We start from the raw sequence: 144179 nt of genomic DNA, 5'->3' as shown, positions 1-144179 counted from the left end.
ATATACTCAAAAAACAGGGAGAAACGTAAAGTAAAAAAACAGTGAATACATTGCCAAGAAATAACAGTTGTTGGGCTTTTTAGATTTGAATTTAATTAATTTTGCAGTAAGTAAAACAGTGGTCGATGACATCATGCTTCGGCAACTCCAATCAGACAAACTATACATCCATCAATCCGTTTTTGTTCAACCAATTATCAATTATACGTTACATATCACTATTATTTGTGTATAAATCAATTTCCGTATGTTGATAATTTCATTTAAGGTTTACAGTCTGGGATTATTTACTAGACAAAATATTAGTTCCAATAGTTATACTTAAAAATAAATTTCATTGATACAAATACAAATCAAAGATAGGGATTTCCCACCATAGAGTCGAAACATTTAACATTATAGCCCACACTATATATTTAACTATCCTTATTACAAGTTTACTTTACCTGGTGCAGTATGGTAGCAAATTTAGCGTTTTCCTTCTAGTGCGGAAATTAGTATTAAATAATTGATTGATTTAAAAAAAAAATATCGTAAAAGTAAGTAATGTGAGTAACTTATTACTCTATAAAGACAGTAATGTTGTAAAGAAACATTACTTTTACATACAAGTAACTAGTAATATGTATTATATTACATTTTCAACAGTGTTTGAGCCCAATATTTTATGTACAGTGAACCCTCGGTTATCGCGGTTAATGGGGACCGAGACCACCCGCGAAAACTGAAAATCCGCGAAGTAGCGGCGCACCTTCAAAAATGCTTAAAAAAAAAAAAGTGCGAAGTAGCGGCGCACCTTCAAAACTGCTTAAAAAAAAAAATATATATATATATATATATATATATATATATATATATATATATATACGGGTAGAGAAAGAGAGAGTGAAATTCATGTTATAAAAAAAAACAAAACAAATTATTATTAAAACTTATTATTTTTTTATTCCCCAGCCATTATTTTTATATTTATTCAATTACTTCTTTTTGTATTTATTTAATTACTTCAACTTTTACCTGCTGGTACGCTGTCCGGTGTGCCCTGTGAAATGAAAGGTGGCATTCTTCATTTATTTATTTATTAATTTATTCATTCATAACTGACGGCCTCGCGCTCCGCTCATGCCCGGGCGGAAGGTGTTCCTCTTCGGCTTAACTACCACGCACGCCGGCCGGCCTCCTCCGGAGCTCTTGCACGGTCCCGAACGGAGCGAAATGTCGCCCCCGCTAGTGCCCGGGCGGAAGTTGTTCCTCTTCGGCTTATCTGTGACGCGAGTGTTGCACATATAAGAATAGGGCAAAGCTCATCCAAGTGCAAAATATTTATTTATTCTCGTGGGGGGGGGCGGGGGTCTGTTAACACAGAAACAAACGCATAATGTGTCAGCACATCGGTTGTATCACGTTTCATACGTCTCATGCATTGTACAGAACAACAGTCTCCCTCGATGGTCTCAGCTCATCCAACACAACAAGCACGGGTAATGTAGCTAGCGCGGCTAACATAGCTGGCGCGGGTCACAGGCTAACATAGCTAGCGCGGGTAACACAGCCAGAGCGGCTAACGTAGCTCCCACCGATCGTTTTCCCGCCCAGCAGCATTGCAAACACATCCTATATTTACATCCCACTTCCCTGTGGCGTCCCAACATGCACCCCCCCTGATTCGCAGCGCGGGTATAGTCGCTAGCGGGGATACCACAATCAGCGCGGCTAACATCGCTAGCGCGGGTAACAGGCTAACATAGCTAGCGCGGGTAACACAGCCAGAGCGGCTAACGTAGCTCCCACCGATCGTTTTCCCGCCCATCTGCATTGTACACACATTCTATATTTACATCCCACTTAATTCGCAAACTTGAAGAACATATTTTTTACCTGTTAACACAGAAACAAACGCATAATGTGTCAGCACATCGGTTGTATCACGTTTCATACGTCTCATGCGTTGTACAGAACAACAGTCTCCCTCGATGGTCTCAGCTCATCACCCCCTTGGTGATGCAGCCGCACAGCGCCACCCACCGACCACCGACATAACATGCAGTTACCTGACAATGCATCACAGTGACATCAACCGCAATGAACACCGACCCACACAGTCATGCGCTATAAAAACAAATCAGATTGGGATGACTACTTTACAGAGTGCCACACTCGCCCCTGCAAAATAAAATGTCTCCTGACATTTCTGTTTAACAAATTTAACACCTTTGCATCGACCAAGGTCTCCAATATGTGTCAATGGCCTGAGTCTTTGTCACCATACAGTCTCTTGGTACCAGTGATGGCTTGCCTGAGCTATCATAGGTCAGTAGTACAGGTCGCTGTCTCATTCGGTGTGGTCGTCTCCTCTCTTAGTGCAACTGATCTGCCTCAACCTCAACCAAGTCAATGTCGTGATCTACGCCAGAGATACTTTCAGGCGTCAGGCTCTGCTGTAGCAGCCCGTCGTTGTCAAGGTCGGACGGCCGACCGACATAATTCTGGAACAGCACATCCGCCGCGTCCTGCTTGTCACCCTGACCCTCCGGATGCTCAGGGTCTTGGCGAGGCTGAAGTGTCTCCATCATCAGATCAGGCACGTCTAGTGTCCGCTGCGGCCGTCTCCCTGATCTGAGCCAATAGGTGCCACTGTCACCGTCATCGTCATCACTCCCAGATTCAGGTTGTTGTCGTGCTTGTCTGTTTAGCAGTTTTCTTCTCTCTTTGGAATTTCCAACACCTCTCATGTCATGACCCGTTGTGCTCCTGCCATGTCTCACGTGTGCTTTGTTTGTTTTCCCAGCTGACGTGGGGGCGTTTCTCCAGCGCTCTTCCCCGGGCACGCTGCCACGCCTGGAGAGGCGCGCCCGCCAGCCACGCACCGGATCATAATCAACTCTTGATTATCTTCTCCTCTTAAACCCTCCGCGTCCGACGGGTCGACGTCGGATGATTTTCCTTGCTCACGATCACGTACCAAGCGAATACCCTTGCCATTGTTTTGTGCTCCACGTGTGTTTTGACCTCTCGCCCGTCTTACGACTCCGCCTCTTGCCTTAGCCCTTACTTAGCGATCCGTCGCTGATTGACACTCCTTACCCTTCCGCGGTAAGCGATTCCCGTTTATTTTTGTTTCCTTGCCGTTGGCAAGCGTTTTCTGTTCACTACGTTTTCTCCCTGGGGTGGTTTGTCCCCCAGCACTTTCGGTTTGTACCCTCGGCACTTCGTTGTTGATCCTTTGTTATTTTTTGATCTCTGCCGGAGAATAAATTCCTTTGTAAACCTCTCCGCCCTGTTTCGTGTCTGCTCTTAACGAGTCCACCTCGACAATCTCGGCTCTGCCGGGATCGTCGCCTGACAGAATCATCCGACCATGGACTCTGCAGACTCGGACAGGCTATTTAGAGCCGTGGACAGCCAAGGACAGTTGGTGGAGCAGCAGTCGACGGAGCTCGCGGAGCTTCGCAGCGCCGTCGGTCAGCTGTCCCACCGCCTGGCGCACCTAGACGCGCACCTTGGAGATTTTCAGTCCGGTTCCATTCCGGGCGCCGTTTCGTCGGCTAATACAACCGGCCCCTCCCCACTTGTACCCCTCGTGCGGGAGCCAAATTTGCCACACCCTGCTCGCTACGGGGGCGAGCCTGGCCAATGCGGCCAGTTCATTCATCAGTGCTGCTTAATCCTCGATCAGCAACCGCTAACCTATGCTCACGACAGCTCCAGGGTGGCGTTCATGATGAGCCTCTTGACTGGTCCGGCGAGCGCCTGGGCCATGGCCGTGAGCAATGCCCGACCGGACCTCCGGTCGTCTTTTCCGGCGTTCTTGGCGGAATTCGAGCGCGTTTTTCACCACCCGACTCAGGGGAAGGAGGCGGGGGGTGAACTGCTCGACTGCACCCAAGGCGACCGCTCTGTCGCCGATTACTCCATTGCTTTCCGTATTCGCGCCGCCGGGAGCGGCTTCAATGACTGCGCCTTATGCACATGTTTCCGCCGTGGACTCAGCTCAGCGCTCAAGGACGAGCTCGCCGTCCGCGAGGAGGCGGTTTCCTTGGAGGAGCTCATCGGGCTGGCTATCCGCCTCGACAACCGCCTGCGCGAGAGGCACCGGGAAAAGGGAGTGGAACAATCGCGTCGCGAGCCGGAGCGACAGCTGCTGCCGGCTTCTCGCATCTTCGACGAACCCATGCAGCTAGGCGGGGGTCGGCTCGACAGGTCTGAACGACAGCGGAGGTTCCAGACTGGTGCCTGCTTCTACTGCGGATCACCAGACCACCGGATCTCAGCCTGCCCTGCACGTCCACCAAGACGGTCGCCACCCGAGCGGCCCCACGAACACTGTAAGTCCCTTTCCGACCATCCCGAGCTCCGCGAGGAGGCTCCGGAACCCGAGAATCCAGATATCAGAGACATTCAGACCCCTAAGAGACTCGAGATGGACGGCGAAATAGCAGGGGTGGGGGGCAGTTTTCGAATACGGGCTTTGGTGGACTCAGGGGCCGATGCCTGCTTCATCGATCCCGGGATGATCGCAAGATTAGGCTGCGGGGTTCGGAGGCTCGAGAAGTCCGAGCGGGTTTGCGATCTAGACGGGCGGCTATTGGCCGACGTAAGACTTGTTACGCAGCCCCTTACTTTAAAATTGTCGGGTAATCACGTGGAGAGACGGCCCTTTTTTGTTATGCCCTCGCGTGCTGCCCCGATCGTTCTCTGGATTACTTGGTTACGGTTCCACCAGCCGGTGATTAACTGGGGTAGACTGGCAATAGAGAATTGGAGCCCTCACTGTTACGCGCATTGCCTCCGCTCGGCCGAGGAGGGGGTGAGCCCTCGGGTTGCCCCCTCCGAAACGATCTGCCTCGACGGCGTGCCGTCCATATACCACGACCTCCGCGCCGCGTTTAGTAAAGACAGGGCTCAGTCCTTGCCGCCTCACCGGCCCTATGACTGCGCGATCGAGCTCGTTCCGGGTTCCCCATTACCGGCCGCTCGCTTGTATAAGACCTCCCAGCCCGAGCAGGAGGCCATGAGGAAATATATTTCCGAGTCCCTCGCGGCGGGGCTAATCAGACCGTCCAAATCCCCGGTAGGATCGGGTTTTTTTTTCGTACCCAAGAAGGATAAGACACTTCGCCCGTGCGTGGATTATAAAGGGCTGAACGCGATCACAGTTAAAAATCGTTACCCGCTCCCGTTACTTGACTCCGCCTTCGCCCCGCTGCAAACGGCGGCAGTGTTTTCCAAACTCGACCTGCGATCCGCATACCACCTGGTAAGAATTCGGGAGGGCGACGAGTGGAAAACCGCTTTCAAAACCCCCCTCGGGCATTTCGAATATCTGGTCATGCCATTCGGGCTGACCAATGCGCCCGCCGTTTTTCAGAGCCTTATAAATGATGTGTTGCGCGACATGCTTAACGTCTGCTGCTTTGTGTATCTGGATGACATTTTGATTTTCTCGCGGTCATTAGAGGAGCACCACCGACACGTGCGGGCCGTACTTCAACGCCTATTAGAGAACCGCCTCTATGTGAAGGCGGAAAAATGTGAATTTCACACAACCTCGGTTCAGTTTTTAGGTTTCGTCGTGGAGAAGGGACAAATTAAGGCCGATCCGGCCAAGACGCGCGCCGTACTAGAGTGGCCAACGCCTTCTACCCGTAAGCAACTACAGCGCTTCCTAGGATTCGCCAATTTTTACCGGCGCTTCGTCAAGGATTATAGCCGTCGCGCCTTGCCCCTTACTCATCTCACGTCCGTCAAGACCCGTTTCGCGTGGGGGCCGGCGGCGGAGGCGGCTTTTTGCGACCTCAAGCGCGCGTTCATAAGTCCGCCTGTTTTGCGCCACCCTGACCCGAAATTGTCTTTTTTCGTTGAGGTCGACGCATCGGACTCAGGAGTGGGGGCGGTGCTGTCCCAGCTGTCTCCAGTCGACCAGAAGCTCCACCCTTGCGCCTTCTTCTCCCGTCGCCTCACCCCAGCCGAGGCCAACTACGATGTGGGAAACCGGGAGCTGCTGGCAGTCGTCCTCGCGCTACAGGAATGGAGACACTGGCTGGAAGGTGCCCGCGAGCCGTTCACCGTGTACACCGACCACAAGAACCTGGCCTACATCCGCACAATCAAGAGACTCAACCCCAGACAAGCCCGGTGGGCCCTATTCCTCAGCCGATTCGAGTACACGCTGACGTACCGGCCGGGGGCCAGGAAAACTAAGCCCGACGCCCTGTCACGTATTCATGACCCGGTCGAGGAGGAGCCGATCCCCGACAACGTGGTTCCCGACCACCGCCTCGTGGGGGCCGTTCGGTGGGAGGTCGAGCAGCGGGTCCAAGATGCCCAGGATGAGGCTGGCGCCCCATCCGGTTGTCCCGAGGGCCGGCTATATGTACCGGTCCCGTTGCGCCCCGAGGTGCTCAAGTGGGGGCACTCCTCCCGAGTGGCATGTCATCCCGGCGTCCGCCGCACCCTCGGTCTTGTTGCCCAAGGCTTCTGGTGGCTGGAGATGACGAAGGATGTCACCGATCTGGTCAAGGCCTGCCCTGCCTGTGCGTCAAGTAAGGCCTCGCATCAACCACCAGCGGGACTGTTACACCCTCTGGCGATTCCGCCACGACCCTGGTCTCACATAGCCCTGGACTTCATTACGGGCCTGCCCGTATCAAGGGGCAAGTCAGTCATACTCACCATTGTCGACCGCTTCTCCAAGTCCGCTCATTTCATTGCTCTGCCTAGGCTCCCGTCAGCCCTTGAGACGGCCAATCTCCTCATCCTTCACGTTTTCAGGCTCCACGGACTGCCGACCGACGTGGTGTCCGACCGAGGCCCGCAATTCGTGTCGCGGGTCTGGAAGCGCTTCTGCCGGTCCCTGGGGGCCACGTCGAGCCTGTCATCGGGCTACCACCCGCAATCAAATGGTCAGTCAGAGAGGGCGAACCAGGACCTGGAGGCCGCCTTACGGTGCGTGTGCAGCGATCAGCCGGCCACGTGGGCTGACCACCTTCCTTGGGCAGAGTACGCGCATAACACCTTGGTGTCCTCGTCTACCGGTCAGTCACCGTTCATGACTGCTTACGGCTACCAGCCGCCGCTTTTCTCATCACAGGAGGGGCTGGTTGAGGTCCCCTCCGTCCAGATGCACCTGAAGCGGGCGCATCGCGTTTGGCGGGAGGCCAGGTTGGCCTTGTCCCGCACAGCGGAACGCAACCAACGGATCGCCGACCGGCGCCGACGCCCAGCCCCGACGTACCAACCCGGGGACAAGGTATGGTTGTCCACCCGCGACCTTAATCTGGCGGGAACCTCCCGCAAGCTAGGTCCACGTTTCGTGGGTCCCCTGGAGGTGGACTCCATCATTAACCCTGTGGCCGTCAAGCTCAAGCTCCCGCCCACCATGAGGGTTCACCCTGTTTTTCACGTGTCCCTGCTCAAGCCGGTCTCATCGTCACCCCTGGTTCCTCCATCCACCCCACCGCCGCCACCACAGATCGTCGAGGGCGGTCCGGTGTACACGGTGCGGCAAATCTTGGACTCCAGGCGCAGGGGCAGGGGTTTCCAGTACCTGGTCGACTGGGAGGGCTACGGACCGGAGGAGCGCCAGTGGATCCCCCGCTCCTGGATCCTTTGTAATGACCTCATCCGGGACTTCCACGCCGCACACCCGGGCAAGCCTGGTGGTCCGCCAGGAGGCGTCCGTTAAAGGGGGGGGTACTGTCATGACCCGTTGTGCTCCTGCCATGTCTCACGTGTGCTTTGTTTGTTTTCCCAGCTGACGTGGGGGCGTTTCTCCAGCGCTCTTCCCCGGGCACGCTGCCACGCCTGGAGAGGCGCGCCCGCCAGCCACGCACCGGATCATAATCAACTCTTGATTATCTTCTCCTCTTAAACCCTCCGCGTCCGACGGGTCGACGTCGGATGATTTTCCTTGCTCACGATCACGTACCAAGCGAATACCCTTGCCATTATTTTGTGCTCCACGTGTGTTTTGACCTCTCGCCCGTCTTACGACTCCGCCTCTTGCCTTAGCCCTTACTTAGCGATCCGTCGCTGATTGACACTCCTTACCCTTCCGCGGTAAGCGATTCCCGTTTATTTTTGTTTCCTTGCCGTTGGCAAGCGTTTTCTGTTCACTACGTTTTCTCCCTGGGGTGGTTTGTCCCCCAGCACTTTCGGTTTGTACCCTCGGCACTTCGTTGTTGATCCTTTGTTATTTTTTGATCTCTGCCGGAGAATAAATTCCTTTGTAAACCTCTCCGCCCTGTTTCGTGTCTGCTCTTAACGAGTCCACCTCGACAATCTCGGCTCTGCCGGGATCGTCGCCTGACATCTCAGTTGTGATGTGTTTTCTTGGTTCGGCTCCTCTAAGGGAAGATAGTCACAGGGCAGCAGGAGGTTCCTGTGAATCATCTTGTCATTCCCTTTCCCACTCTCCGGACTGACTTTGTAGACCGGACTGTTGTCACCTTTCCTTTCCTTCACCTTATACACCTGTCTTTCCCAGTAGGAGCGAATTTTCCCAGGGCCCCCTCGAGGAGTCAGGTTGCGGATGAGGACTCTGTCGCCAGGGTCTAGGTCCCTGCCATTCACTCGTCTGTCATAATGGGCCTTGCCACGAGCCCCCATGTTTTGAGCAGTCTTCGCCGCAATTTGATATGCGTTTTGCATTCTCGTCTTCCATTGGCCCACATAATCTCCGTCGGAGCCATAGGTCTCGTCTCTTCCAAAATCAAACAGTAGATCAATCGGCAGTCGTGGGGACCTCCCAAAGACAAGAAAGTAAGGGGCGTAGCCAGTTGCCTCATTCCTTGTACAATTGTACGCATGGACGACTTTGGCCAGAGACTCCTTCCAGTCCTCCTTCTCCTTGTCTGTGAGGGAGCGTAACATGGATAAAAGAGTGCGATTGAATCTTTCCACTTGCCCATTCCCTTGCGGATGGTATGGTGTTGTGTGGGAGCCCTGAATGCCGGAGAGGTTCTTCAGTCTTGTCATGAGTTGGTTCTCAAACTCTTTGCCCATGTCATGGTGCAGCCTACGTGGGAATCCAAACTTGAGTGCAAAGTCATTAAATATTTTGTCAGCAACAGTTTTTGAAGATTTATTTTTTGTTGCATAGGCCTGTGCAAACCTAGTGAAATGATCCATTACCACCAGGATATACTCGTACCCCTGCTTGCACTTGTCCAAATGGAGAAAGTCTATGGAGACAAGCTCAAAGGGAGAAATGGTGTGGATTGGGGTCAAGGGAGCACGGGTCAGCTTACTAGGCTTCTTATCCTTAAGGCACTCGCATTCCCTGGTCACGAAATGCTCTACATCCTTGTGCATGTACGGCCAATAAAACCTCTCCCGAACTAGGTCCAGCGTCCTGTCAACTCCCAAGTGGCCCATTTCTTGGTGCAAGTCTTTATAGACCAACAGGTGAAAAGATTTGGGGAGCAGCAGCTGTTCTCGGCGGGAGGTTCTACGTCGCATTATGCCATGTTTGTCGACGTGAATCCTGTTCCACTGTTTGAGCAGCGTGACCACGGCTGGAGTCTCACCTTTAGCTTCTGTTCGATTTGGCCTCCGATTTCTCAATTTGTACTGTTTGACTCGGGACAATGTCTCATCCGCTTCCTGGGCCTCTCGTAATTGTACTGGTGAAATAGGTTGGCCAGTCCCGGAATCTTTCATCAATTCCAATGCTTCAATGTGGATCATTCCTACACTTCGACCTGAATCTCGGCTTACTGTTGTGACGGTCTCCATGGATGCACTTATTTCTTCCTGACTTGTCTCCACAGTACATCTCCTCATGTAGTCCTCCATATCCAGCGGCATGCGAGACAGTCCATCAGCATCCGAATTGTGTTTTCCTGGGCGACAGCGGATGGAGAAATTAAAGTCAGCCAACTCAGCCACCCATCGGTGTCCTGTGGCATTGAGTTTCGCGGAAGTGAGCACATATGTTAACGGATTGTTGTCCGTGTAGACCGTGAAGTTTGGAGCGTAGTATAAGTAGTCACGGAAACGGTCACAAACAGCCCACTTCAATGCCAAAAACTCTAACTTTCCAGAGTGAAGATAGTACCTCTTTTCAGCCGAAGTCAGAGTGCGAGACCCATAAGCGATCACTCTCATCTTTCCTTGCTGTCGCTGGTATAGCACCGCTCCTAAGCCGACCTGCGATGCGTCACAATGCAGCACGAATGGTTGTGTGTAATCGGGATAGCCTAAGACAGGTGGCTTCGTGAGTGCTTCAATAAGTTGTTCCAACACTTCTTGATGAGAGTGGTCCCACTGTATGGGAGTCCGTGATGGTAAGTGGTTCTTTTTGTTCTTGGCAGTTTTTCTGTGACTCTCAATGGGCTGATCTCTGTTGGCTCTTCCCTGCCCTCCTGGAGTGAGTAGGTGGTAGAGTGGATGAGCAACCTGAGAGAAATTGGGGATGAATGGCCTGTAATATGAGAGAAATCCCAGCATTTGGCGAATATCCCCTACTGTGGCAGGCGTCCGCTCACTCAAGGCCCTCACTGGCGCCATCTCAGCTGGGTCCATGGAGTAGCCCTCCTTGCTCACCACCTTGCCAAGGAACTTGACACTGGACCTAAAAAGTTCACACTTTTTCGGTGACAATTTCACACCATGCACTTTGTACCATTGAAGGACCGACCGAACATGCTCCATGTGCTCTTCAAAACTGCTGCTATGGACCAGATTGTCATCGAGGTAGGGAAGACAAATTGTGTCCCTGAGATCCGTCAGACAGCGCTCCATACTTCTCTGGAACTCGGCAGGTGCAGACGACAGGCCGAACGGGATATGGGTCCACTCGTATAGTCCCCAAGGTGTGATGAACGCTGTGAGTGGACGGCTTTCTTCGTCAAGGAAACCTTGGTGATACGCCTTCCCTTGATCCAGAACAGAAAACCACGAACTCCCTCCCAATGTATCCAGCATGTCTTGGATCCTTGGTATAGGATGACGATCTGGCACCGATTTGCGGTTGAGTTCCCTGTAGTCACAACAAAGCCGTAAACTGCCATCCTTTTTGCGGACACACACAACTGGTGATGCATAAGGTGACCTTGAAGGTGTTATCCAACCTCTGTTCAGCAAGTCTTGGAGGTACTGTTTAACTTTATTGTGGAGCGGTTTAGGGACTGACGTATAGGTCTTTTGTCCTGGGCTGGTGTCGTGGAGCGTGATGTGCATTTTCAGAGAAGGTATGCATCCCACATCATCGTCATTCAATGCAAATGCCTCACATTCTTCTCGGAGCATCCTCCTCGCTGCTTCCTCTTGTTCCTTTGGCAGATGGGTCAAATCAACAGGAGGGTCCCATGTGTGTTGTCTTCCTGATTGTTTTCCATCCAACTGCAGTGTGGTCTCTCCCTCGCCGGAAGCACTGCTTGCTTGGGTCTCCGTATGAATGTTTTGTTTTTGATTTTCCACCTTTGCTTTGGCCTGAACACCTGCCGAATACACTGTCTTTACGGTTTCAAACTGGCCCACTATTTTGTTACATTCAAGACGGATGGGGTGAGCCGTGATATTAGTCACTGGGATGGCCACATAAGCTGTTTTTGTGTGCGGAATTCGAACCAACACCTCACTGAAAATGACACCCTGTGGTGAAAGATGCTGCGGCACAGGAGAAAACAGCATGTCTTGGCCCTTACCTTGTGAGCCCACCTTTGCTCTGACAAACACAGAGGTGACCTGGTTGGGTGGTAACGTTACTTTAGTTGTACCGGTGCAGGCCACACCAGATGCTGGGGCTGAAGGAGCATTTTGGATCAGTTTCACCACATTTTGCGCCATTCTCACATTTATTTGGAAAGCTTTACTCACTCTGTGCGCCAGCTGCTTCCTTCCTTCACTTGTTGTAGATTTGTTCCCGTTGATGATAGTCTCAATGACATTGTAGCCTATGATGGGGTCACTGGCAACTGCTGGGTCACTCGATACAAGCATTGGTACTTGTAGATTATCGGACACGCCAGTGTCATTATCTAGTCGGAAATGGACTTCAATCCAGCCAATGAAAGGTATTTGAGTGTCATTGGCAGCAAGAATCGTGAGTGTTTCCTCCTGCAAAAGCTCCGTCACTGGCCGAACCCTCGTGTAAAGATAAAGATAAAGATGTCCTTTATTAGTCCCACAATGGGGAAATTTGAACGGCAGGTGTTTCTGTCTCCAGGCATCACTCACAATACTAGACTGTGCACCAGTGTCCCACAGCGCTTTGACTGGCTGCTGGTCAAAGAAGCAATTCACCATACATCGCCTTCCTACAAGGTTCACCAGACGTGACTGATGCTTTGGACTCAAATATTGAACAGCATTCCCAACTAACATTGCTTCCTCTGTTTGTTTGGAATCTGGCCAAAGCAAGGTTGATAGGTTGCAGTGTTTGGGTTGGGACGTTTTTGGTCAGACTACTGGGGGTCCCTCCTCAGTAGTCCCCTTCCATTTCCCGCCGGGGCTCTCTGTACTCTGCAACCTCGAGAGAAATGGCCTTCTTGTCCACATTTGAAACAGTGTAAGCAGTTTTCACCCGCCTTCTCATCTCTGCACTTTTGACAGCCTCTCTCTCGTCCTGTCTGTGTTGCCCGTGGACTAGCCTCCATCATTGTCAGAAACATCTGCCTCATTTCTGCTCTGAGCTCCTCCATAATCTGCTGTGCATTCACATTGTCTGGCTTTGTCTCTTTGCTCTTCACCGCCTTGACTGCCACAGCCGAGGGGGGCTCCTTCACCTTACTTGGTGTTTGGATCGGCACTGATTCTGTTTGGACTTCGGACTGAACCTCCAGAACTTTAGAACTTTTCACACCAGTGAGCCTCTTACGTTTCTCTTGTCTCTCACTTTCAATTTTTGAGGCCTCATTCACCCTCTCGATCAGTTCTTCGTCTGTCAAAGTCCTGACACTGAGGTGAGGCAGTATGTGAAATTTTACTGAGTCACTTGATAGTCCAGTTTCAATGGAGCACAGGAACTGGCGTTGAATGGTGGCTCTGTTGTAATGCTCCTCTGTCTCCCCATTAGTCACCTTCCATAGCAGTTTTTCTTTTAGCTCAATAGCCCGGAACACAAAATTCAGAGCGGACTCTCTGGGTTCTTGGGAAATATTTATGAGTTGATGATAAATTTCAGAATTGTAAGAAGTGCTGTGAGAGTTAGCCCACGTTTGATTTCAAGCATGTCTCTTAGCGGAAGCCCTGGACTGACCGCTCTGATCACCGCCTCCACAATTTCAGCCTCTGTATGGCCCTTCTCGGTTCCAGCCTCAATCTGGCGTAGTAAACTCAAATAAGACAATTTGTCTTTGTGTCCACTCTCTCCAATTTGTCCAAAAATCTTGAACTCCCTCCTCAACGTCACCTCCTGCAGTGAATGAATAGGCACTGGTGGGTTCTGGAGCGGCGATCCTGTATTTTGAAGCGGAGTGTGTGGCCAATAAGACCTCTCATTTGGTCCCTTTTCCATTGCTAGCTTCCTTGTTTGGTGTTTTATGCCTGGAGATGTTTGCGGTCCGTTTAATTCTTGGATGAAATTGAGTAGGTCCGTATAATACTGTTTTACTTCTCCGTCCTCTTGGGCTTCCTCAACTTTGTCCAACACCTCCTCTGCCATCCTGACGAGGGCACGCCTTGGCTTCCTACTGGGCTCTCCTGTGTCACAGCCATCACACTTCAGGTACCTGCAGACATCCATGAGAGACTCCTCTTCCAATTGCCAAAAGGCTGCGCTCACCTTGTCACGCATATGCTCCATGTTATTCCTTTGTGAAGATTCAACTTTTGTCTTCTTTTTTACAAGAGGGTGTTTGAGTTTTTATTCCTCTTCTGCCTCCTGACAGGGTTGGCTCGCCAAAATATGTTGCACATATAAGAATAGGGCAAAGCTCATCCAAGTGCAAAATATTTATTTATTCTCGTGGGGGGGGGCAGGGGTCTGTTAACACAGAAACAAACGCATAATGTGTCAGCACATTGGTTGTATCACGTTTCATACGTCTCATGCATTGTACAGAACAACAGTCTCCCTCGATGGTCTCAGCTCATCCAACACAACAAGCATGGGTAATGTAGCTAGCGCGGCTAACATAGCTGGCGCGGGTCACAGGCTAACATAGCTAGCGCTGGTAACACAGCCAGAGCGGCTAACGTAGCTCCCACCGATCGTTTTCCCGCCCAGCCGCATTGCAAACACATCCTATATTTACATCCCACTTCCCTGTGGCGTCCCAACATGCACCCCCCCTGATTCGCAGCGCGGGTATAGTCGCTAGCGGGGATACCACAATCAGCGCGGCTAACATCGCTAGCGCGGGTAACAGGCTAACATAGCTAGCGCAGGTAACACAGCCAGAGCGGCTAACGTAGCTCCCACCGATCGTTTTCCCGCCCATCTGCATTGTACACACATTCTATATTTACATCCCACTTCATTCGCAAACTTGAAGAACATATTTTTTACCTGTTAACACAGAAACAAACGCATAATGTGTCAGCACATCGGTTGTATCACGTTTCATACGTCTCATGCGTTGTACAGAACAACAGTCTCCCTCGATGGTCTCAGCTCATCACCCCCTTGGTGATGCAGCCGCACAGCGCCACCCACCGACCACCGACATAACATGCAGTTACCTGACAATGCATCACAGTGACATCAACCGCAATGAACACCGACCCACACAGTCATGCGCTATAAAAACAAATCAGATTGGGATGACTACTTTACAGAGTGCCACACGAGCATGCCCTCCTCCTCCGGATCTTCCATTCGGTTAAACTTAGGGGCCGCATGACACCGCCCGTGCCCGGGGAAGGTGCTCCTCTTCGGCTTAACTGCCACGCACGCCGGCCGGCCTCCTCCGGAGCTCTGGTACGGTCCGAACCGCGCGAAACGTCACCCCCGATCTTGCCCGGGGGAACTTGCTCTTCTTCGTCCACTCTCCTCTTCGCCCACGCTCTTCTTCGGCGCACGCCGGCCATCTAACCGCTCCAGCGCCCCGTTGTGCCGCTCGGCGAAACTACAATGCCCCCGAATATTTTTTAGACCCGCGAAGCACTGAATCCGCGAAAGGTGAACCGCGAAGTAGCGAGGGTTCACTGTATGTGTATTTATTTTACCGCTCTGTGAGACGAGTGGGCTTCATTCTATATATTATAGTTACTCATTTTGCTAACTTGTGGGAAAGAGACATTGATAACGCTAAAAAACAAAAAAAACAATTTGTGTATAACTGGTCTTCCTGGTCCCAAATTGTAGCAGATGAGACCAACACCAAAACAAAACAAAACCATGCCAGTTTATGCTGGCCCATTTCACCCATTTCAAATTTCATGCCAATCGAGCATGAGAAGCCACATGAGAACAACACTCCCCAAGGCGTGCAATGCAGTTGCAGTGTGAATGAAGCACTTTTGCTTTCACAACCTTCTGGTAGCCATCAAGGAATTTGTACACACACACAAAACTAATCCAGCCAGACACAAACCTGCCACATGCCTCCAGGTAGTGGACGAGATTTATGTAAGTCACGACTAGTCTCGCTGTTGAAGTTTATATGGGTCCAAATCGTTTGTCAAACACAATTCAAACATACCGCACACTCACCTGAGTATTTCTCCTTCGCAACAGACGACTTAAAGGCACTAAAAAGGTGTAGATGTCTATTTTCTGTGTTACAAGTAAGCAAATGGAGTAAGAAAATCATATATTGATAGATGCATTTGTTTATTGAAAGAGTGTGTTGTACAATGTCTGTTGAAAAGAATAACCACATGCAAGCTAGAAACAGTGGTTTCGAGAGAAGATGGTACATATGATATTGTGTTACCAAACACTAACTAAAAGCCTTGAAAATTAAAATTGCAGCAAGCGATTGATCAAGATTCCTTTTTCACCATGCTACGCTTGCCACCCTCTGCCATTCAAAAGGCTGTCATGGTGGTGGTGTGTGTGTGAAATGGGTGCCAATTGTGACAGTGTCGGGTGGAGGCAGAAGGTCACTGTTGTAACTATCTGAAAAAAAGGTTGACTGGAATTCATTTGGTATGCTCTCTTAGAATTCCCAAATGCCTCTTTTTTTTGCAAGATACACAGAACCACACAGAATCAAGGGTGAAGATGCTACTCGGGTTGAATAAGTGCTGCTACTATGGATGTGAAGGGTCAGCAGCATCATGGAGTGAGGAGAAGGGTACATATGCCAGGAGGATTTTAAGGCTGAGTGTCAGTCAAAGTGACTGCCTCTCACATGAGCTCACTCTCCTCGGGGAAAACAACACAGAAATACATGCTGGCACATTGACAAGCAGCTTAAAACAAACAGCAAGGCAGACTCGTATGATGACAAATCAGTGAAACGACTTTTAGGTGGACAAAGACCGGAAATTGTAATTAAAATGATGCCAAAGCACATCACCAGATTAGCCTATTTTCGGCATGACTGTCATTTTTTTCCTTTAGTCAATGCATTCGTTCAGGTATTAGTAGAAATACTGATTGTTAAAGAAATATGTAAAATCATTGTTGATTTTGACCAATGTAAATATTGAACTCAGTTGAAAATACCCTTGCTTGTTTTGTTCATTTAGGTTCCGGAGTTTAATACAAAGTTACTGACTGTCGAATAACTTTAATTATCACCGCTTGCTCCGATACATCCCAGCATTCGCACGCTCACTTGCTCCCTCTTTCTCTTCTTAGCCCACACTGGAATGAACGTGGAAGATAAAGCATGTCTAAACAGTATTGCAATATGACAGCTGTGTATCACAAAATTGCTATGATATTAATGAATGATGATGAAATCACACTGTATCGTTACTATTCTACTTGCTGCTTTTATATTTTTGTCATTTGATTCTCCTCCTCTTCACTCAGTTCATTTGCCTTCTACAGATACAAGGAGATTCACAGGTTATACAGATGAATCACACCCTTAAACTGGGGAAGGTGGTGGAAAGGGGGGTCATACAAACTGGACCGTAAAATTGAATGAAGCAGCCATTTGTTATCTTGGAAGTAAGAATAATTGAGGGGGCTGACAAATTTAAAAAAAAGGGTTCGATTAACAAAGGGCGGAGGGTTATTTTTGTCCCGCCCACGTGTCGTCCCTCATGTGCGTGATGAACCTACTCGTGAAATGGGCAAATGACAAAAATTGCCTCAGAACGCGTCAAAACCTCCACTACCAACTGTTTATCTATGAAGAGAAGTGAGACGGCAGTGTGAGTTCAAGCTGCCTGTATTTCCTTATTCTGACATCCCGTAACCCATGCCTCCCACCTGCTACTGCCATTAAAAGAGGGGGGAAGGCACTACCACAGAAGAGAAAACAGAGGGAAAGTCACACCGTTAAAACACTACGGTTTGACGAAACACTTACCACAATAATAAGACCATAATAAAGGTAAGCAGATTTGAATAGTGCTCCCATTCTTGTAACGTAAATGCTGGCACGCTTGAACGCATGCTGCTATCTCACGTCGCTTTCAGAAACAATAATCCCACAGCGGCATCATGTACGGACACTTTTTTTGTGGGCGGAACAGGGGCGTGGCCGACAATTTTTATAAAAATAGCCGGAGGGTCGAGGCCAGAACGGTAACAAGATCATGGCCGGATTAGAAATTTTTGGTGTGTTGATTCCGCATAGCGCTGCCCCCTCACAAGTGAGTATCCAATCACAACTCGCGTTCACCACCTTTTATGTTAATTTCTCTGCACACTAGCATAACAGTTCTTTTAGGTGAATCGAATTATTAGAATCAGTTCATCAAAATGATTCGTTCAAAAGAATCGTTCACCGAATCATTTTGTGAACGGGAAGAGACGACAGGTCGCATTCTCTGACTGAGTTGGCCAGTACGTTCATCCAAGACCTGCCCCCGCCTGACGCTGGCTGCGGGTGCTGATTGGTCGTTCACAAAGATTCACGAGTGAGTGACGGCTGAGTTCAAAATACCCGAGGAAAGTTACTTAGATGACAACTTTTTATACGCTCGTCTAAAGCCCATTTGACTACACGCCTGGTTGTTAAATTAGGTTTATTGAACACAAATAAAATTCATCATCCAGATGCACACAGCTCAAGTCAATATCACCACCTTCTCCACATCAAATGCGTCGCTCGGTGGGAACTTGCCCCCTATCTATGCGTTGGCATTGATGTACTATAATCACGTCCATCCAATAGTCGTATTCTTGTTCGGTGATAATGCACTGGACTTCCCAACAAACAAAACAAAACAAAACAAAAACACAGAATAAAACACTCCAAAATAAGTTGCGATGTAAAATTTAAAACCAGCATCATTATTATCATGATTATAATAATGGTGATTAAATACTAACACCATTAATAATCGCAGTAGACACTATTCCTACATATATAAATATTTGTTATTTTGGAGGACATAACACACGGCCGTCACGCGTGTGTTCTTTTTTTCACGCATTACGAAGTCCAGGCTGTCAAATGAAGTGGATGACTGCATGTCTGGTTGTTAAACGTTCTGTTGTGCTGAATCAAAAACGAGAATTAAAAAACACTTGAGCACCAAACAAGTTTTGAAATAAAAGTGCCAGTTCATTTTAAAAAGCATTTTGATGATTGCACCACTTAATAGTTGCAGTAGACAGAGAGGATCATATTTAAGTGCACATATGTGCTATTTAAAATGTATTGGAATAAATGTTTTCAAATGAAGATGTCCCCTATAATGTCATCTCCCAGCAGCTGCAGACCGGGGCGCCTCATCACTCTTATTTTCAATACTGTGCAATACGGTGCATTACGGTAATGCGCCGAAAGCGCTTGTTGATGGCCACCTTCAAAATAAAAGCTATGAAACTCAAGTATGCACGTCAGTGGTTCTGATTTTAAATTATGTTATTAAACTTCTATATTCACCCAGGGAGAATGCAAACTGACTCAGAATTGCACCAAGAAATGTTTATGAATCGAGATAGAAAGAGAAATCAATTTTAACTGTAGATCAATAGCTGATATTACAACTGATTTAATAAATAATAATTAAAAATTTAGTTTTTGTTATCCCGCAACCAGATTACTGCCGAGGCACACTAGGCCACGCAAGGTATCCAACCAAAGTACTTTCATCAAAATCTGATGTGGCATTTCGAAATAAAAGGCCAAAGAAATATCAAAATTTGACCTTTTCATCCGATTACAAAAAATCATAAAAAATTAAGTTTTCGTTATCCCGCAACCAGACAAGTGCTGGGGCAAACTAGGTATCCTAGGTATCCAACCTAAGTACTTTGAATGAAATCTGATGTGGCATTTCAAAATAAAAGGCCAAAGAAATATAAAAATTTGACTGTTACACCCGATTATGAAAAATCATAAATAATTCAGTTTTCGTTATTCCGCAACCAGATAAGTGCTGGGACAAACTAGGCCACCCCAGGTATCCAACCTAAGTACTTTGAATGAAATCTGATGTGGCATTTCAAAATAAAAGGCCAAAGAAATATAAAAATTTGACTGTTACACCCGATTATGAAAAATCATAAAAAATTAGGTTTTTGTTATCCCGCAATCAGACGACTGCCGAGGCACACTAGGCCACCCCAAGTATCCAACCAAAGTACTTTCATCAAAATCTGATGTGGCATTTCAAAATAAAACAGAAGAAATCTCAAAATTTGACTGTTGATTGGAGTAAGTTTGGCTTTTAAGGTTTCTTCACTAAATACTTCTCATTTCCTTGGTGACTCAACTCCATGAGTACCAAGTCTACTAAAGGCAAAACTGACAGATTTTCCATTAAACTTAACGTAAATAACTTCTCCCGATCTGCATACTGTCACTTAATATTAATCGCCTCCGTCAATCCCTCACCCCCATTTATGATTTTAAGAATTGTTCTAGCTTGTTTGAACCTGACAGAAACTTGGTCCTTTGAGCCGGATGTATTGGCATTTGATGGTGTAAGGGGGGCGTCTCCGGCAGCGCCGGAAACGCCGAGGTGGACTCTTTAATCGCAGACACGGACAAGCAAGAGATGTTGGCGAGGAATTTATTGTTCCGGCAGAGAACACCAATTACATAAGCACAATGACTAGAACTGAAGGAAGGTGCCGAGAGTAGAACCGAAGGTGTTGGTGGGGGGTCCACACCAGGAGAAAAACGCCAAGAACAAAAAGAGCTTGCAAAAGGCAAGAAAACAAGGACGAACGAAAATAGCTTACCGCGGAAGGGTAAGTGGTGCCAATTGGCGAGCGAACACGGCCGAGAAGGGCAAAGGCTAGAGACGGAGTCGATGGGCGGAAACGAGGTCAAAACACACGTGAAGCACAGAACAATGGCGAGAATAGACACTTGGAACATGGCATGAACAAGGGAATAATCCGACGCTGATCCGTCAGCGCGGCGCGTTTAAATAGGCAGCAATCATGACAGGATGAGACTCAGGTGCGTGGCAGGTGGGCGCGCCTCTTCAGCCGTGACGACATGACAGGGAAGGGTGCTGGAGAAAATGCCCCCACGTCATCTGGGCAGACACAAAAACAAACACATGAAGGCATGAAACGAAACGGGTCATGACAGTACCCCCCCCTTAACGGACGCCTCCTGGCGGACCACCAGGCTTGCCCGGGTGTGTGGCATGGAAATCCCGAATGAGGTCGGGACACAGGAGCGGGGGATCCCCTGGCGCTCCTCCAGTCCATAGCCCTCCCAGTCGACCAGGTACTGGAAGCCCCTGCGCCTAGAGTCCAAGATCTCCCGCACCGTGTACACAGGACCGCCCTCGATGATTTGCGGTGGCGGAGGTGGGGTGGATGGAGGAAGCAGAGGGGACGATGAGGCCGGTTTGAGCAGGGACACGTGGAAGACGGGATGGATCTTCATGGTGGGTGGGAGCTTGAGCTTGACGGCCACGGGGTTAATGATTGAGTCCACCTCCAGTGGACCCACAAAGCGTGGCCCTAGTTTGCAGGAAGTTCCCGCCAAGTTGAGATCGCGGGTGGACAGCCATACCTTGTCTCCGGGTTGGTACGTCGGGCCGGGCGTCGACGGCGGTCAGCGATCCGTCGATTGCGTTCGGAGGTGCGGGACAAGGCCGACCTGGCCCCCCGCCAAACACGATGCGCCCGCTTCAGGTGTAGCTGGACGGACGAGACCTCAACCAGCCCCTCCTGTGACGGAAACAGCGGCGGCTGGTAGCCGTAGGCGATCATAAAAGGGGACTGACCGGTAGCCGACGACACCAGTGTGTTGTGCGCGTACTCCGCCCATGGAAGATGCTCAGCCCAGGTAGCCGGTTGATCGGCGCACACGCACCGTAAAGCGGCCTCCAGGTCCTGGTTGGCCCTTTCGGATTGTCCGTTGGACTGAGGGTGGTAGCCGGAGGACAGGCTCGATGTGGCCCCCAGGGACCGGCAGAAGCGCTTCCATACCCGCGACACGAATTGCGGCCCACGGTCGGACACCACGTCGTTCGGCAGTCCATGAAGCCTGAAAACATGCAGGACAAGCAGGTTGGCAGTCTCTAGGGCTGACGGAAGCTTAGGTAGGGCGATGAAGTGGGCCGATTTGGAGAAGCGATCAACAACGGTGAGTATGACCGACTTGCCCCTCGAGACAGGCAGGCCCGTGACGAAGTCCAGGGCTGTGTGAGACCAGGGTCGTGGCGGTATCGGCAAGGGGTGCAAGAGTCCGGCTGGGGGTTGATGCGACGCCTTACTCGACGCGCAGGCGGGGCAGGCCTTGACGAAGTCGGTGATGTCCTTCGTCATCTCCGGCCACCAGAAGCGTTGGGCGATGAGCCAGAGGGTGCGGCGAACGCCGGGATGGCACGCCACTCGGGAGGAGTGTCCCCACTCGAGCACCTCGGGGCGCAACCGGTCCGCCACGTATAACCGGCCCTCGGGGCAGCCGGACGGGGCGCCGGCCTCGTCCTGGGCCTCCTGAACCCGCTGCTCGACCTCCCACCGAACGGCCCCCACCAGGCGGTGGTCTGGAATTACGCAGTCGGGTCCAGGTTCCTCCTCGACCGGGTCATGGATGCGCGACAACGCGTCGGGCTTGGTGTTCCTGGACCCCGGTCGGTACGTTAGTGTGTAGTCAAATCAGCCGAGGATCAAGGACCATCGTGCCTGTTGTGGGTTGAGTCTCTTGACGGTTCGGATGTAGGCAAGGTTCTTGTGGTCAGTGTACGCGGTGAACGGTTCGCGGGCGCCCTCCAGCCAGTGTCTCCATTCCTGCAGGGCGAGGACTACAGCCAACAGTTCCAGATTTCCCACGTCGTAGTTGGCCTCGGCCGGAGTGAGGCGGCGGGAGAAAAAGGCGCAGGGATGGAGCTTCTGGTCGACTGGAGAACGCTGGGACAGCACCGCCCCCACTCCCGAATCGGATACGTCCACCTCTACAACAAAGGACAACTCGGGGTTAGGGTGACGCAAAACAGGCGGGTTTGTGAACGCGCGCTTGAGGTCACCAAAGGCAGTCTCTGCCGCAGGATCCCACGCGAAACGGGTCTTGACGGACGTGAGGCGGGTAAGGGGCAACGCACGGCGGCTATAGTCTTTGATGAAGCGCCGGTAAAAATTCGCAAATCCTAAAAAGCACTGCAGCTGCTTTCGGGTAGTGGGAGTCGGCCACTCTAACACGGCGCGGGTTTTGGCCGGATCGGCCTTAATCTGCCCCTCCTCCACGACGAACCCTAGAAATTGGACCGAGCTGGTGTGGAACTCGCATTTCTCTGCCTTTACGTAGAGTCGGTTCTCTAATAGTCGTTGTAATATGGCCCGGACGTGTCGGTGGTGCTCCTCCACTGACCGGGAGAAGATCAAAATATCGTCCAGATAGACAAAACAACAAATGTTGAACATGTCGCGTAGCACGTCGTTAATGAGACTCTGGAATACTGCGGGTGCGTTGGTCAGCCCGAACGGCATGACCAGGTATTCAAAGTGTCCTAAAGAAGTCTTGAACGCGGTCTTCCACTCGTCCCCCTCCCGAATCCTTACTAAATGATATGCGAATCGCAGGTCGAGTTTTGAGAAAATTATTGCCGATTGCAGCGGAGCGAAAGCGGAATCTAGTAACGGGAGTGGGTAGCGATTCTTGACCGTGATTTCGTTTAGCCCTTTGTAGTCCACGCACAGGCGTAGGGTCTTATCCTTCTTTTCTACAAAAAAGAACCCCGAGCAGACCGGAGACTTCGAGGGCCTAATCAGTCCTGCAGCGAGGGAGTTGGTTATGTATTCCCTCATGGCTTCTTGCTCGGGCTGGGAGATTTTATACAAGCGGGCAGCCGGCAAGGTAGAGCCCGGAACGAGCTCGATAGCGCAATCGTAGGGACGGTGGGGCGGTAGGGACTGGGCCCTATCCTTGCTGAACACGGCACGGAGGTCGTGATAAATCTGTGGAACACCGTCTAAACAGATTTTCTCGGGCGGGGCGACCCGAGGGCTTAACCCCTCCTCGGCCGAGCGCAGGCAATGCGCGTAACAATGAGGACTCCAATTGTTTATGGATAGCCTGCCCCAGTCGATGGGACTTCAACCAGGGAAGCCCGAGGACGATCGGGGCCGCTCGCGAGGGCATGACAAGAAAAGACCGTCTCTCCACGTGGTTTCCTGATAACTTTAAAGTAAGGGGCTGCGTAACCCGTTTAACGTCTGCCAGGAGTCGTCCATCGAAATCGCAAACGCGCTCGGACTTCTCGAGCTCCCTGACTTCGCAGCCAAACTTGGCGATCAGCCCAGGATCGATATAACAGTCGTCAGCTCCCGAGTCAACCAGAGCCCGAATTCGGATGCTTCCCCCCACCCCCAATATCTCGCCGTCTACCTCAAGTCTCTTCGGGGTCTCGGTTTGACAGTCCCCGGAGACCGGATTCTCGGCCTCTGCGACCTCCTCGCGGACCTCAGGCGGGTCAGGGTGGTCGGTAGTCGACTTACAAGGTTCTTGGGTCTGGTCGGGTGGCGACCGGCGTGGGGGACGTGTAGGGCAGGCGGAGATCCGGTGACCCGGTGAGCCGCAGTAGAAACAGGAACCCGACTGGAACCGCCGCTGCCGTTCAGTCCTGTCCAGCCGGCCACCGCCTAGTTGCATAGGCTCGTCGAAGGTGCGGGGAGCCGGAACCAGCTGCCGCTACGGCTCTCGACGTGGCCGCTCCGCTCCTCTCTCCCAGTGCCTCTCGCGCAGACGGTTGTCAAGACGGATGGCCAAACTGACGAGCTCGTCCTTCAGAGCCGAACTAAGTCCACGGCGGAATAAAGTTCGTAGAGCACAGTCGTTGAAACCGCACTCGGCGGCGCGAATGCGGAAGGCGATTGAGTAATCGGCCACCGATCGATCGCCTTGGGTGCAGTCGAGCAGTTCACCCCCGCCTCCTTCCCCTGAGTCGGGTGGTGAAAAACGCGCTTGAACTCCACCAAAAACGCCGGGAACGACGACCGGAGGTCCGCTCGGGCGTTGCTCACGGCCATGGCCCAAGCGCTAGCTCGACCAGTCAAAAGGCTCATCATGAACGCCACCTTGGAACTGTCATGAGCGTATGTAAGTGGCTGCTGATCAAAGATTAAGCGACACTGATGAGTGAACTGGCCGCAAAGGCCTGGTTCGCCCCCATAGCGGGCGGGGTGAGGCAAATTTGGTTCCCGCACGTGAGACACAGGTGGGGAAGGCCCGGTCGTAGTGACCGTCGGGGCGGAACCCGGGGCAGTGCCGGGCAGGAGACTGCCAAGGTGGGCGTCCAGATGTTCCAGGCGGTGGGCCAGCTGGCCGACGGCGTTGAGTTCCGCGAGCTCCGTCGACTGCTGTCCCACCAGCCGTCCTTGGCTGGCTAGAGCTCTATAAAGTTTGTCCGAGTCCGCAGAGTCCATGGTCGGATTATTCTGTAAGGGGAGCGTCTCCGGCAGCGCCGGAAACGCCGAGGTGGACTCTTTAATCGCAGACACGGACAAGCAAGAGATGTTGGCGAGGAATTTATTGTTCCGGCAGAGAACACCAATTACATAAGCACAATGACTAGAACTGAAGGGAGGTGCCGAGAGTAGAACCGAAGGTGCTGGTGGGGGGTCCACACCAGGAGAAAAACGCCAAGAACAAAAAGAGCTTGCAAAAGGCAAGAAAACAAGGACGAACGAAAATAGCTTACCGCGGAAGGGTAAGAGGTGCCAATTGGCGAGCGAACACGGCCGAGAAGGGCAAAGGCTAGAGACGGAGTCAATGGGCGGAAACGAGGTCAAAACACACGTGAAGCACAGAACAATGGCGAGAATAGACACTTGGAACATGGCATGAACAAGGGAATAATCCGACGCTGAACCGTCAGCGCGGCGCGTTTAAATAGGCAGCAATCATGACAGGATGAGACTCAGGTGCGTGGCAGGTGGGCGCGCCTCTCCAGCCGTGACGACATGACAGGGAAGGGTGCTGGAGAAAACGCCCCCACGTTTTTAAACCAGGTCAACATGTTCAGTACACAATCAATAAAAATGGCTGTCCTCATGAAAAACTAATTCAAAATGAGATTTGTCACCACTTTTTCTTTTGAATATTTTTTAACTTCTCTTCATGAGAAAAATTAGTTTGTGACTGCCCTGCCAGTGACTTAAATCTGGGTTGGAACGAAGTCAGGGCCATTGGGATTTGGTAGATTATTTCACACATCTGGGCTTTGTGTTTTCCTTTAAATAATGTTTGTGCAACCACATTTAAGCACTCCTTCACAACCACCCCATCACTGAATGTTTTTTTATGTTTCCCCAAAATCCATGATGCTTTTAGTGAACATTCGTTTGCATGCCGCTGGGATTTAAACGAAAATGTAAAAATCTGTTGTACTGCACTCGAAGTTCGATGTTTTTGCCTGCGCTCACCTCAAACGTCAGCGGATAACTGTGCACAAAAGGGCGGTGCTTTGTTTCGTAGTGGCGCTTCGCAATGTTGCGACGGTTTCGGAGCATATGATGCACACTGGTTTTGAATTGGCTGCAGCCAGAACGAAACTAAATTTCTCCGTCCATTCATTTAAAACAAGACACATCGACCTCGCTAACTTTTTAGCAAGGCATACTGTCAGCAGCACTCTCTTCTGGTCTGCTGCGCAATTGGCAGTGGATCGTAAACAAAAGATTTGATTGGCTCAAATCAGTGACGCCTTTTCCGTATTTACTAGAATTGCAGCGCCAACGTTTGCGAATGCGCCCTGAAAAAAAATTATCATAGATTGGCCATGGGTCCGGTCCGAATCATCCCACGGTTCGCCATTTGGTGATGCCTGCTGTAGCTGATAAAGTTAATGTGGATATTGAACTACATAGTGTGGGCTATAATAAATGTTTCAACGTCATGGTGGCGGATCACTACCTCTGATTAATATTTGTATCAATAAGATTTATTTTTTAATCATAATTACTGTTATTATTATTTGCTGTGTGTAGGCTTGGATTTGGCCAAGAAAAGCCCTGACTCTGCGTCCTGATAACTGATGTTCACTGTTAATTGAGTAATTTGTTTAGAGAGAGAGAGAGAGTGAAGTGAAATAAAAAAATGTCTTGTTTACAAATTAAAGTGTACCTGTGGCGGTCAGAAGAAAAAATAGGTATTGGTAATCAAGAAAAACTGCATTCAAACGCATTTTTGGTTACCCAAGTTGTATGAAAGCAAACTTGTAGTAGATAATTGTCAAGACACCATGACAGCTAATACCTGCAAGAGGCGGAGCAATGACGAAGCAGCATTCAAAGCCGTCTTGTTCAGGCCTTCTCCCCAATTCATCACAACATTTACTTGGTCGGATTCAGATGAAGCTGAGTCATTGTTGAAATTTTCCAGAGTCAATACTGATAGAAGGTCTGTCAATCCATCACTGATGACACGTTTTGTTTGTTATGTGTCAGAAGAGGCCGGTGCTGCAGGACTTGATAAATTATCTGCCACCACATGTGATGCTGGTCAGGTTAGTTACATCTTTCATGTCTAAATAAATAAATATCCGATTCGGATGCTACGTTCGCGGCCATCCAACTGACCCTAGTGTCAGCCATACCTAAGCTGCGTCACATGGATCCCTGAGACTACAGTAATTTAGTATTGAAAGAGTTCCACTGTAGTAGAATATGAGTTGTATGGTGTAGGATGAAATTGTTACTTGGGCCTGAAATCTGTCCATTACTCGCCTGGTGACATGCTTCAGGACAATGAGGAGTTGTATGTTTTAATTGTGGGTACACCAAAAATAAATGTTACATGTGCTGCTGTAGTGTTCTGTTTAATTTGCTATGATCATTTTCTGTGCATGAGATGTATTGTCTAAATTATTTCGGGATAAATGAATTGTCTATGCAATGTCAGTAGCATATTTGTCAGTAGCATATTTCCCTAACGAAAATTTGCATTTAAGGAACCCCTTTTATGCCCCACAGTTGGAAGTAAAGCAGATAGAAACTATCATTAATCCTACTCGCCTGGCTCTTTTTATCTTAGAGAGGTATGCTGCAGATAAAACTGATGCTTCAAATTCAATGTAGTTGTTTGTGGGTCGTAAAAACTTCAACTCTCAACAAGTAAACCCAAATTATTTGCGTCAAAATTTTAAATGTTGCTGATTGAGTTGCAGTTATACTGCCACCTGCTGCAAAATTACTGTCTCTGCAGTCTGCATAAAATCATTATGAAACTACTGCATTGCACTCAAAATTACATGATGTAGTGGTGTTATGGTGTAATAATATAGACACTATTTATATTTTATACATCATATTATTTATTCAGAATATATTTGAAGAACTGTTGTGCTCTTATGTGTCTAACATTTTAACCAGTGATTCCCCTCTTGTTCCCTGCAAACACAGCAGATAAATTTACATATTAGCACATATGCAACATCCTCACTGTCACTGTGTACCCACCTTTTTCTCTAACGGTATACATAGCTATTGTGCCAGCTTTAATATGGTCAGTTACATGACAGTGAAGCATCCAAGTTCCAGGATACTGAGGACGCATTTTTACTGTCTACACAGGGTAAAGGAAAGAAGAAGACAGCAAATATTTACAGTACAGTCTGTTCAAGTTTTAGGAGAATGTTGCTGCAGCCAGCTGACCGCAATATGAATGACAGCTTTACCTGGAAGGTGGCTGGAGAAAGCTGAAACACATCAGTAGTGTGCGGGCCTCCACCCAGCTGGTGAAAAAAGAATGTTGGAGGTTTTATTTTCAATTTAGCAATGCTCCCATATGACAATGCAATTTGTGTTCCACACGTACCTTATACTCCACGCTGTGTCCATGCCAGTGCACACCATGCATGTCCACCACATTTCCCATACCCATCAGGTACCAGTAGACCTTATCTCCCACCTCCATGTTCAAGCCGTTAAGGTTGGCGTATACAAAACCATTAATAGCTAAATGTATGCACAGAGTACAAAATGAACAGTTAAGGAATTAAATTCCAGTTTGTATAGTATTTATAGGATGTATGTAACACAGCTTAGTTTTTAAAGTCAACAATGTGCTTCACGTGCTTTTCTGACCATGCATCTTGTTGCTCTCTATGAAGTCTTCGTCATCCTTCAAATTTGGTCGTGGGTTCCTGATGTGGGTCCTGATGTTTTCATCCAAATACCTGGTATGTAAACATTGCCCATTGAGCCACTGTTCTGACATAAATGAAGTATTGCAAGTGGAAAACACGTAAAAAAAAAAAAAACACAAAAACATATTGTGCACTTCAAGCTGGACACTTTAGACAATGTTTCCTGTTTGTTGAGCCAAGGCACATATTTTATAATTGAAAAAAAAAGCACACTGTTGGGTATTTACCATCTTAAATAAATGAGCACAATCCAGTTTCTCAGTTAACCATCTTCTTTTCATCACTTCGGTCAAACAAACCTTCCAATTCCTCCTCTAGTCCCCAGCGCCCTCGCCTGGTGAATTTGCAGTTACATCCTGTTACTTGTCATCAATACATACCCCCCCTCCCAAAAAAAAAAACCATGTCTGCAAAAAGTAGATTCAGTATGCTGAAGTAATGACGGTCCTGTGTGAAATTTAGGCCCGTTTCGTTGAACACAAAATATATTCTGTTGTATTAATGGGAACATGAGTAACACAGAAAAACACAATTAATTCTGCCATTATTCGAAGAGCATTTCATTCTACCCGTCACTCTATGTTGCTAGTGTAGGCGTAGGAGTGGTTCATGTGCTCTAATCTCAGTTTGTTATGACGGGTTTGTGATGACGTCAGAGCGGTGCGACAAAAAGAAGTCTGTTAATGTGTTGAACTGTTGCCGATTGAAAATAAACGGGCGGCGCTCCCAAGTTGATCCTGAGTTCTTATTATTGTTGACAAGATCTCATAAAGCCCCTACACTCGGACGTTACACTAGCATAGATAGATAGATAGATGAACAACGATTCATTATATGTAGTAAATACATAATATTTTCAGAGAGTTAAGTGAAATTTGATGCTCTCTCATAGCACAGTGGTGTTGAATAACTTCTTTTTTTCTTTAGGAGACCGTTATTTAATGTGTTCTGTAAAAGACTATGGGCCTATTAGCGAATTTGTTTTGCAATACCGAACTTTTCTTTTGACTTCCTGTTGGGCGGAAGTTTTACTTTGAAGGAACACAGAAGTGGATAACGACTGAATGGATGGTATTTGACAGTGCGTATCAAGACGATTCTGGGAAAAAAGCTAAAATGATTCTCAGATGACAAGATTGGTAATTTAAAGATACTTAGCCCAGTTGAAAGTGGCAATAAGGTGAATATTTGTTTTTATCTGTCTACAGATTTATGTTTGTGATTCGAATATGCGTTTAATTAAGTGCACTTTGCATGTATAGAGATAATTACAACTCATGGCGTCATGTTTGTTTATTTTCTAGCGCTTAACGGTGTAAGAGGTTTTGTGTACGAGACAAAAGGAATTAAAGGAGAAACTTCGGACCAGCAGTAAAGCTTCATTATTTCAACCGTCGCTACATGTTCATTCAACTATTTTATTAAATTATTGTGTAACTATACTCACCAGCTCTCATTCTCATCAAATACCAGCATCAGCAAAGCAAACTCCTCTATTTCCTTCTTCAGACCCAAACTCCTTGAAGCGACAGTTCAGAGTACATGTTGGCATCATGTATTATTTAATGATGTGACCCAAGATACATTACAAATCAATAATACAGTATTTTTAAATCTTGACATCACACAAACACATTGTGTAAAATAAGTTATGATGTGTTACCTTACCACCAATACCAAATATTAAATTTGCCGAAATCCTTACCTAGACCAACTACGTCGACAGATGACCAAGGGACCAATTAGACCACTGTACAGGTCCTGGCAGACAGGGGAGGTCAAATGTCAGTGCGTGCGTGACTTTGTGCATGTGTGTGTTGTCATTAGCACACCTTGGCAACGTCCACAGTGGAGTAGTAGGCTGACACAGAGCACTCCTCTTGCTCAGTGGTCGGTCCTGTATTCTTTGTAACATACCACTCATAAGTGTGAGTCTCACCTGGAAAACACACAGCATTTAACGTATGTCACCAAGATGTCATTAACATTAACTATAATTTACAAGCAAAGATATAATAATAATTCCTTTTATTTATAGGCGCCTCTCGGGGCACTTACGGTCACCGTACATCTTAATTAAAAGAAGGAGTACAATAAAAATAACAGCATAAAACATCAATCAAAATGGCGAATGATTTAGCAGAGCTGAGCACTTGACCCTTTTTTGAAGGTCAGTCCCCCATCCTCCGGCCGTGATCTTTGTACCATTCCGGATTTGACTCGAATCTCCGGCCTTATTCTTAAAAATTGTCGGCCTCCGACCCCGTTCCAGCCTCCAGATGGTTAATGTTACCGCGGTCAGGTGTTTGTGAGTTCCAAAGACAGGGGGCAGATCGACTGAAGGCTTTGCACTCCCCTGGACCCAGGCGGACAGAAGAGATGGACGATGAGGTGGAGTGAGGACAACGATCTAAGAACGCGAGAGGCTTCAGCAATGTGAAGGAGGTCCAAAAGATATGGTGGAACAAAGTTATATGTAGCCTTATTTATCAGTATTTTGCATTAGATGCAGCGGCAGACTGGGAGCCAGTGGAGCTTTTGCAAGACTAAGGTGATGTGGTGAATGAAGGGGTCTGTGTATGATGAGAATCCCAGCAGTGGAGTTTTGGAAATGTCATTTTTTTACGTGACTTAAGAGGCTATGATGAAGGACCGCAGTATTGTGGAGGGTGAGGGATGGATTGAGCTGATTGTTACATAGAAAAAGTCTAAAGATTGGCTGATGTTTATGTGTGATTGGAAAGGAAGTGTGCAGTAGAGACTCTTAACCCAAGGGTGGGGGAAATAGAGGAATTGTCAAATATATTGGAAAAACTGTCAGTTTTGGATAGAGTGGATTTGGTACCTATTCAAAATATTTCAGTTTTATCACTCTTGAGTTGGAGAAAGTTGGTTCAGAACCAATGTATGAGTGCATGGGAAGCAATCAGAAAGGGCGGAAGGAGGAAGAGGGGGATTAGGTTTGGCAGAAAGGTAGAGTTGGGTGTCAGCAGCATGTTTTTTTCCAGAGGTGGGCACATGTTTTGCTGCCAATTAATGAACAATGGGGAAACTTAAAATAAATGACAACGCTCTGACAGAAAAAGATTTTCATCAGTCACCACGGACCTCTCAGTCAGTCGCAGACTAACAGAAACACGTCGCGCCTGTTACATGTGTGTTTGGGGGTTGAATACAAGCGGGGTTACTTCCATAGACTATATATCAGGGGTCGGGAACCAATGGCTCGCGAGCCAGCTGTGGCTCTTTTGATGATTGCATCTGGCTCGCAGATAAAACAAAATATTCTCACTTGTTTTAATCCATCCATCGATTTTTCACTGCTCATGTCCTGTTCAGGGCTGCAGTTTGATGCAGGAGCAATTGTCCATTATTTTAATTGGATGATACTGGCCTACGTTGGCCGTTGCTTGGTAAACAGGTAAACGCCCCCTTTTGAATCAGTCTGCTCGGTCATTAGAAGATGATGAAGAAGATGGCGAAAAGAAAAAAGGATGACGAGTATCATACATTTCGGGACGAATGGACCGAAGAATTCTGTGGTGTGTCTAATTTGCAATGACAAAATTGCATCTATGAAACGGTCGAATGTAAAGCGGCACTTCGACACGCGCCATGCTATCAAAATACCCTGCGAGAGACAGCAGAAAGAAAGCGTGCCAAGAGCTACTGAGCAGGGTGCAAGCTAGCCAGCAGCAACTCCGCGTATGGACCCGGCAAGGTGACTATAATTCCGCTAGCTTTGCTGGATCTTTAGCAATAGTGAGGAACGGAAAACCATTCACAGATGGCGAGTATGCTAAAACGTTCATGCTGGATGTAGCCAATGAACTTTTTGATGATCTTCCGAACAAAGACAAGATAATCAAACGGATACAAGACATACCTCTGTCGGCAAGAACTGTTCATGATCGTACCATCATGATGGCAAACAAAGTGGAGGAAACGCAAGTGAAGGACATAAATGCAGCGCCGTTCTTTTCCCTGGCTTTGGATGAGTCAACAGACGTGAGCCATTTGTCGCAGTTCAGCGTGATTGCACGATATGTTGTTGATGACACACTGCGCGAAGAAAGTCTTGCTGTTCTGCCAATAAAAGGGTCCACAAGAGGTGATGATTTATTCAAGTCTTTCATGGAGTTTGCTCAAGAAAAAAATCTACCTATGGATAAACTTCTCTCAGTGTGTACTGATGGTGGGGAAAAACAAAGGATTTGTGGCGCTTCTTTGTGAACATGAAAATAGACCCATCCTAAGTTTCCATTGCATTCTACACCAGGAGGCACTTTGTGCTCAGATGTTTGACGGGCAGTTTGGCGAAGAGATGTCGCTGGTCATTCGTGTGATCAACTTTATTGCTGCCCGAGCCTTAAATGATCGCCAGTTTAAAAAACTGCTGGATGAAGTTGGAAATAACTCTCCTGGTCTGCTTTTGCACAGCAATGTGCGTTGGTTGTCAAGAGGGAAGGTGCTTAGCCGTTTTGCGGCTTGCCTGAACGAAATCCAGACTTTCCCTGAAATGAAAGGCATCGAGCATCCTGAGCTAGCCGAAACTGAGTGGCTCCTCAAGTTTTACTATCTCGTAGATATGACTGAACATCTGAACCAGCTCAACGTGAAAATGCAAGGCATTGGAAATACAGTGTTATCCCTTCAACAAGCTGTGTTTGCTTTTGAAAACAAGCTAGAGCTCTTCATTGTGGATCTTGAAACAGGTCGTTTACTACATTTTGAAAAACTGAGCCAGTTTAAAGATGGATGCACAGCAAGTGAGACCATTCAAAACTTTGATCTCCACCAGCTAGCTGGCTTCACATCCAGTCTCCGACAGTCCTTCAAAGCACGCTTTGGAGAATTTCGTGAGCACGCTCGTCTTTTTAAGTTCATCACCCATCCAACCGAGTGTTCACTGAACACAGCCGAACTGAGTTACATTGCTGGTGTCTCCGTCAGAGATTTTGAAGCAGAAGTGGCTGACCTGAAGGCCTCAGACATGTGGGTGAACAAGTTCAAGTCACTGAATGAAGATTTGGAAAGAATCACACGACAGAAAGCGGAGTTGGCGAGCAAGCACATGTGGACAGAAATGAAAAAACTTCAACCCGAAGACCAGCTGATTCTCAAAACTTGGAACGCGCTTCCTGTCACATACCACACACTGCAGCGTGTGAGTATTGCTGTGTTGACCATGTTTGGATCTACGTATGCATGTGAGCAGTCATTCTCACATCTTAAAAACATCAAGTGCAATCTAGGATCACGTTTAACGGAGGAAAGTCTCAACGCTTCCATGAAGCTTAACCTCACCAAGTACCAACCAGACTACAAAGACATCAGCAAATCCATACAGCACCAGAAGTCGCATTAATGGTGAGTATTATAACAACATTATTTAAAAGAATAAATTCAGAGGCTTATTATACTGACATTTAGTTGAATTCACTTTTAAAATATATTATATGGCTCTCACTGAAATAAATTTCCAAATATTTTGCTTTCATGGCTCTCTTAGTCAAAAAGGTTCCCGACCCCTGCTATATATGAAAATGCTTTGCTCTTTCTGTACAGTAGGAGCTGTAATCAGCCAATGAAACAAGAAGAAGAGGAAGCAGAAGACGAGAATGATGAGCATTTAGAGACAGGAGTAGAAATCCAAGCTCTGGATGGAATATTACCATTGGCCACAATGCGGAGAGGGATTCTGGTTTAGGGAAACTATTTTACACTTAAAAGTAAAACATTTTGGCATTGTAGGAGTTAAAACACCGGCAGGCAACCACCATATAAACAGTTCAATAGTGTACGTGAAACGTATGTGAGTGTTATGCAGTGTTGGTGGTAATGTGTTTCAAAAATAACGGTACAGTCAAATAACATTACATTTTGGCAGTAGCCAGGTAATGTGAGGACTTACACTCAATTTCTTTGTAATATTATTACAATTACTCAGTCTGGTAACGTGTTACAAATTTTGGGTTTTGACACAACCTTTAATCAACTACTATAAAAGTGAGTGCAACTTTTTTCCTCACTTACTGGGTCAGCTATTAAAAGAAGCTACTCTCACAATCAGCATTCTTTGACTCCTTGCAAATGTAACACAATAAGAACAAGCGGATTGATCATTTAAACTGTATTTGAAAAGTTTCATTTGTATTTACACAATAATCAGCCTTCTTAGTGGTTGAGAAGTTAGTATTTGCGACACCAATCACAGTCATGGGTGTATAAGTGAAAAGCAGCGAATAAATTACGAAGATTTGTCAATTGCAGAATATAAAACAGTGGTCATTCTGATTGGTTCGCAATCAAAACGCAAATCGTCTGCGTCGAAACCGAAGACGTGCGATAGCTGATGACGTCATGCTATGGCACCTCCAATCGGACAAACTACAAAACGCACCATTAAATTAGAGTCTTATGCGCTCATTTATTATTTCCATATTTTTGTTAAATTACCTCAAACCTTTTTCTTAATGGAGTAAAGAAAATTACAACTAAATGAATCCATCCATCCATTATCTGTAGGGTTGCTGGAGCCTATCCCAGCTGTCTTCGGACAGTAGGCGGGGGACACCCTGAACTGGTTGCCAGTCAATCGCAAGACGCACATAGAAAGAATTATCCGCGCTCATATTCATACTTAGGGGTAATTTAGAGTGTCCAATCAACCTGCCAAGCATGTTTTTGGAATGTGGGAGGAAACCAGAGTACCCGTAGAAAACTCACGCAGGCACGGGGAGAACATGCAAACTCCACACTGAAAGGCCAGAGTCGGAATCGAACCCAACGACCTCTACACTGTGAGGCCATCGTGCATCGTCCACCTTTCCACCCAACTAGATGAATTATTTTGTGTGTGTGTATGTATATATATATATATATATATATATATATATATATATATATATATATATATATATATATATATATATACAGTGAACCCTCGCTACTTCGCGCTTCACCTTTCGCGGCTTCAGTGCTTCGCGGGTCTAAAAAATATTCGGGGGCATTGTAGTTTCGCCGAGCAGCACGAGGGGGCGCTGGAGCGGTTAGACGGCCGGCGTGCGCCGAAGAGGAGAGTGGTCGAAGAAGAGAGTGGACGAAGAAGAGCATGTTCCCCCGGACACGATTTGGGGCGACGTTTCGCGCGGTTCGGACCGTACCAGAGCTCCGGAGGAGGCCGGCGTGCGTGGCAGTTAAGCCGAAGAGGAACAACTTCCGCCCGGGCACTAGCGGGGCGACATTTCGCTCCGTGCGAGAGCTCCGGAGGAGACCGGCCGGCGTGCGTGGCAGTTAAGCCGAAGAGGAACAACTTCCGCCCGGGCATGAGGGGAGCGTGAGGCTGTCAGTTATGAATGAATAAATAAATAAATGAAAAATGCCACCTTTCATTTCACAGGGTACACCGGATGGCGTACCAGCAGGTAAAAGTCGAAGTAAATAAATAAGTACAAAAAGAGGTAATTGAATAAATACAAAAATAATTGCTGGGGAATAAAAAAATATTAAGTTTTAATAATAATTTTGTTTTTTTTTTGTTATAACATGAATTTCACTCTCTCTCTCTCTACCCGTGTATATATATATATATATATATATATTTATTTTTTTTTTTTTTAAGCATTTTTGAAGGTGCGCCACTACTTCGCACCTATATATATATATATATATATATATATATATATATATATATATGTATATATAGGTGCGAAGTATATATAAGTATTTTTTTTCATTTTATTTTATTTTTTTTTGAAGGTGCGCCGCTACTTCGCGGATTTTCAGTTTTCGCGGGTGGTCTCTGTCCCCATTAACCGCGATAACCGAGGGTTCACTGTATATATATATATATATATATATATATATATATAGCCACCGTATGATGTAGCGACTCGGATTTATTGTGGACTCCATTTACCGTTTTAGTCGCATTGAATTTTTCATCCATTGTCCTATGACTTTTTTATAGGTCTGTTGATCGAGCGACTGGCGGAGCGGTTAAATTTACTGATGGAAGCGATGACGGACGTGCGGTTAAAATAACAGATTGTCCAACTGACTATTACATTTGGGTTCGGCTTCAGAAATTGACAGATTGACGACTACGGACAGGTGCTCAGGCCACTGAAGAATGACGGACTGGCAACCTTGACTAAATTGTCAACTTGATTTTCATTTCAACTCAACAAAGTAAAAGGCAGAAAAATCAACACAAGTGTATTTTATCGTTGTGCAGTCGGCATAAGGCTTACCGGGACTGGTGTGGTAAATATTTGTGTTTTCTGTCTTGACTCCATGGGCATGGATCGAGTATGGTCTGGATGCCTTGTTTTTGAAAACCACCTTTACTTTGTCACCAACATCAGCATGGATCATTGGACCTAAGAGACAAGTATATTTACCAGTGAGAACATTTTGGAGACTAACAAGTACTTTTCAGAGTTCAATGTAATACAAATTTAGAATCATTAGGATTACAGGATAACAGCCTACCCATAATGCCGAGATGTTCCATATTGGCACCTCTTTCCACCTGCTCCGTGAACTTGTCATTGGTGAACTGGCGATAAACAACCTTCTTGTATCGTGAGCCAATGAAGCCACCATCCTGGTCTAGGAAGACAGACGCTGGACTGCAGAAGAAAATGCAGGTTTCATTTGATCCTAAATAAACGACTCAAGTTTTCTATATATTGAACATTTCATTCATACATTTGTATTGAATGAATATTGTATTCAAATGACCACCATACTGTATTCATGTGACTGTCTTATTGCTTGTTACCTTTTCAATGAATTGCCGAGATTAACATTGTTCTTGAGAAGTTTACCTCAGATCTTAAAATATAGGGGGCAGTCCATTGTTGCACTCAGCAACAACATTCATAGAAGACCCAGAAAGTTAGTACTGCATTAGCTGGGATGGTAGTCTGCTGCTGCGTGTTAGTGTAAGTGACTGTTATATACCAGAGATGGGTATTTTGTCCCTGTGAGGGAACAGAAAGGACGCCCATTTGTGGAGCGAAGGACAACATTTTTTAAAAAAGGACAGACAGAACAAGGCCGGTGTTCTGAAATTCCTTCCAATGCCTAATGCACGCATGCGCACAACGCTGGTGGTGATTTTGTGGGAAGTTTTGAGCTTTTTGTCCTACCTGTCGTTTGTTCGGTTAAAAAATTAAGTACTCCCTGTACTTAATATTTTTGTTTTCATAAGTTTTATTTGACTTTTTCATTGCCTCAAAATAGTTTTCACGTTTCTGTTGACCATATTACTCACGCTGTGTAAGTATGCCACACTCGTTGGATATCGCCAGTAAAAGTTGTTTGTATAGTATGCATGAACATATTCTAAATGGGTAAATTCAACTGCCAGAACGTCCTACCCGCTTATGACTTTGCATAAAAATACTCAATAAATTAAACTGTCAGGACGTCCGACCTGCTTGCATCTACGTGTATTTTACTAAGGGATTTTTTTATTTAATGTTCTACCTACATGCATGTAAACAAAACAATTTGAAAGCGCACGGTAGTACTTTGGCTGTCTAACTAGCCTCTGGTCGGAAGTTTTGAACAGGCAGCAGATTTTGACACAATAGGCTGTCAAATCAGCCTCTGGTAGGACGATTTGTACGGGTAGGTCATTTTGGCAGAACACTGGAGGTGGATTTATGTCCATCTCTTTAAGTAACGTGTGAATAGTACCAAATATTGGCACTTGGAGCACAATGAAATCTTGTAATGTTCTGTCTCTCTCATTTTCTCTCTCGCTACATCCTCCTGACTACCAGTAGTTCTACATCACCGTAGAAGAAAATGGCTTCCCCTCAGTGGAAGAACTTTTTATGGGAAGAGGAAAAGTAAGTGTTTAATACTTTTTATCAAACAAATTTATAAGACTCTTATGAACATGTTAAACTATTGTTTGAGTTCTTTTAAGTGTATTTGAGCCTTGTATTCAAGTGTTTAAAAAATGTCCTTTGTAGTGGACATTTGAAGTTATTTCGCCCATTGTGTTCTGATTTTCCCAAATGACAAGAGAGGGTCATTTTTATTTAAATGGGCTGTCTAGGACATCCAAACATTCAAATGTGTTGAGCCTCAAGCACTAGAGTAAAAATTGTGGCAGAATCCATGACCATAAAACGGTTTTACAAATTGAGAAACTCCATCATGCTTGTCAACGACCTAGATGTTTCAGATGACAAAAAAAAAACCTAGTGATCTCTTCTGGAGAATCAGGTCCCTCTTGTGCAAAGTAAGGCAAGGATGTATGAGTTTGCCAAGAACAGGAAAATTGTGCATTGACGAGCAAATGGTTCCTTTTACTGGTTGATACTCAGTGCACTAGTACGTACCGGGCAAACCAAAACCAACTGGACTGAAGGTATTTGTCTTGGCTGCACCAACTGGTCTATTTTGGGATTTTGTGGTCTACCAAGGCAATATAACTTTCACAGCTACAGGAGGAAAGGGCATCGAGGAACAAGCTGTTCTTCAACTGACAGAGTCTGTTCCCCAAGGCACCCACCTGTTCTTAGACAGGTGCTGTACAACAATCAGCCTCCTTGACACCCTGATGACAAAAGGACTGACAGCAACTGGAACCCTCATGAATAACAGGGTTCTAAACAACTGTAAGATCATAGGTGATAAGCTCTTCATATAGAAAGAAAGAGGGTCATCAGAGATGGCGGTGAGCTGAAGCACACCTGAACTTGCTGCCATAAAATGGTTGGAAAACAAGCCAGTGGTCATGGCATCATTTGCCTACCGGATTGAACTTCTGGACACACGCAGAAGATGGTCCAAGAAAGAGAAAAGATTTGTCCGAGTGTCAAGGCCACTGGCAATTGCTTAGTATAACACCACAATGGGTGGTGTGGACTTGGTCGATCAAATGTTGAGTTTCTACCGGATGCCCTCTCGCAATAGAAAATGCACAGTGTTTGCAGTTTTCCACTTTTTTTTTGACCTGGCAATCATCAACTCATGGCTTCAGTATAAAAGTGACTGTCAGTTTCTGGGAAAGAAATCGCAGAAGCTCTCTAATTTCAAATTGCTCCTTGGTGAAGAGTTAATTGCTCGAGTCCAAGCAAGACATGCACCAAGTGACAGCGAAGATGACTACTCTCCCCCATGTCAAAAAGGGAATCACAGCCAAATGCAGCTCTGAGACACTATTGTGCTGTGCATCTTCCAGAGATAGTGGATGAAACACATGCATCAACGTGTAAAACACGATACGTGCTCCAAGTGCAAGATTTTCTTTTGTGTTTCCAAGAAAGGGAATTGCTTTTTGAAGTATCATACCAAGTAAGCACAATGGAAGCAAAAGTGAAACAAAAGAAAAGAGATGATGGACAGCTATATTGATGATGAACACTTTCTCAAGTTGACTTTTCGATATTTTTGTTTGACTAACTGTTTCACAAAGAAGTTTCACAAAGAAGTTCCCCTGTATTGGGTTCCGATGTCCACTGTAGAAGACACACCATAGCTTAAAAACAAAAATAAAAATGTCCATAATTTCTTTTGCAGTTTTCTAATTACTTCCAATAAAAGGCTTGTGTCAAGGTCTGGAGTGGATGACGTCACGAGCTGGACTCAGATAGAATCTGAGTCACTGAACCCCTCCCATGCCCGAATTCTTGACTTAACAACTGCATTCCGCTTGACCCAGCTGCCTCTAGAGTCAGGCCAAGGAGACCAAATGGAGAGGCTTCTTCAGCTTGACGGGATCCCTTACCGCTACTTGGACTCAATATTCCCCAATTTTGGGGGGATGTGGTCGGAGTCCAGCCGGAGGTGTGAGTAGAAACTCCTTCCGACAGGGGACTCTGCCATAAGTTCCCAGTAACTCTAAATTCTTATGTCATTTGAGCTGTTGTTTGTGGGGACCCACACTTCTGACCCGTTTGCCATGGGTAACCCTGCCAGTGCATAAATCCCCAGACTACTCATTGGGACACACAAACCACTCTACTACGCTAAGGTTTAGGGAAGGGAAATATTCAGTCCTCCCTTATTTTATTGTAGCTATTAACCTCACTGGAACTGGACAATGACCAAATATTTAGTTAGTTCCCTCTAGTTCTCAGTGGTTGAGTTAGCAAGACAAAAAGGTTTGTGCCTGACTAATGTACAGTTGTTAGTTCTTACCTTTTCTGGCCGCGAAACATTTCAGCCTCCCAAGTACGATTTGGAGAGTAGTCCCAGTCCATCTCCATTGCAGCAATGTAGTAGGTTTTAAAGTGGAACATGGTCTCACCCTGATGCTGCAAAAAGCTGCATTTCTGTACTGTGTAGTTGGCTCTCATTCCGCCACGGTACTGGTTGACCGTGGGTGAGGCCACTTCAAAATGACCTGGAAAACGCACATAGAGATAAATAAATGTTATATCTGATTTGTCTTTTTTTTTTCAAGTTCAGTTAAGTTGAATACATGTACAGTATTGGCCTACAATATCCATCCATCCGTCTGTCCATCCTTCCATCCATCCAGCCATACATACATACATACATACATTTATTATTATTCCACTCAAGTCCAGACTTCCCTCTTCCTAGCTACTTCACCCTTCTAGGAAAATCATAAGGCATTACTAAGGTCAGCTGGGAGACAAAGTTTCTCCAGCGTGTCCTGAGTCATTCCCGGGGCGTTCTCCTGGTGGGACGTGCCCGGGGAATGATTTCATTCCTAACCTGGAGAGGCATTCCACCATTTCCCGACTGAAGACCATAGTCTCAGATTTGAGGGTGCAGATTTTCATCTTAACCGCGTCACACTCGACTGCGAACCGCTCCGGTGAGAGTTGAAGATCGTGGTTTGAAGAAACCAACAGTACAACATCATCTACTAAAAGCATAGATGTAACCCTGAGACCACCAAACAGGGTGTCCTCTACACCTCAGCTGCTTTCCATAAAGGCTATGAACAAAATTGGTGACAAAGGACAGCCAAGGCCAACTCTCAATGGAAACAAATCTGTTTTACTGCCTGCAATGTGGACCAAACTCGAAATTGAAAAGCCTGTACAAGGGTGTCTAAAACTCCATACTCCTAGAGCACCCTACGCAAGATCTCCAGAGGTACACGGTCGAATGCGTTCTCCAAGTCCACAGAACACATGTAGACTAATTGAGCGAACTCCCACACACCCTGATTAGGTTGTAGAGCTGGTCCACTGTTCCATGGCGAGAACATAAATCTGACTGTTCCTCCTAAATCTGAGATTCAACTTCCTGATGGAGCCCTTACCAGACAGGCTAAGGAGTGTAAGATAAGATAAGATGTCCTTTATTAGTCCCACAATGGGGAAATTTGAAAAAAGAAAAGTCCCACAATGGGGAAATTCGAGATTCGAACCCAGGCCTCCTGGGGAGACTGGGTCCTGAACGCGGCGCCTTAGACCACTCGGCCATCCTGGCATGTAGTTGGAACACACCCTCTAGCCCCCTTCGTAAAAAGGATAATCACCACCCCGGTCTGCCAATACAGCGGCACAGTCCCCAATGCCAATGCAATGTTGCAGAGGTGTGTCAACCAGGACATGCCTAAGACACCCAGAGCCTTTAGGAACTCTGAACAGACCTCATCCACCACGGGGGCCTTGCCACAGAGGAGCCTTGGTGACCTGAGTCCTACAGGTCAAAAAGACCAAATAGGTCTACTCCTTCAGCTTGATGGTATCTCTCACCGCTGGTTTCCAACAACAGGTTCAGATTCCTCTCAATCAAACCCTCTAGGTCTAGGCATTGAGTTCACCTAGCAAAAGGACAATGTCCCCAGGAGGATCCTTTTCCACCACTCCTTCCATGGACTCCATAAAAGGAGGGTACTGAATTTGCCCCAAACCAAATGTGGAGGGAGGTTATCCTTTTGTTAACTGGGGTGAATCCCGATATACAGGCCCCAAGTAGGGTTGCAATAAGTGTACCCACACCGGCATCGGCATTTCCAGAGTGGAAGAGAGTCTAATCCCTCTGAAGAGAACTGGTACTAGAGTCCAAGCTGTGTGTAGAAGAGAGCCCAACTTTATCTAGTCGGAACTTCTCTGCCTTGCACACTAGCTTGGGTTCTTTCCCTGCCAGACAGGTGACATTCCATGCACCTAGAGGTAGCTTCTGTAGCCGGGAATTGGACCACCAAGGGCCCCGACGTACCTTTACTGGTGACATGACTTACAAGTACTTCTTTCCTATTTGTGATATGTTTTTGCACTTGCAAAACATTCTATTTGTCCCTGCATCTTGCATAGCAAGACAGATGGATATTAGCATCAATGAAACGGGCATCAATGATACCACATTGTCACCATGAGTTTGGATGTCTGCAGTGTGTGCTTGCATAAAACTTTGTGTAATTTTGACCTGACTGCCATCTAAATGTTGCCACTGAAGTACGAATTCTATAAAACAAGCCCATGCCATTGTATGTCACGGCAGTGGATTTCACTGCAGGTGAAATACACTTATACCAACGTATCTTGCAATATTCTTCACTGCTTGAAAGCATATCATTGGTCTATGACTCTTCTATCCGTATGTTATTATCCTGTTTTTTTTTTGTTCCAATTTTCATCATCATTTGAAATGCTGGAAATTAATATAAGATAAACGGAATACAGTGGTACCTTGCGATACAATTTTAATTCGTCCCAGAACAATCGTTGTATGTCAAAAAAGTTGTATGTCAAATCAAAATTTCCCATATTAATACATGTAATATGTATAAATGCATTCCAGCGCTATAAAACCACCCCAGAAATCAGTTAAATAACATTTAATCTAAACAATTTGTATAGAAATAACCAAGTAATAACACACATAATTATAAAAAACGTAAGATAATGTTAATAAAATCAATAGAAAAACTAATTTTATTTACCTCAGTGACGGTGAGCTGCGGCGTGCAGGAGGAGGACTAATACGTAAACACTACAACACTTGTTTCTACTTGCGTCGCCCAAAAACATTTAAACACTTATTTCTACATATGTACAGTATACAAAATCTAAACTTATTCCAATCTTTTTTGGCAGCTTTTCTCCATGCCGGATAACGGAATGAATACCACTTCGTTTCTTAAAGTTTTAAAACCATCCACGACTGGCTTTTAACACTACACTCCCTTGCGATCACTCCCCCTCCGTCTCGGCTGCTTCACACTTAAGGTCTTTGAAAATGTCGCTGGCATTCTCACAGATGATCGCTTCCGAAACGGTGTCGCCAGCCAATTCCTTCTCCTTTATCCATATTAACAGTAGCCGTTCCATCTCGTCATGTATTTCAGTACGTAATTCATAAATAATGGTTGCGCTTCTTTATGTCTTCCTTCTGTTTGATGATCGTGGATATAGTGGAAGGATTACGACCATATTCCTTTGCCAAATTGACCATACGAATCCCACGTTCATGCCTGGAGATAATTTCGTGTTTAATTTCCATTGTGATAATTTTCTTCGTTTTTTTTCTTCTCACCACCTTTATCTTTGGGACCCATGGTTAATAACAAAATAGCGTATTATTTACCAAAATAATACAAAAACCAGCACAAAACACTACGAATCACAAGACGTGTGTGTAAACCGTGAGGCGTCAGCAACCAAACAGAGTCCGACAGTGTGACGTCACCACAGACAGAGCAGGCAGGCGCGTTCGTATCCCAAAGTTTTCCGTCGTATGTTAGGACATAAATTCATGAATATTTCCTTTCGTATCTCAAAATAATCGTATATTAGGACGTTCGTATCTCAAGGTACCACAGTACTATTTATGCTGCTCAACCCTAAACATCCATCCATCCATTATCTGTTCCGCTTCTCCTCACTAGAGTCGCGGGATGCTGTAGACTATCCCAGCTGTCTTCGGGCAGTAGGCATGTACACCCTGAACTGGTTGACCATCCGCACTCACACTCATACATAGGGGCAATTTAGAGTGTCCGATCAACCTGCCATACATGTTTTTGGAATGTGGGAGCAAACCGGAGTACCCGGAGGAAACCCACGCAGGCACAGGGACAACATGCAAACTCCACAAAGGTAGGCCGGAGAATCGAACCCACGACCTCTGCACTTTGAGGCCATCATGCTAACCAGTCGGCCACCGTGTCGCCCATCTAAAAAGAGATATATATTTGTATTGTATTTCATTTTCATTCTTAAATTTTTGGCGCTTTCTGCTGGACGGGTGGGTATCACCCTTAGTGCCCTCTATTGAATAACCGTACTAATTGTACTGTATCTGATATTGACAAACTTCAAAACTTTTGTCTACTTAGATAAAAGAAATGGTTAGTTGTCATGTTTTTCCTTGAGACACGCACCCATACTGTCAGGCTCCATTGTCACGGTACGTGAGATGTGTGGAAAAACAGAAATGGAATCCTGTCTGTTCTGGCGAAAGATGAAGCGGTTTCCCTGGAAGTATAGACTGTTGATATCGGTCTCTGAACCCAGTCCTGACAGGTGCCATGTGACTTTGTCCCCCTTACACATAGTGAGGCCTTGGAGGTTCCCATACACATACCCATTGATGGCTGAGAGACACAGAATTCCACAAAAGTTAAAAACATTAATGTGTAACGAACTACTAAAATGATAATGAAAAAGTAAACATTTGGAATGTGAGACATTAGATTCATGTTAATAAGTCACATGCAGATAATGTCGAAAATAAAGTTCAAGTTCAGGATAGTAATGATTGCCTACAATGCATTTTGTTGCTCTCAATAAAGCCCTCATCCTCCTTGTTAACAGTAGCTGGAGCTGTGACGAAAGCACGAATGGTATCATCTAGATACCAGCTCAGGTTTTCATCAAACACTGTGGCCAGCAGGTGAAACTCTTTCTTATAGTTCTTCTACAAGGAGGAGAGAAAAGAAAGAAAGCTGTAAATGTGGCATTCAATTTAAAAAACTACTTAATCATCAGTCAATCAAAATTAATGAGTAGTAATGAAGTTATTAACAAATTAGGGCTGGGTTTAAATTTGATTGGATTTCCCTTTTCATAGCCCAATATTGATTCATAAAACCATACATCAATACTTTTAATAATATCTTTTTACCCATAAATTTGCATGACTTCACGCGAGATCTTGTCACTACGCAAAAGATCTGTGAAGTCAGTGCCAACAAGCATGAAGTCATATGCATTTATTGTTTTGATCGGGTCATGTTAAATAAAACATACATGATTAATGCAACTGCATTGGCTTCAATTCTTAATGTAAATATTTACTAATGCACCTAGTTACATCAAGCAGTTTCGACGAATTGCAGCATTGGTTCTTCTGAGAATGCTAGTGATAATGGTCCTGCGTGGAATCCTTGATTGAATCGAAAATCAATGAAAGCGGAAATCGAATTGAATCAGGCCCTTGCGTATCGAATCAAATTGATTTAGGAAATCTGAATCAATACCCAGCCCTATTAACAATCATAAACAGTAATAACCAGTTATTTAATACATACTACAATTTTCAATATTTGGTGCAGCCGCACCAATAACTGTGATTTTGAACATTCTACAATAACTGTACCACATTAACATAATGATGTTATAAACAATAGTTGAACATATTTTAAAACATGTTCTTTACAAACACTTCACCCGTCTCTCTCGTGCAGCTAACAAGAGTCAAGTGGGTGACCACTAGCGAATCATCCTCTTCCTAGTCCTCTTCATCTTCTGCTTGAACTCTAGCGTCCTGAAAGTCTTCCCTCACCAAATTTATTAATCACTCCTTTGGACATTCTCTTTGCCTCCTACCTGCCAGCTCCAATTCCAACATGCTTCTACTGACCGATATTCTGTATGGACTGGCTCTCCTCTTTACATGTCCCAACCATCTCCAGCTGACTTCTCTGCAACCCTTACAGTTCATGCTCCATCGACATCAAGGGGCTTCAATCCTGTTCCTCGAGGTCCGCTGTCCTGCCTGCTTTCCATTTCTCTCTGCTGCTACACATCTGATTCAAATGATCAGATAATCAGCAAGGTCTGCAGAATGACGATCCTGATTATTTGAATCAGTGTGTTGCAGCATGGAGATCTTTAACTCTGCCACCGCCACCTCTGTCTCCTCTCTTCTTTTTATTGCTACTACAATCACAAAACCAAACAACATAGCTTGTCTCACTACTGTTTATAAACATTTTCCTTTTCTAGCAAAACCCTTTACCACTCTTCACAGGGTACCATTATTGTAAAGTGGTAACAAATCAAACAAAATGGACACTTTCTTTCCTTTCTTACCTGTATCCCTTTCTTAAGAGAATTCGGACGGCAGACAAGCATTGGTCCGACCAGTCCAGAGTTAGTGTCTTTTACAGGGTCTACGCCTGAGTAGTACAGGTAGGTCAGACAGTCAGCTTCCCCTCGTACCGGTCCAGCACCCACAGGCACAAACCACTCATATGTGTGTGTCTTCCCTGGTGCAACGAGAGCAGCCGGTGGAGGCGTCACTATCCCTGTTTATACACAAATGTAACCATGTGTTAATTACAACTCATAAAATTTAAATACATAAGGGCTTTTGCCATTTTTTTTCACTTACTCTTTTCATGTTTTAATTCCCTTAATTTTTTTGCAGTGTAGGACTCTAAATGAATGGAGAAGGCCAAATGCAGTATAAACAAACATGTAAAGTATTAATTCACAGGGAATGAATGCTCCACAATACAATAACTGTGTATAAACCTTCTAATTCATTGTGATAGAGTGTCCCATCTTGTTCAATACTGTACTCTACGCCATGCGGCTGGATAGAGTAAGGCCGACTGGCCTTGTTCTTGAAGACCACCTTGATGGTGTCTTTCTCTTCAGCTCGCAGCACAGGACCTGGAAGAGACAAAAAATCTGAATATTTGGGCTCCGTATCAATTGGAATCTTGTCAAAGTGTCATTTGTAAAGTACAGGCAAAGTAAAGAGATTTGTCAAAGTTTTTGACACATTTGTTTGACAATGCACTGTTTTAAAAATGAGGTATGTAATTTTTAAGTGGTTGATTGAGCACTCTAAATTGTCCCTAGGTGTGAGTGTAAGCGCGGATGGTTGTGCGTCTTTGTGTGCGATTGGCTGGCAAACAGTTTAGAGTAAACCCCGCCTACTGCCCGAAGACAGCTGGGATAGGCTCCAGCACCCCCGCGACCCAGGTGAGGAGAAGCGGTTCAGAAAATGGATGAATTGATGTAATTTGTAAATCATGCTGTATGTTTGTAAAGTCCTCTGTTGAATAATCATTATTTGACCCAAATACAGTGTCTCTGTGACATAAAATGGTTAATTGTTTCATCGTATTGTTAGGTCGTCAAGCTGGGTGAAAATTCTACAATTCTGCTATTGAGTTTGTTAGTTTTAGAAACAAATCATTTAGTTCATTTAGAAAAAATGCATTATTTGTTGTGGTCTATTTGGTATCAGAAACCAGCCAATATTACCCAGGATTCCAAGGTGTCGCTCCTCTGGGCTGCGTAGCATCTTGGTCAGAAAGGAGCTGTCAGTGTATTCCACGTAGCGAACCTTCTTGTAGCGACTTCCAATACGATTTCGACCTCTGGTCACAAACATGTCAGCCTCACTGCACAAAGACACACGAGTTCCAGCTCAACCATGTATGTTTGTGCGTACGTGTACATGCAGACGTGTATTGATTAACCTGTCTGTGGGCAATGTCGGAGCATAGTCCCAGACTTCTTCTTCCGCAGCAATGAAGAACTCTCTGAGCTGACCATGTGGACGAGGTTTGTGGACATTTGGAAAACACTTTCTGATCTCAAATATAGCCTGCATACCGCCTTCATAAAAACAGAAGCCATAATAGTCAGATGAATAATACAATTGGTGACTGAACTAGTACAGTATATTGCAGTGATGCTGCTAATGTGGTTCTTATCACCGTTACCTTTACTAAGTAACATTTTACTCTAAAATGTGCATGTTTTCCAGTAACGATTATTGCTTTGCTTCTCCATATATACATAACGTTACTGTGTCGTATTTTATTTTTTACTTCAATAAAAAGGTGACTCCAGAATTCCAGCAGGGAAACACCTTTCACCACCAAAAGCAATTACCATTAATCTCCTCCCGGTCGCAGCAGTAAGCAACATGTGACTTACATATTTTTACGACACAGTGGTTACTCACACACGTATTATGCATGCAACAAAACTAAATACTAATAGTTAGTGATTAACAAAATACAGGAATGCACCCTATTATTCACTAGAGCAGCTGTACATTATGGAACTCATAAGAAAGATGAACACTAGTATTTACAGCTAGTAGTACGGAATTGTGTGAGCCTTCAATTTCACATTCATATCTCGGGGAGTGACATCACGTATGCACATGACACGTTATCAGTGCCTTGACAAGTCTGTGTCCATACCATTCGACATGAACAACAATGGTAGAAGAGAGTGATTTGTGTTTTCAAGTTAGAAATAAAAGTCACTATTTGGGAGTTTATTTAAACAAAATATGAAAATATTAAGGTTTACTGCTAACAAAGTGTTATCTAGCTTTAAAAAAGTTTACACAAAAAAGCAAAAACAGCAAAAAGTGGGTCGCAGTACAGTATGCATTCAACCGAAGAAAAAGTCCCACTAGTTTGTGACTGTGTGACTGCAGGACATCCCCAAATGTAATAGTTATACTTGTATACAATGTGCATTTTAAATGTAAATATTTGCCATTACAATATTAGTAGCTAAATTTATAAGGTAAAAACATTATTATTGAATATGTTAAGTCGAGAATGACAGTCATTATATTTTGTCATTTAAAAAACAAGTGGCCCTTTTTAAGTCAAATAAGGTCTTCATTTTATTGTTAATAAAAAAAAAAATTACTCATGAACATCACTGTTACCAATGTACTTTGAATGAAGTACAGTAGAACAATTGGGCGTCATTGTTATGAAAAGCAGGGCTGACGGCATTTGCTGAATGCAACTATTAAAGTATCTTTAGTATCTAACTTTACTTTTAAAATCAAGTAACCAGTAAAATAACTACTTTTTCAAGGTAACTGCGGCAAAACTGAGTATACGTAAAGGATCTGCCAAAAAGTCATGGAGAAAGAGAGCCCACCCATCAGGTGATCGTTAACAGTGCACGTCAGCAGCCAGTGTCCAGGATTGTCTGCTACCATCTCAGCTGTCGTGCTCGAGCCGGGGAATAGACTGACCGTATCTGTGTGGTGATTTTCGCTCGTCAGGATCTGTCCGTGGAAATGAACTGAATGCATGTCCACCTGGCAGGTGGAGAAGATTGTCAGTTAAAGATGTATTTGTTCCGTATACTTTATATAGTTGCTCGATGATGCGTCCCCACTGTGAATATTATCATCTTCTTAGTATAAATAAATAAATAGTGGTAATTTTTTTTAATTTACACAGGCAATTTATTAGTGTAACTCAATTTTGATTTGCAGCAAGGCGGCGCAATGGTTAAGACATGTGCCTCATACACAGTGCAGGGGTTGTGGGTTCAAATCAGGTTTCAACATTCCTGTATGAAGTTTGCATGTTCTCTACGTGCTGGTGTGGGTTTTCTAATGCTACTCAGATTTCCTCCCAGAGTCCAAAAACATGCATCGCATGTTCATTGTAGAATCGGATTTACATTTTCCATAGGCAGGGACTTAGTCAGACATTTTTTACTCATAATCAGGGGTACACACAAACATTTTGCAATCGTCCTCAAATGGGCACCAGTGGTTGTTGTTCGGCGCTCCTTTTTTACCCGATCCACTGATCTCATGAAAAACTTGCAGCATATCTGGGCAAGGTTTATCATTAATATATGTAGATATGTCATTTCAATATAACTATAGAACTAAATAAAACAATTTTCATGGTTTTTTTTTTTCAGTTTTCACTTTTCATTTCCAAAAGATTAAAAGATTCCAGAGCTACACAATGGCAGCTTATCATCCATCCATCCATTATTTGAGCCACTAATCCTCATGAGGGTTTCGGGTTTGCTGGAGCGTTTTCCAGTGTTCAATGGGCAGTAAGCGGGGTACACTTCTCCAGGGCAACATTCCAGTGCCCAAACTTTTTTGCACTACGGACCACAAGGACATATTTTGATGGACTTTTGTCGCAGCGGCACAGAGATAACCATTTTGCTGGTGGCTTGTCCACTACCTGTTCAGCCAGCGTTGAATGGTGAAGGGCCAGAACTAGGCTCGTCAAACCAGCCGCCACAACAACGGTTGTTCATCCTGCTGAGTGCGATGTTTGCATCTGTATTGTTTTGCTGGCACTACTTTATTGTGAGCAAAGCTACGCCCAGTAGTTGGAGAGAAAATAAATACTTGGCAGTGGTGCTTTTGACGCGTTTTGTCATGCCCAATTCGCCGAGTAGGTTGAGATGAACTTTTGGCCGCCTCACAACAACATCACACGCACGAGGAGCGATTGGTGGGTCAGATTAAAATCCTCCTCCGGCCTTGCTTCGAGCCATTTGTTAAGATTTGTCACCCTCCAACCCCCACCCCAAAAATGGGCGTCCTCAGGGCCGGACTGTGTTGTCCCCGGGGACAGACTGATCAACTCTGAAAATGACCTATGACATCGTCGTAAGAATCAGAATCTCCAACTCAGAAGTACAGACACAGTTGTTACGTTCCCAAGAAGAAGGCGTGAAGGAGGTATTAAAGAAACTGGCTAGCTAAAATGCACTGTAAAAAAATGGGGCATATTTACTTGAAAAAAATGTGTAAAGTTTTTTCACTCAGACATTCTAAGTAAATTTTACAAGAAGAGTTTTTGAGTAAATTACACTAGTTTATTGAATTAAAAAACAGCCACACAAGGGAAGCTGTTTTTTACATTTTCACATAGCTAATTTCATACACACGGTTCTTCAATGTGATTGAGGATTGAACCGACAACCTCCAGATTTGAAAAACATAAAGTGGGTTCAACCTTGCAGTAACTTAAATAATTTAATGAACTTGTGAAAAAACTACTAGTAAATAACTAATTACTAAGTAAATAAGACTCCCCATTTTTACAGTGTGGCTCATTTTTCACTAATATGCACAGTTTATAGATTTTTTTTATCATGAAACTGAAATTAGTCATCATTACCTTTTTTATTCATTCATTTCAGAGAAATTAGGAACAAAGTGATAACATGAAAAATGCCTACTTTTAATGAGGAATATGGCCATGACCCCCCTCCGCTCTCCCCCAAGGGTCTGCGAGAGTCACTAAAGGGACCGATTACAAGCTCCCCATTGAAAATCATGGTAATTTCATTCCTTTTAACATCCAAAAATGGTGATCAATTGGCTCCAAATTTCAAGTGGACATCCCTACCTATGAACACTACAACATATCAAAAGGATTAACCTCTCTGTGGCTGATTTATATTAGTATGAGGAAATGTGGAAGTGAGCAGAGCCACACATATGTATCCTGGGAGGAGCGCACGCTGCTTCTTTGCTGATCACGGTTAGGACGCACAGCAAAACGCCCCAGTCGGGATATTTAAAGAGACTCAAGTGGGAATGAGTAGATGTAGACATTTATTTTGGATGAGGATTGGCCCAATTTTTTCAATGGTAGGCGACATTACTGATTTATATACTGACTTATATATAAGTCCAAATGTTAAGCTCATCCAAGTGTCCCTTTAATGTTGCCTACAGCTGAAAAATTATAGAGTATATGGAACAAAATGGAAACAGCTAATTTTGCTAGTTAGCGCCTTTGTATGTCCATGTGCTGTGAGTCATGCAACAGGTCTATGATTAGCTGTTGTGTAAGTCAATGCGATCAACTGACAACACCTTTGCGAGCTACTGGCCCATCGCAATCAACGCAATGAGCACCTCTGATCAAACGATTAGTCTACTACCAGCCGCCACATTGTCAGGTGCAACAGCGGCGTGCAAAAGAAAATGCCTTTGTTCTGCAGGAACACCCAGCATGGTGCAACACGTGCCATCAGTGCTCACAATCACACCTAGGGACAATTTAAAGGATCCAATCAACCTTCCATATATGTATTTGAATGATGTGGGGGGGAAACCGGAGAACCCGAGTAAACCCACGCAGGCACAGAGATACGAGTAAACCCATGCAGGCACGGGGACCGCATGCCAACTCCACTAAGGGAAATCCGGAGACGGAATCGAACCCTCCAATTCTGAATTGTTAGGCGGACATGCTAACCAGTCGTCCACCGTGCCACCACAACAAACAACAAAAGAAATAAATAAATATGAAGACAGTAAAAAAGCACAAACACTAAACCCAAACCAAGTGCCAGAGTTGAAAGCCAAAGAATAAAAATTGGTTTTAAGACGAGTTTTAAAGAGAGGTCATTCGTCATAACGTTTAGCAGGAGGTCATTCCAAATATAGGTAACGGCAACGAAAAAGGCTCGATCCTCTCTGAGCCTTCTTTAACTCCTCTGTATCTCGAATACTCAAATCTTCCCCATCCTATAATCATTGATGAGTTACCTCATTTCCTAAGCCAATCATATGCCAGTGGATCTTGTTCCCTTGGCACATACTCAATCCAGGTAGGTTTCCGTAGAGAAATCCATTTATACCTGCAACCCAGTTCATACAATTTGAGAACAACTGCGGTCGAGGGAATTCATAGAGGAATTGACCCTCCTTTCTCACCATGCATTTTGTTGCTCTCGATGAAATCTTCATCCTCTTTCAGGCCTCTGGCAGGGTTTGTTATATGAGTCCTGATGTTATCATCAAGATACCAGCTGAAGTTTTCATCTGACACCAGGAATATGAGAGCATACAGGTAGTCTGCAGAACTGTCGCCATGTACGTCCAGAGTTCCTATGTAAAAGAGATAAAGGTCAACTCAATTATATAAATAATTTTTTCTCATGTTTTGGCACTTTACACAATTGCAATTTTTCATCAACAATCGTGTTTCCATGTACTGTATGTGTAATAATATTGTATAAGAAAGAACTGAGCCATTCGATTTTTTTGTACCTACAGCTAGAATAACAGCAAAGCGTTCTACAGGTATAGTCCGGTGAATTTGTTGTACAGTAACATGACTTTACTAGGTCACATGAGACCAACGACAGAGTAAAACCATGAAATTATACATGTCTACAATTATTTTGTGCAACACATTGACATTCTTCATTTACTATTGAAAACAATTTTTTAAAACAATTTTTTCTCTGTTCAGTGTTACAGGAAAGCTGTAACCTGTCCCATTAGACTTTGCACCTTGGACTGTTCATCTCTCAGTCACAGCAAAGGCACATTGTGACAAAACTGTTCCAAGTCACACTCACACCAATATATATTTAGATTGCTCATACATACATATGTACTTAATATAAATGTGTTTTGGCTGTGACAGGAAGCTAAAGATAACTCATGCAACTTCTGGAAGTACCTGCAAACGCCACACACAATCCAATCATCCCAAAACAAAATCCCCTGCATTTGACAGGTACCTGTCTTACAAAGAATCAGGGGACCAATCAATCCTGAGTTTATATCTTTTGGAGTGGACACATGGGAGTGATAGAATCTGGTCAGGCAGTTGCTCTCTGTTGGTTTTGGGCTGTGGGAATGTTGTAGGGTCCACTCGTAGGTTACTGTTGTACCAGGAGCCACTGAGTCATCTCCCTTCATCTCAGGTGCCGTACCATCAGGGTACAATGCCCCTATAAAAATACAAAGACAAGATCCCACAGTCATATGCCTCAACTCAATTTGACAGCAAGACATTCATTTCTCACCTTCACTCCCTTTGCTGTAGTTCAGTCCATGGGGATGGATGCTGTATGGTCTGGACGCTATGTTTCTTAGGTGGATAATCAAAGTGTCACCTTCTTCAGCCATCAGTAGTGGTCCCAGGTAGCCCAACCAGGCCTGTTTCAGGACCTCAGTTCTGTATGTTGCATCACTGTACTGCTTATAGACAGCTTTCTTGTAGGTGGAGCCAATTCGCTGTGGGCCTTTCTTAAGAAAGACTGCAGCATCTCTGCAGACGCGCACAAGCACACAGAGAAAACCATGTACAGTCTAAATGTAAGTCCATTCAGTCAACCAAGCTGCAAAACGTGCTGTAACATGGTCTTCTTTTGTGACTGAACAGTGCTCCTTGTCCTCATTTAAGTGCAGACCTGACGATCCATTCATCATTTGCAAGAACGCTTGGACTAATTAGGGTCACTGGTGAATTGTGTTGTGTTTTTAATCCTGCAAATAAGGATGCCACTACAGCGAGGTCCGATACTGTCGGCTTTATTGACATACGCTCAACCCCACACTGAACTGCGTAGCGCCCGCCCATTGTCCCAGCTCAGGCCAATGGACCATACCACAACATAAAGGGGGTGTCTGGGTTAAACCATCACCACCCGGTACATACACACAGATCACACCACATCTCCCCTTTTAAGTAAAACAATGAATGATCTTAAATAGTCCGAAGCATGCTCAACTTAAACAATGACATCACATACTTTTTTTTTTCCAAAACACCAACATTTAAACAATGACATCAAATACTTTTTTTTTCAAAACACCAACATTCCCATCAAAAATCCAATCAGTACATCCCAATGTTACCCCACCTTTTTTTTTTTCTTCCTTTGGATCTGTTTTTTTTTTTTTTTTTTTTTACAGATCCAGTCTAACAGGCTTCCTGACAGGTCTGCCCGACCTTGTTCTGGGAACGCCGGATTGCGGGCTGGCCGTGGGTGCTGGGGGGGCTGACACTGGAGCGGGTACAGCTGCTGGCGCAATGCTAGGCTCCCCCGTTGGAATCAAGTGATGGCGGTTTCTGCGCACAGTCCCGCAAGGCACATCAACCATGTAGGATCGCGGTGTTGTATGCTCGCCAACCACAATCCCCGTGACCTTTGAGTCAGTCACCCACACCTCTTGTCCAGGTGCAAGCTTGTCTAGAACATGCACCCTGTGGCGCCTGTTAAAGTGATTCTGTTCCGCCAGTCGCATCTCCTTCTCCTTCGAGTTGACAACCTCGGCGTGAGGAAGAGACGGGATCAGCAGTGAAGGGAGAGTAGGGACAGTGGTCCCGAGCCTACGTCCCATCAGCAGCTCCGCCGGGCTGTATCCGTTCTGGAGAGGAGTGGATCGGTAAGCCAGCAAAGCAAGATAGGGATCCTCAGTCTTCTTGAGGAGGCCTTTGACAGTCTGAATAGCGCGCTCAGCCTCACCGTTGCTTTGTGGAAATTTGGGACTGCTCGTGACGTGCTTAAATCCATAGCTTGCAGCAAAGGTGGAGAAGCCATGCGCAGCAAACTGAGGTCCATTGTCCGTTATCAAAGTCTCAGGCACTCCATGACGGGCAAACATGGACTTGAGATGCACTGTGATGTCAGCAGACTTTGTGAGGGAAAGGTTTGCTACTTCCACATACCTTGAATAGTAGTCAACGACCACCAAGTATGATTTTCCTGCCAAAGTGAACAGGTCCGCCCCAAGCTTTTGCCAAGGTCTCTCCGGGGAGTTCTGAGGGCATGAGTGGTTCAATGTGATTTGTGCGTTCTTTAATGCACGTTCTACATTTCTGGACTAGCTCGTTGAGTTGTTGACTTAGGCCTGGCCACCACACAGTTTGTCTAGCGCGCTCCCTGCACTTCACTACTCCCTGGTGACCCTCATGTAACTTAGCAAGGACATCGTTCCGCATCGTTGACGGAATTACTAGCCTGGTCCCCTTTAACAGGAGACCATCGTGGACGGAAAGAAAGGCACGTTCTGCCCAGTACAGCTTCAGAACCCCACTACAGGAATTGTTGTCAGTCCAGCCCTCCTGGCACAGTTTCATGACAGCAGAGTACACACTGTCAGCTTTAAGGTTTTCTCTGAGAACGTCCATGTAGGTGGCGCTCACTGGAAGATTGTCGATGACGCTGTCTACATAGATATTTGTGCTCTCCATGAGCTCGTTGTCTGCGCGTGTTGTTTCTGCATGCAATGGCGCACGTGACAGAGTGTCGGCTGTCCACAGATTCTTTCCGGCAACATGAGACATTGTGTAGGAGTATCCCATGAGCTTCATCCTGAAGCGCTGTATGCGTGGTGGGAGAGTGTCCAAGGCTTGAGCACCTAGGAGACTCAGCAGAGGCTTGTGATCGGTCTCCAAGCCAAAGTGATGTCCTAACAGGAAATCTCTAAAGCGTTCACATGCCCAAGTGAGTGCAAGGGCCTCCTTTTCGACCTGTGCGTATCTCTGTTCTACCGCTGTGAGAGAACGCGATGCGTAGGTGACAGGCCTCCATTCATCGCTCCACTTTTGCAGAAGCACTGCTCCCAACCCAAAGGAAGACGCGTCAGCCGACACCTTAGTCTCCTTGTTCGGGTCATATAGCGCCAGCACAGGCGTGGAAGAGAGCTCCTCTTTCAGTCTATTGAAAGCTTGGACTTGGTCAGCTCCCCAGACCCAACAGTTCTTCTTCGAGAGCAGGTCCCTGAGCGCTTTATCCTTCTCTGCCAGCTGCGGCAAAAACCTTCCCAGCTGGTTCACCATGCCTAGGAAGCTGCGCAACTCACTGACATTAGTTGGCTCAGCCATCTCTCTGACAGCTGACGTTTTGGCTGGATCGGACTTCACTCCCTTGTCTGAGATGATGTGGCCCAGGAATTTCACTTCTTGAACTGAGATTTCACACTTCCCAAGGTTGAGTGTCATTCCAGCATCCACCATCTTTTTTAGAACGGCATGAAGTCGAGAATCATGCTCTTCCTGTGTGGTCCCCCATACAAGCAGATCATCCATGTGACACACTACTCCTTCCAGGCTTTCTGTGACTTGTGTGGCCATTCGGTTTTGGAAATGCTCCGGCGCAGAAGTAATTCCGAATGGCAGTCGGTTGAAGTAGAACCTCCCGAAGGGCGTGATAAAGGTAGTCAATTTTGCTGACTCCTCAGCCAACGGAATCTGCCAGAACCCCATGTCGGCGTCGAGCTTGCTGAAGATCTTAGCGCCTGCTAGTGAGCCCAGCGTCTGCTCAACTGACGGAAGGATGTACTTTTCTCGCCTCACCGACTCATTAAGCTTGGTTAGGTCGACACATATGCGTGGATCAGCATTCTTTTTAGGCACCACCACCATGCCCGAGCACCAATCTGTGGGCTCCTCCACTCTACTGATGACCCCGATCCTCTCCATGCGCTCCAGCTCCTTTTTGACTTTGGGCATTAAAGGAAGAGGGATCCTTCGTGGAGTCTTCAGCGAATATGGCACTGCATCGTCTTTCAGCTTGATGGTGTAAGGCTGCTCAACCACCCCCAGACCGTCGAATAGCTTCGGATAGCAGTCTTTCAGGGTCTGAATGCCAATGCTGTCCAGACGAGCTACTAGGCCCAACTTCACACTGGCTGACCTACCGAGCAGGGCTATGTGCAGGCTCCTGACCACAAACACTTCCTCGACAGTCTCTCTTCCTCGCCTCCGCAGCAGGATGTTCGTGGCCCCCAGTACTTCAAGTGGAAAGCCGCCTGGACCCAGCAGGGGTTTAGGTGCTTTGTGTAGAGGAGGGTTTGTTGCTGGTGTACACTGCATCGAACACATATTTCGGAATCACAGTCACATCCGCGCCAGTGTCAATTTTGAACCGGACTTTTTTGTTTTTCAGTTTGAGATTAACAGTCCATGGGTCATTTCCTGCTGCCACAGAACCTAGAAACAGGCTTTCATCCTCTGAGTTCTCCTGAACCTCATTGACTGATTTGGCTGATAGGCACACTCGTTTAAAATGTCCTTTTTTCCCACAGCCGTGACATATGACATCATTAGCAGGACATTGGCTAGGATGGTGCGATTGACTTTTTCCACATTTGCGGCACCGCTTGATTTTCTCAGCTGTAGCGTTACTGCCCATCTCTTTCTGAGCCTTTGGCTTTTTGTGCGGTTGCTTGCCTCTGAATGCAACTCTGTCAACTATAGCAGACGTATCACCTCGCAGACTTGTTTGCTGATGTTGTATTTCCTCACTCTGCCTTGCCATGCTGATTGCTTTGTCCAACGTTAGGTCTTTATCCATCTGCATACGTTCAGACAATTTGGAATCAACTAGTCCTACCACTAGTCTGTCCCTAATCAGTTCGTTATGCAGAGCACCATACTCACAGTGTTCTGACAATGTGTACAAAGCAGTCAAAAAGGAATCCACACTTTCGGTTTCCCCTTGCTTCCTCATATTAAAGCGTGCTCTTTCGTATATCACATTCTTTGAAACAACGAGGAAGGCATGGAAAGCATTCCTTACCGCAGGGGTCCTCAATCCTGTTCCTCGAGGGCCGGTGTCCTGCAGGTTTTCCATCTCTCCCTGCTGCAACACAGCTGATTCAAATGATCAGATAATCAGCAAGGTCTGCAGAAGCTAGATAACGATTGCTCAGGTGTGTTGCACCAGGGAGAGGTGGAAAACGGGAAGGACACCTACCCTTGAGGAACGGGATTGAAGACCCCTGCCTTACCGCGTCGTACTGCCTCTGACACGCGTAAGACAGGTTCAGTCCTTTCAAAATGTCGTCCGCCTCGTCGCCCATACAGTATATTAGCGTGTTCACTTGATTTTCCTGGGAAGATGAGTGAAGGTTGCTGGCCTGCCGAAACCTCTCGAACCTCCTAATCCACCTCTCCCAGTCCTGGGGTTTGCTGAAGTCGAACTGCTCCGGCGGTTGAATGCTGAACGTCGCACCCAGCACCACCACAGCTGCCTCATGTATCCCCGACGAAGAAGCACGTTGGCCGCTTCGCGAACACGGCTCGTCTTGTTCTCCGTCCATCACGTCCACCGTTTCCAATAAACTCAGGACTTTACAAGCTTACTCTGGACACTCGCCTGTAGCCACTTCTGACACCATGTTGTGTTTTTAATCCTGCAAATAAGGATGCCACTACAGCGAGGTCCGATACTGTCGGCTTTATTGACATACGCTCAACCCTACACTGAACTGCGTAGCGCCCGCCCATTGTCCCAGCTCAGGCCAATGGACCATACCACAACATAAAGGGGGTGTTTGGGTTAAACCATCACCACCCGGTACATACACACAGATCACACCACAAATTGGAGTCTATAACATCTGACGCCCAAAAAAATTATTTACATTCATTGAGAGTAATAAATCTACAGTCTTCAATTAGCCTAACAAACATCCATCGATCCATTTTCTGTACCGCTTCTCCTCACTAGGGTCGCGGGGGGTGCTGGAGCCTATCCCAGCAATCTTCGGGCAGTAGGCGGGAGACACCCTGAACTGGTTGCCAGCCAATTGCAGGGCACACAGAGACGAACAACCATCCGCGCTCACACTCATACATAGGGGCAATTTAGAGTGTTCAATCGACCTGCCATATATGTTTTTGTAATGTGGGAGGAGACCAGAGTAAACTCACGCAGGCGCGGGGAGAACATGCAAACTCCACACAGGATGGCCGGAGCCGGGATTGAACTCACGACCAATGCTGTCTCTCACTGTGAGGCCATCGTGCTAACCAGTCGGCCACCGTGCCGCCCCCCTAACAAACGTGTTTGTGCGATTTGGGAGCAAGCCTGAGTAATTCATGAAAACCCAAACAACAACAAACTGAAAATTGGTTAACTTCACACAGGAAGACCAGAGCCGACATTCAAACCCGGTTTGCAAGTAGAATGGTTAGTTGGCCGTGTTAACATATTTGTGAAATGGGATGGGGGGTACATGAATTGATTTGGCGGAGTCTTTTGCTCTGCTGTACCATATTGACTAAATATGTGGACAATACTATAAATTTAGACCAGCAGTCAGGCAGTCAAATAATATTGACAATCACTGGTACATTCTTGCGTATACCACGACACATTTAATTATCATGACTTCAATCATCCACAGTCCAATAACATTTACAGACTGAGCCAGCAGCACCACAGTATTAACGGTTAAAAATACAAGATGGAAAATGCAAAGACGTACTCATCTTCCTGGATTGTGTGGTTTTGTATGAGGTTCATCCCACTTGGTGCGTAGTTCCAATTGACTTCCTCTATCCTGAGGAAATATTCTCTCCTCATTCCAGAAATGCATATTGGTGCACAGCACAGCAGAAATAAAACCAACAGCAACTGTGGCATTTCAACAGAGTACTTCAACACTCTAGAGTGTCAGTCCGTCTCATTGACATTTGGGCCACTCTGTCTTTATACTTGCTCAACTGTCCCACTGTTGGTAACTGTCAATAATGCTAAGAGGGGTCACTGACCAACAACCACCATGTGACCTCCAATCCAACTTGCGCAAGACCTGAATAATGTTTAACCTGAAAATGTTCTGCTCTCTTAGATGTTGCATTTTATGTTTATCTTTGAAATTAATTATGTCTATTTTCGTTGGTCACTGCATTGTTTGGATTAGATTTGGTTGTTTCTGGTTGTCTTTTTTCCAAATGTTCCTCTTGTTTATGTCTTATACCTGCTCATTAGGCTTTTGTCACCACCTTCTTGTCAGCCCTGTTCCTTGCATCTACTAATTAGCTCCCTTCAGCCACTGCCTTGTCCAGGTGTAACGTTGCCTGATCAATTTCTTTGTACTTAGCAGTGAGTAGTACTGTATAGTAGTTTAATGATACTTTGTTGTCACTGTGCCGGGACTGTGTCACTCTGTTGCTCAGTAGGAGACCAAGAAAACTGTCCACCTTTTTTCTCCGTAAACTGTTCCAAGGTTACAAGGCATACACATCAACGTTGGTTAGTATTCTGAAGAGAGCTTCACATTTAAACTAAGATATGCTGTAGTTTCCTTTGTCTTTTTTTCTAGTTATCAAAAAAGATAAGTAGACAACACCCTGGACTGCTTGTTTGAAGGTTTATGATTTATAGTAACATGATGTGGCTTGGCTTGGTTAAGATGCCTACTGAGGGGTAAGGTGTTCCAGGCACATATCAGAGGTAGAGGCCCCTGACGACTCAGGACATGCTGGAGAGACTATCTCTCCTGGTTTGCCTGGGATCACCCTAGAGAATCCCCTGAAAGAGTTTGATGAAGCGCCTGGGGTGAAAATGATCAAAATTGCACTGTTAAAGCAGAAAAAGAAAATCTAAGCTGTTTAGAGGAATGTTTAATACCACTGAAATATTGATAGTCATTGATGATTACTTTTTAAATGTACATTATTCTAATCTAATTGATATTCAGCTCTGTATGAACGTTATTTTGTTGGAATCCCAACATGGTCTAGTGTCCCCCTTGGCTCTATACTGGTCATAATTGCAAATTTCAGAGGAGTTTTATTAACACCTCAGGTGGTGTAGCGTCCAATACACCTGTTCTGGTCTTAAATTGTAATTAGTGTTTTGTTTTGTTTCTTTTCTCTTTCTTTTTATTTATTTCCCCTCTGTACCATGGACAGACATTAGGAGTGTTTCTTTACACTTGTATATGTTGTGGGATGTAAGTGTGTATATACATGGGGATTTGTGTATGTACATATACTCTGTGTATGGTTTGCTTACTATGAATGTCTGCTGCTAATGTTATCCATTAACGGCTACATTACGCCGCCGCCGCCTCTGTGTGATCTTTATCTTTGCTGCTGCAACACTGCAAATTTCCCCATTGTAGGACTAAAAAAGGACATCTTTATCATTTTTGTCACTCAACAAGTCAATTTCTCCACCCACACCTGAGGTCATAACCTGGATCTGGTTTGCTCTCCGGGCATCAATAACAACAACCGCTCCAGCCATAATTTACACAATCGGACCACCGAGCCATTGCCTTTGATTTACTTGACCCCTTTCTGTATAAAACATGAAATAACATTCAGAGACCGCAAATCCATTGATTCGGCCATCTTTGCACTTCTCACCGCCAATCAGTAAATCTCCCCACCTCCACTAACTGCTGTTCCACAAGGTGACTGTTGTCCTCTTTCAAAATGATGGCGAGGGTCAGCCTTCTAAATCTTTGTCCAAACGTTCGGACATTATATATATTAACGAGCAAATATGACTTTGATGTGAACTCATTCAAGGTAAACCCAAAAATGAATCATTTGACCAGACGATTCAGTGGTCAATGAATACGCGTATTTGGCCTATAAATCCAGGCTCTAGTAGTTCGTTTCGGCTCGCGCACTCTGACACGCGTTCCGTTGACGGACCAACATTTTGGTTCTCGGCTTATTTTGGAGCAATGGGCATTGATTCCACTGTTAGGTTATCTGTTTGTGATGCATAATCCTTAATAGTCCATCAGAAAGTCTTTGCTATTGGGTGGAAACCTTGTATTCCTATTTTTAACTAAAACGGACTAAAACCTTTTTGAGTTTTCGTCGACTAAAACTATTACGAATAGGAATGACTAAATCTGACAAAAACTAATAAGCATTTTCGTCCAAATGACTAAGACTAATACTAAAAAACAAAAACAACACTGGTAGGCGGGGTACACCCTGAACTGGTTTTCATCCAATTACAGGGCACACCAAGACAAACAAACAAATACACTGACAATCACACCTAGGGAAAATTTGGAGTGTTTAGTTAACCTACCATGCATGTCTTTGGAATGTCGGAGGAAACCTGAGGACCCAGAGAAAACCCACCCAGGTACGGGGAGTACATGCAAACTCCTCAGAGAAAGGCCGGATCCCAGGAATGAACCCCGCACCTCTAAACTGTGAGGCGGACATGCAAACCAGTCGCCCAACGTGACACTCTCTCAACAAACAATACAATATGTACTATAATTAATGTGTGAATATTCAGCTTCCTGGTTAGGGTCAAGGATTCATTGGTTAATTAAATGAAATTAATGAATTGCACTTTTTTCAATGCATCTATTATCCAAGCCTATTACAGTTAATTGTAAATTAATATAAATGTTCTCCATGTCAATACCACTCACTTGTGAATTGCACTCTCTGTAACTAATTTCATTTGTTGTTGGCAAGCCAATTAAAATGGTGGTCCCATAACCAACCGAATTGGTTCAATTTTTACCAATTTATTGGTTACTTATGAACTGAATTTGTAGTCCAGTGCTGTAGGTAGTTCCAGCATTGTGAATGTCTATCCAAATGTGTAGAAATGTCAGGAACTGTATACATTTGAATGTCTCTCTATTGCTTCTGACAATAACTTGCCTCACCTTGCAAAGTACAGTACAGTATATGAGCTACCGCAAAAGTCAAGTTGAACAGATGTGATTTCTGGAACCAAGTAAAACTCATGAGGGAAAAAGGTCCCAATATCAGTTCACTTTGATTTTATTTAATGTAATATTTCACGGCTGGTTTATTTATTTATTTATTTTGAGGGTGCTACTGGTCTATATCAATGAGCATGCCAAGACCCTTCACAAAGGAACACTACAACTTTATTTCCTTTAGATCAGGGGTCTCAAACTAAATTTACCTGGGGGCCACTAGAGGCAGACTCTGGGTGAGGCTGGGCCGCATGAGGTTTTCCCCAAGAAAAAAATTAAAAAATCTTCTCAAATGTCTTTATTTTTATTTTTGAACACAAAATAAGATTTAAAAATAAATAAGGAATTAATAAGAAAATAAATAAGGAATTAATAAGAAAATTAATCAGTAATAAATAATAATAATAATAATGAGTCAAATGTCTGTATTAACAGTTCTTTAATCTTCTGAACATGAATTGTCCTGAACATGAGCGGAACATTCATCAATCAAACCCCTACTAAAACATCGAAAAAAAATTACAATCCTACCCTCGTTTTAAAGCTGAAGATGTGCCCAACAATAATCCGCGGTTCAATTTTATCCACTGTGACCAGGTAATCCTACATTTTATAATTAGTCCCGTCTGTGCTAGTGCTGATGCAAAGCTCCGTCAGACTGCACATCCTGTTCGCGCATGGGTCTCCTGTCAATCAAATCAAAATCTTGTCAAATAGCAGAGATCCTAAGCATAAACCATAGTTCTGGGATGAGTAGCCCTACTTCTGTAGTTATAAAGCTTTAATTACACTGTAATTAAAGCTTTATAACTACAGACTGGCACTTTACAGTGTAAAGTGCCAGTCATATAAAATTCGCGGGCCGCACGAACATTAAACTTTCATAATAAGGCGGGGGCCGCAAACTATCATCCCGCGGGCCGCAATTGGCCCGCGGGCCGCGAGTTTGAGACCACTGCTTTAGATCATAGTATGACTCTAGTTTGAAATTTTGGAAACTCCTCAACCCAATTTCTGACCCAGAAATTGATTACCAAACAGCAGTTGGTGCCCCACCTGGCCCACCATGCATACACACTTGAAATGAAAATATATTTTATACAAGGCAGCACAAACATTATAAAAAATACCTCACTAAAATATATCTATATACTGTGTGCACATACACACACACACACATACATATATATGTATATACATATACATACATATATATATATATATATGTGTGTATATACATATATATATATATATATATATACTATATACGTATATATGTGTATATATATGTGTGTGTGTATATATATATATATATATAAATATATATATATATATAAATATATAATTTGTACCGCTTCTCCTCGCAAGGGTCACGGGGGGTGCTGGAGCCTATCCCAGCTATCTTAGGGCAGTAGGCGGGGTACACACTGAACGGGTTGCCAGCCAGTCACGGGGCACACATAGACATACAACCATTCGCTCTCACACTCATACCTAGGGGCAATTTAGAGTGTCCAATCAACAAGCCATGCATATTTTTGGAATGTGGGACGAAACCGGAGTACCTGGAGGAAACCCACGCAGGTGCAGGGAGAATGTGCAAACTCCACACAGGAAGGCTAAACAGCCCTAAAAATATGCACAACAAAACTAGGGACAAATGTACAAACACATTTTGTTTCAGTGAACTAACATTACAATACTGGATCGAACAAATAACTCCTACCACATCATAATAATCTTGTCACATAATAAGGCACCTTGAAATCAAACTGACAAATATATGACAGCCTTTCACTCACAAGAAAACATATAGACGGCATCTTAAGATCAGTAGTAAACTAATAAGAGGTTGATGAATAAATTGTGTTTATTTTCTCCCATGAGGTCCTACAAGACTTCAAATTGAGAGCATATAAATAAAATATTAAACTATTGTAATAACAGAGAAGTAGGAAAGCATCGTCTTCTTAATCGATCTTATTGCACCTTTCAACAAGATAGCAGTGTTGGTACACCTCACCAACCCAATATCTCAAATCGGCATCCTCTGAGTCCTTTGTCACTTGTACATTTAATGGATAACATGGACTGCAAATGTGTATTGTGGAATCTCAGTACTGATTATGCGTGGTGTGATAAAATGAAAGTAATAACGAACATTTGCTGGAGCCACCTGTGTGGAAATGTGGCCTTCAGTGTGCAGATGTTGCAAGTGTTTTTTTCTCTACATACATGTTTTATCTGTATGTAAATGTCATGTGCTAGTGTTTAAGCATTCAAACTATACTCCTGCTTATAGCAACAAGGCCGACAGACAGCGTTGACTAAACCGCTGGACAGTTGTAAGAAGCACAGGATGAACTCCAGCACAGACAGCCCCAAAAGCACACACAGAAGAGTCACGTTCCACTCGACGATATGGAGCGGCTGAAGGCACGAGGACCACGTCTCGGACTGCAGCAGATACCTGAAACCGACAAGTAAGGAAAGTCAATAGAAATGCAGCAACATAAAGTGACAAAATATAGTTTGAGAGGAGGTTAATAATTTGTGGCACGTTTTGAATGTATGTAGCCTCGCGGTTCACACTTTTGCAGACTCAACCATTACAACAAAGTGCAGCACAACAACAGAAAACCAATTCAATTTCAGTATACATTTTTTTACATTATGCATGGTATTCCAATCTAGGCGTTTTCTGCTAAAAGCTGTTCTGTTCACCAATTCATTTGATGCAATAATAGTAGAGGGAACGCCAAAGTGAAGTAAATCCTACACAAACCTACATTTATTGAGTAGATTCCAAAAGGTATTTTTTCATGTCGTTTATGATTTGCAGTTTGCAATGATATACAAATGTACTCCAATTTTTTTTTCTAAAATTTTGACTCTTGTGAAGGTAAATACAAAAATTAAAATGGAAAAAAATAAAACACTCAGTCAATTATTCAGTTTTATTTTGTTTTGAGAGTGTAGTGCATCTAATCCGTGAAATAATGTTTGATGTCATTCTCAATGTCCCTGAAAGTAACTGGCTAATAGGGAAAGACAAATTTAAGTTGCATTATGATTACAGTTAGTTATGTCATCACAGCAGTCAGTTCATGCTGGTTTATGAAATAAAAACATATTAGCCTGAGTTATAACAGGCAGTATCTTGCTACCTTCCTCCTTGATCTGCGAAGGGGTACGACCACCCAAGAGAAGTGAAGCACTGGGGACCCTGCATCAAGGCGAGGCCTGAAATGACGAAGCAGTAGCTCGCCCCCACCAGGCCCACCACGGCAGCCAACACTGACCCACACATCTGGAGTGCAACAAAATGCATTCAGTCAATGCATGGAAAGATATCCATAAATTAATGCTCTTGTTTACTTCAGAAATCTACAGAGGCTTGTTATTATTTCCTCAATGTCTAAAACAATTTCATACAAATGTGAAGAGTTTCAGCTGCTATTGCCACACACACACACGCATGCACACACACTCACAGAGCAGCTGCCCATGTGGGTTGACGTGTGTGTGGGTGTGTGTGTGCCAAGCTCACTGTGTTCCGTGTTAAGCAACAAAAGTACCCTTGTTATCATGGTTGGATTAGCATTAGCATACCACCTACCAAAGGGCATAGGGTAATACTGTAGTTAGGCAACTATTTAACAGGACATTGTGGTGTTTTGTGAAAAGAGGAACACGCTAAACAAATATTGCATTTCCATATTAATGTATAATAATAAAGTGTAATGCGTTGTTCAATGAGTTACCATCAAGCTCTCGTTCCAGCAGCAACTACATTTTCCCAAAGTGATGAAGGTTATAGCAGGAACGAGCATCTAAAATGGAACAGGAAAATAAATTTGTCATGTGCTACAAATGCCAGAATAATTCCCTACTTTATAATTCAGATCTCATAAGAGATGGCATGCAATAAGGATTAGGGAAACAGATTGTGCCTATAAAATGACATTTCTCAATTGATGAATGATAATAATTTCATATTAATTTTAGTTTTACAAGGTTCCCTGTCTGCCCTGTGTCGTTTCAATACTCACAGGAAGTTCAATCACATCCTAAGAGAGAGAGTGAAGTTCCCAAGGTCTCTGTTTTTCCCAAGCACACACGCACACACACGCAAGCACAATCATATCACAGTCCCATACAGAGACTGAAAGAGCAAAAAAAAAAAACTGTGGTAGGACAGAGCAAGATTTTTTCTCACAGAATGACACTTCAATTATGATTTTGGAAATGCAATACAATCAATCAAGCTTCAAACTTTTTTTTTGTTTGTTTTTGCTTGTGTCTTTGCCATTAAAAACGGCAACACACTCTTGGTGAAGCACATATTAAACCCAAACAAAGGGACCAGCTCAATGGGAGCATAAGTCCCCCCCACAGTACCATGTACAGAGTAGAAGGATTAACTGTTTATTCACACAACGTCACTGTTCTCGGGGAACAAACGAAAACACTTCCAGACCAAATGATGCCAAAATAACTATAGCATGTAAATAATGCTTGAATAAAGCATAAGAAATTCTACATGAATAATTAAATCTATTTCAATAACTTTAAAAAAAAATACTGTATCCCTTTAGTGCATGCAAGTTGTATCGCTTGCAAAGAGTTTTTCCAGTGAATGTGCCATTTTACGTAGTTGGTACTTTTCAGGAATCAGGTTGTGTGGATGGAGAAAAAAAACTTGGTAACAATATGTTAAATGCAGGTCCAGATGGATTTCAAAGAAAGCTTGTTATTATTTTGCGGCTTGGTGATTTATGACTTTACAACGGAACAGATTTTGCATAAATGCTAAATATCTGCCCATCTGATCCAACCAGTCAAATATGTGTACAGTCTGTTTTTTATTCTGATGGCGGAATGAATAAAGAAGCTTTACACCTATTTGACTATGAATACAGTATTTTACTATGGCACAAATTACCTTTGTTAACAGGATCAACCGCTGTTTTTTTTTCTCCCATAAAACTGTAGCACACACCAATATTAGGTTTTGAGGATTCAAAATGTGTTTACCTTCTGGCCCCAGTGCAAAATTAAAACATTTCATCACAGTAAGCCACGTCATTAAACATAACATACGTATTTGTTACACTTCAAAATTGTTGTCCTCTGTAACGCCCGTTAAAATGCTGAAAATAAAACTTCCAAATATGGTTTCTTCTTCATGTTCTAATGATCACCTTATAGATAATAATGACACAAAAATAAGTTACGCTAGTTTTTGCTTGTTTGCTTTTTTTCCCACTTACCAGCAGTCCTCCACCACCCAGTCCACCAAAGTACCAGATGTAGCTGGCCAGGCGCCCCTGCTCGATGTATGTTCTTTCTCCCATAGGAAACAAGAGGAGCAGATTGCCCAGGATGCAACAGAGGGCCAGGGGTACGAGAGCCAGGCCCAAAGACCTGGCGAAGCCCACTGAACAACACATTACCTGTCCGAAAAGTAAAAGAAGAAACAAAAACCCACAACTGCAAGGAGGAGATGACAAAAATGGAGTGGACAGGGAGGCGAGTAGAGAAAGAATGTAAGGATCGGTCCGAGCAGCTGGCTGGGGTGCCAGGAAGCAAGCAGCGAGCCTGTGAGTTGGACAGATAATCCTTCCCTTTAGAGGCACTTCTACTACAGAACAGCATAGGCCAGGAAACACACGCACACAGGAAACAAGCTGACCAATAGCTGCATGGAGCGATAAAAGCCGTTTGAAAACTTAACAGTAGATGTGTTTGTTGCTTTTTGCAACATCTTACAAATATTCCAAAAGACGGCCCAGCTTCAACGATCATGTCGTTTTACATTTATGTTACAATTTAGGATCTTGAAAACTGATATGAACGATATAGTTATGGTTGGAACCCAGATTGAAATTCAGAACTAAAGATGTCAACCAGATCTTAAAATACCGTATGTGAATATTTTTCAAATTAAGTATCTTGGATGTTTCCACTATTACTTAATAAGTGAGTTTCCCTCTAGAGTGGGGTTGCACAATTAGTCAGTAGGTCTCTAGAGGGCAAAGGGGCACAATACGTCCTCAAATATCTCCATGTCAGAAAGTTGACAATCTCGTGGGGTGTAGTTATTATGCTTTACAAGGTTTGGAAGGGGAAGTTTACAGTTGCCTCATAATCCGAGTGGAATGCACCACATCCAGAAAAACTGCACGGTAATATGGAAGCCCTACATGCTGCCTGTTAATCGGGGTGATTAACAAGTGGAACAAAACAAATGGCTCTTTATAAAACCTTAGTAAAAACATGAATTTCGAGATGAAAGTAGATCAACACACTTCAAATAGACTGTTTCCCAATCACAAGAAACTCCAAATGGAGGTTCCATACAGACAGATTTTGAAAATGAGAACTTCCTGCATATGTATGATTTTCATATATCTGTGTGTATGCGATTTCACAGAGATTCGTTTTGAGTTATTGACAAATATTGATCGTATGGCAAAAAAAAGTCGATTATGAGATTTTTTCAAAAGAACATTTTTTTCCATTTCCCAGCAGCCCAAAAGTTAAAATTGTAGTCAAAGTTTATGAAAATAAGTCATTAGTCGGCAAAGTGCATCGTAACTAAGCAAGCCTTAGGCAAAAGTATGCTAGGGCTGCATCACTTCTAACATCACTTCATAAATGGTTTAAACGGACATAGCAACTAATATAAGTTGAAATACACCAGAATGTAACCCTCCAGAATCAAATCAAACAGAAGACAGACATACAGCCGTGTTGAAAAACACCGATGGTATGTAGGTAACTGAAAGCTGAATGCTTCCCTTAACATAGCAAGAGGGAATGTCATCATGGGCAATTGTTTGAATTACAAATATCATCATTCGTCAGTTCCAGGATCGCTTTCCTAAACGAGACAATTTCTACTTTTAATTACTGCTTTAACCACAAAAAGTATATTACAATCATGAGGGTGTTAAATGCAAACATGGGAGCAGTTGGGGTTTTACATTGGAATGCCTTGTATGTTAATAATGTAATGTTTTGATCAGTCCTCGATGTCGTCAGTTCATGCAACGACCCGTAATGCGCACAACGCAGATTTGGAGTAACGTCTAACTACTGTCCAGTAGTGATTGGAAAATGAAGCTTCAAATTTGCTTCATGAACATTTTTTGAATGCTCAAGATGGCACTGTTGGTTTAAATAAAGGGGTTTGAGAACCGGCAAGGGGTTGTGCTTTCAGCCCTATATTGAACAGAGTGCCATCTAGAAGACAATGACTGGTTCTTGAAGCAAATTTGAAGCTGCATTTTCCCATCACTACTGGACAGTATGCAAAAGTGTTCATGTGTTCCCTATGTATTACGATGAATGCAAATTAAATGGGCTGATATTGTGGTCCAGCTTGTTTGTAGATCAGTTTTTGTTTTTTTTTCAGTCATTGGGATAGATGTGTGGAGACTCCAGCGCGCACCTGATGGTCATCAGAATTAGTTAGGTTCATAAGCGTTTGAGCTAGTCCCCGGAATATTGTTTTTCTTTGCCATTTGCCAGCGTGCATTGTACTTTGCAAAGCTGGCCACTTGACCCATTTTTACCGGTCAGTCCCCCGCCCTCTGGCCACGATCTCTGTACCGTTGCGGCTTTATGCATAAAAATTGTCGGCCCCCCGGAAAAAAAATTCCGTGCATGACGCCGCCGCGAGAGAGATGCTAATGACAGAGGTTTATCTACACATCATTCAAATCCGCTTACCTTATTATGGGCTTATTATGGTCTTAGTCGTCTCCTTCTTCTTCATCTCATTTTTCTTCTCCACAAATGTGCCCAATGCAAATAAGTATGCAAGTAGGCAATGTGGGTGTTAAAGGGATTGCGTTAACGGCCTCCCCTCTTGTAATGGTATGCTACAGTAGCAGATGGGAGGCATGGGTTATGTGATGTCAGAATAGTTGGTAGTTACGCTTTTGACACCTTCTGAGGCAATTTTTGTCATTTGCCCATTTTGTGTGTAGGTTCATCACACGCACGAGGGCTGATTAATGGGCAGGACTAAATTCCGGCCTTTGTTAATCGACCCCATTTTTAAAATTTGACTTCCCGCCCCCTGCCCCAAAAAATGGGCCTCTGGCCGGGTTGGCCCGTTCCACCCCCGGGACGGACTGCCCAGCTCTGGTACTTTGCAAATGCAAAGTATACACAATCAATGTAACAGTGTCACGTTTAGGGCTGGGTGGTCTTATTGTCTTTGCAAAAAAGTTATGTTACCAAATATACGGATGTAGGTTTTTTATTTTATTGCATTATTATAATTATGCAATATTCCCATTTATGTTTAACACTCGGAGGCCCAGGTTTTTTCAATCTACTCATTCCCACGTGAGTGTCTGTACATTTCTCAACTGGTGCTTTATGCCCCGCACATCCTCACCGTGGTCAGCAAAGTACTGCGCGAGTGTGCGGGTCTTCCCAGCCCACATATATGTAGCTCTGCCAGTGCTCCTGTTCAATTCCTCATTCTCATATCAATCAGCCATGAAGAGGTTAATCCTTGTGAATCCTTGCATACTCACCGTGCTCAGCAAATAAACAGTGTGCGAGTGTCTTCCCAGCATATGTCGCTCTGTTTACTTTCACATTTCCTCATTCTCACATAAATCATAAATCTGCAGAGAGGTCAACCCATAAATTGTGGTGCCAATTGATCACCATTTGTGAATGTTATAAGCAATGTAAGTACAATGATTTCCAGTGAATTTTGTGAACGGCCCCTTTCATGACTCCCACCGAGACGTGGAGAGAGCGGAGAGGGGCGTGGCCATATTCCTCATTAAAAGTAAGCGTTTTTCAAGTCATCATTTATTTTCTAATTACTCCAAAATGAATGGATAAAGCTTTCACATGTTTGTGGTGCTGTTTTTTATTTTTTGTTTTATTTTCGATCCTTTTCACACACTGAATGACAAGTCGTAAAATCTGTCAACTGCACACATGAGAATGTGATCAGATTAGTTTGAAACAAATGGACAACAACATTACAACATGTGCTTACACTCATTCAGGGACCCAGCTTTCACTTTTTAAATATTTTCCACTGCTCACCCTATTTAGATTCTCAAGGAGGGGTGGCGTCTATCCCAGTTGACCAGACAGTCAATCACAGGGTACATAAATACAAACACAGATTCACACTCAAATTAACACCAATGGACAATTTAGACGGCCCTATTTTCAAAGACAGGCACATGTGCGCTTTGCGTAAAACTGGTGCGTCTTTATTTTAATTCCAAGGAAAGTCTAGTTTCCGGAGTTTGGGAATTTGGCAGACTGGGCTACATCTTGCTGGGCGTTCCCTCAGACCGAGGTCATTTTTTATTTCACGCCCCTGGTGCACTTGACAATTTGGTGACAGGAAGTTGACTACAATTCAGACCAGGTGAAACCATGCCTAAATTGGGGTGCAGGTGGTGGAACGAAATTTTGATGAATAGGATCCATCCGCAGGCAGACAGATTCTGTGCTCCACAGATGCATGGAGGATATCAGCATGTTTCATTTATAAATAAGACATACATGCATCGAACCCTCTGAATCACTGTAGAAACCCATTTAATATGTCAGGTAAAACTCTCAAGTGTTTATTGAATTGATCAGTTCTGTGTTCTACATTATAGCACCCAATAGAGTTCATCAGGTGATATGTACATGACATATATACATACATACATATATATATATATATATATATATATACACATATATACATATATATATATATACAGTGAAACCCCGCTACTTCGCGGGTTCAGTGCTTCGCGGGTCTAAAAAATATTCGGGGGCATTGTAGTTTCGCCGAGCGGCACAAGGGGGCGCTGTAGCGGTTAGACGGCCGGCGTGCGCCGAAGAGGAGAGTGGACGAAGAAGAGAGTAGACGAAGAAGAGCAGGTTCCCCCTGACACGATTGGTGGCGACGTTTCGCGCGGTTCGGACCGTATCAGAGCTCCGGCCGGCGTGCGTGGCAGTTAAGCCGTAGATGAGCACCTTCCCCGGGCACGGGCGGTGCCAAGCGGGCCCTAAGTTTAACCGAATGGAAGCTCCCGAGGAGGAGGGCATGCTCGCGTCACAGTAAGCCGAAGAGGAGCACCTTCCGCCCGGGCACCGGCGGAGCGCGAGGCTGTCAGTTATGAATGAATAAAAATGAAGAATGCCACCTTTCATTTCACTGTCATGATCCGTGCCTGTCATGCCGCGTGTGTTTTTGTTTTTTCAGCTGTGTGGGCGTTCCTCCAGCGATCGTCTCGTCAGCTGCTGCGAGACGCGCTGATTACACTGACTATATTGTGATTATCATAAATATCTTTGTATCACCACCTTTTTTCCCGTGTCTGCGTTTGGAGAGTCCTGTTCAATCCTCCAGCTCTGCTGGAGGATCATAACATTCACAGGGCACACCGGACGGCGTACCAGCAGGTAAAAGTCGAAGTAATTAAATAAATACAAAAATAATGGCTGGGGAATAAAAAAATAAGTTTTAATAATAATTTTTTTTTGTTATAACATGAATTTCACTCTCTCTCTCTCTCTACCAGTATATATATATATATATATATATATATATATACATATATATATATATTTTATTTTTATTTTTTTTAAGCATTTTTGAAGGTGTGCCGCTACTTCGCACCTATATATATTTATATACATATATATATATATATATATATAGGTGCGAAGTATATATATACACGGTGTTTTTTTTTGTCTTTTTTTTTTTTTTTTTTTTGAAGGTGCGACGCTACTTCGCGGATTTTCAGTTTTCGCGGGTGGTCTCGGTCCCCATTAACCGCGATAACCGGGGGTTCACTGTATATATATATATGTGTACATATGTATATATACATACATACATACCTACATTTCTTTTCCAAGACAATATATACACACACAATACCATCATCTAGTCACACTATGTGTTCCCCTGAATTGTCTGCTTTCTGGCAATGGCAAACAACATTTCGTAGATCCAATTCCCAAATGGCAAACTAAAAATGTCAACAGTGATCATCTGTGATTTTCACTCTATAGCCTTGTTTACAAAGCCAGCTATACATATACACTTTTTTCCCATCTTGTTGTCTTGAGTGTAAGTCTGATGTTGGAAGTGGAGTTAAAGTTGAGCGTAATAAGAGTATTAGAGGTTGACTGAGGTGGAACAGAAAATGTGTGTGCGAAGTGTTTAAATCCTAGCTCTACTGTCAACTGCCTCCAATGTGGTAATTCACCAGCAGTGTGAAATTGGCATCAATCTAACTTAAAGCAAATTCTTTCAATAGCTGAATGAATTAGATCATTGTTTATTAACAAGTTACCTGCAGCAGTCTAGTAACCCAGAGCACATCCATCTGATCGGGGGTCTGACCCTGCCCACAACACCCTGGTTGGATGGCAACTGTGATTGGCAGATGGATTCCACCAATCCCCTAATGTGATGATCTGGCCCCTCCCAAACTGTGACCTCTTGTGACCTGGGTTTATGAACAAAGAAAAAAAAATATGACAAGGGCCCCCGCACACCAAGCAATGTAACACCCAATTAAAAAGGTCATGCCGCATTCACAGGAGATTTCACCAAAATAAATAAAAATGTCAGGTATGAAGCGAGATCCAGCTGGTTTTCACCAAGCTGTATCCAGGGGTGGGGTAGCAATGAGGAAATTCAGTACAACTCATGACGAGCAAAGACTAGCAAAAACTAAGAATAAATTGAATGAACAGGTTGCCAGTCAATTTATTCTTAATGGATTACTTAAATCAGACTGTTTGTTCACACAGTCAAAGAAAGAGATGAGTTAATGTCTGGCTGCTTGTCAAAATGCGGAACATTTTGAGAGAGGTACCAAACAAAATTATATTCATATTTAGGAATTGCTTCACTTACATAAATATTGAAAACAAAGGTATTATTGATTATTTTAATTAATTTAAAATTTAATTTAATTTTGAATGGGTTTCAAAATGAACTAGGCTTTCAAGAAAGTATTTGCATAGTAAAATAAATTTCAATGCAATTTACCATGACATGGAAAATACTGTATGGAGGATTCATGCCTGACAAAATTATGCATACAACAATATGAAGTTGACGGTATTGAATTTTTATGTATTACTTGGGTAAAACTTCCTCAAAAGAGATCATCGAAAATTTATCCAGTATGAAATTTAAAGTAGCGGTTGATCAGCAAATGGGGATTTATACCGTAAATGTGTTCCACCCGGGTCCAGTTTTTTTTTAATACAGGGTAATAATCTGTGAACACTAAGTGCAAACCATAAATGGAAAAAAAGTACCCTTGACTGGCCAGTTGACTTTGTGGCCTCGTCTTCTTAGAGCCTCAGCCACCTCCTGCTTGATTCCCTCCTCCAAATTCACTGACCATTGATTTTCTATGTAGAGAGACAACCAATGTGGGTATGAGTGAATGAACAAAAGAATGGGTAACAGACAGATGTTCAAAAATACTCAAATAGTAAACGCATATAAATGACGGTCATTGACCCAAATGACTTAAATAAAGTGATCAAGTGGAGACACTGCCCAATGCACGCTATAGAGGAAGTAATTTCGGGCATACTAGGGGTGAAAGTCTTCTTCTTATTAGATGTTAAATCTGGATTCCTCCAGGTGGAGCTGGATGAAGCTTCATTTCACACAACCTTCAACACTCCAATAGGAAGGTTCAAATGGCAGAGACTGCCCTTTGGTGTTAAAAGGGTACCCAAAATATTTCACCGTATCATAGACCAGATGCTGGAAGGCATCAATGCAGCCGCAGGCATCATGGAAGACATCTTGATAGCGGCACCTACAGTCATAGAACCCAATGCCATACTTCGCAAAGAGGTTGACAGAGCCACAGAATGCAATCTCAGACTGACTTTTGATAAGTTTCGCATCCGTTAATCCGCTGTGCCATATGTGCACCATCTAATAACAGCTAGTGGTCTTATGCCAGACCGAAGCGGTGATGTGCATGGCAGCTCTGTCGTCCGCCGTTTTCTCGGTTTTTGTGACATACCTGTCAAAATTCACACCTAACAAGTGTAGAAGATGCTCCATTGTAGCAGCTCCTGAAGTGTGGTGTTGAGTTTGCATGACAACCAGCACAACAATCATTTGAGTGTCTCAAACATCTGTGCATTCAGTGCTCAAGTATTATGACGCAGCCATATAGATATATAGAGATATGCTGCGAAACCAGCAGCATGGGACTTGGTGCAGTGTTTCTGCAGGATGGCCTTCCTGTTGCCTTCTCACCCAGGTGGCTGAGTTAGAGACACGCTATTCACAAATAGAAAAGGAGAGACATTCCGTCGTACACGTCTGTGTCAAATTACACCACTATATTTTGAGGAAAAATATCATGATATATAACGACCAAAAGCCTCTTGAGGACATTAATAACAAACTGCTGCTGTCCAGAATGATGTCCTTCGGCAAAGTTGTTGTGATTCTGATGGCTAAATCTAGCTATGCATCCATTTTTGACGTATATCCCGCTTATAATGTGAATCCTGAGCAATTTCAGTTGCCTTCAGACAAGAGGCAGGGGACATCTTTGGCTGGTCTCCAGTGAATAACAAAGTACATACAATACAGTATAGACAAAAAACAGTTACACCTGTGGGTAGTTTAGGGATCCCCGTGCTGCTTCTTTGAAATCTAGAGAGTCTTAAAATAATGCTGTTTCTTAATGTGTGCGACTACTTAACCAAAGCTAAGATAGAATTGTTATATATACAGTATAAAAGTAAACAATACCTTTGAGGTCATATTCTACAAAAATTCTTGGTGAATCAAGCGCTTGCTGCGGATTCATCCCAAACTCCAACATATTAAACAACACCTGAACACACAAAAAAGTATGAGTTACAGGCTTTGTTTTACAGTCCACTTCCACATGACTGAAACGTTGTCCTGGTCGGATTCGTTACAGCCGCACACTAAAATCATCCTCAGTTGAAAGACAAAAAAAAATAAAATGACAAAGAGTTATGGTACTATTTTGAACTAATGTCACTGTACACGAAACTTACTTGTCCCGTTATAATCCTCAAGTCAACAAATGTTTTCAGTGTCTACAACCACAAAGGTTTTTGTACATTTGATGATCTCAACAAGGAATCAATAATCGTGATTTGCGTCTTTGTTACTCCATACCTGAATGTGTCCTTGCGGTTGCATCATAGCGCCTGTTACGCCCAAGCAAGCAAGTAGTTGCGGCTTTTGGGATTCAGATGGACATTCAGTGAGGAGTGCTGGTATTATGGTGTGATAAGGCCATTTCCTCCCAGCCACGCAGTTAACACTGTTGTGATGAAGAGAAAAGCAGGCTCCACGATTCTGTGAGGGTTAGGAGAAGATTTCCCCAAAGTGTTATCTTGAGCAGAAATCAATACATTTATCATGAATCCAAGTTGATTAAATGGACAAAATTATTATGACTCTTGACAATAATCACTAGAGCAAATGGGAACGCTACATTTTTAAATTGTCTGACTTTATACTTTCCATGATTGGTAAGGGTGTCTGTGAGAATTTCTCACTTTATTACAAAAAATTATAATTTATAGATATTTATAATTATTATTTAATTCATACAAGAATTTTTTTTAGAACAAGTGTTTGATGGAACTGAGGTCATTCCCTCAAGTTCAAAAGTGGGAGGTAATTCTTAAATCCCGTTCTATCGAATGCAAAGGTCTACATACTGCACTCAATTAAAAAAAAAAAAAAGCTTTTTTTCCACACATTACACATGCCCTCTAGTTACCATACTTTTGCATGACGGTGGCTATGCCGTGCCATGCTTGTTGGATTCTCTACTTGAATGTGTTACTCACATATCAACAGCCATCAACAGGCGTCTGTGAAGGACTGAGAGGTCCTTCGGTACTTGACCTGGTTAGAGATAATTACGTTGATGCGTGAAAACGCACTTCTGTCAGTGCTTAGTCTTTCATTTTTATTTATTTTTTTTGGTTTCCCATTATTTGTCATTCGTCTGCAAAACGGGCGTCCATCAGTGACGGACTGACGGACTTTCGGACAGTGCTTGACTGAACACCCACCTCTGGTTAGGAATACCAACTGAGTGCTTCTTTGTGTGCAAATTTGAAAATATGTAGTAATATAAATTCAACATTGAGCTCATGAATAAAAAATCATGAAGAAAAAACATGATTTTTGTGAGCGAAACAAAGAATAGATTAGAAGATGACATTCCTAGAGTGAAGAAAATGTGCAAACACTGTAAATCACATCATTGTTCAAACAAAGGGTTTCAAGCTGGGGGAAATTGGAGCATCTGATAGTCTTTATAGGAGCCTTGTGGTTGGTTGATCGGAAGCTTAAGTACTTAATTATATAAAAGAAGACTGACTTTAGTTTTTGAAGAATAATCTTAGTTGCTCACATGTGACACACAAAAAGAAACATAAACACATAAACAGACACTCTTGTGTTGCATTATCAGACCTGAAGAGAGAAACCACAGTCCTTTGGGACAAGCCCGGTGCCAAAGCCCATAAATGTGCTGTTGATGAAAGAACAGGCATTCCCCTGACTGTCAACCACACAGAAATAGACTGTGTCCGTCCCTGTCATGAGGGAAGGCTCTACATCTTGCATTACCCTAGGACACACACAAACAATAAACGTTACTCTCTGAATAGAGTTATGTTCTTCACAACTATTCATGTGATTCTGGTTCAAATACAATTTCATTTTCAATTGGCTATCATTTCCCTACATCAGTTAAATTGAACACAAAGAATCTCCTAACTCAGACATGAACCAAATGGCGGTGTTTATCAACCTTATTGAGCCAGAGCACATATTTCACATGAGAACATTTGCACATCACCAAACAATAATGTTAAAAAAAAGTATATACTGAAATAATGCTGAAATCGACTCAATGTATTCACAAATATATTTACTCACTGTGAAATCGGGGCCTGTTTAATTTAACACAAAGGTACAGTATAATTCTGTTGGATAAATGTCAGCACGTCACTGATGGTGCAGTGATACAGTCGCTTAACTTTGTTGCAAGCAGGAAGTGAGGGAGTGAATGTGATTCTGAATAGGTGTCTGTCTATATGTCCTGCGATTGACTAACGACCAGTTCAGAGCCTTGTCTGAACAGGGGAAGTGGTGTAGAAAATGGATGCATGGATGAATGTTAAAACAGGTTAACTGTGCCTTCTGCCATCTAGTTGAAGATTATTTCATTGTTTGGCCTGTCACTAAACATATTTGGCACAGATATATAGTATGAACAAAGATACATTATTGACAGTAACAAAATCATGATTTTTTAAACAATTAAGGGACATTGGATGATTTACCACAGAACACCTGATGATCTCACTCATCTATTTAACATGTATAAATGATGTACACTACATGTACACGGTGGTTCATTTCAATAATGCATGTACGACTTTGTGTGTGTACAGCCATACAGTTGTTTAAAACTTAAATAGAGTCATTGTAAATCTACATTATCATGCATTATATGCTCAACAATTGCGGTACTGAAATACAAAGTCCCCGGTGCTAAGCAAAAGTGCCTTTGCCATAATGGACTCACGCAGCAGACAGGGCAATAAAAAAGGGAAGGGTGGGTGGAGCGAAGGTAAACGTCTACACTCCAGTCTAAAGTCAACAGAGTGTGACAGGCACGAAATAAAGCACACCCACTCACAAAGTTGTACCTGTCCATGTTGATGAGCTGGGCTTGCTTTCTGCTGCACCTTTTGTCCAATAGGCTTTGCAGCGGAATCGCCTCATGTTCTGGGTCGCCCACGTAGCTTTTAGCATCTGTTAATGCCAAGCGAATAGCTTCAACCAAAATATGGATGTAGTTCATACTGTTATGACCTAAAGCTGTAAATGAACACCAGAACTTCAATTATCTTCTTCATGGCCACTCAATTATATGCACACTTTGCATGTGCAGTTTCAGTCACACTTTGTTAATACCCTGCAGGTTAGGCCCAACAGAAAATGTGAAGGAATACCCACAAAATTTTACATCAGAAAATGCCTACTCTCATGTACTATAGGGCAATTGAAAACGCTTCGATAGGATGAGAAATCCTATTTATTCTGAGGACAATACTTAAGTTGCCCTGTGTCGGACATTTCTAATCGACTGAATGTTTTTGCTTCCAACAAACAAGAAAAGCAGTCACAATAGCAAAGTCCAAAACACAACATTGAAATACACGCTATTGCAAAACTACAACGGACATGCAAGAGCTACAACATTTGAACCGCAGCGCTATTAAAAGTCCTACAGGATGTAAAAGTCCGACAGGAGGCGGATGGAAAAACAACTGCAGCGGAACAATGCCAGGGATGTCTGGAGGGGCCTGAAGACCATCTCAGGCCACGGACAACCAGGTAAGACCCAGAAGGGGGGGGGGCTTCAGTGGGCAAATGAGTTGAACCTATTTTTCAATAGGTTTGATCAAATGTCTGACCCCGCTCAGGCTTCCCTGATGCAGCCCCCACCCACCCCTCCTGCCACTGCGAACAAGACCCTCTCTCCCCCTCTCTCGCCCCTCTCTCTCTCCACAGGCTCCAGTTACCAGCCTCATCAGACAACCACCATTTCCTCCTGCTCAGCCTTGTTCCTCACAACATCTCAGGTGAAGAACCAGCTGAGGAAGATGAAGGCGAGGAAGGCGTCAGGCCCAGATGGGATCAGCTCCCAGCTCCTCAAATCCTGCGCAGACCAGCTGTGTGGAATCGTCCAGCACATGTTCAACCTGAGCTTGAAGCTGGGCAGAGTCCCCCAGCTGTGGAAAACATCCTGCCTGGTTCCGGTTCCAAAGACACCCCATCCGAAGGAGCTCAACAACTTCAGACCAGTGGCGCTGACGTCTCATCTGATGAAGACCCTGGAGAGACTGGTCCTCGTCCATCTGCGCCCCCTGGTCAGCTCCTCAATGGACCCACTCCAGTTTGCATACCAGCCTGGCATCAGTGTGGATGATGCCATCATCTACCTGCTCCACACTTCACTCTTCCATCTGGAGAAGGCGGGGGGCACGGTGAGGATCATGTTCTTTGATTTCTCAAGTGCTTTCAACACCATCCAGCCCGCCTTATTGGGAGACAAGCTGGAGGAGGCGGGAGTGGCCCACCACCTCATCACATGGATTCACGACTACCTCACAAACCGGCCACAGTACGTGAGGACACAGGACTGTGTGTCTGACGTGCTCCTCTGCAGCACGGGAGCGCCACAGGGAACTGTGCTGGCTCCCTTCCTGTTCACCCTCTACACCTCGGACTACAAATACAATTCCACAACCTGTCACCTGCAGAAGTTCTCTGATGACTCTGCGATTGTCGGCCTCATCACTGACGATGACGATCGGGAGTACAGAGGGGTTACGCAGGGGTTCGTGGACTGGTGTCAGCAGAACAGCCTCCAAATCAACGCTGGGATATCCAAAGAGCTGGTGGTGGATTTCCGCAAGCGTCGGCACCCTCCACCTGCACCAGTGAATATCCAGGGAACAGACGTTGAGAGGCTCTCAACTTACAAGTACCTGGGTGTTCATCTGAACAATAAACTGGACTGGAGCGACAACACAGACGCTCTCTATAGGAAGGGTCAGAGCAGACTCATCCTACTCAGGAGGCTGAGGTCCTTTGGCGTTCGGGGAACACTCCTCAGGAACTTCTATGACTCTGTGGTTTCATCAGTCATCTTCTATGGAGTGGTCTCCTGGGCAGGAGGCATCTCGGGCCGGGACAAAAAGAGACTGGACAAACTAGTGAGGAGGGCCAGCTCTGTCCTGGGCTGCTCCCTGGACTCTGTGGACTCAGTGGGGGGCAGGAGGATGACGGCAAAACTGTCATCAATGCTGGACAACCCAGCCCACCCACTCAATGACATTCTGAGAACACTCCACAGCTCCTTCAGTGATAGACTGTTACACCCTCGCTGTACCAAAGAGAGATTTCGCCGCTCCTTCCTGCCGACTGCTGTCAGACTTTTTAACAAGAACATTGGGTCAGGCCTACAAACGGGAGGGCATTAGTGCAATTGTGCAGTCCTAGGATGCAATATAAACTACTACTGTACTTTCAGCCAAGGGTGTACTTAAATATTGACCAATGATGTATTTTGTTTACCATTACAGTATTCTTATTACAATACTTCTATCACTGTCGTATTTCTACCACTGCAGGATGTTCACTATTACAGTACTTTTATAATTGCAGTATTTCCTATCATTGCGGTACTTTTACTATTACAATACTTTCATCATTTCAGTATATTTTATCATTGCAGTACTTTTACTATTACAGTACTTTTATCATTGCAGTATATTTTATCATTGCAGTACTTTTACTATTACAGTACTTTTATCATTGCAGTATATTTTATCATTGCAGTACTTTTACCATTACAGTACTTTTATCATTGCAGTATTTTCTATCATTGCAGTACTTTCCTGTCATTTCAGTACTCTCACCATTACAGTACTTTTATCAATGTAATATCTTTATCATTGCAGTATTTTCAATCATTCAGTAGTTTTTATCATTACAATGTTTCCCCCTCTGTATAATGGACAGGCATTAGGAGTGTTTCCTTACACTAGATACGTTTATACTGTGTATATTTGCATGCTTTTTATGAATGTCTGCTGCTAATGTTATACATTAACGGCTACATTACGCCGCTGACTCTGTGTGATCTATATCTTTGCTGCTGTAACACTTCAAATTTCCCCATTGTGGGACTAATAAAGGACATCTTTATCTTTATCTTTATCTTTATCTTTATTGCATAAGCTACAACACAATGGAAGAACCGAGACAATTGAAGTGAGCGAAACCCTTGTGGGATGGAAAGAGACGCAAAGTTGGAAGAGTAATGTTACACTTTAACAATTTTAATGTAAGTCTTACGTCCACACGATATTAAGAATACTGTAACAAATTGGACGGGAGGGTTGTGCGAGAAGGAAAGAAGCGGACGGAGAAGAGAGGGAGAGAGATCCGTGTGTAACAATGACGGAACACGTTGCTCGGAGTTGGCATCGGCTCCAGATCACGGCAGCCGTGTTGTCACAACAGAAGATAACTAAACGAACGTCTGACGTTGTGTCTCTTGAAGACGCTACAATACTTCATAAAGCACGATATATAAATGAGTTTTACTTGAGTTTATTTTTCCAACTTTGCTTATCAAAACCGCAATTTAGCGCTTCAGTCTTGATTTATCTTAACATTAACTAAACATTAGCAATATCTATTACGCGGCTATTACAGCCGTCCTCTCGTACAGGTACAGCCTGTCGTTAGTATTCACGGACAAACCACATGAACATCACAAATAGATCATTCGAAAAACAGCATAAACTATTCCTGACATTGCACTTTTATTACTATTCCAATTTTGTGTGTTTTCAGCTCCTGTGGGAGTTTCGCTCACTTCCATTGCCTCGGCACTTCTGTTGTGCTGCAGCTTTTGCAATAGCGCTACAGGTTAAATGTTGTCTTGTAGCTTTTTGTGGTTTTGCAAGAGCGTGTATTTCAATGCTATTGTGTTTTTGCTTTAAATAAAATAAATGATTAAAAAATACATATAAAGATATATGGAGTTTGTAAAAGTGTGGAGTAGTATATGGATGAAAAAACAATTCCGCTTACTTGCCATCAGGAGAATGAAGCCACCGGCGGCCATCTTAAATTGCCACAAGCTATGCCCGCCTAACTTGAATACATTGGTTCCTCTGGTGTTTTCATGTTATTTACTTTCTCTGAGGCAAAAATGCAACCCTGTATGGCATATGGCTACACCAATAACTCTAGAAGAAGTGCTGCACATGAATGAACAAGAATGATATTTAAAATTTTCACTCATGAGGTAAATTTGCTGCTATTTAAGCTAAGTGGTCAAACACAAATCACACTATTGAGATAACATACTCTGAATGGTTGATGTAAACATTGAAATTCTTATTTGAGAAGTTTTCATGTTTCCCTACAGGGATCCCATCTTAAAACGCACTGAAAACTGTGAATTCAGTTGTTGGATGAATGTAAGAATATAGCACAGTGAAAACTAATAACAGAAGTTGTAGAGGCAACACAAGTCCTCTGGTTTTCAGCCACAGGGTGTCTATTGATATTCCATTCATTCAAGCAACATCAGTTCCCTTCCCCCAGAAGTAGCTGAGTACAGAGTAGAGAGTAGTTGCCACTTTTGGCAGAACGATGGTGAAAAATGGTGAAAAAAACTAGTCTGACCACTTGGTTTGCCCTTCTGTCATGGAAATTAGAAAATGCAAATTGCTGAGTTAACTCATGCCTGAGTTAGGATATTAGTCCAAAATTAATCCATCCATTTGGCTGCCCTTCAGTCTTAAAAGGTAGAAAAGTCAAATGGCTGCCCTTAGGTGTTCTAGTGTAAAATCTGTGGCTTCACTTTTTGTTGAAATTCAAAACTATTCGCTATGAGATTATCAGAAATAGGACCCTTACTACAGATGAAGTTGTTTTAAGTCACAACTAGTGAGTGGACAGGCACTTTGATGTTGTAATGTGAAATTTGACACGTCTGCATCATCACCGCAAGCTACCAGTGTAATGGTTACCTTTGAGAGGGAAGTTCTCCAGGATGTTGAGCAGCAGCAGGGCAGCCAACCCTTGACTATTGGGAGGAGACTCCCAAAGACGCACACCCTGAGCACACAATGGAGCCATTTAGTTTGCTGACCATGTTAGTCAAACAGAAATCCAATAAGCAAATGAAAGTTCAACATCACCTTGTACTTTGTGCTGATGGGATTGACAACATCACTGTCATGGCTGCTGAGGTCATCTAAGGTCATTACTCCTCCATGTTGGATGATGATGTCAACAATGGCTTGGGCAACTCTGCCCTGATAGAAGGCTGCCTTTCCATGTTCCCCAAATTCCTATGTATACATTGGACTGATTACAAAGTATGTGTGTATTAATCTGTAAATTGTGTACAGTATTCAACATTTGCAATGCAAGATAACTAGCCTGAGAAAACGCAGCTCAATGACACACAAGAAGATAAGTGGCTTGGATCAGATTTACTCACCAGAGATAAGGACAAAATGATCCCTAAAATACAATACAATACAACTTTATACAGCACAAATGACTTGGTCATTTGATTCAGGTTGCTAAAATGTTTGATGATTTTGAAGATTGATACTCCAGAGGTATACTGACAAGAACTTTAACAGCTGAAACAAACTGGAGCCATCTGAAGAGGCTTTCATGTACAAAAAGTACAACAGTGAGAATGTATACAAAAATGATGGGTTGCTAAATTGTTATTTTGTTGTTGACTTCCTTTACGTGACATTTTAGTTTCACTGATGTACCTTCAGAGTTTGGGCTAGGGCAGGGTTACGGAATACTTGTCCATGTTTGGGAGGATGACCATCAATCAGCAGGTCTCCCCCAAGTTCCTTCCCAGCATTTTGGAGCTCAGCCACCCAGTGTGTCCATGCATGAGCTGTGACCTCAGCAACAGGAAACCCCACCTCAGCCAGTTCCACTGCCCCATTGAGCACCTCTTGTAAGGACAGCTTGGGGAAGCAGCGACAGGAAACACATGCATATTACCTCACTGGAAATGAAGCAGGAAGTATGAGTCATTGTTTTGAGAAGAAATGTGCCATGGAGAGTTACAAGATTATCTGTGCAGCAGATAAAACTATTTTTATATATCACAGGTGTGTGTGCGTGTGTGGAATCTATGATTCACACTTTCGTGATTCAGAACAAACATGGCAAAACTTTGTTTAAATGACTTTGTACGTGAACAATACATTAACTATGACGATCTTCCTGAATCTACCCGCGTGCCCTCCTGTGCTTTCAAATTATTCAAGCTCTACATACTGTATCTCTGTCATCAGAATTTGCAAAGCAAATATACGACGGAAAAGACCATTTGCTAAAACAGATTATCAATCAACTATAATGTACAGTTTGTGTTTGTCATTAAAATACTTTTATTACTTTTCTTGAAGTCATTACAGTGTGGGCAATACGTTTCCATAAATTGGAAAAGTAAAAATTGGTTTAAAAGGCATATCTTTGTATTTGAAGTGAAGAACGTTGCATCTAGCCATTTTCTACTCTCACCGGGGTCACAAAAGGAAGGGTTCGCCGTGGACTGGTTAGAAATCATCGGTGATGTGGCAACAAACAACCATTCATACTCACATTCACATCTATGGACAGCTAAGTAATTGTATTTAAACTTCAGTGAACCTAACGTGTGTTTTTAGCACATTGGAGGAAGCTGGACCACCAACCAGAGAAGGTAAACATTCAGAGGGCCCAATGTCAGTGAATCCACGCTGTTAGTATCTTCTTCTTTCAACTTCAATTCACAGTTTACTTGAATGTGTTTGAGTGTTGGTGAAGTATGTCATTTTGTTGGAATATAAATTATTTTTAAATGGATTGGATTCATGGCTCACTCACAGGTGATGCAACAGACATAAAGAAGCACATCAAGTCAAACCTTGTGACTACCAAACATCTGTATGGTATCACACCAGCATGCAGGGCCCCCAGGTACTGTAACATTCAGAGCATCAAACACTGAAGGAGGGGATTCAGCGCAGTACTTGCGACCAATCAGCAATTCCATTGTCAAAGCTTTGGGAGACCGACCACTGTTAAAAAAAAAGAAAAGAAAAGAAGAGGAGTACACTTTTAGTTGACATGAAGAAGACAAGACAAAAATATAGTGCAAATTCACCTGAACTGAAACTGACCTGCCGTTTATCCCTTTGATCTCTCCAGTGTTGCCGTTAAAGAACAGGCAGAAGGCATCGCCGCCAAGGCCGGTGCTGCATGGCTCTGTAACTGCCAGAGCTGCTGCTATGGCGACAGCAGCATCTGCAGCATTGCCACCACGCTTCAGAATATCTAGATAAGGAGACAAGTAAGTGCTTACAGCAGAATTACTGCACTCCCTGGAGCCTTTATCTCTGCTGTAATATTATATTTACAAATTGACCAAAGGGGATTTAATAATGGTAGTGTATGACCAGTTAAAGATTATTAAATGCCGAGATGAATAGCAAAGCAACAGCCTTACAAAACTTTTATATGAGTCATGTTATATCAGTCCAGTTCTGTACTAATGCGGTAGTAAAAATTCGACCACTGTTATACACTCTAGGTCAGGGGTGTCCACCTCATATTAGCTCAGGGGCCTCATGGAGGAAAATCTATTACGAAATATATATATATATATATATATATATATTTTCGATTCGGTGTGAATCAGTGTAGAGATGGCACGATTATTTGATCAATCCACAACTTTCCATTATCAAATTAATTGTGAATCAATTTGATATGATTAATAGCCCAAATACCTTGATTTAAAATTATCCAAATTCTTGGAATTAGCACATGGACTTTGGAAAAGCGTGATCAAGTGCAATTGGCTGTCGACCAGTGAAGAGTGTACCACACGCCTGCAACCCTTGTGACGATAAGCGGGACAAACATTTCTTTTTCTTTTTCTTTTTTTTTTTTTGCATTTTTTTTTTTAGATTTTACAGAACAAACCAGTAACAGAATCATAATTTGGACAATAATTTTCCGTTTCAGAAGAAAAAACTGGGAATTGAAACATATTTTAACACAATAATCCATTGTTTTGTTGCAGCTCTAATTCCGTGGCATTACGAATGGATTTCATCTTGCACAGCTCAATTATTGAGTATGATGCAATGAGTTTCTTGTTAAAAGTAGACACTTTAAAACATGCAATAACTTGTCAGCACTGTAAACATGACATTTCTTTTTAAATAATGTAATCACAGACTAGGAAAATGTATATTTGAATTATTTTGTCCCATTTACTATCGCAAGTATCTATCAACTCTGAAAGCTCATTGGCGTTGACAGAAAGACGCCAACACGATTGAATCTGACGGTCTCTGGCGAATAGTGAGTGCTCTTGGTATTGTGAAATCTGCCTGGCAACACGAGCTTGCTGAATTCTGATTGGATAAAAGCTCTCACCTATAGCTTCAACACTAGGCTCGAATAAGACATCAATAGGAAGAATATGAACTCGATCTCTTGATTATGTTCGGCCAGCAGAGACGGTCTTGACGGCTAACCTAGATGTATTGCATATCGTTACGTATCATAGTTCTTCATGACTGCTTTCCAGACTCACCGAGACCAATAGTGGAAGCGAGGTGCTGGCTGGAAGCCACACAGCCGTGTAAACACACCACAGGCGACCGCCGAGATGAGAAACTCAAGTCAGTGTCCATGCCAACCCGACCTTTAACAACTTTGCATAGCAAGAAAATTCCGCGAAGCCGCAATGCGAAGGAATAGAGGAGAACGTTGTGTCGAGAGGATTCAATCGGTTTATCGGTGAGCGTTCTCTTTTTCCTCAGTCACGAGGCGGTCGACTGCAGATCACATCGATAGATGGAAACTGACCGTCACTGTTGATGAAGTGAGCCTGGAAAATACTCACAGTAGAGTTGGAAGTGACTCCTTGCAGTGTATTTTTCAAGCTATTTTAAGTTTTCAATACACATACACAAAGACAACATATGTCATATGTCACCAAAAACCAACATTAGGTTAATTGAATACTCTAAATTGCCCATACTGACTGTGAGCGTGAATGTTTGTTTGTCTATATGGGGAATTGTCTGGTAACCAGTCCAGGGTGCATCCCACCTGGGACAGGTGCCAGCACATTTGAGAATCTACTGATAGTCTTATAGAAAATGGATTGATGGAGACATGAGACCTGTCTAGTGGCTTATCTCTAAAGGCCAGAAACAATGTCCAGAAGACCATGGTTTGACACCATACAAACACACTCACACATACACACACGCACACGCACACACGTGTTCGAACAAAAGACGAGACCTATGGACCCAGGAAAATGATGATGAGTGTAAGACTCAGTGGATTTTCCTCTCATTTAATCAATAATGTGTCTGAGTTTTTTTTTTTCGTTTGTTTTTATTTCATACTATTTTAAGTTGTCGGAACAAAATATTTTGAGATACTAGATCTAACAACCACTGTTGACATAATGCAGAAAGCATTAATCAATTCTTAGTTCGAACAAATTCACATAACCTTTGGTTAAGTTTGAATCATTTAAGCGATTGATGGAAACCCAATGTCAGCTGGAATAGGCTCCAGCTCCCCCAGGACCCTGGTCAGGATAAGATGTATAAAACAATGGATGGATGGATTGTAATATGAAAATATACATATATGTATAATCCATCTTCAGTTATGGTTAATATTAACCATAAATTGGTTGGCTAAAAAGTTGGAAAGACCTTGTGTGTGGGTACATACTGTAGTATTATATTTCACCGAACTTTTTCTTGGGTTTTTCATGAAGGGCTAACAAATATATACACAGTGAGACGCCACACCATAAGGAAGAATTCAATCCAAAACTATTTTGCTAATTATTCAACATAGTTTGTAGCCGTGATACGATGCGTTAAAGTTGAATACAAGAGCTGGATCTCTCACTTTAATCAATAAACTTCAGATAATATTCATAGAGAGTGAGACGGACTTCAAGTTTATCTGTTGGTCAGATCAATGGAACGCACAATGAGGGATAGTGGCCATGCTAGATTTACATCAACCACGAGAGGTCCACTGTATCGATCAAATGTCTTTTTCATTCTACCGTACAAAAACCAAATGGTAGAACATTAACCACTTTATCTTCACTTGGGCTTCTCTATACACACATTGATACGCCAGCCTACATGAGTGGTTGGTGTGTTTTTGCATGAAACCACCAGCAAGTCTATGCGCGGCAGTGAGTGTGTGTTTGTTCGGGCGACTCTGCTTTATTGCAGCTTGCGGTTGTAAAAGTGTAGCTGTGAGGTCACACCAACAACAAGGTGGGGGGGACTATAAAGGTTGAAATCAAGCATCCTCCATCCTGTGTTGAAGTTTACACGTTGACAGGGTCACATCGTTGAGGAAATATTGTATTTAATTTAAAACGTTTTGTAGTAATAGAACAGACCAAAAAGATATAGGTTCCTTGTATTATCTTTTTTTTCTTCAACCTGGTTCCTTGCTGTGCATAACATAGAACGTTTTCAGTTTTTGAAGTGTGAGGCAAGGTTCTCCCGACCTAAAAAATTGCAATTAGTGGGATTTGAAGTTGCAATACTACTACAATGTGCTCTGGGGGCTTTGCCAAGTGTCTGGGGATCAGTCTGATGCCGCTGGCAATTGTGTCTGTGCTTTGCAACATCCTTCTCTTCTTTCCTGGTGGGAAGATCGAAGATAGGGAAAAGATCACTGAAGAGGTGTGGTACTTTGGAGGAATTCTTGGCTCTGGGGTTTTGGTAAGTATGTTTTATTTATGACAAATCTTTAACATGAAACCACTTATAATATTTACATTTCATGTTAGAGGCATTATATTCCCTGAGCTTCAGCCTTTATCAATTTTTCTATTAATTTATATTTTGTACGTGTTTTTGACTTTTGGATTCTGTGGCCCTGATCTTGTGATCACTATTGTCTGTCTTTGTATTTCTTTTTGCTATGAATTTGTCATGAAAATAAATATTTGATTTTAGTCTATATTGTTTTGAACATTACTTGGTACAGACATGACATTTAACTTGCTCAATACGTGCTTGAATGTGTTTGCGTCTATTAAAAATTCTGAATCAAACATAGCAAACTACTAACTAAAATAAAACTACAACAAAGTGAAATATGTATTAAAAACAGCTTTGTCTTTATTGAGAGCAGATGATTTTCCCAGCTCTGGTCTTCCTGGGTCTGAAGAACAATGACTGCTGCGGTTGCTGTGGAAATGAAAGCTGCGGGAAGAGATTTGCGGTGAGGTGTTTCATGTTTCCTGTATCGTCCATAGAAATGTTTATGGTCTTGATTCCGAAAAGTCATGACATTATCTAAAAGACTGCAAACAGTGTTCTTCAAATCTTCCGGCAAGGTTTCTGATAGATACTGATAGAACATTGCCTATAATCAGCAGCACAGTATTTATTCTACATATTGCATTTAAAGCGGAAGTCAATCCCCAAAATTTCCTAACAAGAATATGTTCTATGCAGCGACGTTAATATCTACAATATACAAGCAAACTTTCGAGTTCGCTTTAACATACTTCTGTTCGTCTTCAATTCTTTAACTGGCCCTCCACCTCTACGCAGACACCACACTTCCGAAAATGAGACCTTCCAATGCGGCCACACTCGGCTGTGGAGTCGGCCTCTTTGCTGGGACTTTTGTGATCTGAATTTTTCAGTGTGTCCATCCATCCATGAGTATAAAGATCCATGCCCGCCTGCAGGCTGCCTGCTGCCAGCCAACAAAATATTTTAAGATCCTAGCCAACAACCACTGTTGACACAATAAAATAAAGCATTAATCAGTGATTAGTTAGAACAAATTCAAATAAGGCAACCTTTGGCTGAGTTTGAATTATATAAGTGGTTGATGGAAACTCAATATCAGCTAGAATAGGCTCCAGCTCTCCCATAATTAATACAAAAAAAAGTCATCCTCTACTTTGGAGAATTTCACATGTTGTGGGAGACCTTGGAACGTATCACAAGGGAAAAATGAGGGATCATTCTATCATATTAAAATATGTGCGCATCACAACTGATTTCCAATGAGATACAATTGAAACTGAAATAATTCATGTCAATGTTAGATATCACACTGATAATACTTTACGTTTTAACACAGGCGTGGGCCAACTGCGGCCTGGGTTCCACATGCCCGTTAAATGTTTTAATCCGGCCCGCCGAACTTTAAAAAAATTAAAAGAATAAACCTTGTTAATGTTTTATTTTCTAAATACTGTGTTTTTTCAAAGATGTATATATTGTTGTAATGTTTTTGTTCACTTTCATTTAAAATTATTGCTGTTTTTTTTTTTTCTCCGATGAGTTTACCAAAACACTCCATCCATCCGCTCCTGGTCCGGCCCCTCTGTCAAATTGTAGAACCAAATGTGGCCTGCCATTCAAAGTTTGCCCACCCCTGTTTTAACGGAATATTTTATGTTCTGTAACAGTTTAACAATATATGTGATACATACAGACAAAAAGGATTCCGTGCGGGCGGGTGGGTTTACGGACGGACATACAGACATACTACCATGCAGACGGACGGACGGACAGATAGATAGATAGATATTTTTAACTGTGATATTTACTTGAAAAATCCTCGAAACGTTTTTTCACACAGAAATTCAAAGTAAATTTTACAAGAGTTTTTGAGTTCCTTTTTTCAAGTTCATTGTATTTAAAAAGTCACTCCAAAGTTTAACCCAATTTATGTTTTTGTACACACTTTTCATATGCCAAGTAGAGCAACACGGTAGAGGATCAAACCCATAACCTAATGGTTGGGAGATGGCCGTTCTACACCTGAGCCATGTCACTGCTGCAGTCTTTTAGTATATTATTGGTGTCAGGTGCAAACCGGCATTCTACTAAAGCTCAAGTTCTTTAGATGCCAGCAATATTCTCTCCCGAAGTCGCAGAGCCATAACACAGGTGTAGAACAACCGTCTCCAAATCTGGAGGTTGTTGGTTTGATCCTCAATCACATTGTGTAACGTTGTGTATGAAAGCTGAGCTAGCTATGTAAAAAATAAAAAGCTAACGTCCTTGGAGTGGCTTTTATTTAATTAAATAAAATGGTGAAATTTACTCAAAAACCCTTCTTGTAAAATGTACTTAGAATGTCTGAGTGAAAAAACTTTGCTAGTTTTTTTCAAGGAACTATCACTCCCCATTTTTTACAGTGCAGTATTATTAACTGATCAATTCTCACCTCCCTCTCCTTCTAGATGCTGAGTTCCATACTGTTTGCAGTGGTGGGGGTTTTGGGAGCCGGTTACTCAGTCATCGTTTCAGCGGTTGCCATAAACCATGGACCCGAATGTCTCACTGTAGTAAATGGCACAAATATGTGGAAGTATCCCTTCAACGATGGGTATGAAGTTATTTGTAGGCCCAACGGTAGATGGTGAATGGCTATCGTAGAATTCAGTCATAAATGCATATTACAACATAGACATGACAGATTTACATTCTGTGACAGTGCAATACGTCATCCGCCGAACCTTTGATGCAGATTCTTTTATTAGTATGTATTCTTCTACTCCTCATCTAATTAACCCGAAGGCATCAGTAGAGATGCAGTTATATGTTAAAGTAGCATGTTAAAGAAATAACATGATGATTTGGATAATAGTGGCAACAAAAATGTGCTTTTAGTAATATTTTGGCCTTGGGTGATGTCTGTGCTTTCATGATAATGATTAGTTTATATTGTGACATTCAGGAGTCAGACTTTAGCAAATTTATTAATATAAACACGTGTATAAAAAGTGCACACAGTCGCTTGATTACACAATGCCGATGTTGGCAAGTCACTAGTCAACACACTATGTACAGTCATGGTGTTACATCAAAACCCAAACTATCTCCCAGCATCAACTGAAGAGTATACTAGCACACAATATAACAACCAAAACAAGGAACATCCATCCATTACCTGAATACTTCTCCTCACGAGGGTCATGGGGGTGCTGAAACCTATGCCAGCTGTCTTCAGGGTACACCTTGAACTGGTCGCCAGCCAATCGCAGGGCGCACATAGACAAACAGACATCCGCGCTCACACTCACACCAAGGACAATTTAGCGTGTTCAATCAACTTGCCATGCATGATTTTGGAATGTGCGAGGAAACCGGAGTACCGGGAGGAAACCCATGCAGTGAACATGCAAACTTCACACAGGAATTCCGGAGGCAGAATCGAACCCTAATCCTCTGCACTGTGAGGGCATCGAGCTAATCACCCTTCCACCGCCAAACAAGGATCAAAGAACTACATTTCACTAGAAACATGTACCTCTCATGTCAGTCATACTCAAGTGCTGCAAAGCATCCTGGGAGTGCTTCAGTATCCCAGCCACGCTACAATATTGTGATCACTATAACGTGGAAACATCACTAGACATCTAGAAGTAGCATGAACATCGCAAAGACACGTCAACTCACTTCTTTTCTATCTCTCGCCATCTGCAGTGACTACCTGACTGACTCAACCATGTGGTCAAAATGTATCGAGCCCGTTGGTGTGGTGTCATGGCATCTCTCGCTCTTCTCTGTTCTACTGGTCATGGGTTTGATCCAGATTGCGCTGTGTGCTGTGCAGGTGATAAATGGGCTGCTGGGAGCTCTGTGTGGGGACTGCTGTGGCTGTTGTGGTGAGGTTAGTATGTTTTCATATACACTAGACAGTTATATATATTTGAAAGTATAATAATTAATATTGATATTAAGGTCATTGCATTTCATTGATGTTCTTGATATACTTACCCAAAATGGTAACAGTATTTGGGTTTGTCATTTAGGTTTCAGCTCGTGAGAAGTTTAATCATATTTGTATTTCAGAATGATGGAGCTGTGTGAACAGTACCCTTGACCGAGATCATCTTTGGGCAGCATTTCCTTCTGTATTTATTCAATTTTTAGACATTTATCTTTGGCAAAAAGAGCTCCTTGGTTACAGTGTAATGTATATGATGTAACAACACTGTTAAAAACAACCTTGGTAACTGATGTAATGTTTATTTTTAATTGCTTAGCATTGAAAAATACATTTTATGGTTTGTTTTAAGACGTGCGACGAAGCACAGGATTCCTGGAGGAATCTTGGTAAGACTGTCCCCTGGTGTTCTCTTTTGGTGTTGCTGTATATTCTTTGCAAGTGTTTGTATCCAATGGAAACATTCATAAGTGTCAAAGCAGCTGTAATTAGCGCAAAATAAAAATATTTTAGCATGAATTTTTCACACGTTGGTTCACATTCAATTTGCTTATTTTTATGAGTACCTCTGACATGGGAAATTAAACAAAATGAAGATGTTTATTTGCAGCACAATATTTGATCCAGCCTTATTGGATGTAATTATAGAAAAGTTTAATAAACGATGGCTTTATGTGTCACTAAACATATTATGGACGCTGATTAAAAAGCGCTTCCCTTTACTTTCATTAATACTTTCGTAATCATTGAGGTCTGCGTTTTGTTTGTTATTTTGCTGGGAATGATGTTTTGGACATCCTGTTTCACACGGACGTGATTTGACATCGGACCTATTTGTGACTTTCCTTAATCCTCTGTTTGTGAAAAAATATTCTCTGCGTTTGTGTGTGCCACTGAGAGCAAGAGTCGTTTATGATTGTCATCGTAATGCGACGATTTTAGACTGTCAAAGGTAATTTTGTGTACCGTACTGTTCAATGCAGAACTGGAGAAAATGCGCCATGTTTACGATCAACTCGTTTAGAAAATGCAGAAAACATCGACTTGTTTAAAACATAAGCTTAATTAAAATCGGTATGTGATGTCTACCTAATGAATAAATTGGAAATTAGACTATTTGAAGCTTCTTATTGTGAATGTCTAGCAATTGTCAAATGCAACATAATCGTATTTATTAATTTTATTTTTAATGGACGTTATCGGATTTTTTCCCATTTTATCTGCATTCAAATATATAATTTTACGTGAACTAAATTCTGCATAAACATGTGTTTAATCTAATGGGTGATCTGTTCCCATCTTTCTTTAGATGCTCTACGTTATGTTAAGAAAAAGCACCACAGCTGCCCAGAAGGTAGATAGTGTGGTACCTTATCTTGGTTTGTTTATAAATGTTGGGAATTTGAAATGTAAGTAAACTTTTGACCTGCATTCATCTATTCTCAGCTATTGCACTTGGCACGACCCCCACCAAAATGTTGGCCACCGTCATTAATCAGGGTTACTGATGGTGGATCAAACCCTCCACATGTCAGCCCAGCCAACTTTGCAAGGCCGCCAACAGAATGGCCTCGAGTTTCCCGGGACAAGTACTGTCCTGCTGTCCTTGCTTTCGTGAGGACTAAGCTCTTCTCGAACAGTCCATTTCATGCAGTGGCTTTTACGGCGAGGACTCAATATTTCCATTCATCTGTTGTGAGGTTGAAGAAGCGACCACAGCCTGAACCTCCTCCCAGAGAGCTGGACCTGCTGCGCTATGACATGAAGAACCTTTGGAAGAGTCCCAAACCAGCTCTGTGGCTTGGGTTTGCAGGACTAATACCCTTTGTTGCCCCTCCTCTCTTCATGGGCCTGACTGAAAGTTACTGTCCCGAGTTTGCCTACTCTCAGTTGGCCTACGGCGTCGCCATCGTCTCCTTCCTGGGCGGAGCTCGTTGGGGGTACGCCCTCCCTGATAGCAGCCCGGCCAAACCTGACTGGATTAACCTGAGCAACAGTGTGGTTCCTTCACTCTTGGCATGGGTTACCATGCTCATGGCCGACAGCATTGTTCCAGCTGCAACCATGGTTATTATGGCGCTGGGAATCTGTCTTCACTATGATCTGTCACTGCTGCCCACTTACCCCAGCTGGTTTAAAGCCCTGCGCGCCGTCTTGACGATTGTGGCATTTTTTTCCCTAGTTGGTACACTCCTTGCACATGGAATGTACCCAGAGAAGAAATTGTTTTCTGAGTAAGAAATAATGCAGCAATACAGACAGTCTTGTTGCATTTATGACAGTGTAACATTTTGCTGAAAGATGAAATTTATGTCATTGTTGTAATTTGAGTGAAAACAAAAATGCAATTTATTTGAGATGATTTTGGAGTTTGACATTAATTGTTTGAACATATGGTGCATTTAAAAATAATATAATTAATGAATAAAATAGAATGATAAACTCTATGATTCACACAAGTCATCGATGTTGTACAGGTGCAACCAGGTTTTTGTGGTGCCCAGAGAAGAAAAGGGCCCTTCCTTGAACTGTTACAACAACACTGAATGCATAAATGTGTCATAAATGTCCTAATACGATTTAAGATTCTGGGGAACTAAGGAGTCCAACTCAGTCCATCAATCCATGAATTAGAGAGTTATGTCCTCATACTGCATATTTATCATATCCTAGACCTAGAAGTTAAATAATGTGCACACTACAGTCACTGTTACGTCTTCATAAACTGGATAAGACAATTTGGGAGCAGAGACATCAATGAGGTAAAGGACATTATGTAAGACGCAATGTGGACTAATCACTACTTAAAGCTTTTGGGTTCAAGTGCACCCTGTGAAAAGAATCCGCTTCAGTGAAGACATGTAACATGTTAAGTTCATAATTACATGCAATTTATGCCTTCTGTAGTGATAAAATAAGATCCAGTTAGTTTTGATTGGTGTGTACATAACCAGATTGGAACGGATAGGAGTTTTTATGGTTTTACAATCAAAATGCAATTAAAGTGTAGACTTGAGCTTTCACTAAAAGAGAACATTACACTTTTAGGGTTTATAGCCTTTTTACATGTTTACATTATTGAAACAGGGTCTGAAAAATCTTTGAAATACTAATTAGAATTTAAATCTGGATGTAATGCAAATTATGACTACGGTAATGGATAAACTATAAAATAACTTGTCATCAAAACTGAGATCACTATCTTTGAAAAAGGCAACACAGTTCTGTTTTAATCAAGTTTAGACCATTAAATGTCAACCTAAGTACTGTAAATAGAGCTGGCTTATCATGTAAATACATATTGCAATTTCCTTCTTAAGGTTTATACACCCCACTTGAGTAAATATTCAATGACTGTGTTTGTATTGAAATGTCTTTATTTATGTAAACACAAACATCTATTGCATAAGGGAGAGAAAGGCAAATGTGTAAAAAAAAAAAAAAAAAAAAATACATAAGGCACATGACCTTACAATAATTTTAGTCCTCATTGCTGATGACAAAAAAAGTGTACACTTGGAAAAAATGCTGGACTAGAGAAGGTTACGCTGAAAAATATTATTTTGAACTGTATTTTTGGACACAACTGTGTGAAGAGGGAATTCCCATCATTGAAAGAGGCAAATTTTTGAAAATAAGTGGCATTATTATTGTGAGGTGACAAAATAGGTCTCTTACTCACCTAAAGTTGTGTATGCAACAATCAAACAACAAAAAAGGAAATATACTTCCCCAAGTGTTTTTGTAAACAACATATTTAAATGTTACATGTCAATGAAAGCTGTCCAGTACTGTGTTGTGACACTGTGGATGAGTTGTAACCACAATGTAATAACAATCCAAAATTCTAAAAAAAAGTTTGCAAATATGAAGAAATCTTGATGAGAAACGTATTGTCATACAGTATTTGTTTTTCCAATCTTTGATACCTATTTGTGAATAGGTGCCTTAGAACCATAGACTGTGAATAGAGGTGGATATAGTTTTCAGAATGAAAGGGAAATGCATTACACCCACATTTGTTTTAGTAGCCAAAGATAGGTAGCACTTCTATTTCAATTAATTAATTCCAACTTTGTCATTTGATTTACTGTCAAAACGCTTGTACATCTTTAATTAGTCACAAGACAGGTCAAGCCAACGCAACAATGCTTCAATTAGTGTCCTCCGTTTTTTCATTCAGATTGCTTTGCTCAAAAACCTTTTGTCTGTCAGCTAAATAATTTCATCCGCTGTGTTTGCATAGCAATCGCAAAATTAGAAAGTTGCATTAATGTATTTGTACGGATTGCATTCATTTTCGCTTACAATTTAAGTACTGTTTGGGGGGGGGCAATTGTGAATCAACTATGGATTCAGTTTGTTCACATAGATTGCACTAAAGCAAGGATGCCAGGGTTAAAGTGCAATTTCAAAATGTCACCTCGGTTTACACAGTCAATGTTTGCATTTTATAGTTTCCTGATTTGTTTGAGGACAGACATGAAAATGACATCAGGCTATGTTTGTCCTACTTCTGTATGCCCAAGCCTGACCGCATATATTCATAAACCACATAGCTGATGCTGACAGCTGGCAGCACCTTCATGAAATTAGGCAAGATGCCACGGTAAAGTCCAAAGAATCCTTCTTTCTCTAGAATCTTCTTCACCATCTGGTTCATCTGCAACTGCTCAGCACCCTCAAGAGAAGCTGAGAGGAGGAGTGATAAACAATATTACAGGTACCATGAAAGTACAACTAAGTAAATTGGCACCTGTATCTCATGCAAACTACATATTGTTAGCCACATAGCAAAACTGCCCAAGTCATTTTTGGGCCAAATTGTGATGACTACATAAGTTTACACTACTTCCGCTGCTGCATCATCCTGCCTTTCTTCCTATGTCCTTGGCCAATCACAAAACCTATTTGAATCTAAGAACACTATGTGTGATCATATTTCTTAAATGGGTCATGCGGCTGTGATGGCCCAGTTTCGCATTAAAAAATGTGATTTTTTTTTTATCCGGAAAAAACTTGCGTGTGTGTGGAGAGGGTCCACACATTCAAGTTCCTGGAAGATCTCAGATGACCTCTCCTGGACACACAACACCACTGCAGTGATAAAGAAGGTACATCAGCGTCTGCACTTCCTGAGGGTCCTCAGGAAATTCAACCTGGACAAGAAGCTGCTGCTAGCCTTCTACCACTCGTCCATCGAGAGCCTGCAGACCTACTGTGTCTCTACTTGGTACGGCGGCTGCACTGAGGCAGACAGAGTGAGGCTCCAGAGGACGGTCAAAACAGCGCAGAAGATTATTGGCTGCCCTCTCACCTCCCTGTTGGATAGCTACACAACCCGGTGCCTCAGCAGGGCTCTCAATATGATCAAAGACAATACTCACCCAAGCTCACACCTGTTTGACCTGTTGCCCTCTGGCAGGCGTTACAGGTGCATCAAAACAAAGACTAACAGACTGAAAAACAGTTTCATCCCGAGAGCCACCTGCATGCTGAACTCTCACTCACAACTACCCTTACCTTGCAGAACAGCGACATAATGTGTTTTTATTTATCCAATTTCATATTTATTTTCTATTTAATTATTGAATCTTTAATCAATCTAATTTATATATTTAATTAAATTATTGTTGTATTGCACTGGAGCGGGGAGCTCTCTAATCTCGTTGCACACTGAGTACAATGACAATAAAGGGCTTTCTGATTTCTGATTTTCAATTGTATCAATTTGTTTTAGAGAACTCAGCAAATACCTAACTACTCTCAAAATTCTCCTTTTAAATCAGTAGTCAGCTATATAACCACCGCCCCGCCCTCTTCCCATGCTTTGATAGGAGTCAGCAGAGGAACTGGACACAATTAGTCCATTCAAAATCATTGTACATAATGTCCAAAAACAGCAATCAATTGGTACCAAAAATAATGTGGACATCTCTACTTACGCCACTGAAAATATCACAATGATATGCTTCTCCATAACTCACTTATGAGAGAATGAGGAAATGAGCAGCTTACATGCAGTTTCTCCTATGCCATATTTGTGGTTTTGATAAGTCCCCAACGTGCGGGGTGCTACACCTGGGCTAAGGGGTGAATATAGCCTAGTCAGAAATCTGTCTCACTCCGTTGAGCTCCCCCAGAAATGTATTGATTTATTCATTCATCTATCCAGCTATTCAAGTTTTAAAACATTTCATTTTTTTTTTTTAAATTGTGTTTTTTTTTTTTGTTTGTTTTGTTTTGTTTTCCATAAACGCTAAAACATAACTTGGGCAATTATGCTATGTGGTCGATGCTAATCTCGTAAAAAACTCAAATAGTGAATGTTACTTTGATGTTTGTACCTTGTGCCTGCATCCTGGTGCGGACCAGAGCCAAGGGGTAACTGGCCAGCTGGCCACAAGTACTGGAGATGGTTCCACAGCCCAGCAGCACAAGCAAACCTGGGTTGGCTGTGTCTTTGGCATAGCGGGACAACCACAAGTTCTTCAAGCTCTAGAGACGATCAGAAAGGCATGTGTAATAATAGTGCAGACATGTCTAATGATATTTGACGAAAACAAAGCCTGATGTGGTGGCTCACCTCATAAATGGCCAGATCTATCCCAGCATATGGAATGATGCCCAGAATATTCGGAATATAGCCCTTGTAGAATGCCTTAACTCCTTCCCTTTTCAGGATTTTTTTGGCACAGTCAAACATTCCTGAGTATTGCCCTGTCTTCCTCAGGGTTAGCCTGGTCTTCATTACCTAAATTTAAAAAAGATTTAGTTATCATCCAAACATCCATTATGTGTCCCACTTTTTCTTGTGAGTATGTGAACATCCTGTTCAGCAAAACAGGACTCAGCAGCAAAGTGGAGACTGTTAGGATACAGCAATTGTTATTTTTCAATTGGAAGTTTAAGAAATAAGTATTTTATATTCAGTTTGTGTCACAGCAGCACTTGCACATACTGTTGATTGTTCCCAACACTGGGTTGTGGGAGGAAGAAATTCAACCTGTTTCTAAAATCCAGTCCCATGTGTGTGTGACACCATTACAGCAGTCCGTACATAATTGTAAAATCCTTTTTCAAATTCACACATACCCAAATAATCAGACCTATAGTAAACAACTAACAATGGCCCATGAATACAGACGCATCCTGTAATTGCTAGATGGGTGTTACGCAGATGACAAACTGTATGTATGTTAAAGAGCGCACCTCCATGGGGTAGATGGCTGTTTGTGCTGTTGCTCCAGCAAGCGACCCGGCAATGAACCGCTCATGTGTCTTGATCTTCCCTGGTTCGCTGGACAGCATCTTCTTATACTAGTGAGACAGCGTATAAGATAGTGAGAGGAAACATCAGCGAAATAAAAACCTTTAAAAGAAAGCAAGTTTAAAAATAGTTGGGCGGACAGATGGTGAGAAAAACAAAACAAAAACACCAAAAACTAATTTGTCACTGATCAAAGACAACATTAGTGCTGTAAATTCTTGGAAACATCGGTGTCTGTTCTTAGTTCGCTAGATTATTTGGTGTTAGTGATTCTATATGCAACTAACAGTCTGAATTGCGTATGGAAATTATTTTAGTCTGAAATGTTTGCAATAGAGAAAATCTGATCGAATACTGTTTTTTACAGTGTTGACACTTTTGAGACATTTTTTTTTTTTTGAGCAAAGGTCCTTTTACCATGACCCTGCTTATGTAACAAGTTGCACCTTTTTTTTTGTCCATTGATGTGCCATTAATTTTGCAAATCGGGCCATATGAGAAACTGAAACACTTGCTGAGGGCCAAGCCAGCATGCCTCAACCATGTCTCGATTGTTTTATTCTGCTTCAAGCACAAGACTCACTCGCTTACACTCAAACACAACTGAAAAAAAACTATAGACTGATTAATTCATTACCTTCTCATAGGCCATGAATTTAATGGCGGTTTCTGGGGCGATCTTTAGTACATTAATACCATTTCCTCGCCATAAAGATTTCAAGCCTCCTTCTTTCAACATTTGCTTGAAACCATTGACCAGGTTGATTTTGTTACTCTTGGAAGCATGGACCTGTAAATTAAGAGTCATTGAGATATTTCACGGTGGTGAAAAAGGCTATCTAAAAATAAAATGAAGTGTTCATAAAATATAGGAGGACGCACCTGCATGAAGACCTTCATCCTGTCCAGGGGAGCAGTACCTGTACGGGACACTGCCCCTGCCATGGCTCCCGCAGACAGCTGTTTCCACCATAAACCTGTGGTCTTCTCCTCTTCTGTAAACTCGTCTGGGATGGTGAGGCTGTCACCTATGTCCAGTACCTGGATAGAATGCATTTGTATATATCGTTTAATAATAAAACTTATTTAATTTTTTTTTCAACAGAATCAGCAAATGTAATAGTAGAAACTCAGACAGTACATTTAAAATTGACATATTTGCTACTATTTTCAACACCATGGGTAACATTTGTTTATTAAAACATAAAAGAGAATGTTATGTGAGGCAGACAGATATTTTTAAACTACATACTGAACGCTTGCGCTCTTCATGCAGCTCTTGTCCAAACAAGAGTTTTATAAAGAATATAGGATTATATGAAGATGGTAATGCTTGACAGGGTCAAAGAGGCATTAATTTAACAGTATGTTTATTATTGTGCTTGTTGTTTGCAGTGGTGTCGAACTTTGTAACACCCTGCAGATGTTTATATGTTTACTGTCCTCATTAAGGCAAAGCAGGTTTATTTGTATCACATTTCATCCAAAAGACTATTCAAAATGCTTAAAACATGAAATGCATTACAAAAAGAGAAACAAAATGTTGGGACAAAAATCACAATGAAATATAAAATAACTAGATTAAAATGATTAGGACCAAGTATCAGCTCGATCAATTAAAAGTGCAAATGGGTATTCAAACAAGAATATAAAGGATCCATTCATGACAATGCTGCAGTAAACAATAAGGTTTTCAGACCCGATTTAAATGAAGTGACAGTTTGAGCGAGACATCGGGCGTTCAAGGAGTTTGTTCCACAGGTGAGGAACACAGTAACTAAATGGAAACGCATAAGAGACCCCTCCCAGACAGCCCAAGAGGTCTGGATGCTTTGTAGGGTACTAGTACATCTTGCATACATTTTGGTCCAAGACCATTTAGAGAATTATGGACCAGCAGCAAGATTTTAACATCTATCAATGTTATGACACACTGGAAGCCAGTGTAGTGATTTGAGGACACGTGTGATGTGGTCCAGTTTCCTAAATGAGAGAACTGAAAAATAAGAAATACTTTTTGGTAAAATACGGCAAAAAGGCATAAACGAGTCAAGCATCAGTGCAAGTTTAGTTCATTTAAATTAAGGGAACGACGAGGAAGCCACATTCAAATTGCTTTCTGATCACATGTACAGGTTTGTGTTCTTGTTTAAACTAGTTTTTCTTGCAGGAAGGAAAAAAGAATCAAGGATATGTGAACACTTTCTTGATGTAGCTTTCAATGATTTTACATTTTTAAAAAATAGGAGCAGCACAAAAACACTAATTGATTACATACCACAACCACTTGTAATGTGTTTTTTATTTGCAATTTCCAAGCAAAGTCATACAATGATGAAACATGCAGGTCAAATCACAGTGACAGGTATGTCAACTTGAAGAACCTACCATATCGACTTCCAGCTCAAAAATCGCCCCTTCATCTTCAAAGTCTAGAAAAAAATTTTTCCTCTGTTGTGGATGCTGCTGCTGCTGCCGAGGCTGCAGCAGAGCCATTGTTATCTCAAATGGTAAATAAATGAAAAAAAATGCTGATTCGCAGTTCTTGGTTTTAGTAATGGAGAGTATCCCTCTGAAAAAACGGTTTGGATCCTTTATGCCACTAAAATTAGGTTCCCAGTACTTTCAAAAGAAAGAAATAGCGACTCTCATCGTCTCCCACTCACTTGTGACGATGTGCCAACCTATGCTTCAGTCTCAACACATTCTCCTTTGCCCCATCCCAATCTAGACTCACTTCCTCTCTCTTGTTCTGTCCGAATCCCCTTGACAACCTAATCCCTCAGTGCAGACTTAAATTAGCTGATCTCTCCCAAGTTTAGCAACCTGACTTTTATTTAAAGTCATTGAGGAATGGCAGCCAACCGCAGAGCTTAACCATTGACCAGACCTGGCTGTGTTTCAGGCATGCAACAGATGACAACAGACCAGCATACTGAATGCTGGTGACTTACACACAGGGCACTTTACAGTTCAATAGATTAAGTGCGCCAATAAGTGTGTGAGGATTTGTAAAACTCTTTATGAGTGAACTCCATTTCACATTTTAATCAAATTGGATTTTTTCATCTGTTGGACTAAAATGTTTTGTTTTGTTTTTTAAAGGTGCGCAAGATGCAAATCATTTGGAATGTCACTCACGAAAGTTAACATAAATAGCGACAGTACCTGTTCTATGACAAACTGTAATTTAGCGACTGTTAAAAAAAAGATTTACTGACAGTCCGAAAAATAGTGGTGATAAACTGTAATTTAGCGATGACAGATTTGCAGTTAAAGTAACGATGACGGACTGACGGTTAGGGTTTAGTTCGGCTTGAAATAATGACAGACTGACAATGACGGCCAGGTGGCCCGAACGCTGGCGAATGAGAGACTGACGCACTGGCCTCGGACAATAACATCAAAGATAAGAAAAAAGAACTGTAGAATAACTTCCAAAAAAGAATTACTTTATTAACATTGTTTTTAGTGTCTTACCTCCTTTCTTTTCATCCCTGTTAAATATTTTTTATTATATCTGTGGAAATACACACGTGCGCGCACACACACACACAGGTAAGAGGTAACAAGAATCAAAGGCAGAGATTATTCCCAATCTGTGAAAATGGAGTTATATTAATAGAGTTCAATCACAATATTCTTCTGTCCTCATTCTCTGTACTCCATCCAATTCATGGCACGACTTTGCCCCGAAGACGCCATAACTTGTTTTTATTCTTTTTTTTCAATTGCTATTATATTCTTATTATACTTTCTTACTAATTCATTTTCTCATTGTCCTTCTATTTAAAGTTGCATTTTCAAGGATTCAAGGAATTTTCCTTTCCCCGAAATTCAAGGAAACAATCCCAGAGCTCCAAGGTAAAACCAGTAAATCCCAAGATTTGTGAAAATAACACAAGATAAAATAAATAGGATAAAGAGATAAGGGTATTGCTTACTCAAGGCTCCTAAGTGTGTAAAAGATGCAAAGCATCAAAGGCATTGAGGTTGTGGTTTGAAAATGCAAGAGGCTTTTTTTTTTATACATATGTGCAAGTTTGTTTTGTAGTCAACAAAGCTGTGATGATAGATTTGAGTAGTTGAGTTTTAGTAATTGAATACTGAGTTTTAAAATAAATGCATAATCATAATTTCAGTCTCAATCAAAATAATCATGATTATTTTTATCCATAATCATCTACCGTATGTGTGCATGGTTGTTGCAAAAAAATAAAATAAAATAAACAAATAACCTGCAGCTCTGGCCCCCTTGGCATCATAGCTTGCTTCACCCTAGTGGGGCCTTCCCTCATATTTGAGGACTGCCCTCATCACTGATTAGAAACTATTTTGAAATAATGCAAAAATTTGTATTTCCGTCATGTCTGTTAAATATTGGAGCATGTCCTGCATTCATTTTGGAACATATTACTGCAGCTTTCTTGTTTGAAAATAATGAAGAAACGGTGCTTACTTAGTTTTCTGTATAGTTCCCTACTATTTTCTTGGGAGAACACCTCTTCTTTGCAAATATGACTCTAATAATATTCAATTCGTGAGGTATTCAGTCTTTATTTTATGTTTGGATTATATTGTTTTATATGACACTAAATTCGTGATAAAATCTTTTTCTTTTACATTTTTGGGAAAAAATGAAATACTTTTTTGGGTTGTTTGGACAGTGTCGTCAAGCTGCAATTTGATTTGGTCACAGGATTCCCACATACCGTAGTATGTTTCCAGTATCGGACAATCTCCTCAAGGTTGGTAGCTGTGGTCATCAGGAAATGTTCCCTCCATTCATTCCAGTCCACAGTCATGGTGCCATCTCCATCAATACTGTACAAAAAGACACAAGTCATTGCGACTTAAAGGGCACTTTCAGTGTTTGTTCATTATGGCGGCACCATATGGACAAAAGTGGTAGTGTTTTTCCTCAGTCGACCACATTTCCCATGAGCGCCAGCCAAATTGACCTGAAAACATGCGCTCTCGTTCGCCTGCAGTTGGACTGAATTGCATTTCTGTTTCTAGTGGCTGTGTGAAGGATGAATAGCGATGATATAATGAATCAAATTGTGCCTAAACAATGCAATATAACGGTGTTGAAAATGAATGTTTAATTTTTTGTTCTGTACCATTCTTTTCCCCCTCCTTACTCATCCTTGCGTCATTCACTTGGAAACAGATAAATAGTAAGTTATGTTAGCTAGGGCTGCCAAGATTAGTCGACTATTCACGACAACGTCAACGATTCAAATCGTTGAAAATTAATTTAAGTAGTCAACGAGTCGTTTATTATATATTTATTTATATGGCGCATTGCTTTTCTCTTGAAACAGCCTCGTCTGGCTGTATGCCTACCTAGGATGCACATGCGATGCAATGTTAAACTAGGTAATATGCATGAAAACAGAAGGATTTGGGGTAAAAAGTGTCATGGCTACCTGGTGGAAAGTGCTTTGTTAAAGCTCCAGCTGTTGTGAAATGCGCTATGTGAAGTTGTATTGTATTGTATTGCTAGCAAGTCCTAAAGTTACAGCACATTTCACTCACAAGCACTTAGATGCAAACCGCCCTTTCATGGCAGCATGACTCAATTAACTACTAATAAATTGTGCATACTAGCAAAGAAAAGCAAAACCTTTGGATAACGTTTAAATAAAAACGAAATAGAAAAACCAATACAAATGTTTATTTTAGTTTTCTTTAGCACAGTGCATTTTCCTCATTTACTACTGTACTCTGATTTCACAACCTCTTATATTTGAACAAAAAGCTTGGTGCCAAAGAAGAGTGAAATTTGTTTTCAAGTTTGTTTGTTTTTTTTTCTTCATAGATAGTTTCATTGTATTAATGCAACTCTGCATAGTGTATAGTTTTTGTTCCATTTTAAAATGCACTAAACAATTACAGATAAAAATCATAAGCCACAGCATTATCATCTTTTTTATTTGTACACAGAGTACCTTAAACATTCAAGATATAAAATAATGATGGTTATATAAGAGCAGCTGGTGGCTGATGCTACACGCCACAATTTACATATGATCTGATTAGTCGACTCATCGCGATTACTGTTGGTCTTTAGTTGACTACCAAAATAATCTTTTGTGGCAGTGCTTAATCTTGGACAATTTCGAAGTAGACACACCGGTAGGAAGGTGCTGCATTGCCTGAATACTAATATTGCACAATTTGCACGAACTTACTGTTCCGTCACTGAGGGTAGTAATACTTTTCATTTGTTTCTTCACATTGCATTGTTTCATCTATTCATAACTTTATGCACATTTCACAGGGGCTTTGTTTTACTGATTCACAGCAAGCAACGTGGTTTGACTTGTTTTGCAATCACTGTAGTCAACTCAACAAAACCACAAGAATGCAGTTTTACCCTGCAATGATTACATTATCATTCCAAACTACAGTCACGCACACAAAATGACACGATAATTCCACAATGATTTAGTATGCAGGGTTTCCCCCAGCTCAATATGAACCTGTCTGGTGTTCTCGACGAGCGGTTTCATGCAGCCGCTGGATCGCTTGGACGCCTGAACGTGACAATCAACAAACTTTTTAACTGTGATTTTACTTTTTCTGCTGGGTACAATAAAAATACAAGTGCACACCGAACTTTCCAACTGTAATTTGAGCATAAGCAATTACATTTTATTTATTCTTTTTTTTTTTTTTTTTAAACGGTGCCCTGATGCTATCTGAATTATTCCACTGGAGAGCAGATTTGTGCCACTTGAACCATGCAGTGTCCAGCATCACCATGAGATTAGTCTGGAGGACTAAAATACCTCTGAAGTATTTTCTCTGCTTCCTCCTTGCCGATGTCCATCCCAAGCTCTGCGAGCGACTGCTTGATCTCCATGAAGTCTATTTGACCTGTTGAAAAAAAAAGAAAAAAAGGAACCCCTTCAGCCAAATCATGGTGTTTTTCCTGACCTCTGATAATCCTTGTCAGCAGAAAACATTCACCTTACCGTCGTTGTTTTTGTCTAAACTCTTGAAGGTTAGTTGTAACTTCTTCTCATGTTCCTTCAGGTACTTGGAGAATTCGTTGAAGTCAAGTCCATCATCTTGGTCTTGGTCTCCGGACAAAACGATTTTCTTCAAGGAACAGAAAATATTATTGGTACAAAGCAGTATTTATCAATTACGTTTCACTGTCATCAAATATTATCCTACTTTGACAGCTAAATAATCACCTCAATCACCTTAAAAGGTGTATTTCCATTATAATCCAATTTTTCCACAGCTTTCATTGTATTATGCATAAAATTAAAATTAGGCTGTTTAAGTGTTGCATTTTGTGGATTGGCTGCAAATGCCAATAAAAGGAAAAAGGCTTCCAAAACTCTCAGATTCAAATTCAGCATCATTGTGATGAAGGATGATGACTCATTCTCTATTTAAGTTTCATTTGCTACATGCCCACTCAAGTCGCAAAAATGACTGATGGTGACAACACAACGCATCTAAAACTTTGTATCAGCTGCCAGACTCAGAGGAGTTGAGGCATCACTTAATTTTTGGAGAAACACTTTTAACAACAAAAAATGTGTACGCATATATTACGGGTTTAACAATACATATATCTAATGAATCATTGAGTAGTCACAGTTCGGTGAGCACTGTATTGAACGGTAAGGTTTTTTTTTTGTTTGTTTGTTCTTTGCAGAAAGCGCCCATGAGTAGTTCTCAGAAAACTATCTGCATGCTGGGAATGCCACTTCTCTAACTGCCGTTGTGTAGCCCTAATGACATGAGAAAAACTGCTAATCCTGTAGAAAAGGTCAAAAGTGCTTTATTCTTTCAGATATTTATGTTAATAATTTTTATTGCGGTCTTTTAATAATTGACTATAAAGCGCACCTGTACATAAGCCACTACAACTTTTTTGGGGGGGGGGGATTATATACAAGCCCCACCAGGCTACAAGTTGCGGTTTTCCATGTTGAAAAACATTTGTTGTTTACTGCATGTACAGAACGATTTTGTACTGTGAATGCACATAAAGGTACATAAACAGATTGTTAAAACATTGCCTTTTAACATGGCAACTACTTTGCTAATTAATACAGAACAAACCCAAGAGAAAAAAAAATCAAGATTTATCAAGCATATTTTCTGAACTATCGAGCGCCCCTACCGGTGAAAGAAAAATCCTCAGAAAAGCCGCACCGTTGTATTAGCCGCACGATTCAAAATGTAGGAAAAAAGTAGCGCTTCATATCCCGGAAAATACAGTAATTTGTATGCATTTGTGGAATATGCTCGCATGAGTTTAGGTCACATAATTTGTGCATGTGCAGCAGTCGGAGACGAACTGTAGCTGTGCACACTCTTCAAAGTTCATTCGGTGGTGCACTTCATTGGCTAGTAATTAAAATAATGACAATGTAATTCATTGCATGCAAGCAAGCGGTTAAGATTAGTCTGTTGATCATGAAGTTCACATCCGTCAAAAAAGAGCACAAACAGGAAGCACGTGTTAGCTGCCTAAATGTTGCTGATCGAACAGTGTTTGATAAATCTATATTGATAAGTGTGACGTCTCTCATTGCATGTTATGATTTAATTTTACATACATACAGTACTGTATATGCAAAGGCTGGGAATCGATTCAAATTTCCAAAATCGACTTGATTCACATGGGCCCGATTCGATTCCATTCACTTCATTTTCACTTCACTTAATTTTGAATTCAATTAAGGATTTCATGCAGTACCAATTTTACTCAAGGTGTTCTGTTGCCTGGTATAAATCCACCGTTGGCCCATTAAATCTCATTTGAGCCAAAACAATGATGATAATAAAAAAAAATGATAATAACACTAACCCACATTGCAGGAAACCAACCAATTGGAGTAAAGCTGTTTTCCATGTCAAATTAAGGAGGACAGAGACCCAATCGAAATCAAGCATATTTACATTGTGTTCAAGATTATTGTGCAAATTATGTTTTTTCTCAGATTTTTAAGTCTAAGCAAGTGTAACCCAACATAACTTAAGTCAACAATTGTTAGAGAATAATTTGAATGTTTAAAAAAATAATACACCCAATGATTTTTTTTACAATTTTGTTAAAAATGCACTTTTTATGCACTGCGGTGTTTAAAGACATTTTATAGTTTGTAGAGATAAAGAACTGATCATATAAAATTGTTGAATTTGCAGCATTGGGGGATTGGCAGGAGTTAAAAGGTATTTCAATCAAAACCATCTGACGACGGGTTGAGTTCAAACTCTGTTCCCACATTGTTACCTTACACAAAAGCCAATGAGTCATGGAAAATCTGTGAAACTTTGATGCACACCGTGAAAGCATCTTATAACTCGTAGAAAGCCTAGGGAGGCTAAGTCCAACTGGTGGAGCTGGTGGAGGTGGATGGAGGGATTTCCATGTCTCCTTGCTTGGGCTGCTGCCCTGACTGGATGGATGGATGGATGGATGGATGGATGGATGGATGGATGGATGGATGGGTGGGTGGATGGATGGATGGATGGATGGATGGGTGGGTGGGTGGATGGATGGATGGATGGATGGATGGATGGATGGATGGATGGACGGACGCCATTTATTGCGTGGGGCGTAGGAATAAAGCGGATAATGTGGGGACCCGTCTTTATAAATCCGCTGCCAATGTATGGATAAATTTGTTTTTATGGCTAAATGTATCTGTTGCAGGTTTTAATCAGGCATATTTTGTAGTCAATTACGGTATATTTCCTTGAAATAGTGCATCTCACAGTCCTTGTAAACAGGGTGGTGTTGAATGTCGACATGAAACCAAACATATGGCCTGCAATTGACTGGCGACCTGTCCTGACTGTAATACACCTCTACTGTTAATGTTATACGGCTCTAAATACATTCCAGCCACTCAACAAGAGCAACATGCTATTGTTGCCCTGCTGGTAGCTAATGACATGAGCAAGACTCCAGCTGGTCACCAGCTATCAACCAACTCCTTGCAGGGCCCCACCACCTGGCTGGCTCTGCTGCATGGCTGTGGGTCAGTGGGTTTCCCAATGGCTGAAGGTTCGGCGATTCGAATTTTGGCTATTTTGTTTTACTGCTGGCCTTCCAACAGCACCAAAACACAAAGCATGCTGGTCTATGCCGTTTTATTCTGCTTTGAATACTGGATGCCATTAAAGTTACAGCCGCTTAAAGTTAAAATTTGGTGTTTTAAAGATTCTGTATCTTTGTTTTTTCTCAAGGTAGAGATGCATTTTTAATTTGATCCTGTGCGGGATCGCACAATACAGCTAAACTACAGGATGCCCTTGTTTACATCCTCATCTATAGAGGCGACAATCAGAGCATGGTGAAAGAATACAGTACATTGTCACATGCTCAATTACCACTGTGCTTCGTGTTTTTAATTTGATTGTTTTCGATTAATGTCTAGCAGCATCATGGCTGACTTTGCATGTTTGTTTAGTTTTCTAAAAGGAAGAATATGTTCAAATGCGTTTATTGTAAATTGTTGTTTTTAAACAAGGACATTTTTGACATTAGGGTGGTGGCTTGGGGTGGCGGGGAGCTATAGAAATTGTGTAGCCCAGTTAAGCACCTCCAGAATTTTATTCGATATTCTAAAATATATTTATAAATTATTTTCTCAGCCTCTCTATGTATTGTATCGGTCTGCCCCATTAAAACATATCCTGGAGCCGTCCCTGCCTGCTACAGCTAGCTACCAAGGAGTCAGCAGGGTTCACCGGTCTTCATGGTATGTTCATTTGATTGTTTGATATGTCTTCCAAGTGTTTTCGATCCAAATATTTACAGTATTTCAGACTGCGGTGGAATATGTTTGTGAGAGACGACGGCGCACTCGACATAAGTATACATCCGTGGCTTTAGGAGCAGTACTTCGTCGTATAGCGAACATCTCTGTTAGACTCAAGTTAAAATATATTTTATAATTAGTCGTAATATATTTTCAGTGACTTTATCAGGACATTTATACTCTGCATGAAGAAACTGGGTTGAAGTTCTCCATAAGTACTGAGTGGCTCCGATACGGTCACGCAAAGTTACCGAGGACACTCTCCAAGTATAATATCCCCTCTGCGACTATAGTCAAGGAGTACTGTAATGAGCAACTTTGGTAGAATTATTTATGACAGGTTATCCAGTTACCTGAGCCGCTCCTTTCCCGGTGCGTATGCCCATTGCGGCCAGGCCCGCCTTCAGTTCCGACACGTCCACTTTTCCATCCTTGTTTGTGTCGAGTTTGGCGAACAACTCCTCGTAGGTTTTGGTCGCATCCGCTGCGCAGTGGCAGTCCGTAAAAAACATTTTCCTAACTACTTGATACATGATTTGCTCGAGGAACGGAAACAATCTCCAGCTATGGTAGCAAATACACTCCAGCGGTCGCCGTTTCTGGTTTCGGTTCCTTAAGTTCTGATGGATTTCCGCAATGTCACGCGTCGAAACAAAGGCAGCTCAGGTCGACTGAGAGATGTTTGCATTAAGTAGATGATACAATTTTTGTTTTTAGGAAAGAGCGTGTGTTATAGAGGTAGTAGACAGACTTGAACACACGAACACACTCGACTGAGTTAGAGACCTCCTCTTTTTAGTGCGCGTACCCGCACCAGAGACAGAGAGACACACCCTTCAGCGGGAGCTCGACCGCCTTACGTACTGCTGAGTGGGTATGGAGGACTGAAAGCGCCAACATTAAATAAATAAATACACCTTGAAATGTTTAACTAAAATTGTCATTCATTAATTGTTTCATTCTGTCATTATATATGGAGTTAAATATAAATACATAAATGGCCCATTAATTAATTAAGTAAGAGTAATCAATTAAATATTTAATTTATTAATTAAATATGGAATTAAATAAATGCACGTGTCACTTATTAATTGCATCACCAATGATAATATCTAAAAAATATGTATAATTATTTCTGTATTTAATTAATTATTTCATGGTCAGTGTCATGTCATTATCCACACCACTTATCCAGTGTACAGGGTCTCGAGAGGGTGCTGGAGCCTATCCCAGATGACGAGCGAAAGGCACACTTCACCCTGTACTGGTCGACAGCCAGTCACAGGGCAGACATAAACACAGTCACTGAACCCTCGCTGCCCGCACACAACTCAGGCGAGTGTACCATTACACCATTAGTGATGGTTAGTGTTTACGGGTGCTTGGAGCCTATCCCAGCTATCTTCATGCAGTAGGCGGGAGACACCCTGAACTGGTTGCCAGCCAAATGCAGGGCACACGGATACGAACAACCATTCACGCTCACACTCATAGGGGCAATTTAGAGTGTTCAATCGACCTGCCATGCATGGTTTTTTTTGGGGGATGTGGAAGGAAACCGGAGTACCCAGAGGAAGCCCAAGGAGGCACGGGGAGAACATGCAAACTCCACACAGCAAGGCCGGTGCTGGGATTGAACCCACGTCTCTCACTGTGAGGCCATCGTGCTAACCAGTCAGGCCACTGTGCCGCCCTCGTGTCTGGGCTGGGAACCTGGACTGGGCGATGGGGGGCAGGCGCGGGGACCGGGCGGCGCCCGCGGGAGACGGCCTCCCGTGGGGTTACCCTGGGCGGCAACCCTACTCGTCCACTGGCGGGGCGGGCACGGGGACCAGGCGGCTCCCGCGGGAGATGGCCCCCCGTGGGGTTACCCCTGGCGGCACCCCAACCCCTCGTTATAAATGAAACATTTAATTAATTAATGACAATTTTAAATAAACATTTCATGGTGTATTTATTTATCTAATTTTGGCACTTTCAGTAGTCCATAGGTGGCTGGCTACTAAAGCAGGTGTGGAGAAGCGTCATTCCTTTTTTTTAGCTTCACTGGTTATATCATTGGTTCTTATTTTATTAGTTCCACTTTATTCTTCCATTTATTCCAATTTAATTTATATAATGTCAAATAAATGGTACGTGACCATGGGTGGTTAGCAGTGAACGCCCCCTCATGTTATTGGTGTATATATTGGTGGTGCGGGGCTGGTATAATATTAGTGCCCCCATGTGGTCCGAATGTGTAGCTACGGAGCCACACACAAGTCTCCTGACACGCATTTGCAAATCAGCACACGCATTTGCGAGTCGTCCGAGGCAGGACTGTAGCAAACGTCACATGTAAGAACACAGCCAATCAAAAGGTCCCGTTTTTACAGGTCGCCCATCTATGGATTTTTGTCCGCATTTAACCATGTGTATGTGCCAACAAATCATTGTACACATTTGCTGATATTTGTCATATATCTGTGACTTCAATCATGCATTGTAGATTGTTGTTACACATTTGTGACTGTGGTTATAGTTTCAGATTCTTGTTACGTATTTTTGGATTGAAGTATTTGCCACAATAAAGACCACATGTATAAGATGCAAAATTTTTAAAGGAAATGTTGCTTACGGCCATATGACCCTGAGAACGCCCGATCTCGTCCGATCTCGGAAGCTAAGCAGTGTCGGGCCTGGTTACTTGGATGGGAGACCGCCTGGGAATACCAGGTGCTTTAAGCTTTTGCACCGCAAAAAAAAAAAAAAAAAAAACTTTTACAAATGTCAGCAAGTATGCGAGCTGCTTTTTAATAAATTTCCACATATTCGCCTGACAGGCTGAGAGCACAAAATGCCAACATTCAGCGTCCCCTGCCTTTGGGTGTTGCTACAGTCTCGCAGTGGACGACTCGCAAATGCGTGTGGCAATTTGCAAATGCGTGTCTGGAGACTTGAGTGTGGCTCCGGAGCTACACATTCAGACCAAAAGGGGACCCTCGTAGTCTACAGGTGTAGCAGACAGATGACCCGATGCGGTTGGGTTGGTGCAGTGAGTGTTTACTAAATAAAAAATTAATGAATCAATTTTAAAAAATGGTTTACTGAATGCAATAAAGGGAAGTACAGTGGAACCTCGGTTCTCGACCATGGCCAGGATGGCCGAGTGGTCTAAGGCGCCGCGTTCAGGACCCAGTCTCCCCAGGAGGCCTGGGTTCGAATCTCGAATTTCCCCATTGTGGGACTAATAAAGGCAATATTATTATTATTATTATAATCCGTTCCAGAACCCTGTTCGAAAAGCGAATTGTTCAAACACCGAAACCATTCCTTTGCTGCTTGCACTGACTTTCTTTGGAGGCATGATTAGGGGCTAAAACACTTCGTACACCTATATAAAACGCGAGAGCAAAACGCAGCACGTCCGCACGCAACAACAGTTGGTCACGAAGAGAACAAGAGAGCGATCTACACCCGTACGCCGCTCAGCATCCCACCCTCGCGTACGCACTCACGCGTCGTACCGGCGTTCGAACTCCGATGTTTGTTCGAACTGTGAAGCAAGAATTTCTCAATTTTTTTGTTCGGACTCCGATTTGTTCGAACTCAGAGTCGTTCGAGAACCGAGGTTCCACTGTATAGTTAATCTGGCAATTAGCAGGTGTGGAGAAGCTTCATTAATTTTTTTTTAGCTTCACTGGTTATATCATTTGTTCTTAATTTATTAGTTCCACTTTATTCTTCCATTTATTCCAATTTAATTTGAATAATGTCAAATAAATGGTACGTGACCATGGGTGGATAGCAGTGAAAGCCCCCCCATGTTTATGAGGTGCCGTTCGGGACATAATTCAGGAATAGCTCTCATACTTACTCGTGAAATGCGCTCATACACATCGGTGAAATGTTTTCGCTCATACACACTAGTGAATTGCGCTCATACACATTACTGAAATGCGCTCATACACATGGGTGAAATGCGCTCATACACAACATTTAATGGATGGGCACCACGACGATCGAGTGGTTGGCACGTCTGCCTCACAGTGCATAGATCCAGGATTCCAATCGGGGCTCCGGCCATCCTGTGTGGAGTTTGCATGTTCTTCCATGCCTGCATGGGACCTTTGGTTTCCTCCCACATTCCAAATAAAAAGTCTCCTACCACACCGTCGAGTTTCCTCAATGACCATGGTGCTTGGTTCTTGACGCTGGGAGGCTTGTCATCAATGCACAGGCCTTCCTGTGTCGGGTTTGCATGTTCTCCGGGTTCCTCCATGTGCTCTGGCATCCCCGTGACCCTTTTGAGGAGAAGAGGTACTGATAATGGATGGATGGATCTTGTGTGTCTCTGTCTGGATCTTGAGAATGTAACAAAGCAATTAAAATCAATATGATTGACAATCGATGTTGCTTAAATAATAAGAGAACATCCCAATTGGACATACTAAACTACAGTATTTTCCGGACCATAGGGCGCACTCTGAAGTCCCAAATGTTCCCCAAAACCAACGGAGGCGCCTTGTAAAGCGACGCGCCCATTATATGGACAGAACATCCCTCTCGACCATCAACTGGTTTACTCATTGGGCTGTTCGGAGTGCATGTTAGCACACCCTACTGGTCAAAGTCTGAGTCATCTATGCTCCAAATTGACTGCGACTATACATTATGTGACTATGGTGTTTGGGTGATGGTGTAGGAGAAAGCTGGACAAAAGGGCAGCTGTCCACAATGTGTATAGTCTGTCTTATCATTTATGTTATTGCAAGCAAGAAACGTCCCGGGTTTAGACAACAGACTGCAAAAAGCCCAAAGCACATCTCTCTAAACAGCCATGTGATTCTGATTGGCTCCCAAGAAGCCATTGCGATAATCTTTTTGTGTTATTTTTATTTATTTTGGGTATATAGATGGCATGAGAAATACATGTTTTAATACATGTGTTTATCTTATTTCTTTCTTTCATTGTTTGCTTGTATGCTGAGTTTTTTTTTTTGGTTTTGATTTGAAACCGTGACTCTAAGGAGTGTGGTGACCAGTGAAGTCCCTCCCCTGATGTTATGTAGTAGTGCCATGGCACCTCTTAAGAGCTGATGGGGCTATGGGGCTGCAGGAGCCCGCCGAGGGGGGCGGCAAGAGGGATGATATCAGCAAGGGTTACATTTTACTGTTGTTCCGGGCTACTTAGAATTGCTCATAGCCTTTACTATCCCCTGGGCGGAGGAAATGTTGGCTTCCTTCAAGCGTAAAAGAGCACAGAACTCTGACCAGGTTGCTGAATGCAGGGATGCAACTACTATAATTTACCATTTACCCTCATGTAGGCTGCTTGGGTTTGGTTGGTTTACACTGGGGCTCGGGTAGGCAAACACAGGTGGACACAATAAACATGACGAGACACACTAAACACAAGGAAAAAACATGAAACTAAATACGGAACCAAAAACACCAAATATGGATCATAACAACTTAGGCTGGCATGATTCACATTACATGTGTGATGCTCACAGAACAAGTATTTTGTTGAGATATTTCCTTCCATCTGAGCATCACTCTTTGTTGTCATTGTTTTGTTTTATGGTGTCAAATTTATGCTTCCAAATTATATTAGTATGCGGTCAGGCTCTTGCCCTCCGGCCATGATCTCTGTACCGTTCTGGCCTCAACCCCCCCGGTCTTATTCATAAAAATTGTAGGCCCCCGAACCCGATCGCCGCACCAGACCCGCCCCCCCCCAAAAAAAAGTGTCCGCGCCACACTGTGGGAGAGATGCTAACAGTTGATTTAAAGATCCTTAGCTGGCTAATTTAAAAAAAGCTTCCGGGCGTGACGCCACCACGTGAGAGATGCTAACGGTATATTTAAAGATCGTTAGCTGGTTAAGTTACTTTTCAAATATGCTTACTTTATTCTGGGCTTATTATGGTTTTATTTGTCTCCTTCTTCGGATATTTTATTGTCAACAGTCTAAAAAGGTTCATTAGGAAGCATGCAACGTCATATGTCGTGTTTCTTTGTTTTGTTAATTAAACAAAGGCCACAGGTCATACACCTGAAATAAAACAGAAAGAAAAAGTCTCAATGATACAATGTTATCTCTAAATGAATTGAATATACCATAAACAGTTGCCCATTGCAAAGATAACTATTCATATATAACCACTGTGAATCCTTTGCTATTGTTTAAAACTATAGCATATGTCCTTATCCAAACAACAGAATTAATTTTTAGTTAAATAACAAAACTAACTCAAAATAATCACTTTCAACTATTAACTACAATAGCCATGAGGCATTGCATTGTCAGCACACGCTCACAACGGTGTCATGCCAAAGTACTTGCCCCCGAAAAAATCTGTATCCCCTGACGCGGGACGACACCGGTGGCCAGGGAGACAGAGGCGGATTAGGGGGGAGGACTACACCTGTGTTGGTAAGGTCGCAGCTATTAGAAACCATTATGTTTTAACTCAATATGAGATTGAATATTTCACCAACAGAAAAATAAATTTGAATAATTTTAAAAGTCGAACATCTCCCGCTTGGCTGACCGATCAACGTTCAAAGGAGGGCACAATAGATATGATGGTAAACTGAGTTTCTCAATTATATTTTCAATTATATCCCATACCTCAAGTTCAACCGCAACGAGCTGCTATCCAAAGGAGGTAGGATCCACTCCACCACCTTTACTCCTACTGAGTGTGGGTCTGCAGGGTGGAGATGCCATTGCCATTCTCTTACATTTCTGGCAGCCACGTCTTCGACTGCTGCTCTCTGCAAACAGGTCAGGTGACTATGTAGCTACCTGAAAGTAGGCCGAGCACCCAAGAAGTTTGTGCCTCTATCGTACCATAACATTTTGGGTTGTCCCCGTTGTTGACAAATGACCGCAAATTTTAACAAAATGACGGACCTGATTCACTCGCACTTTGGCTGTTGGTCATTGTGATATATATATATATATATAGGGACTTCAGCAGCAAATCTTTGATCTGTGTGTGTATATATATATATATGTGTGTGTGTGTATATGTATGTGTTTTTTCCAATATTTTGCAGCCTAAATTTTTATTTAAACAGCAACAAATGAAAGCTTAAGTTCACATTATTTGCATTGTATTCATAATTAGATGTTCAAACCAAATGTCTCGGTTCCACAACCAAAAGAAAACAGAACTGGCTTTGCGATTCCAATCCTTTCAAGGGGAATGTATGTTTCCAATCCAGTCATCTTTCATTTCTTCAAATTTACCCATCTTAAACTTGTGTTTTTTGACCACTTAGGTAAATGAACCACCGTCAAAAGACCCTGGACACCTGCTGAGGTAAAGGCAGTGGAGCGCCATCTTGGACGGTGTATTAGATTGAACCAAGTTCCTGTAAAAAGTGAATGCCAGAGTTGTATTGATGCAGAAACTGCAACGCTTGGAACCAAAGACTGACTGGAGGGCAGTCAAATATTTTAAAAAATATAGAATCACTTCTCTAAGAAGGAAGCTCCAGTAGATGGCCATTCATGTTTGTTTTGCAGCCATGGCATTAATTGCCCACAGAGGCCCATGTCCTTGGGGGGGGGGGGGGGGGGGGGGGGGAATCAAACACTGGCTTGACAGTCATTTGTCTTTTTTAAGGAAATCAGTAAAGCATTCTGCCAGTTGCTATGAACTGGTACTTTGTTTGACACTGTGTACCCAAGTCCATCTATCCTTAAGCCGAATTTGGTGTTTCGTTCTGGAGACAGACCGTTCCGTCTGTCCCGGATGGAAGCACATTTTGGGGTCAAGTTTAAAAAATAAAAAAAAAAGACTGACCAAGCAAGGGCGGAAGTGGGTTCGTCTGTCCTTTTTTGGGCCTTGCCCCCATCAAATACCAGCTACCACAATGTATGTGGTATTGATGCAAAGTTCAATTTCCCTGCTTTTAGAATCGGTTCAAATTATGTAAAATTATTTCCTTGCTTATGTGTTGCTTCCCTCGCCCACACACATGACAACCATCGAAAAGGATGAAAGCCCGGTATAAAGACAGAGCGCGAACAAGAACGGAAGGTGATAATTTCCTGAATAAGGGTGGAGGACAGAAGGTTGCCCAAGTGGAAGATGGACTTGCAAAATAGGGTGAAGTGCCCATTTCCGCCCTCAAACATTTAAGTCCTTCCCGGGATTGTTCTTTTGGAATTTTAATGACAGTTGGGGGTTTTTTCGTTTTGAGTTTTGTATTTTAAATTCAGTTGGTTTTAATTACTTTTCAGGGCAGCTTTTAGTTTTTGTTCGCTTTATTTTGGGGGGGTAAATATTGTTTTAGTATTAATTTCGTAAGTGTGCAAGACTTAAACACCATGGTAAGTAATATATTGTAAAATTTCACCAAAAGTTAAACAATTTGATAATAAAGGCTACATTTTAACCATCCGCAGACTTTGTCTTACATTATGTGTATCGTATAACACCGCTTCTAAAGTTACAGGCAAGTATGCACTATAATTGAAGCTGGGCTGCCTTGTTTGCCAATTTTTCACATTGTAAAGTGGATAAAAGACCACTTTTGATGTTTGTTTCATCAATGTAAAATGCTGTTTCAGTATTTTTTTAAATAAGTTTTTGTTAGTTTTTTAACGTTTTCAGTTCCAGTTTTAGTTTTGTTTTTGTTAACTATAATAACACTGGTCCCCACTTAGGTAGATAAACTTAAGTGTGCGTGTGTTATGGAAGTGGACCTCATAACGCCTGACCGCTAAAAAAAAGGACCCGACAAGTGACCAAAAAACAGGTCGGAAAAAAAAAGTTCATAAATATCACTTCAAATTAGAAGAATTTTAATCAGATTTTTTGGGGGATTGTTCCAGATTTTTTTCACAGCTGTAGTGCCACTGGAAAAGATAGACCCCACAAGTGTACTAAAATAAAGTGGACCTCACAATTGGCAAAAACGAGTAAGTGTTTGTGTTTGTGAGAGCATGTGAGAGTGAACTTCTTCCCCAGGTACCTCGGATCGTGGCCTGATGAGCACCTGACGACCCCGATTGGCCAGGGAGGGTTGAGCGGAGCATATAAAGACGGTGCCACAGGAGGATCGGAATAACGCCCGCCACGCACAATACTCTACACTCTTGCCACAACATTGCATGGACGAGTCCCGCAACGACGCCGCACGTGAGTGAGACGCCTGAGCCGACACGACTCTCTCCATGCAGACCTCTCGCTCCAACGCCGCACGGAAGCCAGACGCCACAGCCGACGGGACAAGACATGCAGCATTCGGGTACAATGCTCCCAGCACCTCCAAAAGAAACTGCCCCTCTGCACTGTACCCGGAAAGGCTATCTGGACAGATCCCGGAGGACACCACCGCCCCGAAAGTATTCGCGCCATCGAGCATGACGATCCTATTACCCTATTCCCCCCTATCATATTACGTGGACTGTGATAGCTGGGCAGTAGGGGGCGCAACTGAGCTAATATTTATAAGGGGTAGGTTTTACTAGTTTTAGTGTAGGGGTTGTTTATTTTATCTTGTAGTTTTTATTCACCGAGGTTTTTATTAAAAGTAGATCCGAGGGCGGCTACCTACAGCTTGGATGGTGGTTTTAGTAGTCTAGTCTGTGTGAATTTGACGTGCCTATAATTCTTTTTTTTTTGGTTTGGAGTTAAAGGATAATGTAATCATGGCAGTCAATATCAACAGAACAAAGGGTAGACTGCTAGGAGCCACTTTTGTGATCCCGGCATGGAAGTCCATTGTTTCAGAGGGGTCTCGTTCACACCTCCTGTGATGCAGCTGTGATCCAATCTTCCTGCATTCCTCTCCTGAGGGTCTTGTCATTAGCATGGTCTAAACTTCGGTTACACTTAAAGGATTTCATACATTTGACTATTAAAGGAATATAAGAGTTTGAGCTTAACATAGTTCATTAGATGTTGGTGCATCCAGTGTATGAAAATGTGATATTGTAAAATGCTGAGAGTGTGACTGGTGGAGCGAAACTGGTTGCGGGGGTTGTGCAAAAATGGAATGTTTTAGAAGCAGACGGTGCTGAGCGAGACGAGATGACTCCGGGAGCAGTGGATGAAGGAGCGGCCATCGGGGATAGCACAACCAGGAGGAGCCACCACGGTATTCGGCGGGAGAAGAAAGACCAATGAGAGCAAGCTAAAGTTAACTGCAGGATACACATAGCCAATAGAATCATGCCAGGATGCCTTTGTCTCTGTTCCATTTGCATATTGTATAGTATGAATCATTACTGGGCAACTCGGAGAGTACATTCGCTGGTGGCAAGAGAGGTGTAGAGTTGTATTGAGAGGGACCCGAGACCCAGGTGCCATGTAGAAATCTGTGTATTGGGAATAAATCCATTCGTGCGTGAAAATGCCGGCTTCCTGATACCTTTCTATTGCAGAACGAGCGCGCATATTGTTGGATGAGTGAGAGTTGGGTAAGGTCGCGAATTGGAGTCAGATTACTAATTTGAGTTTACATTGGGTTAAAATTAAATTCTAACATTGATTTAAAGATAAATTCCAAAAGAGTGTAGTGCCCCTAGATTAGTGGCAGAACCATGTGGCCATTACAAATTGAGCTCATGGATGTTGGACCCTGAGTGCAACTGGGCCCTTGCTGCTGCACTGAGGGAGGCAGGCTGCCCTGGCACCTATCTGATCAGTCAGGAGGAAACCGTCCGCTAACACCGCGACTGCATCCATAAGTTCACGTAATGTCTGTTCATGCCAACCATCTGCCCTTGATTAAATGATGTCTGATGCCCCCTATCTGGATCTGTAGTATCCGTCTCGCTGGAAGATATATCGCATTGTGTAAATGCGCGTGAATGAGGGTCGCTGAAATGCAGATACTGGAAAAGGGTAAACTCGGATTTAACTGACAATTACAAAGTATTATTACATTACAAAATAGGCCCCTGTGCGTTATATTTTATATATTAAATGTTTGCGTCAAAAAGATGCTTTTACTTATTTATTGAATACTATATGGAATATCTAGGAAAAGAACATAGTCCTACTTATGTCAAAAAGGTATTTATGACCCATGATTTGTGACCCCTATGATTTACGACCCCCAATAAAAGTGTTTATGACCCCAATATAAGGTGTTTATGACCCCAATAAAAGGTCTTAATGACCCCATGATTTTTGGCCCCTATGATTAACGACTTCCGGGTAACGTCATAGCCTTTCCCACGGTCAGGTACGTCATAACACCTCCCATTTACTGGTATGTCATAACCCCTCCCATTTCCTGTCACTTCATGTACGGTTGCCATCTTGGTTTGTAGTTCTCAGCATCCGCCATGCTGTTTTGTAGTCATCTGTGGTCGCCATGTTGGATTGTAGTCCATGTTGATAAGAAATAGCATCCGGCTAGGTTAGATATAGCATGTAGCTATGCTAAGATATAGCATGCTGTTAGGCTAAGATATAGCACCTAGGCTAAGATATAGCATGTAGCTAAGCTAAGATATAGCACCTAGGCTAAGATTTAACATCCAGCTAGGCTAAGATATAGCACAGAGTTTTAGATTTAGCATACAGCTAGGCTAAGATATAGCACAGAGTTTAAGATATTGCATCCAGCTGGGTTAAGAAATAGTATGCAGCTAGGTTAGGATATAGCATCCAGCTAGGTTAAGAGATTTGTACCGACATTTGCAAATCATTAATGCATTGTTATTACTTTCCAATGAGGGTCTGAAATAATCATTTATCATATAATCGTTGAACCAATAAATTTGGACGGGTTATTAAACAAACCATATTAAAATGGAAGGAGAGTAAACATACTTACCTTTGTGAAACGTGTCTATATTTGGACATCCGGGTGGCAAAGCATCCCCTTCCTTTGCTGAAACAAGTCTAGACATGCTACCAACCACACGGTTTATTAAAACCTGGCAAAGAATTTCTTTGTAGAAACAGGCCTCGGCATATTACCAACGATACAAGCCAGGACATGTGCCCCTTGGGCCGCCTATATTTGGACAGCCGGACGACGTCATTTATCCCTCCCCCTGTCTCAAACCAGTATAACTAAAGCCCAAACCATGCTCCAGACAGACAAGCCAATTTTTTCCAGCTGAAGAGCCATACCTACACCTCATGAAAATAAAGATGCTCAGAACAAGACGCCTCATGGCCCTGAGCACCACCACCCCGAGAAGGGTGTCACCCATCAGGGCACCTGAACGGGTCGAAAACAACATTGCAGAACTCTCTTCAGGTAAACGATGCAACTAATTATGAGTTACATTTCTATAATCCATATCTATATAATATTGAATAAAAGTATCTTTGTATTGCAGATAGCGGTATGGACAAACTCACACTCGACCATGATCTGACTACGGTTGAAAAAGCTGTCGATGTAGAGACCGTTACAACTTCAGACAGGAGCCGTGCTGACACCCCTACAAATGTAGGCGAGGACCAGGTTGAGATGCCTGGTCCATCACACGTGAACCAGGCTGTGCCATCGTACTCTACATGGTTTGACGTCCCAGGAACCTGACCTACTACCGTCCCATCCTCGCACAACACCTGCGAGCCGTCATACTGAGGATGGATTCGTCCTGATACTCCGCCTTCAACCCCTCCGATGACCCCCATATCATCTGCTGAATCTTCACAAAACGATGAGGTACAACAACCCAGTTGGTCCGATCAAGCGTTATCAAACATCGAGTATGACTCCTTTAAGGTTCATACTATGACTGAACCAAACCCCAGCCCTGCATCTATTCCCGAGGGTGATGTACAACATATGTCATGGGATGATCCTCCTAAGGGATGGGTTGATATGGATGTTGTAATAGTCATTAAAGCAGCGATTCTTTATATTCTCAATCGCTTTTTGCTAAGGTATCAGAAAAGACAAGGTTGTTTGCATAACTATGTTCATCTCGGGGGTCATTTTTATATAAGAATGCATTATGAACGTATAATACCGATCCTTTGCTGAGATCTTACTGGTGGAGTTAGCGCTCGTACAGAACTTACCGGCCCGACTTGCAGAAGATGAGAACTTCCTCCTTATGCTAAACCGTGATCAGAGTGATAGTTTTGTAGAATATATTATCCAGAATATTAACTTTGAATAAAAATGGGTAATGTGTTGAGAAAAATATCGTTTTTTGGCTACAGAAGCCATGGATCGGCAGATATAATAAATAGAACAATTACATATAATACTGATGTTGATGATAAAGACCCTGTCACTGAAAAAATGTTATTGTTTATGCAAAAAGTGCGTGTCATATCTTTGAAGCTTTTTCAAACGCCTTGGGAATCTTTTGTGCAACACGTCATATCTGTGAGTCGGTCGGGTTTTGCTGGGACGTTTCAAAATGTTTTGGAAAATTGGGAAAATTAGATAAATGTAGGTCATGTACTCACCATACTTACGCTGTTTAACGATGAGATAAGATATCGTCTCCGTCATCAACAACCTGTGGAGGTCGCGCATGAACTGAAGATGTATGAAGATATGTTGGAAGCAAAAGTTAATCCTTTTGTTTTAACCATGACTTGTAGACTTTTTACGACTTAGAGATTTCATATCATTATGTAGATGTTTGTGTGTGTAACCATATTTAACCTTGTCAGATGTTTTTTTTTTATGTCACCAGCATGTTTCATCTTATTAGCACGACTCACAAAGTTATTACCTTGCTGTGAACCAATAAAAATAGATGTTTGTCAAAAAAGCAGCATTTGTGTCTGTGTGTTTAGATAAATATTGGTGTGATGATTGAAACTAAATCAAAAGCCATCATGAGCGTGAAGAGGTGGTTGAAAAAACTTTACTACGATTCCCACTCAACCCGCCAGCTTTGGAGGCGTAGATCGCCTTCATTTAGCTGCGCGGGAGAAATTGGGTGAAAAAGTGACGCGTCATAAAGTCAAGGACTTTTTATCATCGCAAGATGCATACACCTTGCACAAACCGGCTCGAATTAATTTCCCTAGGAACAGAGTGTTTGTTTCAAAATCTATGAATCAATTTCAGGCCGATCTATGTGACATGCAGGCTCTGGCGGAGTACAAAAACGGTTTTAAATATTTACTCACGGTCATCGATGTGTTTTCAAAGCGTGCATACGCGCGTCTTGATGAACAAGACGGGACCAGAAGTCGTTCGAGCCTTTGAATCGGTTTTGCTCCTTAGCGGCGTCCCTCAAAAATTACAAACAGACGAGGGGAAGGAATTTTTCAACAAGCATTTTCAAAGGTTGATGAAAAAACACAATATTCATCATTGTGCAACTGCCAGTGATTTGAAAGCCTCGGTGGTCGCAAGTTTTAATCGAACTTTAAAAACCAGAATGTGGAGATATTTCACCGCCGAGAACACACGTCGTTATATCGACGTATTACAAGAACTACTCGACAGTTACAACGAAAGTTATTATACAAGTATAAAAATGAAACCTAATCAAGTCACTCCAGAGAATACTTGGCAGGTCTTCCAAAACCTGTACTGCAACCTAAAACCTGTAGGTAGTGATAGAATAAAAATTAAATTTAAATCGGGGGATCTTGTTAGAATATCAAAAGTGCGAGGCGTCTTTGACAAGAAATATGAACAGAGATTTACAGATGAACTGTTTACAATAGCAGAGTGTGTACCACGTTTTCCGCCTGTTTACAGGCTTAAAGACTACTACAGCGAAATCGTGCGAGGATCTTTCTATGCACATGAACTCTAGAAAGTCACGATAACTAAGGATCAAATCTTTCATGTGTAGAAGATTATCAAACGGCGTAAAGTCGGCGGACAGAAACAGTTTCTCATACGTTGGAAGGGCTGGCCTATGAAATATGACAGTTGGGTCCCCGCTACACAAGTCGTGGATCTATAAATAAGAAGCTTTTACAAGAACTATCGACATTTGACACCATGGATCCGAATCTCGAAGGTGGATTTTACGTCACCCTCCCCTCCAATTCAAGTTGTGATGTGTATATAGACAATACGATAGCGGAATACAGAGTGAATCTGGCCCATCACATAGCTCTCGAAGGGAACTGGGAAGTGGCGTTGAGTGAAATATCATATCCCCATACATGGTTCAACGTACCTGAAGACCATTCAACTTTTGAATATGTGGACACATGGGAAAACGGGGCCCCGGCGGAAGGTGGTTTGATACCTCAATACCTTGACGAAAGCAAATTCACCATCAAAACTTTAACCCTGCCTGCGGGTTACTACGATAATATTGTAAAAATCGGAAACGATGTGCATGCTCTCCTCAAAAAAATCCAGCCGGAAAACAAAGTCATATATATACCGCTAAAGGGGAGATTATTTTGGTCAGGGATTGGTTGTTTCAGGATACGATTCCATGCGCCATTAGCTTACATTTTTGGGGCATCCCCCGATGAATGGATTACCTGCGGACCACAGTGGACAGCGACCCTTCATCCCGCGGATATAAAAGCGAGCATGTACCATCTATATGTTTATACAGACGTGGTGTATCATCAGGCAGTGGGTGACGCTTTTGCTCCGCTCCTGAGAACTATACCTATCGAGGACAGTCACGGAAACATTGTGTTTAAAGCCTTTAACCCTCTTTATTACATGCCAGTCAGTAGAAGGCATATTGAAGATATAAGAATCGAAATCAAGTTGGATCAGAATCAACCCGTGGAATTTACACACGGGAAAGTTATCGTCACTCTACACTTTAGACCCAGATAGAAAAAATTGTGGTGTTGGAGACGCATCCTGAGCTTAACAGTTTTGTCGACTATTACGAAAACCCAGCGGGCGGCTCGTTATCCGGTTTTCACGGATTACCTGTCCAATACGGCCGAGGCTTGGGATAAATCTTTGCCAAATTATTTTGTTTTGTGAGTCCATTAATCAGAAGAGGGTTCAGCGTCGCCAGACCTCACCTGCAAACAGCTGCTAAAAACATTGCAACGGATGTAGCAGGTCGTGTGTTAGAACGAATACACCGTAAGGCGGAGCCTCAAGAAGGTTCGGTTTAATGGTTCTGGCACGAAGACCTGCAAAACGGCCCGTCGGTCAGCGGCTGAGAGCACCTAAAAAACGCAAACGCACATCCAAGAAGAAATCAGTCACAAAAAGGAGACGACAAAGAAACAAGGGAGACATTTTCTCTTAAGAAATATTGACCAACGTTTTTCTTTTCATCATGGCTCTTTTACACCACAAGTCCGCAGAGTGCACCCTAACGGAACTCGACTTGTTTACCCCACCCATGACACAACTATCGATCGAACAAAGTCAATATGTGGAAATGTTACCTATCTCAGCTCTCACCGATGATGGTCCTGTGGAGTTTTTCGTGCCTGCAGAAGGATCCAAATATCTCGACCTGTCAGACACCCTGCTTCAACTGTATCTGAAAGTGCTCAACAGAGATGGTAGCAATTTGCCGCATGATGAACGAGTCGGCATCATTAATTATTATTCTTTGAATACTAAAGGATAATGTAATCATGGCAGTCAATCTAAACAGAACAAAGGGTAGACTGCTAGGAGCCACTTTTGTGATCCCGGCATGGAAGTACATTGTTTCAGAGGGGTCTCGTTCACACCTCCTGTGTTGCAGCCGTGATCCAATCTTCCTGCATTCCTCTCCTGTGGGTCTTGTCATTAGCATGGTCCAAACTTCGGTTACACTTACATACATTTGACTATTAAAGGAATATAAGAGTTTGAGCTTAACATCGTTCATTAGATGTTGCTGCATCCAGTGTATGAAAATGTGATACTGTAAAATGCTGAGAGTGTGTGTGGGGGTGAAACTGTGTGTGGGGGAGCATAAGCAACAGAATGGGGCTTGCGGGGGTTGTGCAAGGATGGAATGTTGCAGGATCACCAGAAGGAGGGGAAAGCCGAGATGAACCAAGCACAACCAGGAGGAGCCACCACGGGATTCGGCGGGAGGAGAAAGACCAATGAGAGCAAGCTAAAGTTAACTGCAGGATACACATAGCCAATAGAATCATGCCAGGATGCCTTTGTCCCTGTCCATTTGCATATTGTATAGTATGAACCATTACTGGGCAACTCGGGTAGTACATTCGCTGGTGGCAAGAGAGGTGTAGAGTTGTATTGAGAAGGACCCAGGTGCCATGTAGAAAATCTTAGTATTGGGAATAAATCCACTTGTGCGTGAAAATGCCGGCTTCCTGATACCTTTCTATTGCAGAACGAGCGCGCATATTGTTGGATGAGTGAGAGTTGGGTAAGGTCGCGAATTGGAGTCAGATTACTAATTTGAGTTTACATTGGGTTAAAATTAAATTCTAACATTGATATAAAGCTAAATTCCAACAATACAATATTCTCACAAGTGGACGTGACGTTTGGGCGACTGGTTGATCTCACAATCTAGTGCAACCCATCCATACAGAGCTATGATAGAGACATTGTTAAACTTTTCAGAAGCCTCTCTAAAAAGCCAATTCACAGCGGCTATGTTTTACAAAGATACACCAGGACATATGGATTCAACAGCCTTAACGGGGGATGCTGTTAACAAAGGTTTGATACGCAGAGCGGAATTTGTGACGGGTTCCCGACCATTCACCGTGATAGGACCTCTACACACCGACATATTCTTTTGTGAGAGACATCTTCTCAATAAAGTGGATCTGCGAGTGAAACTCATAAAAGCCAACGACCAAATTTGTTGAATGAGTCCTCCCGATATGAACTATCATCTGAAAATCATGGGCGCATCCCTCTTTGTGAAAAGAGTCGCCGTCTCACCGGCCATCTCTATCGGTCATGCAGCGGCGCTCAACAAAGAAAATGCTTTATACCCGTTATCAAGAATTAACGTGAAAACTTATTCTATCCCCCAACTTTCCAGAACATGTCAGCACGACAACCTTTTTCTCTGCCATACACCTCGTTATGTGGTGTTAGGCTTGTCAACCACAACGCCTTTGTGGGCAGAAAAGATTTGAATCCTTTTAATTTTTCGATTCAGAGTCCCACTCCCTCACACAACCACCCTTATCGTGTACGCATGCTACGATTCCATCCTGGAAATTAATTCAAAACGACAAGTCTTGGTGGATTATTACTGATGAACGAGAGAGAGCTGGAGAAACTCATGAAACGTCTACAAGGGCGTTTATTTGGAGGCGTTTACGCTTCGGATGAAATAAATTCGCTGCAACCTACCCCACCAATCTTCTACATCGTCAACACACATCCTCGCAACCTACCTGGATAGCATTGGCTAGCTCGAACGCTGGAAAAAGATGGAACGAGTACTTTTTTCGATGCTTTTGGATTTCCCCCCGGAATTTCAATATTATCCGCAAACCATAAACTCATTTTTGAAAAAACATTCCCGCCGTATTTTGTACCATAACAGACGGCTACAACATGAACTGTCAATCACCTGTGGTCAGCATTGCGTCTATTATTTAACCCATAGAGTTTGCGGGTTGAGTTATCAGGATGTGTTAGCATGCTACAAGGATGATGTGTTACAGAACGACGCCATGGTGTCTACTTTTGTTAAACATTATCAAACGTGTGTAGAAAAGCCATGTAATGGACAGGCGGCGTGTTCTTTTCACAAATTTTTACATTGTCTGTAATAATTTCAAAATGTTTTTATTGAATAAAACATATGTAAAAAACACAAACATTTTCGATTTTTCATTGACACCTATGAGGGGGAATAACCCAACCACTTTACAGAAGCATGTCTTCTTTTTCTACTCATCTTCTTCCTACTGGATGTCCTCTTCTCAATATCACCATCATGAGAGCTTAACGACCCTTGGAGTTTCAATCTTCTGAATTCATCGCGGGCGTGGGGGTTGACGATGGTGGTTTCAGGAATATTGAGTTCGTATAGAGTGTGCAGAAACTCCTTCCAGCCTCTGGGTGTTCGAGTCACGATGTTTTTGCCCGTCACAGTAATCTGTCTGAGTAAATCGGTCATATGAGATCCTTTTATCGGTTTATCTTGATACATAATTTCGTGACGAGTTGTCCAACTTCTATGAGTGTCCTTGAGTTTTCTCAAAACATAGTTGGTGTTTTTCCGATAACGAGTCGGAACGTTTTGCAGTACAGTGAACCCCCGCTACTTCACGGTTCTCCTTTCGCCGGTTCAGTGCTTCGCGGGTCTAAAAATAATTCGGGGGCATTGTAGTTTCGCCGAGCGCCACGACGGGGCGCTGGAGCGGTTAGACGGCCAGCGTGCGCCGAAGAAGAGCGTGGGCGAAGAGGAGAGTGGATGAAGAAGAGAGTGGACGAAGAAGAGCACGTTCCCCCGGGCACGATTTGGGGCGACGTTTCGCGCGGTTCGGACCGTACCAGAGCTCCGGCCGGCGTGCGTGGCAGTTAAGCCGAAGAGGAGCACCTTCCCCGGGCACGGGCGGTGTCAAGCGGCCCCTAAGTTTAACCGAATGGAAGCTCCGGAGGAGGAGGGCATGCTCGCGTCACAGTTAAGCCGAAGAGGAGCACCTTCCCCGGGCACGGGCGGTGCCAAGCGGCCCCTAAGTTTAACCGAATGGAAGCTCCGGGGGAGGAGGGTGGGCGTGTGTCACAGTTAAGCCGAATAGGAGCACCTTCCGCCCGGGGCACGGGCGGGGCGAAATGAAACCGAGTTCAACCGAACGGAGACACGCTTCGGGGGAGCAGGTCCGGCGTGCGTGACAATTAAGCCAAAGAGGAGCACCTCTTCCGCCCCGGGCACCAGCGGAGCGCGAGGCTGTCAGTTATGAATGAATAAATAAATAAATAAATAAATGAAGAATGCCACCTTTCATTTCACTGTCATCATCCGTGCCTGTCATGCCGCGTGTGTTTTTGTTTTTTCAGCTGTGTGGGCGTTCCTCCAGCGATCGTCTTGCGCCATGCCGTCAGCTGCTGCGAGACGCGCTGATTACACTCACTATATAATCCACCTACACTGACTACCTGGCGTCGGATTGTTATCCTACTTGCTCATGCTCCCGTACTTCGATCGTTATCTTGTTCAAGTGTTTCTTGTTGTCGCGCCTTTCTTTCATTTCGTTATCAGCTACAGCTCGGCTCGTTTTCTGCTCTCTTTTTCTGTCGATGATTGGTCTCCTCTTATCCTTCCGTGGTAAGCAATCTTTGTTAGTCATTCCTTGCCTTTTGCAAGCGTTTTTCGTTCTATAGTTATTCCCTTTTCCTGGTGCGAGTGTTCCACCAGCGCTTTACGTTCTTTCCGCCGATAGATTGGTATTATATATATCATAGTCGATAGACCCTCATAGTCCTAGATTGTAAATGGATACTGACTATATTGTGATTATAATAAATATCTTTGTATCACCACCTTTTTTCCCGTGTCTGCGTTTGGAGAGTCCTGCTTAATCCTCCAGCTCTGCTGGAGGATCATAACATTCACAGGGCACACCAGACGGCGTACCAGCAGGTAAAAGTCGAAGTAATTAAATAAATACAAAAAGAAGTAATTGAATAAATCCAAAAATAATGGCTGGGGAATAAAAAAATAAGTTTTAATAATAATTTGTTTTTTTTTGTTATAACATGAATTTCACTCTCTCTCTCTCTACCCATATATATATATATATATAAATATATATATATATTTTTTTTTAAGCATTTTTGAAGGCGCGCCGCTACTTCGCGGATTTTCAGTTTTCGCGGGTGGTCTCGGTCCCCATTAACCGCGATAACCGGGGGTTTACTGTATATCGAACCAGGACTCAGTTTCATCCCCCACCTTTTTGTCTTGCACTTCGATAACCGAGCTCTTTGAAGGGTTCAAAACTTCTGGTGTTAGCGGTAGGGCCATTGCTAGGGGTCATTCTTCCTTTTCTCCTTGTTTGTGAAGAGTTAAATAACGGTGCAGTAAAGACTGATACTTTATTTTTTCATGCGGGGTTAACGATCGATCTTCTAAAATGGCTTTCATCTTCACATCCAAAGCCTGTTTAGTCATCTGTCTGATGGTAGGTTTGGGTTTTTTCAGTCGTTCCAGTTGTTGAGGCGATAGGAGAAACATCTGGGTTGCTTTCAAACTCATGATGGTTAGTTTTTGTTGATTAATCCTCCTAAAAGATTACCTAGGAGGGGTACAACAGTCCCCAGCAGAGGAAGAATAATTCCGCCCCTTTGAGTCAAAGCGGCGCGTTTTTTCTTCAGGCTCGTTTTTTTATGGGCCAATAGTCTCATAATCTTCTTTTGTTTTTCTAATTTTTGGACATACAACTTGCGGTGGTTTTACTGCTGTAGGGGGCTGTTTTTTGCGCGATCGTGTCCGGAGATGAAATAAACTGGACTGGAGCGACAACACAGACGCTCTCTATAGGAAGGGTAAGAGCAGACTCTTCCTACTCCTTTGGCGTTCGGGGAACACTCCTCAGGAACTTCTATGACTCGGTGGTTTCATCAGTCATCTTCTATGGAGTGGTCTCCTGGGCAGGAGGCATCTCGGGCCGGGACAAAAAGAGACTGGACAAACTAGTGAGGAGGGCCAGCTCTGTCCTGGGCTGCTCCCTGGACTCTGTGGACTCAGTGGGGGGCAGGAGGATGACGGCAAAACTGTCATCAATGCTGGACAACCCAGCCCACCCACTCCATGACATTCTGAGAACACTCCACAGCTCCTTCAGTGATAGACTGTTACACCCTCGCTGTGCCAAAGAGAGACTTCGCCGCTCCTTCCTGCCGACTGCTGTCAGACTTTTTAACAAGAACATTGGGTCAGGCCTACAAACGGGAGGGCATTAGTGCAATTGTGCAGTCCTAGGATGCAATATATACTACTACTGTACTTTCAGCCAATGGTGTACTTAAATATTGACCAATGATCTATTTTGTTAACCATTACAGTATTCTTATAACAGTACTTCTATCACTGCAGCATTTCTACCATTGCAGGACGTTCACTATTACAGTACTTTTATCATTGCAGTATTTTTCTATCGTTGCAGTACTTTTACTATTACAGTACTTTTACCATTGCAGTATATTTTATCATTTCAGTACTCTTACCATTACAGTACTTTTATCATTGCAATATTTTTATGATTGCAGTATTTTCAATCATTCAGTAGTTTTTATCATTACAGCGTTTCCCCCTCTGTATAATGGACAGGCATTAGGAGTGTTTCCTTACACTTAGATACTTTTATACTGTGTATATTTGCATGCTTTTTATGAATGTCTGCTGCTAATGTTCTACATTAACGGCTACATTACGCCGCCGACTCTGTGTGATCTATATCTTTGCTGCTGTAACACCTCAAATTTCCCCATTGTGGGACTAATAAAGGACATCTTATCTTATCTTATCTTAATTTCTTAAACTGTGCAGGTGAAAGGGGTATATGACCTTTCAACAGATTGAAAGCCATTTCGCACAATACCTTGATCAAAGAGGCCGGACCCTTGGTCAGTATGTCTTTACGCTTCTTGGTCGAGGCTTTAAACAGGGTCTTGAGGAGCGGAGCGTTTGTTTTTAAAAGCTTAGTCATGTTAGCTTTTGGGGATGTAGACGGTAGGCCACTGATCCGGAAGTACACCCGTCCTCAAACAATATTGTTTGAATAGAAATAGAATAGAATAGAAATCCCTTTATTGTCATTGTACTCAAGTGTGCAACGAGATTAGAGGGCTCCCCTCTCCAGTGCAATACAACAATAATACAGACAAATATATAAATTAGATAAATAAATAAGACAGTGCAATGGAATTCAGTACTGAATAAGGCACATAGAAACACATCACAATGCTGTTTTGCAAGGTTAGGGTGGTCTCGTGTGTGTGTGAGAGTTCAGTATGGAGATGGCTCTCGGAAAGAAACTGTTTCTCAGTCTATTGGTCCTTGATTTGATGCACCTGTAGCGCCTGCCAGAGGGCAACAGGTCGAACAGGTGTGAGTTTGGGTGGGTATTGTCTTTGACGATGTTGAGAGCCCTTCTGAGGCACCGGGCAGTGTAGATGTCCGACAGCGAGGGGAGAGGGCAGCCAATAATCCTTTGCGCTGTTTTGACTGTCCTCTGGAGCCTCACTCTGTCCGCCTCAGTGCAGCCGCTGTACCAGGTGGAGACACAGTACGTCAGCAGGCTCTCGATGGACGAGTGGTAGAAGGCCAGCAGCAGCTTCCTGTCCAGGTTGAATTTCCTGAGGACTCTCAGGAAGTGCAGACGTTGGCGGACCTTCTTTACCACTGCTGTGGTGTTGTGACTCCAAGAAAGGTCATCGGAGATCTGTACTCCCAGGAACTTGAACGTGTGGACCCTCTCCACGCACACGCCTTCGATGCAGAGGGGGGGCGGCAGCGTCTTGTTCCTCCTGAAGTCGACGACAATCTCCTTTGTTTTAGCAGAGTTAAGGTGCAGTCTGTTGTCCTTGCACCAAGTTGTCAGTCTCTTTACCTCCTCTCTGTAGGCTGTCTCGTCACCTTCCGAGATCAGACCGACCACTGTCGTGTCGTCAGCAAACTTGACGATGGTGTTGTTGCCGTGGGCCGGGCTGCAGTCATAGGTGTAGAGGGCGTACAGGAGAGGGCTCAGCACGCATCCTTGGGGGGAACCGGTGCTCAGCATGAGGGTGGAGGACGTGTAGGGGCCGAGCAACACAGTCTGGGGTCTGTTGGTCAGAAAGTCCTTAATCCAGATGCGTGTGAGGGCAGGGAGGCCGAGAGTGTCCAGTTTGGCGACGAGGATGTCTGGGATGATCGTGTTGAATGCCGAGCTGTAGTCCACAAAGAGCATCCTTGCATAGCTCCGCTGTTGTTCCAGGTGGCCCAGTACAACATGCAGAGCAGTGTCGATGGCGTCCTCAGTGGATCTGTTAGCCCGGTATGCAAACTGGTAGGGGTCCAGAGTGGGAGGAAGGCAGTCCCTGATGTGCTGCAGAACCAGCCTCTCGAAGCACTTCATAATGACTGGTGTGAGAGCAACAGGACGGTAGTCATTCAGGTGGACGGCTGGTGACTTTTTGGGGACAGGAATAATGGTGGAAGTTTTCAAGCAGGAGGGGATGACTGCCTGAGCCAGGGAGCGGTTGAAGATCCTGCAGAAAACATGTGACAGTTGGTGGGCACATGCTCTGAGGACCTTGCCTGGTATTCCGTCGGGTCCAGTAGCTTTCCTGGGGTTGACCGCCAGGAGCGCGCGCCTCACATCGTGTTCCTCTACGATGAGTGGGGGGGAGTTGGAGCTTGAAGTGCGGGGGTGTGACGGTTGGGGCGAGTCAAAGCGAGCGAAGAAGCAGTTAAGCTCCTCTGCCAGCGATGCACTCGGGTCTACAGAGGTCGTGCTGCTGCCACGGAAGTTGGTGATGCTCCGTAGACCCTGCCACACCTCCCGTGGTCTGTTACTGGCAAGGTGGGCCTCCAGCCTCCCCTTGTAGGTTGCCTTGGCTAGCTTGATGCCTTTGCTCAGGTCAGCTCGAGCCACCCTGTACTGGGCTTTGTCGCCTGACCTGAAGGCAGCGTCACGGGCCTTGAGGAGAGCGCGAACCCTGCTGGACATCCAGGGCTTCGCATTTGGGAAGGTCCGTATAGTCTTTTGTTGGGACACAGTTTCCATGCAGAACTTGATGTAGTCCAGTACACAATGCGTGTAGACATCAAGGTCCTGATGATCAAAGAGGTCCCAGTTTCTGGACATGAAGGATTTAAATCCACCAATAAATACCCATGAGCGTCTTTGGTAGCATCTTCAAAACTTTCTAAAAAGTATTTTCTCTTCGCAGGGAATATCTGATTAGTCAAAATACTGGTTTGTAATTTATCCCGAGGATTTTTGAACAACACCATGTACTTCTATGATGTCTATATTGGGTAATGATTTTCACCACTTCCGGGTGCTCCGAGGCTTGGAAAATCAGAGTCTGATGTAACGGAAACAGGTTTTCGTCCTCAAAAGACTCCGGGAGACCTTTTATGAATTTTATGTTTTTAATCAGCTTTTGTAATTGGTTGTACATGGGTTGATACGAGGTATAAATCCAGACTGTTGAAAATAAAATATCAGAAGGAGACAACTAAAACCATAATAAGCCCAGAATAAAGTAAGCATATTTGAAATGTAAATTAGCCAGCTAATGATCTTTAACTATACCGTTAGCATCTCTCACATGGTGGCGTCACGCACGAAAGCTTTTTTTAAATTAGCCAGCGAAGGATCTTTAAATAAACTGTTAGCATCTCTCCCACAGTGTGGCGCGGACGCTTTTCCTTTTTTTTTGAGGGGGGGGGGGGGGGGTTCTGGTGCGGCGATCGGGTTCGAGGGCCTACAATTTTTATGAATAAGTCCGGGGGGGTCAAGGCCAGACCGGTACAGAGATCATGGCCGGAGGGGAAAGGCCTGACCGCATACTAATATAATTTGTAAGCATTAATTTGACACCATAAAACAAAACAATGACAACAAAGAGTGATGCTCAGATGGAATGAAATATCTCAACAAAATACTTGTTCTGTGAGCATCACACATGTAATGTGAATCATGCCAGCCTAAGTTGTTATGATCCATATTTGGTGTTTTTTGTTCCGTATTTAGTTTCATGTTTTTTCCTTGCGTTTAGTGTGTCTCGTCATGTTTATTGTGTCCACCTGTGTTTGTCTACCCAAGCCCCAGTGGAAACCAACCAGGTCCTTCCAACCCTTTGTGTCTTGTCCAGGTGCTCCTCATTGTCTCGTTTATTTGTTTGTATTTAGTTCCCAGTTGTCTTTCATTTCTTGTCGGTGCATTGTCCGTATCAGATGTTCATGTCCAAGCCAGTTGTCCTCCAGCCTGTCTCACCTTTTCCAGTTATGTTAAGTCCTTGTGTTTCGTCGCTCCCTGTTGTTTTGTATTTTGTTATTTTATTTATTCCAAGTTCCTTGTTTGCTTTTTATTTCGTCAATTCAGTACCACTTAAGTTTCCCTTGCCTCGCTTCCCTGCATTTGGGTCCTCATCCACCTCAACCTCCATGCCTACCTTACATGAGTGTGCAGCTCCGTTTAATTGGGCAGGTTCATGGAATTTTCTGATGGTCAGTGTTGCATAATGCGCCTCCTTGAGCACTATTGCTACAACTGTAGGTCATTAGCCAGGGATTACGAGTCCGCGGTGTTTGATAAATGTTAACCTAGGAACACGTCTTGGTGTCAGAGAAATGGCAGAGGCATCCCCTAGCCCTACCTGCTGCTGTCTCTCTTATTCAGCAGAACACCAGGCCTTGCCTCTCCCGCGCTGTCAAAAACAGAAGCTTGTTCTATATGCGGGGCGGCATGGTGGACGACTGATTAGAACAATGGCCTCTCAGTGCAGAGGTCAAGGGTTTGCGTGTTCTCCCCGTGCCTGCGTGGGTTTCCTCCGGGTACTCCAGTTACCTCCCACATTCTAAAGACATGCATGGTAGGATGATTGATCACTCTAAATTCTCCCTAGGTGTGTGTGAGCGTGGATGGTTGTTTGTCTTTGTGTGCCCTGCGATTGGCTGGCAACCAGTCCAGGGTGTACCTTGCCTCCTGCCCAAAGACAGCTTATATAGAGTGCACGCCTGTGACGCTTGTGAGGAAAAGCGGCTGGATGGATGTTCTATTTAATTCCGCAGCCAGAGCTTCTGCGTTTCTCCATGGCTTTGCCCCAGCGATTCCTACATCACTCAGAAGCTGTGTTGTTGACATTCTGATCAAACCGAAGCAGCCTACATGAGGGTAAATGGTAAATTATAGTAGTTGCATCCCTGCATTCAGTAACCTGGTTAGTGTTCTGTGCTCTTTTGCGCTTGAATGAAGCCTACATTTCTTCCGCCCAGGGGAAAGGAAACGCGATGCGCATTTCAGAAACCCCCAGTGATAGATGAGATTGAGGGCCCTATTTTCGTGCCGAGTGCAAGTCTTGCACTAAGTGCGGTCTAACTGCGCAAACTGACCTCCTCGGCGGCCCCCTGCCGGCCGGCCCCCTCGGTGGGCCCCTGCCGGCCGGCCCCCTCGGCGGGCCCGCGCCGGCCGGCCCTCTCGGAGGGCCCCTGCCGGCCGGCCCGCTCGGAGGGCCCGCGCCGGACAGCCCCCTCGGCGGGACCATGCCGGACGGCCCCCTCGGCGGGAACCTGCCAACCAGCCCCCTCGGAGGGCCCGTGCCGGCCCCCTCGGCAGACCCCTCGGAGGGCCCCTGGCGGCCGGCCCCCACGGCTGGCCCGCACCGGCCGGCCCCCTCGGAGGGCCCCTGCCAGCCGGCCCCTCAGCGGGCCCCTGGCGGCCGGCCCCCACGGCGGGCCCGCACCGGCCGGCCCCCTCAAAGGGCCCCTGCCGGCCGGCCCCCTCGGAGGGCCCCTGCCGGCCGGCCCCCTCGGAGGGCCCGCGCCAGCCGGCCCGCTCGGCAGGCCCCCTCGGCGGGCCCCTGCCGGCCGGCCCCCTCGGAGGGCCCCTGCCGGCCGGCCCCCTCGGCGGGCACCTGCCAACCAGCCCCCTCGGAGGGCCCGTGCCGGCCCCCTCGGCGGGCTCCCTCGGCCGGCCCCCTCGGAGGGCCCGCGCCAGCCGGCCCGCTCGGCAGGCCCCCTCGGCCAGCCACCTCGGCAGGCCCGCTCGGCAGGCCCCCTCGGTGGGCCCATGCCGGCCCCCCGCCAGCCGGCCCTTTAGGCAGGCCCCCGCCGGCCGGTCTGCCTCGGAGGGCGGCGGGCCCCTGCCGGCCAGCCCCCTCGGCGGGCCCATGCCGGCCGGCCCCCTCGGAGGGCCCGCGCCGGCGCCCTCGGTGGGCCCATGTCGGCAGGCCCCCTCGGCCGGCCCCCTCGGCGGGCACCTGCCGGCCGGCCCCCTCGGAGGGCCCGCGCCGGCGCCCTCGGTGGGCCCATGTCGGCAGGCCCCCTCGGCGGGCACCTGCCGGCCGGCCCCCTCGGAGGGCCCGCGCCGGCGCCCTCGGTGGGCCCATGTCGGCAGGCCCCCTCGGCCGGCCCCCTCGGTGGGCCCCAGCCAGCCGGCCCCTTAGGCAGGCCCCCCGCGGCCGGCCACCTCGGCGGGCACGCTCGGCCGGCCCCCTCGGAGGGCCCACGCCAGCCGGCCCGCTCGGCAGGCCCCCTCGGCCAGCCACCTCGGCAGGCCCCCTCGGAGGGCCCCTGCCAGCCAGCCCCTCGGCGGGCCCCTGGCGGCCGGCCCCCACGGCGGGCCCGCACCGGCCGGCCCCCTCGAAGAGCCCCTGCCGGCCGGCCCCCTCGGAGGGCCCTTGCCGGCCGGCCCCCTCGGCGGGTCCATGCCGGCCGGCCCTCTCGGCAGGCCCCCTCGGAGGGCCCCTGCCGGCCGGCCCCCTCGGCGGGCCCATGCCGGCCGGCCCCCTCGGCAGGCCTCCTCGGAGGGCCCGCGCCAGGCCCCTGCCGGCCGGCCCCCTCGGAGGGCCCTTGCCGGCCGGCCCTCTCGGCAGGCCCCCTCGGAGGGCCCTTGCCGGCCGGCCCTCTCGGCAGGCCCCCTCGAAGGGCCCCTGCCGGCCGGCCCCCTCGGAGGGCCCCTGCCGGCCGGCCCCCTCGGCGGGCCCATGCCGGCCGGCCCCCTCGGCAGGCCTCCTCGGAGGGCCCGCGCCAGGCCCCTGCCGGCCGGCCCCCTCGGAGGGCCCTTGCCGGCCGGCCCTCTCGGCAGGCCCCCTCGGAGGGCCCTTGCCGGCCGGCCCTCTCGGCAGGCCCCCTCGAAGGGCCCCTGCCGGCCGGCCCCCTCGGAGGGCCCTTGCCGGCCGGCCCCCTCGGCGGGTCCATGCCGGCCGGCCCTCTCGGCAGGCCCCTGGCGGCCGGCCCCCACGGCGGGCCCGCACCGGCCGGCCCCCTCAAAGGGCCCCTGCCGGCCGGCCCCCTCGGAGGGCCCCTGCCGGCCGGCCCCCTCGGCGGGCACCTGCCAACCAGCCCCCTCGGAGGGCCCGTGCCGGCCCCCTCGGCGGGCTCCCTCGGCCAGCCACCTCGGCAGGCCCGCTCGGCAGGCCCCCTCGGTGGGCCCATGCCGGCCCCCCGCCAGCCGGCCCTTTAGGCAGGCCCCCGCCGGCCGGTCTGTCTCGGAGGGCGGCGGGCCCCTGCCGGCCAGCCCCCTCGGCGGGCCCATGCCGGCCGGCCCCCTCGGAGAGCCCCTGCCGGCCGGCCGCCTCGGCGGGCACCTGCCGGCCGGCCCCCTCGGAGGGCCCGCGCCGGCGCCCTCGGTGGGCCCATGTCGGCAGGCCCCCTCGGCCGGCCCCCTCGGCGGGCACCTGCCGGCCGGCCCCCTCGGAGGGCCCGCGCCGGCGCCCTCGGTGGGCCCATGTCGGCAGGCCCCCTCGGCCGGCCCCCTCGGTGGGCCCCAGCCAGCCGGCCCTTTAGGCAGGCCCCCCGCGGCCGGCCACCTCGGCGGGCACGCTCGGCCGGCCCCCTCGGAGGGCCCACGCCAGCCGGCCCTCTCGGCAGGCCCCCTCGAAGGGCCCCTGCCGGCCGGCCCCCTCGGAAGGCCCTTGCCGGCCGGCCCCCTCGGCGGGTCCATGCCGGCCGGCCCTCTCGGCAGGCCCCCTCGGAGGGCCCTTGCCGGCCGGCCCCCTCGGCGGGTCCATGCCGGCCGGCCCTCTCGGCAGGCCCCCTCGAAGGGCCCCTGCCGGCCGGCCCCCTCGGAGGGCCCCTGCCGGCCAGCCACCTCGGCAGGCCCCCTCGGAGGGCCCCTGCCAGCCGGCCCCTCGGCGGGCCCCTGGCGGCCGGCCCCCACGGCGGGCCCGCACCGGCCGGCCCCCTCGAAGGGCCCCTGCCGGCCGGCCCCCTCGGAGGGCCCTTGCCGGCCGGCCCCCTCGGCGGGTCCATGCCGGCCGGCCCTCTCGGCAGGCCCCCTCGGAGGGCCCCTGCCGGCCGGCCCCCTCGGCGGGCCCATGCCGGCCGGCCCCCTCGGCAGGCCTCCTCGGAGGGCCCGCGCCAGGCCCCTGCCGGCCGGCCCCCTCGGAGGGCCCTTGCCGGCCGGCCCTCTCGGCAGGCCCCCTCGGAGGGCCCTTGCCGGCCGGCCCTCTCGGCAGGCCCCCTCGAAGGGCCCCTGCCGGCCGGCCCCCTCGGAGGGCCCTTGCCGGCCGGCCCCCTCGGCGGGTCCATGCCGGCCGGCCCTCTCGGCAGGCCCCCTCAAAGGGCCCCTGCCGGCCGGCCCCCTCGGAGGGCCCCTGCCGGCCGCCCCCCTCGGCGGGCCCATGCCGGCCGGCCCCCTCGGCAGGCCTCCTCGGAGGGCCCCTGCCAGCCGGCCCCTCGGCGGGCCCCTGGCGGCCGGCCCCCACGGCGGGCCCGCACCGGCCGGCCCCCTCGAAGGGCCCCTGCCGGCCGGCCCCCTCGGAGGGCCCTTGCCGGCCGGCCCCCTCGGCGGGTCCATGTGAGGCAGACGGGCCAACCACTCGATCGTCGTGGCGCCCATCCATTAAATGTTGTGTATGAGCGCATTTCACCCATGTGTATGAGTGCATTTCAGTAATGTGTATGAGCCCAATTCACTAGTGAATTAGAATTAGAAATCCCTTTATTGTCATTGTACTCAAGTGTGCAACGAGATTAGAGGGCTCCCCTCTCCAGTGCAATACAACAATAATACAGACAAATATATAAATTAGATAAATAAATAAGAGAGTGCAATGGAATTTAGTACTGAATAGTGTATATAAAAACACATCACAATGCTGTTCTGCAAGGTAAGGGTGTTCTCGTGTGTGTGTGAGAGTTCAGAATGGAGATGGCTCTCGGAAAGAAACTGTTTCTCAGTCTATTGGTCCTCGATTTGATGCATCTGTAGCGCCTGCCAGAGGGCTAAATTAAATTGGAATAAATGGAAGAATAAAGTGGAACTAATAAATTAAGAACAAATGATATAACCAGTGAAGCTAAAAAAAAATGAATGAAGCTTCTCCACACCTGCTAATTGCCAGATTAACTATACAGTGGAACCTCGGTTCTCGAACGACTCTGAGTTCGAACAAATCGGAGTCCGAA

General features: G+C 44.2%; 6 protein-coding genes and 1 pseudogene across 7 annotated transcripts; 3 read left to right on the top strand and 4 right to left on the bottom strand.

Annotated features, from left to right (window-relative positions):
* Positions 1-27714: 27714 nt before the first annotated feature.
* Positions 27715-60754, bottom strand: cp (ceruloplasmin). Its single transcript, XM_088312558.1, has 24 exons — positions 60541-60754; positions 54345-54589; positions 54057-54269; positions 53242-53415; positions 53074-53165; positions 49683-49845; positions 48245-48383; positions 48027-48166; positions 47286-47426; positions 47143-47187; positions 46842-47056; positions 45294-45444; positions 44909-45121; positions 40741-40945; positions 37069-37208; positions 36828-36956; positions 30405-30511; positions 30278-30333; positions 30020-30091; positions 28511-28602; positions 28242-28381; positions 28102-28158; positions 27884-27989; positions 27715-27814 (listed from the first exon to the last, which is right to left on the bottom strand). The coding sequence occupies exons 1-24, from the start codon at positions 60696-60698 to the stop codon at positions 27789-27791; spliced, it is 3219 nt and encodes a 1072-aa protein (XP_088168684.1). The 5' UTR covers positions 60699-60754; the 3' UTR covers positions 27715-27788.
* A 3439-nt stretch (positions 60755-64193) lies between these two features.
* tm4sf1 (transmembrane 4 L six family member 1) lies at positions 64194-69385 on the bottom strand. The gene is made up of 4 exons (XM_088312233.1): positions 69045-69385; positions 67536-67604; positions 66939-67081; positions 64194-66241 (listed from the first exon to the last, which is right to left on the bottom strand). The coding sequence occupies exons 1-4, from the start codon at positions 69222-69224 to the stop codon at positions 66043-66045; spliced, it is 591 nt and encodes a 196-aa protein (XP_088168359.1). The 5' UTR covers positions 69225-69385; the 3' UTR covers positions 64194-66042.
* A 3263-nt stretch (positions 69386-72648) lies between these two features.
* Positions 72649-89404, bottom strand: LOC148324031 (uncharacterized). The gene is made up of 13 exons (XM_088312360.1): positions 89046-89404; positions 87622-87775; positions 87366-87519; positions 86212-86418; positions 85618-85770; positions 85447-85534; positions 80536-80707; positions 79292-79448; positions 77975-78157; positions 77576-77660; positions 76105-76200; positions 75126-75281; positions 72649-72885 (listed from the first exon to the last, which is right to left on the bottom strand). Exons 1-12 carry the CDS (start codon positions 89143-89145, stop codon positions 75136-75138), a joined length of 1695 nt encoding a protein of 564 aa, XP_088168486.1. The 5' UTR covers positions 89146-89404; the 3' UTR covers positions 72649-72885; positions 75126-75135.
* Positions 88948-95731, top strand: tm4sf4 (transmembrane 4 L six family member 4). 2 transcript variants are annotated; one of them, XM_088312364.1, is made up of 6 exons: positions 88948-89251; positions 91162-91230; positions 91646-91735; positions 93723-93868; positions 94969-95155; positions 95338-95731. In XM_088312364.1, exons 3-6 carry the CDS (start codon positions 91646-91648, stop codon positions 95353-95355), a joined length of 441 nt encoding a protein of 146 aa, XP_088168490.1. In that variant the 5' UTR covers positions 88948-89251; positions 91162-91230; the 3' UTR covers positions 95356-95731. The 2 variants fall into 2 exon arrangements, with proteins under 2 accessions (XP_088168490.1, XP_088168489.1); XM_088312363.1 differs by lacking the exon at positions 88948-89251 and having other exon boundaries at positions 90511-91230.
* Positions 95732-95884: 153 nt separating this feature from the next.
* On the top strand, positions 95885-97659 carry LOC148324029 (transmembrane protein 69-like). The gene is made up of 3 exons (XM_088312362.1): positions 95885-96164; positions 96522-96566; positions 96659-97659. Exons 2-3 carry the CDS (start codon positions 96522-96524, stop codon positions 97448-97450), a joined length of 837 nt encoding a protein of 278 aa, XP_088168488.1. The 5' UTR covers positions 95885-96164; the 3' UTR covers positions 97451-97659.
* Positions 97660-98571: 912 nt separating this feature from the next.
* Positions 98572-114135, bottom strand: LOC148324028 (mitochondrial adenyl nucleotide antiporter SLC25A24-like). Its single transcript, XM_088312361.1, has 10 exons — positions 113638-114135; positions 109466-109592; positions 109280-109367; positions 107195-107306; positions 103365-103523; positions 103120-103272; positions 102425-102532; positions 101799-101966; positions 101560-101710; positions 98572-99904 (listed from the first exon to the last, which is right to left on the bottom strand). The coding sequence occupies exons 1-10, from the start codon at positions 113815-113817 to the stop codon at positions 99723-99725; spliced, it is 1428 nt and encodes a 475-aa protein (XP_088168487.1). The 5' UTR covers positions 113818-114135; the 3' UTR covers positions 98572-99722.
* Positions 114136-115895: 1760 nt separating this feature from the next.
* LOC148324027 (5S ribosomal RNA) lies at positions 115896-116011 on the top strand (annotated as a pseudogene).
* Positions 116012-144179: the final 28168 nt, after the last annotated feature.

The sequence above is a fragment of the Idiotropiscis lumnitzeri genome, chromosome 13 (genome assembly GCF_059441095.1).
Source record: "Idiotropiscis lumnitzeri isolate Australia: NSW breed Sydney's pygmy pipehorse chromosome 13, RoL_Ilum_1.0, whole genome shotgun sequence".
Taxonomy (NCBI): domain Eukaryota; kingdom Metazoa; phylum Chordata; class Actinopteri; order Syngnathiformes; family Syngnathidae; genus Idiotropiscis; species Idiotropiscis lumnitzeri.
Note: the sequence above shows the minus strand (reverse complement) of the source record. Positions and strands in the feature narration are given on the sequence as shown.

Bases quoted from the DNA above. Each gene is read 5' to 3' on its own strand.
- cp (XM_088312558.1), bottom strand. From the start codon at position 60,698: ATGCCACAGTTGCTGTTGGTTTTATTTCTGCTGTGCTGTGCACCAATA. The intron at 48,167-48,244 runs GTTAATCAATAC...GTCTTTGTGCAG, and splicing joins CCGACATTGCCCACAGACAG to TGAGGCTGACATGTTTGTGA. The intron at 27,990-28,101 runs GTAAAGCTGTCA...TACCCTGTGTAG, and splicing joins TTTCTCCAGCCACCTTCCAG to ACAGTAAAAATGCGTCCTCA.
- tm4sf1 (XM_088312233.1), bottom strand. From the start codon at position 69,224: ATGTGTTGTTCAGTGGGCTTCGCCAGGTCTTTGGGCCTGGCTCTCGTA. The intron at 67,605-69,044 runs GTAAGTGGGAAA...GTTCCATTTTAG, and splicing joins TGGGTGGTGGAGGACTGCTG to ATGCTCGTTCCTGCTATAAC. The intron at 67,082-67,535 runs GTAACTCATTGA...GTTGCACTCCAG, and splicing joins GCTGGAACGAGAGCTTGATG to ATGTGTGGGTCAGTGTTGGC.
- LOC148324031 (XM_088312360.1), bottom strand. From the start codon at position 89,145: ATGGACACTGACTTGAGTTTCTCATCTCGGCGGTCGCCTGTGGTGTGT. The intron at 85,771-86,211 runs GTACATCAGTGA...ATGTATACATAG, and splicing joins CCCTAGCCCAAACTCTGAAG to GAATTTGGGGAACATGGAAA. The intron at 77,661-77,974 runs GTATGGAGTAAC...TTGTGTGTTCAG, and splicing joins AACCGCAAGGACACATTCAG to GTGTTGTTTAATATGTTGGA.
- tm4sf4 (XM_088312363.1), top strand. From the start codon at position 91,060: ATGTGCTCTGGGGGCTTTGCCAAGTGTCTGGGGATCAGTCTGATGCCG. The intron at 91,736-93,722 runs GTGAGGTGTTTC...CTCTCCTTCTAG, and splicing joins GCTGCGGGAAGAGATTTGCG to ATGCTGAGTTCCATACTGTT. The intron at 93,869-94,968 runs GTATGAAGTTAT...CGCCATCTGCAG, and splicing joins AAGTATCCCTTCAACGATGG to TGACTACCTGACTGACTCAA.
- LOC148324029 (XM_088312362.1), top strand. From the start codon at position 96,522: ATGCTCTACGTTATGTTAAGAAAAAGCACCACAGCTGCCCAGAAG. The intron at 96,567-96,658 runs GTAGATAGTGTG...ATCTATTCTCAG, and splicing joins GCACCACAGCTGCCCAGAAG to CTATTGCACTTGGCACGACC.
- LOC148324028 (XM_088312361.1), bottom strand. From the start codon at position 113,817: ATGTATCAAGTAGTTAGGAAAATGTTTTTTACGGACTGCCACTGCGCA. The intron at 103,524-107,194 runs GTATGTGGGAAT...CATTCTATCCAG, and splicing joins GATACTGGAAACATACTACG to GTACTGGACATAGGTGACAG. The intron at 101,711-101,798 runs GTGAGCCACCAC...GATCGTCTCTAG, and splicing joins TAGATCTGGCCATTTATGAG to AGCTTGAAGAACTTGTGGTT.